The sequence below is a fragment of the Mercenaria mercenaria genome, chromosome 6, assembly GCF_021730395.1.
Source record: "Mercenaria mercenaria strain notata chromosome 6, MADL_Memer_1, whole genome shotgun sequence".
Lineage (NCBI taxonomy): Eukaryota > Metazoa > Mollusca > Bivalvia > Venerida > Veneridae > Mercenaria > Mercenaria mercenaria.
In genome coordinates this window covers 75,900,170-76,044,348 of record NC_069366.1, presented here as the reverse complement: position 1 = coordinate 76,044,348, position 144,179 = coordinate 75,900,170, and the positions used below count along the sequence as shown (strand labels likewise).

The 144,179-nt window shown below is 35.4% G+C and overlaps 1 protein-coding gene and 5 long non-coding RNA genes across 9 annotated transcripts; 3 read left to right on the top strand and 3 right to left on the bottom strand.

The window, feature by feature from the left end:
* Window positions 1–7,992: 7,992 nt before the first annotated feature.
* Window positions 7,993–10,773, bottom strand: LOC128557853 (uncharacterized). The gene is made up of 2 exons (XR_008371445.1): window positions 10,212–10,773; window positions 7,993–8,850 (listed from the first exon to the last, which is right to left on the bottom strand). It is a non-coding gene; the product is annotated as an uncharacterized LOC128557853 (long non-coding RNA).
* A 6,786-nt stretch (window positions 10,774–17,559) lies between these two features.
* LOC128557852 (uncharacterized) lies at window positions 17,560–20,417 on the top strand. Its single transcript, XR_008371444.1, has 3 exons — window positions 17,560–17,680; window positions 19,153–19,293; window positions 20,226–20,417. It is a non-coding gene; the product is annotated as an uncharacterized LOC128557852 (long non-coding RNA).
* A 7,501-nt stretch (window positions 20,418–27,918) lies between these two features.
* Window positions 27,919–44,856, bottom strand: LOC123548483 (uncharacterized). 3 transcript variants are annotated; one of them, XR_008371443.1, is made up of 6 exons: window positions 44,377–44,765; window positions 44,122–44,192; window positions 39,812–43,563; window positions 39,485–39,555; window positions 34,055–38,691; window positions 27,919–28,490 (listed from the first exon to the last, which is right to left on the bottom strand). It is a non-coding gene; the product is annotated as an uncharacterized LOC123548483 (long non-coding RNA). The 3 variants fall into 3 exon arrangements; XR_006685893.2 differs by lacking the exon at window positions 27,919–28,490 and adding an exon at window positions 44,842–44,856 and having other exon boundaries at window positions 35,960–38,691; window positions 44,377–44,588; XR_006685892.2 differs by lacking the exon at window positions 27,919–28,490 and having other exon boundaries at window positions 35,960–38,691; window positions 39,485–39,634; window positions 44,377–44,762.
* A 3,774-nt stretch (window positions 44,857–48,630) lies between these two features.
* On the top strand, window positions 48,631–50,309 carry LOC123548485 (uncharacterized). Its single transcript, XR_006685894.2, has 2 exons — window positions 48,631–49,155; window positions 49,714–50,309. It is a non-coding gene; the product is annotated as an uncharacterized LOC123548485 (long non-coding RNA).
* A 4,148-nt stretch (window positions 50,310–54,457) lies between these two features.
* Window positions 54,458–119,763, top strand: LOC123548486 (probable arginine--tRNA ligase, mitochondrial). Of its 2 annotated transcripts, XM_045335782.2 has the most exons (17): window positions 54,458–54,596; window positions 73,330–73,430; window positions 86,274–86,413; window positions 87,376–87,452; window positions 90,893–90,992; window positions 92,358–92,431; window positions 100,535–100,666; window positions 106,341–106,447; window positions 107,481–107,576; window positions 109,262–109,322; window positions 110,521–110,594; window positions 112,821–112,954; window positions 114,385–114,550; window positions 115,143–115,241; window positions 116,366–116,440; window positions 117,141–117,204; window positions 119,110–119,763. In XM_045335782.2, the coding sequence occupies exons 1-17, from the start codon at window positions 54,555–54,557 to the stop codon at window positions 119,194–119,196; spliced, it is 1,629 nt and encodes a 542-aa protein (XP_045191717.2). In that variant the 5' UTR covers window positions 54,458–54,554; the 3' UTR covers window positions 119,197–119,763. The 2 variants fall into 2 exon arrangements, with proteins under 2 accessions (XP_045191717.2, XP_045191718.2); XM_045335783.2 differs by lacking the exon at window positions 100,535–100,666.
* Window positions 62,349–64,581, bottom strand: LOC128557849 (uncharacterized). The gene is made up of 2 exons (XR_008371441.1): window positions 63,648–64,581; window positions 62,349–62,548 (listed from the first exon to the last, which is right to left on the bottom strand). It is a non-coding gene; the product is annotated as an uncharacterized LOC128557849 (long non-coding RNA).
* Window positions 119,764–144,179: the final 24,416 nt, after the last annotated feature.

Below are 144,179 nucleotides of genomic sequence, written 5' to 3'. Positions count from 1 at the left end.
CAAATTATGTATTTCCAAATAAAGTAACCTCTTTAGGAACGTTTCTTACTCTTCAATATGACTTTGGTATATACGATGGAATCACAGTCAGACCTGTATTGAGCAGTCAGCCAAGAGAATAAGACAATGTAGCTGCTAAAGGCAGGTGGATGCCTTAGTCAGGTAGAAATCATAACAAACTGTCAAGTTTGCTGACTGCCTGCTTAAGACAAGTGGTTGCTTAATACAGATAACTGCTCGGGCAAAACTGAAAAACATTCCAAAAATGAAAATTCACTTCAGCGAAGGTAACCAAACACATAACATGGAGCTGTTTTTAGTATTTTAAAAGTAATATTTTTATATATCATTGTTTATCTTCTTTGCTTTAACCGGGCTTTATATTTATGACCTGTCTGCCATCTATGTTTATTGTATTGTAGTAATTATCCGCTTAAAAATCTTATTTCAGTTTTCATGGATAGTTTTATAAACAAATCATTTAGTTCTACTTTATCAGTGTTGTAAAGTGCGTTTTACATTCTACAAACACTTGACTGGTAATCCTTATAAAACATTTATAATAGTTTAATATACCTGATGCGACTGAATCACACAGCAGTGACCTGTATAGTGAAAACGACCGAAAGTGTTGGAAAATCCAATGAGTCATGATGTTTATAAACATTAGTCCGCCTTATATACCAATACATTTTGGCCATAAAATAAAAGTTATCTAAAATAAATTCAATTTTCAAAACTCTCCCAGTATCATTCGTGAATGATATATAATTCATAGCTTGTTCTTTAAAAAATAAAAATAAAAACAGTCTTCATAAAGCGGTACAGCTCGTTTGAATGGGTCAACCGTGTTGTTGCACTTATAAAATAGACTGGCCCGGTTTATAGGTTGGTCAGGGCTACGGATATGTATTGTACTATTGTCCGTAAGTATTGACCTGGCACTCATTAGTCTTCGCCAATATTTTCGTGCGTTTTCGTTATTTTACGTGATATTCGTGTCCTAATAATATCTAGATTTATCAAAAATAATCAATTTAGAGAACCAACGGCACAGTGGTGTAGTGGTAAGCTCTCCGACTTGGAAACCCGTTACCATGGGTTCGAATTCTTTTCAAACCATTTTTTGAAATATGATTCCTTGTGTTTGTATTTGAATCTATGATTATATATTTTTTTTATGAAACATTGCATTTTGTGTCGCTAACAAAAATTCCTTGAATTGTCCGTTGAATGAATGAATGAAGATTTTAAACGACATTTTGTATAACTCTTTTATGTATGTAGAAGAACGGTAATCAACAGTAGAGTAGTTCGTTGATAAATCATGATAAGTGTGACAAGTTTCCGTCTTTTACAGATAAAATTTAAAAAAAAACAATTTGGGCAGACAGAGGGCTCGAACACTCAACCCTGAGTTTACTGGGAAAACGCTTTGTCCGCACAGCTATATCTGCACATGATACATGAAGGTATATAATTGGCTTTTCAATAGTTATATCGTTGTTTGGGTTCGGACACCGAAAATTAATTTACGGAAGCATACGGAATATTCATGAGTGCCAGGTCAATACTTATGGACAATAATAAACTTTGATAATGTGGCAGTTGAGTCCAATCAGTCCAGGGTGTTCAAAGATAATCCGTCATAGATCTATTGTAAAGCAAATATTGGATTTACCTGTATTGGAGAATAAACAGTGTTGATTGTATTGAGGTCAACTGCCACATTATCAAAGTTTATTAGTATTTTACCATCGAATTATTTCTATAAAATGCTTCTTCCCCTTCCGTTTGGATCCGTCCATGTTTACAAACACGTTTGTTTATTTTATGGACTGTAAACCAACAGTCATTACATCCTTTGTAATTGTTGCGTTTATTGTTGTAATAGCAGTAATGAAAATAGAATTTCACCAATACTAATTTCCCTAAAATCAATACAAGGTAAGGCCTGGTATCCCATTATATTGGGGGAAAGTTTCGTAAAAGCCAGGCTTTTTTTATGACATGATTACTATTTTTGTGAATGAAATATCGACCACAATTATACACTAAAGTTTTACTCTTCCGTGACACCAATGAAAGTATACATTGGAATCCCACTGCGCATGCGTATATTTGTATACCGTGTGATATACTTGACTTCGTCGACTGAGACAGTTATTTGAGACACTAATTATATAGATCATTAAACGCTTACAATCATTTGAAGTTCACTCATACAAAAACTGAAAACTTGCGTTATTTTGTAAGTAAAATAATATTACCTACCTGCCAAGAGGGCAAATGAACGCAATAACATATTTTACCGTATTTTCACACAAAAGAAAATAGAGTAGTTTTGAAATTCCCATAAAATAAGGCATATTGATAGATTTGCGCTTTCAGCTTCAGTCTGCAAAAGGTGATTTTTTTTTTTATCTGGACATGACTTTCTTTCAGGACACAAATTCAGCGAAACACGTGACCATACAAATATTATCATTTGAATAAGATTCATGATAGAGTTTAAAAAATTGAAATGGCACTAATTAAGGTACGGTAAATTTTGCACTCAGCCTATAATAGTAAAAACATACAAAGAGTTTATAGAGACCAGATAATTTTAAAGGGTTATGCAGGTATTTATAAAAACATTAGATTAACGATGCAATAAAAGATATTCTGTACAGTTCATGAAATACAACAGAAAGAAGTTCTGTTATTGATGAAGAACAAATTAATGCTTTATAAGCCGTTACCAAGTTCAATTATATACAACATCTGACAATCGAAATCTAGTTAGAATATGTATGTTCTGAGAAAAATATCAAGATCAAAATGCGGTTAAACGTCTCCCTCTTCCTGTGTTTTGGTTTTGTGTTGGGATTATTTCTGGTGGTTTAGTTTCGCTTATGCCAGTTCAAGGGCGTGAGTGGTGTTGCACTGTCAATTACCTCTGAGAAAAGCACTTCAGGTATGAATATCAATTTGACGGGAAAAGTTTTTAAAAAGATGACGGTTTTATTTCTATATTTACTTAAAAAAAAAAACACTTTATTTCGTACATACAGATATATTTTTAAACTATTTACGTTCAAATATCCATAAAGAAGATGGTGAATCCAATTTGTATTTTTAATTATTTTGGTGTCAAATTAAATATACGTTTCAACCCTATAAAGACTTTTGAAAATTTACATTTGAGCCACACCATGAGAAAACCAACATAGTGCATTTGCGACCAGCATGGATCCAGACCAGCCTGCGCATCCGTGCAGTCTGGTCAGGATCCATGCTGTTCACTAACGGTTTCTCTAATTGCAACAGGCTTTGATAGCGAACAGCATGGATCTTGACCAGACTGCGCGGATGCGCAGGCTGGTCTGGATCCATGCTGGTCGCAAATGCACTATGTTGGTTTTCTCATGGCGCGGCTCATTTGCTTTCTTATACAGTGTATGTGACGTCGAAGATAATGATATACAATGAACCTGAAGAGTGACAAGCTGTTTTTAAAGGTATTGATGAAACATCACATAATCCCACTGTTATGGCATGCGAGATACTGAAACGTAGATAAAGATATGATATTCTTTTCAAAATTATTGAGGCAATGCCACACAATAACGACTTTTGCTGTTCATTAAAACCTAATTTAATAGCATTTGAATAGTGTCTAGTTTCATAAATAGATGCTATTCAACGAGGTAAGAAATGTCCTATTTGGCGTTACAACACGTTTAAGGCACAGATCTTCAATTGAAAAGTATTGAAATATGTATGCTCTTAAACTAAAGTATTTAATGAGAGGTATTAAAAAGAAAGTATGAAAGATTTGCTCTGAAAACCCTTTTTATAACCCTTTGTATAAAGCAAAAGTGTGATACAACATTTGCCCAGTTAGTATGTAAATGTTTTCATGGTTCTAATAAGTAATATCATTACATGACTTCTTACATAAATCGCCGGTCCATAGTTTGTCCATAGCTTGTGCTAATGGCCAGTCAATAGTTCAACACTAAATTTTACTCAGCTAAAGTAAAAGCTTGAAAAGAAAAGATCAAATTGTACTTCAATTGTACATGTGTGTTCGGAGTGCAAGAAATTTAATTGTGATTTTTCGTGGTTTTCAATGAAATATATACATTGTATATTTATTTTTTTTCTTTGCAATACGCAGTTTTCTCAGATACAAGAAACAGGTATTTTCTTGTCCTTTAGGGTACTGGAGTCCATTCAATATTTCTGGATAACAGTGTTACACTTAAGCCGAGGTTGGAGGCCGCGAGAGGTGATGCATATTTTATCACCTCTCATGAATCAGTCGTAACGAATCTCATTCTTTCTTTATTTATTAGTTTTTGTTTCTTAGTTATATTTTATGTTTTCAAGGGATCTGCTTACAGATTTGATAATGATAAAGCGTCACTGGTTATCCATCCGGACGGCCCCTCCAGATATAACCGGCGTATATTACCTTGAATTCTTGCATGTTAAAAGTTCTTTCTTAGTTCCAAGATCATAATCTGACTGACATGAATTAATGTGGCCCGATTGGAATTCCATTATATCCGATATCCATTAAAATTACATAAATATTTGTACAGGAAATATAATTGTGGTCAAAATACCTTTTAACTGTGAATAAATTTTAACTTATTCCTTGAGTTTATTTTCTTCATAATTTGATATTGAATATTAAGACATAAAAATGAATGAATACAAACTCAAATATTCGGATTGGTTGTAAACAAGACTTGAACTTCAAACTGAATTTTTATAAGTTCATTACCATTAACTTACGTGAAAAACGCAATAAATCTGATTAATACGGTATCATGTTCTTAAACTTGATAAGCAAACACGACAACCAAACGGGGTAAACATTTCACAAACTCTTAAAATGTTTGACAATCTAGTATAAAATTTCACGATTTACAAAAACTGCAAATTTTATCATTTTAAGAGGTAATTCAAAATTTAAAATGAGTATTTAATGATGCTTTCAGCATATTTTTTTTTTATATTATATCTATACAAAAATACGTTAAGGAGTAAAAATACGTAAAATTGTAATAAAATACTGCTGGTGGCATGTGATTCTGTCTTTGCGACCAGTGCAGACCAAGATCAGCCTGCTGCACTGGTCGCTATTCAGTTAATTAATTTTCAGTGAACACTCCTTTGAGTAAGAAGTGATACTGCCCAAATTGAATGATGGACCAGTCCATTTTAAAAATGTAGAAGGGTAAAAGTTAATGGTTATACCGTTCGTTTACGTCGGCTGCATCGTCTACGACCGTGCATTTTTTTTGTTCTGATTTTGAAAGAAACCATATTTGATCTCCTTAATTATCATACGTTAGCATATATTACATGTTGCTGTATTCGGCTCGTCGAGTGGATCTTAGTAGCTCGATCTGGGATGCTGTATTCGGCTCGTCGAGTGGATCTTTGCCAGATCGAATCTCACGAGGCGCGCAAGCGCCGAGTGTGATCCGACCTTGCAAAATCCACGAGAATCGAATACAGCGTTCCAGATCGAGCTACTCTGTTGTTTTGTTATTGAACGAATGTTTATCGATGTTGGAATAGAACTTAGTGGCGTTTTTCATGCGCTTTTTATAGAACTGTGTCAGGTCATGCATATTAATAAAGGTAGTCCTGCAACATACAATACAAAAGGTACAATACGGATTTTTTTCTTCCTGTTCATATTTACTTGTGAAATATAAGACATGTTTTACAGAATTTACACAGGTATATAATAAAATAATAATGATAACAGCTTAAGAGATATGGGATATGATAGCTTACACATAAGAAATTTTGAAATGCCCTGTTTAATCATAGTTTGTTCAAAGTGTAAATTAATTATACGCAAAATGAACATGGGTATCAACTATGCATATCCGTAGAAGTCTTTATACCGTTAAGTTATATATAAATTGAACTTTGATTGTAAAACTTTGGGTCAGAAACCACCAAATCAAAAAGGTACAGTGAACCTTTTTGGAATAAGGTAAGCGTATGCTTGGGAATAAGGTAATGCTTGTCCGTTCTGATTGGTCACTCATGTAAGCAAACCCAAAAAGTGATTCTTTTTTTTCAAAACTGAAATCTTTTACTGCATTTAAAGTATTCTATTATACATTTTGACAAATTAGCTACAGTTTATGTGTATTGAAAACAAAACACTTTTATTAAACGAATTTCTCCCGTTATGCCAACGATGTTGAAAGGGGGTCACCTCATTCACACGAAATTACTTATGTACTAATGTTTTTCGTTCGATATTTTGGTGGAACTAAGATTGCTCTTAAAAGAAATTTGATTATATAAACCTGTTTCGATTTATGGAAGGCCGTACACGCAATAATGTTAAACTGGAAGTGTATGGGAAAACAACTGGTGTTCTCTAACCTATGTGCTGAATTTTACGTTGCAAAACTCATTCGTAGGTGACATTAACGTAAATGAAACGCTAATAAGATATATTACTGTCACATGAGGATCTCTTTATCGCACTATGCAGTGTATACTTCCTTTGACTCCTTCATTCCGAAAATTGATTGCTGATTGGTTTTGAGACGTAACAACGCTTAAGCAAAACAGTTTTGAGATACTCTCACCTTTGTCATACGCAAATATGTAAAAAAAAAACTGGCCAATTTTACATAGATGGTGGTTTTAAATTTGTTTCCAACTTCCACATGAAAGATCATCAGCAAAATGGAAGCGGATTTACAGCCACTGCTTGAACACCCCTGAGTTGTATATAACCACCTTATTATCGGGTGTAAGATTTATCGGTAAGGCCAATGTGTATTTTACTATAACTACACGCTATTTGCTTTGTGAGATATGAATTACAACACGAGTCACCCGTGCGCAAATGACAACAGTCACGCTTTAAGTATCACAAAAACGCCATATTAGATCAAATTTATTAAATAATATTTAATGTATAATGAATTATGGGTGTTGTTTTTTTTTTTTTTTTACTTTTCTTGAGTGTATTACCTTAATACATTGATAAAATCATACTAAATATACAACCCTACATGACTCGAGTTAAAACATTGATTAAAACGCTGTAGAGTCATAACAATGATATTGAGAAGGTAACATACAAATGAGCCGTGCCATGAGAAAATCAACATAATGGGTTTGCGACCAGCATGGATCCAGACCAGCCTGCGCATCCGCGCAGTCTGCTCAGGCTCCATGCTGTTCGCTAACAGTTTCTCCAATTCCAATAGGCTTTAAAAGCGAACAGCATGGAGCCTGACCAGACTGCGCGGATGCGCAGGCTGGTCTGGATCCATGCTGGTCGCAAACCCACTATGTTGATTTTCTCATGGCACGGCTCAAATCATAAAATTCTACCATATAATTTTAAACGAAACTCATCAGATACAAAAATATATATTTATATATTGTGTTAAATATATGTATGTAAAATAATAGGCCCTGAGTGTTGTTTAGTCAACTTCTAAAAATTAGTCTGTATTGCACATGTCCCGTCATTATTATTGCTTCAAAGGATTATGTATTGACGCCGCATGGTCTGAGTTACTTCACAGGCTTTTTATGTTTTTGTCAACACAATACTTCTGTCTGTTTTACATGTTGCGTAATTTCCGTAACATGTTGTCACATGAAATAAGTTCTGTCTATTGTCCATAAGTATTGACCTGGCACTCATGAATATTCCGTATGCTTCCGTAAATTAATTTTCGGTGTCCGAACCCAAACAACGATATAACTATTGAAAAGCCAATTATATACCGTCATGTATCATGTGCAGATATAGCTGTGCGGACAAAACGTTTTGCCAGTAAACTCAGGGTTGAGTGTTCGAGCCCTCTGTCTGCCCAAATTGTTTTTGTTTTTTTTAATTTTATCTGTAAAAGACGGAAACTTGTCACACTTATCATGATTTATCAACGAACTACTCTCCTGTTGATTACCGTTCTTCTACATACATAAAAGAGTTATACAAAATGTCGTTTAAAATCTTTATTCATTCATTCAACGGACAATTCAAGGAATTTTTGTTAGCGACACAAAATGCAATGTTTCATGAAAAAAATATATAATCATAGATTCTAATACAAACACAAGGAATCATATTTCAAAAAATGGTTAGAAAAGAATTCGAACCCATGGTAACGTGTTTCCAAGTCGGAGAGCTTACCACTACACCACTGTGCCGTTGGTTCTCTAAATTGATTATTTTTGATAAATCTAGATATTTTTAGGACACGAATATCACGTAAAATAACGAAAACGCCCGAAAATATTGGCGAAGATTAATGAGTGCCAGGTCAATACTTACGGACAATACTTGTCTTTCGTTTTGGAAGCATCTAGTGTTATGCTCCTGCTTGTAAGGGTTTTTAATTCAACTCCGTCTACAAATCACCAAGTGAATAATATTTTGTAGTTGTTTTTTTTTTTTTTTTTTTTTTTTTGCAGACTTGTTGCCTCTATTTTGGTAAATTTAGTCCCACAGACTTTTCTTTACTGCAACTCCAATACCGAGGAGCGCTGCTAATTTCAGAGCTGTATTCAGTCTAGACGGAGACCCACCCCATGTTGCAGCAGCTCTGTCGTGTCGGCAACCTGAGCAGCTTTCGTCATAATAACCACTCATTGGTCCATTGTGTCCCCAAGAACCAGATCCAGCAATGCACGTGGAATTATGTTGACCCTCCGGGTCTTTGTTTCCATCGCAACTACTCCAGGAGCTTCCCCATCCACTTCCGGAGCTACTGCTACTAGACCAACTCCCACTGCTCCAAGAACTTCCCCAGCTCATTGTGATTCTTCCAGTTAACAAATTTTGCCAAGGCACAATATCTGAAATGTTATGCATAAAATGAAGGACTTAAGATCAATATATCTGTGTTTCTGAAGTCATCATCATATTAAAGATGATACATTAAAATGATTCTAATCTATCCTTTTGTTTTTGTAAATATATGTTCTTTGACTATGGGGATAAGGCATGTATTTTCGTGTTGTAACATCTAGAATTGGTTGTTACCCAAACTCATACGGTTGATGGCAACAACGTGTCCCTAAGGATTCTACAAATGCTATTACAGGAAACGAGCATGCGTTTACGCTACTCTAGCATAGACTTTTAAAAAGTTAATAATGTAAATAAGTATTTATTTCCTCTCAATTTTGTTTGAATTATGCGTTATAGGGTTTTAATACTCTTACGTTAAAGGCATTTAAGTCTAAGTTACTGCATACTTTGAGATGAAACGATGTTAGCGCAAACAATTTCACTTAATCGTTGTCATCGACGTACAGCCAGCGGTTAGGGGCGAGTGACTTGAACCTACAGCCAGCGGTTAGGGGCGAGTGATTGGAACCTACAGCCAGCGGTTTGGGGCGAGTGATTTGAACCTACAGCCAGCGGTTTGGGGCGAGTGATTCGAACATACAGCCAGCGGTTCGGGACGAGTGATCCGGACCTACAACCAGCGGTTAGGGGCGAGTGATTCGAACCTACAGCCAGCGGTTCGGGGCGAGTGATTCGAACCTACAACCAGCGGTTAAGAGCGAGTGATTCGAAGTTAGCGACATCATGGAGGTTCTCAATATATTGTTCATCAGCAGTGCTGATGAAATATAAAAAAGTAGTATTTCTAGCAAAATGTATAATATTACATGTAAAGATTTGGATATAATTGTTTTGTGAATTTTAATTTTGCGCTTGACTTTATGAAACAAATGAATTATTTATCTCGACTGCAACTGTTTTGGACTTCTTGTTCATTTTGATTTATATCATCTGATTTCATGCTTAATCTTAAATTGCGTATTATTATTATTATTATCATTATTATTTGTAAGTGTGGTGACGCTAGCAGATATTCATTACGTTTTCCTATGTCTGAAATGCAAAACGTCAACACACAATGTTCTTGTAAATATAAATTTTAATGATAAGATAAACAGAACTTTTGAAAAGATTATATAGCAGCTTATTATGAAGATTAAGTAATAAGAACATGAACATAGCAAAAAGCACCTTAATTTGTTCACAAATTCTGTATGAATAAATGTTGTTAATTTCATTTTTCCGAATATCATAATTGTTTGGTACGTATTCGCAAAAAAAATGTTCAGTGAAATACTATTAAAGACAATAGAAATAAATTAATAAAATTATTTGTAAAATTTGCAAGAAAAATGATGAATTTTACCTTAATCTATGCTCCTACAAACTAATTGATTCAGTGCTTCAGATATCAAAGTACGAGTTAATATCACATGTTTAGACTTCTTTGTCGTTTTATTAGTTAACTCGATGCTGATACACTTTTATACAAATTATCAAGGTCATGGAATGTTTTTCGATCCGGGGCGCGATGAGTAATTAAAAATCTAAACGAATGAGAGATAAATCACGTGACCGTAAAATTTTTACATTGTACGTGTATTTTACCTTGTAAATATTTACGTTGAAACGACCGAAAAACTGACACGATTATTTACTAGTGTTCTTCAAGCCACCATTATATAGTTTTAAAAAATTTAGAGACGACATTAGTTGTTGTTTGTTTTGTGGTTTTTTGTGTGCTTTTTTTTTTTTTGTTGTTGTTGTTTTTTGCGTTGCGGCCAGCGTAAGCAAACTGATTCTTGTGTATTCACAAATTGGAGTAGTTAGGGGCTTGTTCTATGTCCACCCTGCCCCGGCAAGATGATTAATTCACAAAAATCCAGCAGTAAAGAAGTTTATATCAAAGGGCACTTTTGCACCAATTTATAAGACCATTTTTATTCTAACCTTTTTAGGTTCCCCGACCATTAGCGGGGGTGGGGTGGAGGGGGTGATTTGCTTGAAATAAATATTCTGGCTTCGACATATTGGAAAAAGTATTTCTGGCTCCAAAAATCCTGAAAAAAAAATCTGGCACAGATCAGATTAAGAAAAATATTTCATTTCCTCTTATAGCAATACTTTTTGCTTTTGAATTGCTTTTAGCTTTGTTTTTCTTTTATAATAACATAACAGGGTTAGTATTTGTATATTTTTTTCAATTGTTTAATTAATTAATTATTACTATGTAATTATTATTAACTAATTTAATCATTACATTAATAGAAGATTTTGAACCATTCCGCATGTAGGAATATATGACACACATCAAAACTAGGACCTATAACCTGCTTCTAATTTAAAATTTAATCACACATACTTGCATTTAGCTATTTCATGTGCTTTTTTATGTGCACTTGATACAGAATTTATATTTTAATCATGCTTACTAGTTTTTGAATAACCAATGTATCCAAAAAACTAATTTGAAATCACATTATCTTAAAATTGGTTGACTCTGCCAAAAAGTATTTTGAACTTCAATTTCTAAAATAAAAACTGAATTTTACAGAAAGCGGAAACGTTTCTTGTCTCCAAGTAAAATTCGCTGGCGCAAGAAGTTCAAGTGGTCCACCCCTTAGATAAGTTGCTATTGAAAGGTTATTCCATTTAAGCATGAAAATAGCCTGAACATTCCCCATTCTTCTCATAACAAATGACATATGTTCGTTAGAATGCAGTACACGACCGTATAGGGAAAATAAATAGATTTAAGGTGATTTGTCATAATGATTTGGTTAGATGAAAACAAATGAGCCGCACCATGAGAAAATCAACATAGTGCATTTGCGACCAGCATGGATCCAGACCAGCCTGCGCAAAGCCACTATGTTGGTTTTCCCATGGTGCGGCTCAAATGATTGATTGATTGAACTAATAAAAACCCAAAGGTGCAGGGACTTTTTATGACAAAGATGTGCGAAATCCGGCTGAAAGCGGAATGTTACAGTTTTATCCTGAAGTCAAAGCGCGAAAGGCTATGCGCGATGTAAACAGATCCCAAGATAACAGGAAAGGAGATACCTGTTTATCAAATGCAACTCAAGTATAACAGATAAATATCTCTTTCCAATGTTATAGAAACACAACTTAAAAGATAAAATGTAGATTTACATAAAGTAGTATATGTACTTCTTTTTTATGATGTTGTCTCATTATTCTGCCTTTTTGGCTTTCAATGTCACGTCTTTTCTGTTTAATGTTTACAAAATGTAACTTCCATTTTATGACAAAATAACTTGTATATAAGTGCAAAAAGGATAAAATCTTTTAATGATAAAAGTATGTTTCTTTATGACTTCTGTCATTCTGTAAAGTTATATTTTTATAATTGTCTAAACAGCTTACTTCAGCAGAAATGAGTTGATTGGTTTTTGTTGTTGTTATTGTCCCTATGATACTGCAAACAAGTTTTATTTGACATCTTTATTGACAAAAAACAATTTGCTTACTACATAGACCCTAAAGTGTCATACCAATTACCATTTGATGTAGTACTTACATTACGTTTTTCCCACCATTAAATGTTAGACATACATGAATTCACAAGTCAACCAGCTTCCTAAGTAAATGCACTGTTTGTTTTATTTGCCAGCTTCTCTGTCTTGCGCAATTACTTGAATGAAGTCTTTCCCACTTTAAATTATCAAAGTATATAAATCCCAGTCATGAAATTTCATTGTCCTGACTGGTATTTCTGAAATCACACAGCGCATGTAAATTATTTTACAGTACAGTATTTTCTAGGAATTACTGGCAATAATTTCGATGCAGTTATTAGATTGATTCAAATAAAGAAGATGCGAGTCAGTTACATAAATTGCGACAAATGGCTGGTTTCCGTGAACATACTTGTTCGTTGTCTGTAATCAGGCATTTTTGATAATAGATTACAAAGCAACCTTTTTGTTATAACATATTTTATAATTAAAGTTCTTATTATTCTTTTCAACTTTACAAGCATTATCACTTTAAAAATCCACGAGGCTGTTTGCAACAAGTATAAATTTCAGCATTTTGGGACTTTTGAAGACTTTTTTGAAAGGAGACGCTGTGGAGCTGGATATAACTAGATACATGTATATTGAATTGAACTGAATATTTGAATTGAATCACAGACTGATCACTTAACAAACAAGACAACAAAACAATCGACGCCGTTTATTCATACTTTTATTAACCCCTGTTGATATTAAACGATAAGATTTAACATTATTTGTTATAATGTTAATTACACATTTTTGAGTCATTAATCGAGCGATCTGGATAAAAGCGGTTTTAATAAAGATGAATTATGAAAGCGAGATTTTTACAATTATTTGATGTCGGTCGTTTTTCCATATACAGTATTTTGTTTGAAGCTGGGTTCACATCTCACATATTGAGTGCGCTTCCACACTTATTTTTCTGAAATTTGTGAGGTATAAATACTCCACTTTGCCCATCTGTAGGGTTCACAATCTTAAATCTCTAGAGGCCTTCGAGGCTGAGTGGTTAAGGTCGCTGACTTCAAATCACTTGCCCCTCATCGATGTGGGTTCAAGCCTCGCAAGGGGTGTTGAATTTTTCATGTGAGGAAGCCATCCAGCTGGCTTACAGAATTTCGGTGGTTCTACTCAGGTGCCGCTTGTGATGAAATTCCTCCACTAAGCTGGAAAGTCGCCATATGACCTATAATCGAGTCGCTGCGACGTTAAACCCAACAAAATAAACTAGCTGTGTTTTATAGCTGCTGTATTCTAACTTTTTTTCGTAGCTTTTTTTAAACTTATAACAGAATTAAACTGCTATTTTGCATTGGATTATCTGTAGTTTTCTTTATGTATGTTAAATGCTTACTCAGTGAAAGATATCAAAATTAACTGGCGGCTGGGTTTATAAATAATAGTCCTAATAGGTAAAAGTACCTTATTATCACCTGATTCTTGCTTACTGCGAAATGTTTACAGACTTATTGTGCCTATTTTTGAATGATGCTTGTTGCTGACCATTAACTGTTTTGTGAAAATTCTTATTTTAATAAACTATAGCTTTACTACTAAAGGAGGTTTTTTTCTTTAGTTGAGTACAACAAACCTGCTAGCCTTGGTTACTTCCTGTGTATTTAGCAAAACTGGTATAGAAGTTTCCCAAAAGGGTTAAATCGGCCATAGCATAACACTATTAAAATGATCCCGGTATCAGCCAGTTACTTTCAACAGATTCGACATCATCATAGAAGTATATTTCAACTCACATGAAGTTTCCCTAAATGACTACATATTATAGCAAGGACTGATGATGATATGCAATATGAGCCGTGCCATGAGAAAACCAACATAATGGCTTTGCGACCAGCAAGGATCCAGACCAGACTGCGCATCCGCGCAGTCTGGTCAGGATCCATGCTGTTCGCTTTTAAAGCATATTGAAATTAAGGAAACTGGTAGCGAACAGCATGGATGGTCTGGATCCATGCTGGTCGCAAACCCACTATGTTGGTTTTCTCATGGCGCAGCTCATATCTTTTATCAACCTTTAAGTATGAGAAGGTATGTATTATATCATAAATGGATAGGCAAAGGCAAGTATAACAGATCTCAGAAGAATAATTTAGAGAGTATGAATTCACTTCATAGAATAACCAAGCTATTGACAAACTGATTTTGATATGTAACAGTATGGGGATATGTTATCTAATTAAGAAATGAATGATTTTTGTTCGATGTTTATGCAAAATTCCTGTATTTAACATTAGAATAAGCTTTCCAGTCATTCAATTTTCCGTAGTCAGAACAACCGCGACGTCATATACGACAATATGTGGCTGAGCACCTTTCCTTTTAAATTCCAATAGAGGTAATATGGAAAATGTCAATAATTTTTATGGTTTCAATAAGAGAAAGTTGCATGTTTGTAGGACCTTGATAAAGTCAAAAGAAGTTTAACTTTTGAATACAACGATTTTAGTTTCAAAGAAGAAAATATTCTTAAAAAGATAGTCGATGCAATTTAACGCAAGGAAAGATGTTGTGATCTCAAGATTTTTGTCTTGGGAAAATACGGAAATAAGAAAGAAAATGAATATGTACTTTGCTACATTGTCCTCTGTCATGCATATTTTATGTTATTGCTATTTCATGATATTTTATTTTTTTGTTTCCATAAGAATACACACTTTGGTTAATGTAGCATACCAATAGCTATATGTAAAACACATATGCCCCAATATGGCATGTTGGAGTGTGTATTTTTCAGTCACAAAGTTACTAGAACCTTGACCTTTAATTTAATGATCCCCTTTACAAAAACTGCCATCTTTTGAAAATAGACAATCATGCATTATTGTTTACTGACATGTAAACATTTTCTCCAGCAATTGATCAAACATGACCTTGAGCTACTAATTCCAAAACAATCTGTGTCATAAATTTTCCACAGGCAATCATCCTGTGAAGCTTGACAGCCCTATGCCCAAGCTTTCTCAGATAATTGATCAGAAACTGATTTGCATCTCGAGATGGCCTTGAGTTTCTACCAACTGACCATTAAAACTATAGGGTCAGGTACTGAGAAAAGACAATCATCCAGTGAAGTTTGATAACTATTAGCCCGAGATTGTTCCAGTTATTCTTTTTTTTTCAGTTACAATGTGACATTACAAACTGACTTCCAAAAATAGCAGGGTTTTTTCGCAGTGTCAGGTAATCAAATGGATTTTTCAGTCTGAAGGTCATCGTGACCTTGCCTGGAGTAACCTTCTGGAGTAACCTTCTGACCATACGTTATTATTCTATGAAATCTGATTGCTATGGGCTCTAACCTAACTCCAGTTATTGAGCGAAACCATTTTCAGTCTGAAGGTCCATGTGATATTGAAATTCGACCCCTGAAACACAATATATTTTCTACTGACCACAGACATTCTTTAGTTTAGACTACTGTATGTCCATGCATTATCTAGTTGATGCTTGGCACCCGTTTTCCGTCTGAAGGTCAATGATGTATATGTTCAAGAGCTGTAGAAAAAGTATAGCGTATCAAAGAATTATTTATCGGGTAGACATTAAACATTTAAAATTTGTAAATGCGTTATAAACACAGGCACATTGTTTTCAAGGAATGATAAAGAATGATACCCGACGTATCATCATACATGAATATTTTATTTACGTATAACAATGCCCGAACAATGATTAAAATAGACGTAAACATTAAAAGTGTATGCACGTTAAACCTCTATCATATACTGTACTTACTGTTTTTGTCGGCATATACTTTTGGAATACATGAACAGACAATATCTAAACATCCACTCTTTGAATATTTATCTTCTGTGGATATTTAAAAAACTAACTAACTAATCCAAACTCGATCAGGAATCCATTTTCTGACGTTTAAAGCTATACACTCACCTATGTAAGACTACGTCGAAATAAACTATACTTGTCGGGGCAAACAATATGGAACGCCATGATGACTGTCCTCTGATGTTGATAGTACTTATTTGTGTATATGAGGTGCCTCTACTTATATGTGCAGTGCTTATGCATGCATATGATGCGCTTGGTACTTTATATTAGGTGCTTTCATTACCATGTACGTTGGTTTCAACTTTATATCTGGTCCTTTAAGCTACAGTCACACATACGGATATGTCCGTGCGTTGAGGTACGGTGCGGATAGGATTAGTCTGTGGGTGTATAACTACGAAGCAGCACGTCTTAGTACGGGAAAAATGACGTGCTGCTCCGTAGTTATACACCCACAGACTAATCCTATCCGCACTGTACCTCAACGCACGGACATATCCGTATGTGTGACTGTAGCTTAAAGGACCAGATATAAAGTTGAATCCAACGCACATGGTAATGAAAGCAGCTAATATAAAGTATCAAGCGAATAAGTACGGATAGGTACGAGGTACTACGTTGAATTACGTTTTACTACGCCTTACAACTTGCCCAGCGCACGGATTTAAGTACGAGCAGCCTCGGATAACTACGTTCAGCTACGGCGAGGTACGTAACAGCACGGATAACTACGTTTAAGTACGTTTAACTACGGATGACTAAGTTTCAGCCAAGTTTGCCTAAAGTCACGCTAAAATGGCTACGGTTCGCTCAAACTTTTGTGCATGTTCAAAAGTTGGAGAAACTTGCAAGTTTGGAATAAGTTTTGAATACGTTTTGACCACGTTTTGGTACGGATTAATACGAATGACTACTGGTGTCACCCTGGTATAGAAGTACTTCCGGGTCGTTGTATCCTAGAAAGTAGTTCTTTGAAATTTTGAAGTTCCCAATTTAACGCTATCCCTACTTTGACATGTTATATTCCAAATGTATTTATTGATACTGTGTACATTTTTTGTCATTTCTGATGTCTTAAACAGTTGTTTTATGTGTGTTTTTCAGGATTACATTTCTGTGCGGAAGGATTAAAAATCTACACCAGACTGGTGGCCATGACAGATGTCAGTGGGAAATTTAAACATGGACTAGATACTTTGATGTGTAGCAAAAAGTTCATCGTTGATGGTGGTGTTCTTCTGTGATATATTGACTGGGATAGTATTACTCTTCAGAAATACAGAGCTGTCAATGCTGCAATTTTGTTGTGAAATTCACAACCCATGTCCAAAAGTGCTTGTTTTACTATACAGCAAAGAAGGAGAAATTGTACTGGGCCGACACCTATATGGCAACTTCAGAAAGTGGAATATCCCAGCAACCATAGGGTTTACAGTCATGAAACTTCACACGCTAGTAGCTGATAACAATACAAATCAGTGGCTAAAAGGATATTTCCAAGGTTTGTGAAATTTTAATTTTATTCAAATTTTAAAAATTCAGTAGTTGAATTTTCTTTGAAATTTGAGTAATAGTTGTCTCCTCTTGATTTGTCAGTCTTCTACTATAGTGCAAAGACACTGAACAAACAGGAAGCTTTAAAAAGGCTATATAAAAAGAAGACACATAGTTTTTCACTTTAATTTTAAGAAAAAAATATAAATTTAAATTTCTTAAATTTTTTTTAAAAAAATTCTATTTCGCATAGCGTCTCTTTTCCGAAGAATTTATAAGTATATAATATATGTGAACATGTTACATAGTGCCGTAGTAGACCGTGGATGAACAGTGGCGTATGTGTGGAAGCTGTACATTTTGGACCGGATGGGTTTATAAATGAGGCTATAGTCGGTTTCGTAACAGGAGTCGGAGAGACTGATTGCTTGTCGGGCCTGGATCTCGAACCGGTCACGGTGTTATTACACTGATGTTAAAGCCAGTCAGCAGGCGTCTCGTATATGATATATAGAAATTGCGTGAATGTTCGTTCCCTTGCGTATGAGACGCATAACTAATATTACACGAAATAATTATTTTTCTCATTTCAGTCAAATCCAATGTGCTACCGGCATTTTGGCATTGAAGGACATTGCTTACCGGTGTGCTGAGTGCATTTGTCGGCATTATTAATGTATAACAAGTTTTCTTTACACTGACAGGACATTGGTTGTATTACACAGGGAATTACATGGAGGTTGCTACAGTGTGATAAAATAGTTGTTGTTGTTGTTGTTTGTGTATTATTTTATTTTTTCATTTGTTTTTTCAGTTTAGAACATATTCCGAGCTTTCAGCTTCAGCCCGCATCAGGCCGACGTCAGATACATTCTGCCTTAAATGGGATGCTTCTATTCTGATTTGCTTTTCAGGTTTACAACGCAGGTCTGTGTTACTAAGAAAATATTTAACGGGGCTGATTTCCTGGGTCGGCCTCGTGCAGTTTCCTTAATATGTATTTGTCCTGGTACCGACTGGAAACACAACTTGACGGTATTTGTATTTCAGTTTTGCTCGATTCATTCTACTTAATTCTTTAGATAGGACTTTTCCTGTTGGGACTTTTATTCATGTTTTTCTGTTTGTTGTTTTTTCATAGCATTTATGTGTTTCAATTCTTTTAAATGTGCATTTTGTTGTCTGTGCTGAAAGAGGTTGTCTGGTAATACTTATTTTAATATTCTTTTCACTATTTCAGCTAACATATATGAAGAAAATTATTCAGCTGCAGTGTTTTAATGACAGACTTCCTGTAAAGTTCCTGAACCAGTTGATATCAGAATGATAAAGAAATGATAGATGGTACCAATCTGTGAATATTATGTCACTTTTTTCTATAGGTGTTCCTGATCACACTTAGAACTTAGTACACACACACTCAGTTGTTTCTCAAGAAAGGCCGACACCGGTTCACAATCTTTCTTTTGTCATTTGCAGGCGATGAATTCCATATGTCAGTAGGAATTTAGAATCGTACAACCAGTCAGCAGCTACCCATAAACCAGACCAACCTATTAAGTCGAGCGGGCAGAAGCTGTGATTCCCAGTGTAACACCGCAGAATGACGGCTAGTTTTCGGTAAGCGATTTACATGTTCCACCAGTGCATTTCCCTTTGGTCCTAATGTCTTTAGTCAGAACTGTAGCCGTGTCAGTAACTGCTTGGCAGTTTCAGGGGTACCCTGAGCTGTGTCTGGCTCCAGTTGGAGTTCTTGACCTTCTGCACTTGCCTGCTTCCAAGATGGTGCGGATCGGCTTTGCATTTGACGTTTCAGGCATTGCCCGGCTTAGTCGAAGAAATAATTCATTTTAAGATAGGCTGTGATGTATTGATCTGTTTTACTTCCAGTAATTGTCATAAATATAATCACATATTGGTCTTTGCTTGTGGGTTCTGGTCTTTCAATCATTAAAAGTTTCATTTTTCTGCAATTGTACATGTAGTGGGTAAATTATGCATTTTTTACTAAAAATTGCATATTTTTAAAGTAAATACTCATTTTGATACATCATTTTTCAAAATAAGTAAGCTTAAAGTTACATAAAACATACTATAAGCATTAACTAGTGATATCACAGTTGATTTCATGAAAATCTGATTGAAATTTTCAGAAGGAAGGCAAATTTTGTAATGTGCCTTTTTTCTTCAAAATTCCGGTTTCCGAGCCAATTTCTCCGCAAAGTAGGTCTAATGTTTGAAATGTTTCTGCGGTACAAACTTTTCTTTGCGATGACAATGTCTTGTGTAACTTTTCTCGCAAAACCCTAAGTTACAAGATTTTATGGGAAAAATTTGACTAAATTAAAAATTTGATAAGATTTAGGTGTCACCCTGGTATAGAAGTACTTCCGGGTCGTTGTATCCTAGAAAGCAGTTCTTTGAAATTTTGAAGTTCCCAATTTAACGCTATCCCTACTTTGACATGTTATATTCCAAATGTATTTATTGATACTGTGTACATTTTTTGTCATTTCTGAGTCTTTAACAGTTGTTTTATGTGTGTTTTTCAGGATTACATTTCTGTGCGGAAGGATTAAAAAACTACACCAGACTGGTGGCCATGACAGATGTCAGTGGGAAATTTAAACATGGACTAGATACTTTGATGTGTAGCAAAAAAGTTCATCGTTGATGGTGGTGTTTTTCTGTGATATATTGACTGGGATAATATTACTCTTCAGAAATACAGAGCTGTCAATGCTGCAATTTGTTGTGAAATTCACAATCCATGTCCAAAAGTGCTTGTTTTACTATACAGAAAAGAAGGGGAAATTGTACTGGGCCGACACCTACTCTGAGGTACGGATCGATACGGATTACTACGTTTCTGTCCGTAGCTAGACGTAGCTATCCTCGCCGTATGTGTGACTGGGGTATTAAAGTGGCAGGGGCCAGTTTCGCATTTGGCCCGGGTACGTTTTTTAAATAAAATAGACATGTACTTTACAGGCATATATATTCAACTGGTTATTTATGATGTTTATAGAACTAAGGATTCCTGTGTACGAGTGATTATTGTGTAAAATAAATATGTGCATGTATCGATTTTCCTAGCTCCATGTAGACGGCCGGGTCTAAAACTTTACCTGAGGTAACGGAAGTCAGACGAATTGGAAACGGTCCTCCATCCATCCAGCTTCAGCTCAAATTTGCGGAAAAAGCAAACGGTTATGTGATACTTTTCTTCCCACCATTATTTTCGTCTGGCCACATGCTTTAAAAATATGCATGTGTTTTAGGTCAGTCATTTGCAGATAATACGGTACAGGTCGCACAAGGAGTGCATTTTGGGCCATTTTTGTCTAAAAATTTAGTGTGCTGAAACCTGCGTTTTACTCGTTTTTATCACAGGAGAAACAGAATCGGCAGACTGAAAATGTCACATAATGAAGTGCTATGTCTATGCGAGACATTCGCTCAACAATTGCCTTGAATTTGTCGAAACTGGATTTTTTACGATTTTTTTCGCACTGGTATCAGCGCAGAGTTGTGGAGTTTTCAAATTTACTGTCCCTTGCCCCCATAAGATGTATATGCTGTGCTCACAATGAGTGTGCGGTATATTTAACTGTATATGTCGTTTCAGTTGTATATATACGCAATTTTGACTGTTTATTTCTGAAACGGAATACGAGGCGCTGACAAGAAAAAACTCCTCAAGTTTTTACTCAGGCAAGCAGACTATCCATCAAACGACGGAACAAATTCAGGCAAGCTAAATTATATACAAAACACACACGTGTTACAATACCATATTTGAGACTAGCATAATTAATATACATGGGTTTGAACACTATTATTCTAACAAGTCTTGTTTTCTGTGAAATATAAAGTTACCTAATGAGCGGTCTGCGTTTAACCAATTATACTTCAGAAGCCACCCTATAAAAGGTCAGTCTCGTGATTTTACTGGTATATGCTTAAGCTGAGACAAAATCAATGTTCTCTGCTCTATGCCGAAACTTTTGACAGTATTCTATAGCAATCAGTTTTTCCACCTATTTCACATAATTACCATATCTAACTTTCATATGTACAAGTTATACACTCATCATAACCAAATGCATGTTATGTTCATTTTGTACATGTTAGGGGTGGCGGACAGTGAAGTATAAGTATGCCGATATACTTTTTACTCTTGTAACTGGCCATATATCCTTTCCGCAGCCCTAACGTACTAAAACGTATTAGCGTCTGATGGCCCTTTCACGCTTCCGTAGAAACAACATTTATCAGGCCAAAAAAAATCTTTGTTTCCGGTAACATGCTCATAAATATTAGGGTAGGTAGGTCGGAAAAACTTTTTTTTCTTTTTTTTTTTTATCAAGGGAGACTTTTCGGAAATTATTTTTGTATCAAAAAATGAATACAAATAGGGGGGTTATGCCTCTAGAGCATCAGTAAGTTGATTTATAACATTACTGACCATGTCTAAAGCATAAAAAGTGCAGTTTTGCAACTTTTTGTCAAAAAGTTGAAAAAAAAATGTTCTCCAAGGTCATAAAAACATTTAGGGTCGGGCCAAAAATTTAGTGTATGTTGGGATACCGGAAACAGACAATTTTTTTTTACGCCTAAAACGAAACTTATTTTGAAAATATTTCTGAAATGTCTAGGTCTGCAGCTCTCAAATGCGGTTATATCTTACATCTCAGGCATATACTGACACTCTCAGACTACATCAAAAACGACATTTTGAGCGATTTGATGAAGTTCCAAAATTATCAATGTACCCTGATGTAACACAGTGATAGCTCGCAGGTCAGTTTTCAGTTAATTAATCATTGTGTTTATTTTATCTGTTATTGACTTTGGTAGCTAATCCTGATAATTCTTACAAATGATACGCATTCTGTTTACATGCGTAGGTCATTGTTGGTATTTACTACTCAAGCAAATTTCGTAACATCGGAGTGTTTTATCCATTACGTTTTGGCCTAAATGAAAGGTGCGTCAGTGGTTGACTATTTCTTGCTAAAATACGAAGATTTTAAAAACTTTAAGAACTTCCAAATTATGCCACCGAATGAATTTTCTGACCATTGCGCATTAAATTTTAGCATTGAATGCAAACCCCCACAAATACAGTCACGTGATAATGTTATCGTACAGGAGCGCTTCATTGCGTGGGACGTCACACTTGTTGATACATTCCGAAGCAATCTATTGGCTAATTTTACAACTTTACAACGCATGACTGAAAGCGTAGAGAGTAGTAATGTGAATCATTCTGTTGAGTCATTCACTAACTTTATGCAAGATCAAACTTTTCAAATCTTCGGAAAAACGCGAATTATAAATAATAGTACATGTATAAATAGCAATAGCGAGAGGAGAAAATGGTTTAATAAAGAATGTTATGAAACACGCAAAGAATACACTAAAGCAAGAAATGCATTTATTCGAGATAAAAGTCTAATTAATAAGAATAATTTCTTGAATAAAAAACAAACGTACATTAAAACAAAACGAAAGTATAAAAGGCTTTTTTACAAGAAAGAAGGTACACGTTTATCTAATTTAGCTAAAACTAATCCAAAATCTTTTTGGAAAAATGTTAAGCGGCAGTATAAACAAAATAGGAATTTTCATTAATTGGCCAGAAATGTTAATTACTTTGTTTACCTGTTCAGCATATTGTTGTTGTTTAAAATTTATACAAAATGAATCACCGTTGAATGTTTTATCTATTAGATTTGACCATAATTATTTTGTTTGTTTCGGTAACAGTCATTCATTTACGAAAATACACAATGGTGATTGATTTACTATTATATGAGTACATAATGGACGTTTTGATTGACATGTTTTGAAATTGCTTCGAATATTTTGAAATACTTGTGAACATGTTATTGCGTTGTAGTTCGTAAAAAAGGTATAAATACTCAGAGAATTAAGAGAAGATAGGAGAATGGGGAGAGGAAGTCTGTTATCATTTAACAGTTTTATAAATTTATATAATATTCAAACTAATTTTCTTCAGTACCAAAGTATAGTTGAATGTATTAGGGAATTTTTAGATAAATCAAGATTTCCTCATTATGCCGTCAGAGAGCAAAATCCTCTGCAACCATTACCAAAAAAAAATCATTCAGAGTGCAAAAAAAGGTTGTAGGTGTATTTATGACGTTTTGCTAAACTTTCATAAGTTACCAGATTCAAGTAGAAAATGGAGAGACAAATTAAATTTAAATGCTGATTTCAATTGGAAGTTTATATATAAATCTCCATTTGCAATAACAAAGGACCCAAAACTTCAGTGGTTTCAGTTCAAAATAAATTACAAAATTATTGGCACAAACTATTTATTAGAAAAAATGAGGAAAAGAAATGATAATCTCTGTTCTCTATGTCACAATCACTCAGAAACTATAGAGCATCTATTTGTAGACTGTCAAATTTCACTAACATTTTGGGAAGAAATCAAAAGATGGATAAAAAGAAAATGTCCTAATGCAGATATTGACTGGTCAATATCAGATATTTTATTAGGTAATTCAAATTTCAGTGCAGCTACTCTATTATTAATGTTGCTTGGAAAATACACTGTTTATCAAAGTAAATTTAAGGAGGCGGTTCCTACCTTACAAATGTTTATTAATAGTTTAAGAGTACATTTGAAAACTGAGAAGTATGTTGCTAAAAAAACCCAAAACATGAATAGCTTTGATAGAAAATGGAAAAGTTTTAGGACTCTATTTGTAGATGGTGAAGTGTAACACGTGGGTCTGGGGCTTCATAGTGACTGCGCCTGTTGTCTTTTTTTTTCTTTGTTCTGTTTTTATTTCTCAATAAAAAATTAACTTAGGTCTGAATTACATGCTATCTATGAAACATTTTAGCTTTTCATTAATAAATATTTTTACTGACTCTTTTCCATTCTGACCTTGTACTTTTTAAACTACATTTTTTTTCTCCTTTTTTTCACATATAACTTGTTGAATAAATTATTTTAGAGAAGATATGCAACTCTGCAATCTCCACCGAAAAGTTTCTGTTAGAGTTTTCTCCCCTAGATCAATATCATGTTTATGATAAAAAAACCTTGCTGTTAAGCTAAGCAAGGTAACTATGTACGCTTATTAAGCCGCTAATTTATTGTGTGTAATTGGATTTCTGGAACCTACTCGAAAATTTGTCTATGTTATTTTCGTACTCGTTTCTTTTTCTTTCGAGCAAGGATAACAAATTATAATACAACTATTAACGATATTAATGTACATTCAAACATTGCAAGTTAAGTTTATTTACTAATAAATTACTCAAACAGCATTTGAAAAACTATCTGATCATGTGTACGGTCTTTTCTATTACTAGTCTATCTTTTTAGAATGGTTTCCATATGAATACAAGATGATATTACTTGATGATAATGAACAATGTTTATTTGCTTAGACATGTACATTTATACACTGTTTATGTAGGTAAATTTATTTCTTTTTTGAATAGACATGTACACTTTCAAAAAAATCTTGTTTATGTATGTAGAATTATTTCTCCAGCTACGCTTGATATTCTGTATAAATATCTTTTTTGGCACGTATAATCAATGGTTGTGATGAATGTATGATACTTTGGATGTGGAAATGGAAATAAATTATAAAAAAAAAATTTTGTTTGTTTCGGTAACAGTCATTTATTTACGAAAAAACACAATGGTGATTGATTCTACATCTGTTGTTTACTACTATATGAGTACATAATGGACGTTTTGATTGACATGTTTTGAAATTGCTTCGAATATTTTGAAATACTTGTAAACATGTTATTGCTTTGTAGTTCGTAAAAAAGGTATGAATACTCAGAGAATTAAGAGAAGATAAAAGAATGGGGAGAGGAGGACCGAGTCAAGAAAAGAGAGGACTGAGTTAAGAAGAGAGAGACAGAATCAGGAAATTAGAAATGTTTTACAAAAATGGGATCGGATAATTGAACAGTTCGGATCGGTTCAGATCAGCTCGGTTAAGTTCGATTTTTGGGCTCGGGTTTAAGAGCGGGTTAAAAATAACTGTGGAAGTTTTAGAACTGACTATTATGTTATAGAACTTTTGGACTTAAGAATAAAAATTAATTAAAAGTTTGACGCGGGAAAATACTATTTAAAAAGCTGATGTATTTATACCTGAATTGACTGTTAGTATAGTTGACGTCTGTATAACCTTGTAAATAAAACCGAGTGTGAAAAACTGCTGACTTTTTCAATCTATGCAACCAGTGTGGTGTTACACTTGGTCCGTTACGGACCCCTGTGGGATTTGTGTTTATCCGGAGCTCAAACACTTTTTCATAGATTAAAAGCTGACATGCTGTACTAAAGCCCAGGTAATTTCAATTCGTAATAAAGTGCTGAAAATTGGCTCCCCAATAGCAAATAATAAAAAATAAATAGATAAAAATACAAAAGAAGTCCTCGCGCATACATTTAGACGGGGTGACCCCTGCGCGTGACCCCTGACTATCTACGAATCAAAATGCGGCTTTCGTTTTCAAGTTTAGCATTTCTACTTTCATTTTATTTACTTCCGGAAACAGCTGAAGGTCGAGTGACGTCATTTTCTGTGTTGTCAAAAACATACATATACCTGGCGAGATTGCATAAGTATGTGCTGGCCGTCCTAAGGTTATATAACTAAAGTCACAAAGATAGGTATGAGCACGTACAGTCGACTTTAGAAATACAAGCATATAGGGTGTCAAGCAAAATTTACAACCCAGAAATTTGAAGATTAGCAAATACTTTAAGAAACCATTTGTTGATCAAAGTAACTGAACTTCAGTTGAATAACTGATTACTGATGTAAAACGCAGTCTCCGCACAGCAAAATCATCACTTAATGACACAATTTCAGGCCATCCTACGACTGTTAATGATACAGAATAAATACACACCAAACTACGTTGGAACGACTACTTCTTATGTTTTAAATCTATTATAACTAACTTATGTTAAAACAGCATACAAACACGTCTTTCTTAGTTTTGCTGAAAGAAAATTTTGACCAAGTTGTAAGTTATTCCATGCACACGCAATTCTCGACAGAATTATTTATCGGCTTCTAGCTAAAGTCGGTCGAGGGAGCTTAAACAAATATAAACCATAGTCGGAGGTCAATAGCTGGAAAGGACGAACAACAAACTGCGGCTTGAAGACTATTTTGCTTCACTACGGGGAGGATGTACGCATACATGACTACATGACTATCCAATTTACTAAATACTATACTGAATTAAAGTATAACTATGTCAAGGCTCCTTCCATCACTGTTACCGAGGGCTCATGCCCTTAATCCAATATAAACAATGGTACACTTATTTCGCTACTCGTAGTATGTACGCATACCTGTATGAGCGGCGGTAACCGCCAAAATTAGTAAATATACAATCCATTCATAAACAAGTCAGTCAGTGCAGTGCATATCAACGCCGTCTAGTCTAAAACTCCATCCCGTCCAATATATTTGCATTCAACGCATTATATTTTGAAACCATTTAATGCAAAACTTCACTCCATCTACTTAAACATGGAACGATGCATTGAAAAACGTGTTGATATGCACCGTACTATGAAATCATCCAACAAAACATGATACCATGCAGCTCAATGTGAAGCCGTTTAACACAACCTGAGAACGTGCAGTGTAAAATGAAATGGTTTATTACAACTTGACGCCGTCTAATGCATATTGAAACCGCTTTGTGCAATTAAGAGCTGTGTATAAAACCTTGATGCCATGCAGTGCAATGTGAACAGGAGCAGCAATGTTTCTGATTCATGACAGTTTGTATACAATATCTGCAAATATGGGGATGGGTGGATGAGATAAATTCGGTGAAATTTTATGTTGTTCCATTGCTGACCAAGATTGAAGCGGCAAAGCAAAGGTGTCAAATCCAAAGAACGAAAGTTACGAATTTTCATTTCATGCAAATAACGTTCTCACACGAATTAATATTAAGATATTGTTGTCGTCACCTAAATTGGTCAGGATTTAAAGGTTATTCGCTGCTGAATTTCAATCAGAACAGGATTGGATTAGAAAACACGGAAGTCGAACAGCAAAACTTATTACCTATTTTCTTAATACGTCTGTAATGAAAACTGAGTAAATTATTTACGTTTCAAATGCCGAGCAAGACAGGTAACATGAAATATAAACACCAAACTTTTATGTGGACACAAAAAAAAACGAAACACTTGCAAAATAATGTTGACATTCGTATGATTTATTTTGCTTTTAATGTTTGTCAACAGATGCATTCCAGTTTAATACATGATTCGAATATAGACTGCATTAAAGCGCATGAATTATTATTGCATTATAGACAGACAGTAACAAATTGGCATATATATAGCTGAAACACAATAATCCGTGTTCATCCCATTATGTTATATTCCAACATCAATGAATGCACGTCAATGATAAAACCATTTTACCGTTTTTTTTATAAGTACTGTATATAAATATTGAGATAAGATTACATTCGTCCGTATGCCATTTTCATTCCACAAGGTTTATGTTCAATTCTAACTATTTGAATATTTTCACGATCTTTAGCACTGTATATGGTTTATTGTATTGTCCAGGTGACATCATGGCTTTCTGCCGCTCACATCCGGGACAGTTCTTGCTGTATTTGACTGTGCTTCCAAACCCAGACTTGCCTACGTAACAGGATGACGTATGCGTTCCATTCGCATGCGCTCTAGAAGAACCAAACCCATTTCCCCACGGCATTATCCTTGTTGCGTTTCCTGCTTTTCACTAAAGTCTTACCTGCAAACACAAATAAGGTATGTTTTGACACCAAAATGATATGTCTGGTTAAGATGAAAATTAAAATAAGAATCTTATTAATGGCCAATAATCTTTCCGCACCTGTAACGCAATAAAGCGTACTGCCGTCTAATGGCTTCTTCACGCTTCTGTAGAACTAAAATTTATAACAAGAATATCATGTTGAAATAGAATTTCATTCTAAAAGAAAATGGCTAGCTAGTTGAGAAATAGAGTCCAGAATTCTTTCAGGCCAGTTAGTGTTCGGTGCTTGAAAATGTAGTACATGTACACGATATTCTGAAAATCCATTCTCTTTTAACCTTTTCGCTCTATGTGCATAAAGATTTTTGTTCGTTAAGTAACACTAGTCCTTTTACACTCGAAACGTAAGTAAATAAATTTGCAGCAAAGTTTCCTCCGCGATAACCTATTGGCAAATTACATTACTTCACCGCCTCGGTCAATATTGTCTTCTGGTGAATATCACATTATATGCAATGGCTCAAGAGACAAAATGTTTTCATTGTATCAAAATTACTTTTTAGGCTTAATAGTAGGAATTTGACAGTCAAAAAACTTTTTAATTTAATAACTGTACATATACATATTTGATGAGTATCAGGAAACAATCATTAATGGATCTACATGTATCAGTCGATTGTTAAATCATAATAAATTCGTGACATTTTATCATAAATGTAACTGCGTACACAGTTAATTTATAAACTTCATAAAGTTAAATACTTTTGATGAGGATATTCCACATTTGAAGTGAATATCTAAAGATAACATATTTCTGTAAAAGATATTGGATATCTTAACATATTTCAGTAAAAGATATTGAATATCTTTAGAAACCAATTGTATTTGTGAGTGATACCTATGATAGAATAGGTAGAAAAGTGTTAGTATGTGATGCGAAGTTGTACTTCACAATTAGCGTACTCTGATTTATTTATATTGCTTTTATTATTTATATTTCATATACACTGCTTTTCTTTTAAAAAGTCTTAAGCTTTTATGATCATCTGAAGTCCGATCTCTTTAACACATAGGGTAGCATATCCACACTTGAGTTAAATTATCTTTAAATGGTGTAAACAAAGACAGAACATTGTAATTCATTCTTGAAACAATTACCAAAGCAATTAAAACTTTACTTACAGTTATTTGAATATCATACACTTTTTGTTTGAAAACATACAAAGAACCTTTACAAGGGATCAAAATTATAAACAGCTACATTACAAATAATATTGTGAAATACAAAAATAATGGTATGATCATTGAATGGTTATCACGTGATCGCTATACTTTGGCAATATATAGACAATAAGGTACAAACACAAAAGAACAAAAACGTTTTAATTTCCAGCGGCTTTGAAAAATGACACCTGCTTAATAATTAATATTAATAATATATCAATTTAAAAATTGCAAAAATTGTATTCTTGCGTGTACACACCTATCTTTTTGCTAAAAAGATGGGGATTTTAGTTACAATCATCAATTAATTCTTTTAACTATTGAGGGAATGACTGGTTATTATTTAGTCGTCTGTTCCTAATGTAACTATACTGAATGGCTAAAATGTTTAAATGCATTTTATGTTCTGTGTGTGTGTGTGTGTGTGTGTGTGTGTGTGTGTGTGTGTGTGTGTGTGTTCGGGTTTAACGTTCTGTGTGTGTGTGTGTGTGTGTGTGTGTGTGTGTGTGTGTGTGTGTGTGTTCGGGTTTAACGTTCTTTCAACAATTGTTCAGCGTGTGTGTGTGGGTGGGTGTGTGTGTGTGTGTGTGTGTGTGTGTGATTATCCACCCAGTCACATTATACTGACACCAGGCTGACCAGTCCCAGTACTATCCTCTTAATGCTGCGCACCAAGCGAGGAAGCTACTAGTACCATTTTTACGTCTTTGGTATGACGCTGAACGAACCCACGACCTCCCCCACTAGGAACGGGCGCTTTTCTGCCGAAGTGGGATTTTTATGTTCTGTTATAGAAATAAATCATGCTATTTTTGGTGACAAATGCGCACTAGTTTTTCATCTCTACAGTGATGACTTGTTCATTGATATACAGTATCAGTTGCATTCCGGTTTAATTTGTAATTTTATTAATCTACATGCTTGGTGGCAAAAGATACGAGAAGTCTGTACATATATATGCCATGTCCTCGAAACAGTTTGCTGAACAACATCGGTAGAAAATTTCACTCCCAACCTTCTCCATAGGACTTATATATGTAAGCAATGTAACGTATTTCTGCCTGATACATTTACGGAGTCCTAACCATGCCTTGTCACACCCTATATAGATCCCTTCGGGTATAGCTCCTCCTGTGGAGTTATATTGTCCGTATATACTGTAGCTTTGTTCCCTATATAGCTCCTCGGTGTTTTTATGCAACATGGACCACGTGGCTTATTGTCGCGTTTTTAAAGACCAGATAGTGTCAAAATAGTTCACACATGATTTCTTAATTCTAATGCAAGGGTCATAACTAGTACTTAACAATGCTAGTACTAAACTATATTTGCCAGTCAACATTTCTGGACAATTTTGGGATTTTGGGGCAACTCTCTTGTTTCGTCAGGTCCGACAAAAAAAAGCTAAAATTACATCTAATTAACGTTTGTTCCAAATTTGATAATTCTGTCACATAGTACAGAAAATTAGTGCCTGTCACAGTATGATAAAGTTTGTATTTGGACTCGAGGGTCATAACTGCTAGACCAGTTACAAAACTTGAAACCCATGTTCCTAACTTCAATTGCTAATCATTATTGTTTTGTACAGGTTGGTGATTATTTGTCTAATTGTATCCGTTTTTGGAACTATGTACCTACGCACTATCACTCTCTAGCTCATACGTACGAATGGCTCGAGAAATCAAATTTATAAATACCCACCTGTCTCCCAAGTGAAGTGGGAAATCGTATTAATTCAAATGACAAAATAATCATGATTTGTATTACTCGAACAGTATTGTTATAGAATTTAAATATTTTCATGTATAGGGAGTCATATTCGGGTTTGTACATGCTTGCGTTCGTATATAGCTCCTCTGTCCCAAGGAGCTATTTACGAAAACGTGTTACGAATACAGATCCCCGGGCAGCTATATCCAAAGGGAGCTGTATAGGGTGTGACAATGCCTACTGGCATGGAATTCGTCATGGGCCAGTCGTTTCCAGACGGCATCCACCAGCATGTACATAAACATTTACATAAAAACTGCCGCAGTTACTATTTCTTTGGTTAAATGAAATAAGTGAGACGAACATTTGTTATATAATATATGCCTGCGTAACTTTTGAAAAAAGTGGTGAAAAGTGTAAAAGTTCTAGATTTGAAGTACGGCATCACCTTCACATTTTTATATGATGAGTGTTTATGTTTTTGTGCGTTCATTGCTTTTCTCAATAACAGTTTTTAGGGTGTTGGTGCACGAATAACAAATAAATCTGCCGCGACTTACGTAAAGAAATGAACCTCTCTGGTGTAGAACTTGATGTGAATAACGCTATTACTATTCAAAGTCTTAACTGTCCGTTCGAAGGTGAGCTTACCTAATTTTAAAAATTGATCCACATCTGTTTTGATAAATTCTTTCCTGGCATTACAGTACAACGGCTGTATCAAACAAATAAGAATACTAACTTGGTCACGAGGATCTGCTAAACATATTCGCCGTCGAATGACCAAGTCTTAAATTGGTGTTACATAGTTAAACAAGCGTCAACCTGTTAGAAGGGGCCAACACTATGGTTGGTCATCTACATATATCTTTGCACTGACTGTGAATTAGTTTACCAGGGTTTCCAACTCCCGGCCAAGTTGATGTAATGCTGTTTAAGAATTGAGATGATATGTGGCCGTACATTTCTTTATAACTTTGTGTGGATCAGCTTCGCTGCATGCCTCGAACAAATGTAGTGGGTCTTGTAAATTTAACTTGAACCCCTCTCCTCTTCCCCGTGTGCCTAGCTATGTTGTTATCATCAGTCCATTTTCTAAAACAAACAGCCTTTAGCTTAGATGGTATTTAAACTATCGCCTCCTGAAGCGATCCTTACTAGGCAATCAATTCTGCATTGTACCTTCCGAACATTTGTTAGAGGGGGCCTTGACCAGAAATGGTCGGCCATTTACCAATATCATCGTAATGACAAGCTGTTTCTTACTTTAGCGGTTAATATAATAGAAAGATTAAAACAACCTTTGCAGCATACCTCTAACATATGGGTATGGTGTTAAATCTAAGACACCCTGCTATACCTGGTAGCGCTTACAACTCCTTTAATAACATACCTAGTGCAATTTTTTGTTTGGACATACTACTATAGTTTTGCGTTGACACTCTTGTCGCAATGCAACCCTATCTTAATGTCCGATACTCGTTCAGGCATGCAAAATATCACTTTACTGACATCTAAATGTTACAGTTAAAACTGCGATTTGAATCGCAGCCAGACTTTTATTTGTAGTTCCTATTATTTCATGGGAGAGTGAGGAACAATTCCATCAGCTGTAAATAGAGAATTCTTTGAAGTTTGCCATGTTTTAACATGGGCTTTTGCTTTTTGCGTTGCCTGTAAAATTGCTATGCAATTTCACTTGTTATTTTTCTTCTGTTCATATTCATTTCTATGAATTTATATAAGCTATGTGCCATAATATCATTAAATAAAGTTGTGGCAATTTCCAATCTAGCTCTTTTTGTTTGTTGCTTTTTTATGCTAATAAGAGTAGTTTTAGAACATTTATTTTGTACTGACATTCTCGTGCAGAATGTTAACCTCACAAAGTCTCTGCATATTCTGACTTGGTGGTAACCTGTCTTAAATGCGTTTCAGATATTAGATAAGGTATAAACCTAAATCTAGGGATCATATTATGTTATGTCAATGTCTATTGTGTGTGAAATTACAGTAATGAGCGTGTTTGACGCATGCAACAAGCTCTAGCTTGGAACACCCGCTTTACGTATGGTACCAAACAAATAGGAATCATACTTTTCACTAGCTGACGGCTACAGTATAATTCTATTTGGCAAACATGTTCATTTTATAGTAATATATACAATACAAACATTTTCAATGATTAAATATATATATTAAAAAAAAAGATAAATAAGGCTTGTAATTTAAACATCACAGAACACAATCACGGAAAAATAAAATTACTTATCTATACTAAAAACAACCAACAGTGAAAATCAAAAGTACTTTATCAGTATATTTAGAGAAGAAATTTTAATATAATCAGATTTCCAAAAACAAAATGACATTTAGTACCAGGTTAGCCCAACTTAATTCTGACTACGTACTAAAGAAAATAAAAAGAAAAAGTGATCAGAACTATAATCAAAGAAACTAAAACACTTTCCTAAATTTATATTACATCAGATTATAAAATATGTCATAAAAGCTTTCAAAACTAATATGTTTCTGATATTTCTCTACCAGTCTACCAAAAAGCCCTGCAAATATCACACAGATAGATAGATTCTTTATTTAAATCCATTACAGTTTTTAAAAACATGTGGATAATAACATACCATAATATAGATTTGGTCAACAAAAATATCACAGATGGATTTGAATTGCATCAACATATCACATATACATTATCACACAAACCAGATGACAAACAATCAATCAACTATCATAAGCATTTAAGAAATGTTTCTTCTTTCTTAAACCTAGTGCGATTACCTATGGACTGAATTGATTCAGGTAGCGAAATCCTTGTTAAATTGTTATTGCTAGGTATACCGATAATGACTGTATATAACATAGCGTTTTGTTGTATTTGTTTTGTTTTCTTTTCTTTTTTGTAAGTAGAATATATCATTTCAAGCCATTTTAAGATCAAATATTGTTTAAGATTCATGTGTTAATCCTCTTTGTGAAATGAAAGAGTGGAAGTTTGTAGTTATGTGCTATTTCAAATGCCCCAGTTAGATATTCAATGTGCGCAAAAAATCTATTTTCAGCAACAGCTCATTGAATATGAAAGTACATGCTGTCACAACAACGTAGATAATTTCACGGAAAACCATTATCCTTGACCTATTTTGATTCCAGCTCGTTGTTTACATTCAGTGCATGATATTATTTTGCACAGTAGCGACTTAGTGGAGATTATATTTCCCAGTTACATTGCAAGGGGTCACCCCGAGCAGCTGTGCCTATATCAAGTTCACAGAATTTCTTTCTTATTTGTATAATCTTCTTGTTCCTTGAATGAAATAGATACTGAAATATGTAATAACTAATCAATATGTGTCAGCGTAACCTTAAAACATGTGACTTAGCTTTTTAGTCTTTTCATTTTACGCGTAAAACCATTAGATTATGAATGCAAAATTTTAGGGCTATTATTTTATGTTTTAAATGTGACGACTGTTATTGTGATATTTTCAATGTTATTTTGAATATTCTTTGTATAGTTGTCATCCTGACGTCACTTCAGTACGTTCGCCTTGCGTGATACTCGCCGAGCATTCGAAGGTTATTATTTAAATGGCGGAGGATGTCAAAAGAAAACAAAAAATGCTGTGTTTACTAGTAGGTGCTGGGTAAATCCCTCAGCGAATGAATGGTCGATAGTACTAAAGCGATAAAAAATTCTCGTTTTGCCAATTCCTTCAGAATCGTATTCGTTGATAGGGTTTTCCAGGTATTTTCAAAATTTATTCAAACAGTTGAATGCTTTTGAAGCGGAAGTCAGAGTAATACTGATCATTTGTTCGGATATAGCGTATTAACATGCTTTCATGAACAGCTTCCAGTGACTTAGTACTAAAGTTTTTTCCCGTGATTATACGTTTATTAAGTGAGTCATGTACGCATTTCGTTTGTACAAGGCAAAAGTGTACATTTTTGCCTTTGGTAGGATGCTTCTTCAACACTTCTACAAAAACAAAATGGTAGTTTAGATATAAACACTTATAATTCGGTGGAAACGCAAAGAAGGAAACAGTGTACCTAGTCGCAGTATAAATCAAAGCCCTAAGAGGACTGTAGGGAAGCGTAGCTGAACCGGTATGCATTTAATGGAGAAACCAGGCAAGCAAATATTCCATCATTTTGCAATATTTCACTAAAAGTTTCCAGCGTTTTTGAACTCATTGACCCCCCCCCCCCCCCCTCCCCCCGAAAAAAAACTCACATTCAGACCAAAGTCAGTAAAGATTACTCAAATCATAATCTTTGACTTGACTTTAGATCTAATAGGGAACCAATGTTTGTATGTATGAAGCCTCATCATCAATAAAAGCAGACGATGGCTTAAAGGTCGCTATGACCCCGGCACCAAAATCAATAGGGGTTGTCTGTGTCTTTGGCAACGTTCTAAGAAGATCAAACGGACTTGACTGAAAGCAGGGTTGACAGACAATCATGGCAGGATCTTCCAAAGTGAGATGTTAATGCATACAATCAATGGAACAAACAGAGAAAATGTTAAACATATTTATTTTCTAAACTGCGTAACAATTTCTTAAAAATCTTTTATACCTGTGTAACAAATTTTTAAAAATCTTACAAAACTGTGTAACAAATTTTTAAAAATCTTAGAAAAAACAAAGTGAGATTAAAAATTCAGTATGTTGAAGGCCAAATATTTTGTACATGTCAAGAAATCCAACTGATTCACTTAATAGCATTGTGTGCGCACTTGAAAATAAATCGGCCAGACAAGCAGCATATCAACAAAATACCACAAGAGGGTTGGCAAGACTAGCATCATATCAGTAATATATAAAGAAAAGGGCCCTAGTGGCATTTTTAATTATGAGAGACTATTTTTTGCAAATACTTCATAAAAAATCTGTATCATTTTCGAATTATATTTGTAGCGGATTAAATATACTTTTCCGTGTGTCATTCGCCTGACAAATATTTACAAGTGTATCCGATCAAAACCACTTTTTTTATTTATCAATTAATTAGCGTTCACATTTATTGCATATCCATAATAACTTGCATTGATCTGTTTACATTCATATCTTTCAATTCCTTGTAAGTATTGAACTACTTTTACGGCGCGTGTATGGAGAAAGGTAGCGCTGAACCGGAACCATGTGTTCTTGCTCTTGGTCACGTGATAAATATTTACGTCGTAAAGTAGTACAACGCGTAGACAAAGTTCTTTACAAGAACTTCTAATCCCCGCCATATTTTTCATTTACAAATCATAAGTGTTCACATTTATTGCATATGCTAAATAAACGGTATCGATCTGTTTACTCTGACACCCTTGAATTTCATAGAAGTACTGAACTACTTTTATAGCGGATGTATGGAGAAAGGTAGTAACGGCATTTGTAACTACAATTTCACCAATGTCGGTATAGGGAGTTTGGCGACTTTGGGAAGGCTACGCTTCCCAAATTGACCATTGGCACTGAGGAAGCACGGGAGACTTGCTGTTCACTGATTATAACCACCAAGCCAGATTACCTAATTTCAACCGTGAACACACCCTCTTAACTTAATAATAGTAACGAATTTATTTTCCTTAACGTATCTAACTGATGAGTATATAAGGCAACCTTGTCTTATGACAGACGCATGCCTTTCTTCCATAGCTAGCTGTTGATAATGCTCGACAGTATCATAATCACCACATGGTAGAAGTACTAGTAATGATTGTACATAAAACAAAAATATTGTTTGAGTGTTTCATTGGAAGAGTCAACTCGTTATGACAATTGGCATCTAAATTTTGAGAAATCTGTCGGAAGTATATTGTCATTAAAGAATGAATGCGAAGTAAGTTTTTAATATACAATAAAAATATAACACTCTTGATAAAGTCTCAAAAACCATACCTGAAAGCGGATATTTGCAAAACATTATGTAAATATTTTTTCATAATACATGTAAAAACATTTAAAAGTCCCTAGTATTGTATCATAAATTTAAGGGTGCGAGAAGAATACAAAATCACCTCCGAACATAATTTTGGGCGCGTGCCTGGAATCGGAGTAAAACTATATACCAGGTGCAAACTAGTTGAATATTTTAAGCATATGAACGCGTCAGGGGACAAGTAGATCAAGAAGTCGAAAGCTTATCCATTCAGCCATGGAAGCCGTCATTGAGTTCGTATATTATCTTATAACAATAGATCAGATAGAATGTCGCTATCACATTTTATGCCGATTAAATTCAGAATTTTCAAAGAAAACAAAACAGTTATTTCCAAAGAAAATCCATACAGCAATTTTTCACGATTTGTTTTTAACATAAAGACAAATATAAAATTACCCCCAAGAACCCGGATCGGTGATACAAACAGATCTTTAAAGTAGGGGAGCTATTCCTGGTACTGCTGAAATATGTACTTGTTACATGTGCATAATACATGTGCATGATAAAGCAACAATTGTGCGGTAGACAAGATAAAACACAAAGCACATGTGTGTTAAATAAAATAATGTTCAAAACCCTTCTGAGTATACTTTTTACAAGACTTTTAAGACTACCCTATTAACTAAAATTTGTTTCACTGTCATATAATGACAAATGAAACAACTATGTACAAATTTCAGTATTTATTTTGTACAGAAAATTAGAATTATATATGTTATAGTACGGTGTATTTTTGTTCAAATAGTCTTAACTCGGAACTATGTACGTAGTAAGAGATGCACATAAATATTTCATTGACCTTTCTTCCAGTTAGTTCTAATAGAAATTTTGTATGAACCTTAAAACAATTCTCTACCAAAAGCTAATATATCTAGGATGTATCAATAGTATTTTTTAAATATTAAAAATGTTCACTGTATTAGATTGTCTATCACTTGAAGACCAAACGTTGTCCAAGTTGGACTATGAATATATTATTGTATATGCTGTATTAAGAACAACAATCCTTTTTCTCAGTTATTGTTTATTTTAATCCCAAAGACTTTTCTGTGCCAGTTTGGTTGGCCTTGTTGACGAAAAGAATGATTTCGCGGTTTTGCCTGATGGTTTGTCCGACTTACTAAAAAGAGATCCAACAGCGACGACATCGGAAGTAGTCGAACTTGTGCTGTCTTGGCGCCTGTAACTCCTGTCGTAACGGCAACCTGGACAGTTGTCATCATAGTTCTTCTCAAACAGTCCTGTATGTCCGAACCCAGTATTACAGGCAACACATGTATTTAAATGTTGCCCAATGGGATCCTCGTTGCTGTGGCTGTCGATTAAAAATGGAAGTTCGTTGAAATTATTTACAATGTATTGTTTTATGACACACATTTAAAGGTGGTTTGTTGAATTTGGGTCAAATGGTCGATTTGATTAACATTTACATCTATTTCTGTTGACTGAGTGCTAAATACATATGAGATTATTTTATAAAAGTCCGGTCCTGGTTGACTAACCAAGAATTATTTTAGTATAAGTGATATTTTGATTTACTTACTTTTCCTTGGGAATGATACGAATATAAGATCAAATGTATTATATTTGTCAATTTCTTCTAGTGACAGTTACAATTTAGCCAAAATTTATTAAAATACAGTTTGTAAACTTATTAAGACCTCACTTCGCCTATCTTGGTCGCAAGATAGATGGAGAAATTTTATTGAAATTAAACGAAATACTCAGCTTTTCAAATATTTTCGTATTAATAGGGGATAGTTAAAGTTTTAAGAAAAATAAATAAAATAGGGATATCCCAATTTGTGGGACATTTTTGTTTCTTTTAAGTGAACAATGCATACTTTATGACTAATCAGCTGTTTAAAACAATGAAGTTAGAATATAACTCCGCATTCAGTTCATTGAACATCATTTCTAATCACCATCATCATCATCATAAACATTATCATCATAATCATCATCGTCTTCTTTTTGATAACATAATTAATAGTATAATAATTAAAATAATTATTATTATTTTTATTTTTATTTATTTATTTATTTATTTATTATAATGTCATTCTATAAACATCAGCATTGTGTCAAATAAATTATGATCATCGTACCTTCTCTCCCAACCGCCGTTACCGAACCGTCCTCCTTTAAAACTGTCTTCTCCCCAACCCATTGATATTATCTAGAAATGAATGTCAATATCCACTTGCTTATCGGAAATTGTTGTAGATCAAATTATTTCAATTATCAAATGATTTCAACTTAAAAGAAACATTTTATTCAATATTATTTTAGTTTATTATTTTTCTGAAAACGATATAAATATAAACTTATTATATAGCAAAATACTGAGAAACGTATTTATCAATTTATTCAAATATGAAATTAAAAATATTTTCCTTAAAAATAGTTCTTAATTCTATAGAAAGAAATTTTACCTGTTATATATTTTACATGCCAATGGAATGAATAAATAGACATGTAATTCGGTCTTAACTATATAGGCACCACTCTTTTAATGCAAAAAAAATCTGTTTTACCAAAAACCTAAACAAAGCTTATGCGTAATAAAATATAAAAAGTAACACATACAACTTTGAAATGACACTAATTCGGTCTTTGTTTTTAATTCTAAAAGTATGAAGATAAAACGGCGATTGAAAATCTATTGAAAAAAAAAGAAATTATTTCTTTGTTTTAATCAGAATACAAAATACAATCTAAAAGATCATTCTGAAATCCAATACCTCGACAGAATATCGATTCCTTTAATGTTACAAGATATTCTGACCCATGAAAATTCAGTACTTTATAGCTATATAAAATGTACTTAATAGTCAATAAAATTATATGCACGGACAATTCTATTTATGTCTAAATTAAACAAGTTTACTGATTTGCATGTTATTTCTCAAACTTTGATAACGTCTGTGGTTTTGAGAAATTTAAAAGAAACATTCCAAACAAACCCTAACTTGGAATTTTACCCATAAAATTCTAAATGCATAGTCACCTTTCTTGCATTGGATTGAAATGAGTAAATGGATCTTCTTGAGAAAGACATAACGGCTATTGGCTCTCTTCATGACAGGTAATGAACTGTGCAGCACCTTCCATGTCTTCTAGCATGGGCATAAGCGGAAATCTTTTATAAAGACATAATAATCAGATGAAGGCCCAAAGAGTCCGAAATGATTACAACACTGAAACAAGATACCAGGAAAACAGCTCTTTAGAAAGAGCACTCATTGTTTTGTTCTTTGTGGTAAAAGTATTATTAAATGGACTCAATAATTCAAAAGGATCAGAAATATAAAAAAATAAAACACTGAGTTGATGCACGAATGGCGAAACCACTATTAAAGAATGGTACATATTTTACCAGTAAACCTAGTGACCGTTAAAGCGATAAATTCAAAGGGGTGTTCACCGAAAATTTCTGACTGAACAACGAACAGTGAAGACCAAGAAAAGCCTGTACCGATGTGCAAGCTCATCTCGGTCTGCAGATGAGCCTGCACTGGTCGCAAAGGCAGAGTCACTTGGCGCCAGCAGGCTACATGTTAATAGTGATCAATTAAACGGCAATCTCCAAAGGAAATGCATTTCCAAATGCATTATTAAGTTGTTGAACCTGATGTAATATGTTTATGCATGAATGATACTACACTATTGCTTCCGATACTCCTTTGATACCAAAGCAATAAGCATACCAAACGCAACAACGTAGGTATTTTAAATCTTCAGTTTTGCTGAGGTAGAACGGATGCAGGGTTTTTATCATGCATTATTGTTGCACAAGCCTTTGTAAAAATAATATGTAATGTAGAAGTTGTAGATATTTCACAGTAAGAATTTTAAGTTCAGAATTAAATCCTGAGGGAGAAATAATGATTTTCCACTAGAAACTTTAAAGAAGGAATACATTTTAAAATCAAGGAAGCCAAACGTATAATTTTTATTGTTGTTGAAATTTCTACTTAATATATGATAGAGGTGAAAATATCTTCTCTCCTATTAAATAATATCTACACAAAAATAGGAATTCGTGTTGTTTAAATATGTAAAAACATTAGCAAAGTACACACTGAAAAATACGGAATTATGTTGCGCATTACACTTTATTTGACGAGATTAAAATACTTTATTTTCAAATCAACAATATCAACATGTAATGGAGTATTTGGAAGTTATTAATGTGTTGCATCACGAACATGAATAGTGTTGACAAAACAGATGAAAGGAAACTGAGGAAAGCAAGTTTACAATGACAATTATAGTTACGATAATAGCGAAGGTAACAAGAACACTGCAATGCGGAGCAATATACGCCCGGAGGTATGACCTGTGACCCCTAAGTGTGACCTTGACCTTAGAGTCATCCGAAACATGCGCTCTGCACGTCGTCTTGATGTGATGAACATTTGTGTCAAGTTTCTTCTAAATCCTTAAAGGGGTTTTTAGATTTACAGAGTAGATATGAAATTGCTAACGGACGGACGGACAAACAGACGGACACCGGCGTCATAACATGATACTCTTCGGGCGTAAAATAAAAACAACAGCGAAAACAGTAACGATGTATACATATATCTATTAATCTTCAATATAACAATATCTATGTCAAATGAATATCACAATGACTTCTTGAATAATTATTTACAAAGGATATGAATAGTGTTACCAGACACAGGTCCAGGGCTAAACCTCGCCAAATTAAAGTCGAATACTCGAAAAAGCACTTTCAACATATTATTGAATACATGTATATATTTGAATCCTGTTTTTGAAACATGCTGACTTGTTACATTAAGTAATGACAATAATGATGTCTCGAGCAATTCAATATGCATCGTACATAATTATATCTAGCTAACAAATAATCAAGGACTCCGATCGGTTTATCGTCTAATTTACTACGGTTCAGAGTTCAGATGCGTAGGAATTGAACCAAGAGGGCGTTAGCCCGAGTGGTTAAATACTGAAGCATCTGAACGTTGAACCGTGGTAAATTAGACGATAAATCACAAGAAGGCCTTGATTGTTTTCATTCTAACATGCTCATTGACATAATTTGATAAATATTATGCTGGATTTCATTTAGTAATGTAATGTATCGGACGTCATGCGGTAATTTGACGTCATAATTGGCGTCGTAATGCTCTCTTACCGGTCCGCGCGTCTACCGTTGTTTATCGCAGGATATACAGAGCTTGGTTTCCTTCTTTGTTTAACTGGAAATCAAATCAAGCCATGTTAGAATACAACTTTTAGTCCTTCCAACGTTTTCTAATTACTTTACAACAGATCATAAAATATACTTTCAGACTAAAAGATTGCTTTGAACGTTAAACATAAGCCGTAAGTAAAATAAATTCATAAACAATCAACTGGAAGCAAAAAAGAGCGCAATCAAGCTAATTTATAGAAAGTTGATTACTTAAGTCCGTCCATGAGAGGTATTTTTTAAGTAATACATCGATCACATTACGCTCCTCCAAAATAGGTTGAACTCTATTATACAACATTTAATACACTATATTATAATCAAAAAAGGACCAGAAGTAATAACGGTTCGATGTGATTACTTGCGGTTGTCACACAACACTTAGGTATTCTGAAATCATCTTATAGTTGAATGTCTTTTGGAAATAGCGGACGCAACCAAGTAAAATTTCAATAGACTCCGCTTCTTACAGCATTTTCATGGACGGTAAAGAAAATAGAAACACACAACACGCCTTCTACGTCATAAGCAACTAAAATTAGAATCGTTCGCATTCTGTTTCCTTTATGAATTAACGGCATCAAACAAATAATATTTTTTAAATGTTGTTTTTTCACAAGTTCTGATTAACATTTTTCAGTTTTAGTCAAGCTCATTTCAAGTTTGCATGTTCTCTCTAATGCAGTGGAAAAGTCTGAAAAAATCATTTCAAAGGTGTCTTTTGTCCACTGTTAATCCCACAAACTTTTCCTGGCAATTTTACCTCCATAAAACAAAGAAAAAAGACTTAGAGCTGCATTTCCTTTGTGGGAACTGCCCCACGAGTGAAGAGATCTTTCCCGCCGACAGCCTGGGCAATGTTCTTCGTAGTGTGTTCCAAAAACCCCATGACCTCCAAATACCATATGATGTGCACTACACGAATGCAAATGTTGGCCGTTCGGATGTCTGTGTCCAGAATGGCTGCAATGTGAATCTTGAGTTCATAAGATATTTTTTTTTAATTTAGTGTTGTGTTCGTTATCAATACCATCGACATTTTTGACAGATTGCAGTCTTTTCATTGCATACGGGCTTAATAAAATCGTGTTGTATTATAACATTTCTGTATATCACTAATTATTTTCTTTAGCATTTATTAAGTGTGCACTTACTTGGTTGTAAGTTTTTAGCAAATAGTTATGATAGTTCCAAATATATTGTGTTTGTTTGTTTATTCTGAAGTTCTAGCAAAATAATTGATACAAAAACAAAATAATCAAGGTTGAACACCTGTCTAACTTTTTTTGAAAACGTCTTAAATGCTTGCATAAGTTACGTCATTTTTTTAAATTACCGACGTAAAATACCTAGCCTCTCACAATTTCAATTCATTTTCCTTATATGAGATAGTTTGATAGTTAAACGCAATTACCTACAAATAACCAGTAAAACTGACATGTTTCTCCGACCCTCAACACAGCATACATATCAAAGACGCGTTGTCTGATCTAATAAATATAAAGAGCAAAGTAGACTTACCCTCCTGTGCTTGAACCAAATCCGCCATTACCCCACGATCCTCCCATAGATTCTCCCCAAGTCATTGTCAACTGTAAATAAATTATGGTGTATCTAAGAAGTAACTATAATATCTGACATGTTAAATCGTTTTCTTTAATGGGTAAAAGTGATTTGTACAAAACTTGTAATAATTGTGAACATTGTACGTTGTTCCACATTTCAATGGTGATTATTTTTAACACTAAAAGTATTTTAATTGAGCAATATACGTACCAGTTGATTCTAAAGCCGATTGGATGTAGGAAACCTCCTTTCTTCTAGACTCGCGTAGAGTTATGTTTTATTCACATAAGATTCCGAAACTAGTCAAAATACCCTTATGTTTATGAGGCAAAAATAGTGCCAACACATTATCAATGCCTAGAAGAAATCCAGACGTTCAGATATATGCGCAATAAATAATGTTTTCCCAAAAGCAAGGCCAGCTGTCAAAAAATGTAAAATGATACATCTAATTATAGAATTCCAAAATATTATCATTCATTTCCGATCAACATGATTTTAAATTTACTTGTCAATATGAATCCAAGCACTATATAATGTTCATTATCTACTTGTTTTAAAATATCATTTTATATAAAATGTCGAAAGGCTAATTAGGAATAATGCATGGGGAAATATGCTTTTGTTTTAGAAGTTTAGAAATTTGAGCACTCTGTTCATTTTGACAGTTTTCACCTTTGACGTTTTAATGGCTGGGATCATATCCAAAATGAATGTAATAGGCCCAGCTCATTTGAATTGTTATAAGATAATGGTAGTAAACATCTAGGGTTTAAGTTAGGTCTACCTTTAATTGTTATGCGAAATTTTCTTTACTTTATACACTAAGCAGGAATTACTTTTTGTCTTCACAATTAAAGCACGTACAAAAATTGCGCAGCGAACAAATATTTTTGTAAATTGATACGATTACATATGCTTGAAGTAAATTATAGAATTGCAAATATGTACATTTCTTTTAAATTGGTCTGATTCTACAACTATTTAATTATCGTAAGAGTTAACGAAGTACAATGTAATTAAATTTCTATCATTATTATTCTAGACTAAAATTAAATTAAAGACAAAAACCAAGGTGAAATACTATTTGATTTTGCAATGTATTAAACACTCAATATTTTTGAAACAAATTTACTATAAACCAAGACATCTTTTGGCTTTTGTGTTAATTACTAGGATTTAATCCAAAAATGTAATATGAACTCTATTAATTCAATGGTTTTAAACGTTTGAAGAGTGATATAGTTACTTTAGGAGTAACGGAAAAATAAAAATTTTCTTTTATCCCCAAGAATATAACTATTCCACACTACATATAATTTATAAAACTGATTATATAATGTCAGTCAAAATGTGTGTAGATGTGTCTATTGCTCTTGATATCAAATTTTTTAAACGATGTATATTGAACTCATTCTTCCAGATATCATCCAGCACTCTCTTCTGTGAACTAAAACTGATTAGGTAAAATATTTGTGCTTTAATTTAAAAAACATTAACACAATTTAAATTTCTGACAATTCATATTACAGTCTTCATTATAAAACGAATTATGTTCTACAGCACCTTCTATCTAAAACTAATTTAAAAATTTCTTAAACGTTCGTTTTATACGGTGGTATGTTTAGGACATGCATTCATTTTTTAGATTATTTTGTGCGCACGCCATGTTATCTCGAATGCACGACATCTTTTCTCATGCGCACGACATCTTATCTCGTGCACACGACATCTTATCTCGAGCGCTCGACATCTTTTCTCGTGCGCACGACATCTGATCTCGAGCGCTCAACATCTTATCTCGTGCGCACGACATCTTATCTCGAGCGCACGACAATAGGGCCCTTTGTGTGTATTCAGGTCATTAGTAAAAACATACGACTCCCACCGTTTTTGCTTTTGTTTCGTTTATACTTATAACCGTTTTACGGGTTGGCAGGATTCCGAATGACAGGGAAATACAGCAACACAGTCCAATCACGGCCTTCCGTTTTCATCATTGTGTTGTTACAGTTGAGGGCTCAGAAACGCTAGATAGTCACTTATTGATCTCGACTGATAAATCATATGCATGCATTAGTTAATAAATAGATGTTTTAGGAACGACACAAAATACAACAACAATAGATACTGTAATCATATTCATGATATTGTAATTCTTCGTCAAAATGGTGTATAAATTCGTCTTCGTGTTAATGCCCGCTGGCTGTCTGGAAAAACAATCTAATTTGATTAATTTTGTGAGAATCAATTCTCCACAATTCATTGCACAAAACCAACATTCTGTATTTTTCTTATCTTGTTTTTTTTTTTTTTTTTTTTTTTTTTTTCTTTAAGATGATTACTAGTACTTGGAAGTACAGACATTTCTGGTATCCACAAGGGGTAATGTGCGGTAGGGGGTTGTTTGTTACCCTGAAAATCCACACTTTAACTCCATTTTACGCTCTAACTTATTTACCTGTTAAGTTTCGTTTTAAAATAATCTAGCCTAAGGATTGGTAACTCTTGATTTATCCTTTTATACTTAAATTTGCATTTCCATCGTTTATGACACTGGATGTCTGACGTTACTAAATTACAAATAGACATTCTCCTGTTATAAGCAAAGCATTAATTATGAAATAAAATGTATCTAAGTTAAAATACAGAAAAATTTAAATGTCATTTGTTTGGTCAGCTTCCTATACGATATCGATTTTGTCATTCAATTATCAGACCCTACCAAACCATATTGCTTGAAACTGTAAATAATGTAGTAATGATAACACAAGTGACAATTCAACCATGGTCTTTTAAGGGGTTTCCTTATGCCTTATTCCTTCAAATAATAGCAGACTCGTTTCGATTATGTCTGTTCATGAGAGGTAATGGAAAGTGCACCCTTATGCCCCCTAGCACTGACTAAAGCGGAAATCTATTACATAAATATTGAATGGACTCGAAAGGACCAGAAAAATATATAGCAACCCTGAATCCAATACTATATGGGGAGACTATTAGATTGCTGTTGTGATAGAAAATAAAGTCTTTATGAAAATCCTTTGGAAGCAAATGCAACCAAGCACAATAATAACAGACTTGGTTTGGCTGAGTCATTGAGTCTGTTTATGAGAAGTAGGAGAACTGTAATCGAGCTATTTACCAGTTTAACCTCCAAACATTGTAATTACTTCTCACACGCAATAATTCAACAATGATTGTCAGATATCTGTCTAATGGGCTACTATCAGACTGGAAAAAGGTAGATAAATTACGCAAACTATTCTTAACGTAAAACTGGTTGCTTATGACTCAGTATTTATTTGAACTACAAATAAGGACACTTTATTCTATATCTATTTTATCTATCCAATCGTGAACGTTCATTTTGCAACACGTGACCGTACAATATATTACCTTACTGGACGCACGTGCGTACAAAAAAACTGTATTTTTTCCGTATTTGGACGGTTAAACATACGATAAAGCCCGAAACGCGTGAAAATGTTCCGAATATAAATCGGGTGAAGTAGGCGCTCTTTGTACAAAGTTAAATTATGTGTCTTGAAATCAGAAATGGCAGAAATACAATATTCAGTAAATCATTTTTTAATTTAAACTAAAATAAAATAGATATAAAATAAAAGGGTTATTTATCATTGCACTGTACAATACGATATATATTTGGACTCGTACCCAGCTGGGAAAACCATATTGGACTCGTCTAGCGGCTCGTCCAATATGGTTTTCTCAGCTGGGTACGAGTCCAAATATATCTCCGTATTGTACAGAACAATGTTAAATAAAGTAATAGTAGCTTACATTTGATATTACTGTAAACATTTCTGTATTTTAAAAAAATTGCTTTATGTGAATTACACTAGTTTTTTGTGTGTACCCATTTTCTGATCAGTACTGAAGCATATAGAAAACAATAGTTTCTTTCACGTTAAACCATGCTATTTTAAAAACCTGCGCAGAATGGTATAAATAAAAACATTTGACACGCGTATCCTCTATACATGTGCACTTGATATAACCCTAAAGGAAATAATTCAATACGATGACGTATGGTTAGGGTCGAAATCATGCAGTTCGATTTAGTTCGACCCAAGGTCGGACATATTCAATTTATTATGAACCTGGTTGGGAATTACCTATAAGCTATTTCATATTTAGTGCGACCCAGAAATATGTCTGACACAGGGTCATATATTCTAATTGGAAAATATCTGACCCAGGGTCGTTCTAAAGATGGCTGCTGTATCATTCGGAATTGTCTTAAAGCTTATCAAAATATAACCGACCCAGGGCCGTACTAAATAAAATAGCTTTAGGCTTATTCCCAACTAGGGTCATACTAAATCTTGGTCGTACTAATTTGAATTTTCTAAAAGCTAAATCGGCATGTTCGACCCTAACATACGGTACGTGATACTGTTCAGTTGGTATCTTTTCATCCCTGTTTTTTCTAATGTATTTTACATGCAAATTTATATTTTCTATATAATGACTGGCGACAATGCTTTTTATTTATGCTTTATCTCTATCTATTTTCATAGATAATGAGCGGTCAAATGTAATACAGTGTAGTGATAGGTCTCTATTATTGCATTTTAATTGTTGGCGTGCAATCTTCAATGCATGCATATCAACAAACTCGATAATACACTGCAATATCTTTGCAGATACCTAAGTTACGGAAGTAAACCAGTCGCTTAAAACATGCCTTCTAGTTCATGTCACCTCGCCGATTAAATATGCAAGAGGTCATTCCATGAATTTTTGTAAACAAAGTCCGTTTTTTTTTTCTTTATATCCTTCTGTTGCCAACAATTAAGGAATAGCGAGTACTATGTTTACACGTATATTGGCAAATCATTCAAGCGTTTTACTATAAACTGTAATGGTTGAATTGACTGTTTACAATTATAACTTCCGCTAAATGTTTTGACTTTTATAAAGTGACACAGATGTTTTACGACGAAAATGACAAGTTAACAGGTGGTAAGTACATAATATTATCTAGGATACTGCTTTCGCTTTCATTTTGTTATCACAGGATGTAACACTTAAAGATTGCATAAATAACTTGTTGATATCACTTGGCAATTACAACATGCAAGTGGACAGGTTTTCCCGTTGTCCTAGATAAAGCACAACATAGAAAGGAGTAAAGGTCTGTTTTGCATTCTGTTTTACAGACATACGTTTACAGGTGGAAATTTTATCAAATACGTTGCAACTACCTTTTTAAACATGTGTACATTGATTTTTCCCATGCTAAAACACAGCCTTCTTTGTTTAATAGGAAAATAAATTGTGTCGTGTTTGAATGAAATATGATTACGTCCTTTATGGTAAGGCGACCGACGATCTTCGCGGTGTGATTTTGATTACATTCTCACTAGCGAATTGATCCGGGCCTTGACAGGGTCATGTTCTTTACGGAAGGTCCTTGGAAGAAATGTGTCTTGCTTATTAATTCCCAAGACTATGTATCTAAACTGGCTAATAAAACCTGTACTAAGGTATAAGTATCAGTATTTCCACTTTTCCTTCCAGACACCATTGCACTCATAAGACGTATTCTAAAAGGGGAAACAAAATGAGACGTGATTGTACGCAAAGACGACAATGTTCCTGGCAGTGGTCATTGTGAACTTATGTCTATTTGTACGTGCTTTAGAACATGGCAGGAATACCTCTGATTTGAAAAATGGAACGCCATGTGACACGAACAAAGTTAACCTCGCCGTCAACTGCACCTATGATCCTATAAATCTAAACAGGAACACATCTACAGATTCTTGGGAAAAGTTTTGACAGCAGGGGACGATTTAAACGTGCTTCTGTTGCGGCGGTCATTTTTGTTGTCCTAGCTGTAGTTCTGTCAGTTATACAGAAATACAAAAACAAAGTTGTTCTTACAAATAAATGGCAGTTTAGATATAAAAAACACTTTGACAAAGACGGTGCTAACGACATAATCTACATGGTTGAGAATGACCTACATTTAACCGATGAGTTTGATGTTGCAATCAACCAGATAGATGAAATAAAAGGAGTGGAAAATGACTTCAAAGAAGTTTTGTTGCAAAGTTCTGCATGATCAGTAAAGTGCAATGTGAAATTAACAAAATAAAAAATGCATACTTAAATTGGTCCTACAATCAACTAATGACAAATACACTTAACAAAGCTTCTAATGCCCCCTCATTGTATTTAACAATACCTTTAACATTACTTAAGGTACATTTTTGAAATTTGTTACACATTTAGGAAAATATGTTGTTAATTACACACAAAAATTTCTTTAAAATCGAATGATGCTAACATATCATTTTATTTATTCTTAGTACTGAACTACACATGTCTAAAAGTCACACAAATAAAACGTCACACATATACACATAAATGTCTAAAATTTAGAAATTAGTGGATTTTGTTATAAGGCGTGAAAGTCGTGACAGAAACAAAACTTATTTATCTTGTCATTTGTTTTGAGCTTATTCAAATCTGGTTTGATATTTGACCATAAGTATTGTACCCCCATAAATGATATTTGCTCGTTTTATAAAAGCACTTCTTGTATGTGTGTTTTGTGACGTTTTAATACTGGGTAGAGGCGGTAAAATAAATGAAATGATGTGGTTACACTTCTCGGTTTTGTTGACATTCTACCATAGAATCAAAAACATATTTTCTATCTGTGCGGTTTATGAAATATATGGCCATAAATATTCATGGGCTGTTAGACGTTTTGGTTAGTATATGTTATACCTAGATTATGATACCAGACGGGCGAAATCTGAAAATGTTGAATTCTTATTTCTTTATGAAATAGGTTTCTTATGTTTCTGTGATACTTTTGTGGTAAATGCTAAAGCTTAATTATCCGTATTAGCTTTAGACATGCTAATTTTAAAAAAGAAATCCATGCGATACAACATAATAGATGTGGACCGCCTATGTTTTGTGTCATGCTGCCTGTACTGTGCCGGGTCTTCTGGGGCAGTAGAGCTATTGAATGTTTCTTTTGACCATTAGTGCACTATGCCAAAACTAAGCAATTAGCAGTCCACCAAGATACTCTCCATCATTTCCTTTTGTGAGATTGGTCTGGGGCTTATCTTAAATCATGTATTTATACAGTCTGTGACTGTTATTTTTTATTGTACTTTACCGTTTATCTTCTTCTTAAGATGTTACTTTGTCTTTCATATTTATTAAGAATAGTTTTATGAATTTAAAATACATTTGTTTTAAAATACATTTACATGTGTACTGTGCTTTTTCTCCATACGTTTTTAGAATTTCAGTTGTAACGTTACATGTAAACTTGCATTTTGCACGTGCTTGTATATAAATCGGGCGAGATCATAAAATGAATAAAATGATATTAATGCATTAGTTGAGTTTGTTGAAATTTTAAAATAATTATGTTAATAGCAACATATTCTTTCTAAACATGAAAGAAATTTCATGCTAAATGAAATACATCAAAGACATCGCGAATAATATAAGGGACGTCAGAAATTGCGGTCAGTATATTTAAGAAAAACAAAACAATTTCATTACGCAATTTACTGTGTTTAGAGGTACATATAGAGATTCAGTTACAAATTCATCATATATGCTACATTTTCTCGAGACAAATTGCAAGAAACTTGTAATATAAGGTACAATGAAATCTATACATGAAGTAGGCATTAGAATATTCTTAAAAGGTAAGTTTTCAATGCTTAGTATTTAATTAACAGAAGGTGTGTTCTATTTTCTCCTCTCATTTTGACTAAACCTGCTACTAGATAAAACTTAAAACTATTTATTAAATATTGCGAGAATGACCTGTGCTTTTAATTGCAGTCCATGGAGTTAGTTATTGACAAACAAGTTGAGAACCAACTTTATCTAACGCAAATTTCTATTCGATACTAAAATGTCAAAACTTAATAATAATTATACGTTAATAATTTTATGTTCTTTATGCGTTTTATGAGTTTTAACACATAAACAAATCATAACACCATTGTTTGTCAACTCTAGAAAGACAATTGGCATGTAGTGAAGGATTGGTTAAACAAATCAGTAACTGGCTTACAATAGATGATTTTGCTACAATATTATTGCCCTGTTGTACAATAAGTGAATACATTTTATTATAAAAGCAAGCAGTAGGCGAGCCAACAATGTGTGACGTATTGGTTTTAGTACTTGTATACCTTCAATTAGAGTGGTAGGCTATGAGGCCGATCACTACCAAATAGAATGTAAGCCTCCGCTGGTCTAGTAGTCCAAATATGAATAGTACTAATCTTTTTTACTTTCCTAGTGCATTTTCTCGGCAGCAACGTGCTTACTTCTACCCTACCGTGTTTCAGTATGAATCACTTTGCATTCTATTGAAATCGGCATGTTCCTGTCGCATGCTAGGTAAAGATGGCGGCGTAAGAATTTAATGTCTCGAAAAGAGGAATACATAGAAAACATTTTGGATATTAACCATACAGATGATACTGACATCACTAAATTTAATACCAAAAAGTTCTACACCATCATTAAAAATGCCAGACAAGACAGCCAAGGTATTTCCCCACTAAAAGATCAGTCCAGTGGTACCCTCACCTCAGATAATCTAGGTAAAGCAAATATCTTGAATAAACAGTTCCAGTTCCAGTCTGTTTTCTCCGGCATCTCCCCACTATCATTGTCTCAGCTGTCCAAAAATTCTTAGCATCTAGCCTATCCACACACTTCACAAAACATAACATACTCTATGAACTGCAGCACGGGTTTCGTGAAAGACGGTCCTGTGAGACCCAGCTCATTGAGTTAGTAGCCAATCTAGCGAAAAATCTTTCCATAGGTAAACAGACCGATCTTATCCTGCTTGACTTTAGTAAAGCCTTTGACAAGGTCAATCACTTAAAACTATTATACAAGCTCCAAGAACACGGTGTGTGTGACCAAATCGTGGCTTGGATACAATCATTCCTTATAGGCATTACTTCTGATCAAGTCCTAGTCACGTCCGGTGTCCCACAGGGATCTGTTCTAGGGCTCCTCCTCTTCCTACTATATATAAATGACCTCCCCGACATGGTCCTATCCCAGCTATCTATCTCGCGGTAACTTCCCACTCTGATTGTCAAAGGCTACAAAATGATCTCCTTAAGTTAGAGAAATAGGAAACTTTATGGGACATTGAATTTAATCCTAGTAAATGTCATGTCCTCCATATAACACGCAACAGGAAACCCATTGAATTCCCCTATAAACTTCATGGCCAAACATTGTCCCCAGTTAAAGATGCTAAATACCTTGGAGTCGACATCAGTCACGATCTTAGATGGAACACACATATCTCCAGAATCACAACAAATGCAAACAGAAAACTAGGTTTCATCAAACGTAACATCAAAACAAAACATGAAAGCATCAAAACTCTAGCATACAAAACATTGGTCAGACCGCAGCTTGAATATGCCTCATGTACATGGTCACCACATACACAGGTCAACATTCACAAGCAGGAAATGGTCCAGCGACGCACAAGCAGATGAGTCAAGAATGATTATTCCCGTTATTCTAGACTCTAAGCTTGTCATGTTCTATAAGATATACCATGGCCTTGTAGCCATCTCCCTTCCCAATTACTTACAGGCCCCTACCAGGTTTACTAGACACATGCATCCCTTAAGTCTTCGTCAGGTCCAAGTCAATTCAGATTACTTGATATATTCCTTTTTCCCCCACACTGCAGTCTTGCGGAATGGGTTACCACCAAATATTGCAACCATGCCTGACCTTGAGTCCTTCAAACAGGCAGTGGCCCAGCTCAGTTACTAAGTAAACTGCAATTGTTTTTATCCTACTCTCTCCTTTTTAACATTTTAACAACATCCATCACTTTCATATTCTTACTATTGCTGAAAGAACTGTCTTTCAGTTTTTATTCTTTTATTCTGTACTAATTACCGACACGCACCCTGCCCATAATACTCGCTAGAGGTGTGAGGCAGTATAAAGAGATAGATATATAGAAGAGAAATTGAAAGAAGTGGAAAATAGTAAATTCAGCGGGTTGTATTTAACGGACTGTATTTTTATTTATATAAAATTTAACACCCCTTTTCTTTTTGTTTTTCTAAAGTAGCTATCTAGTTCTTTATGGGCATATAAGTCTCTGAAAATCTGATATGCTAGAAAATGTCGAAAAACCGTTATGAATTAAGTGGATTTTATATGAAATAAAGAACAGCTGGATTTAGTGGTGTTCAGCCTATGATCAAAAATGAAAAAAAGCACAGCGTGCAGATATAACGGCACTGCTGAAGTTCGTTCCAAATACAAATCGAACTGCATGACAGCACATTTTGTCGATTAGTTCCGTTACTGACATAATGAGGCTTACATATTGCCTTCTCAGAAGTATTTCTAAAAGGGTAAGAGTTATTTTATTGCAATGTTGTAAGTTGTCATGCCAGTTTACGCCCTGCAAGTAAATTACTGCTATATTCGTACACAAAACTTCTCGACCTAAATTGAGATATTTCGAAATTAACGCAAGTATCACCCCCCCCCCCCACCTGTAGAAGCAGTTCTTTTAAAGAAAATCCCCCACCACTCCCTAAGACATTTTACCAACTCTCCCCACTTCAACACCCAACTTAGCTAGGTAGCCAGTTCCAGCTACTTCGACTAAAGGTCTAAGTAGCCGGCTCTGTATATACATAGCCTTTATGAACATGTAAGTCAAGGTAGGCGGCTCTTTAATAAACTGTATTATTACTTCTACTTCTACTGGGTTACTCCCAACAATCATTTACTGATTATAACTGGGAGGTCGGGGACAAATCTGTTAAAATAACCTATGTTACATGATGAAAACATAAAATGTAAGACTACATACAATGATAAAAATAAAAACGACATGATGGATTAGTGCATGAAAGTATTTAGGCTGACAGTGAAGCTTGCTAGGCTTTCACTGGCCTTGATGTTGTAAGGCAAGTTGTTCCATAACGAATAGTCCTAGGAAAGAAAGAGTTCATATGGTATTGTGTTCGTGAAAAAGGAATAAGGTAGTTGTGATTTCTTGCCCGAGTAAGATGGTTATGGTCTACAAATACTAAGGATCATTAATACATTATGTTTGTTTAAAGTTAACCCTGGGACAGAAAATACCAAGGTCCCTACTGGGGCTCGAACCCCGGACACTCTAACCACATCGCTAAAGGGTTAACCCAACAGCAAGGCTGTTGGAAGTGGCTCACTACAATTCTCCCCCTTTACTTTTCAGAGCTTACCAGCCCTCCAGAATGACACTCCATGCCCTCCGCATGAGTCTGTCAAACACTTCTTACACCATTAAAGTAAACCCTGGGAGAGAAAATACCAAGGTCCCTACTGGGGCTCGAACCCTGGACCTCGGGATTGTAGGCAGACACTAAGTCCAACAAATTTGACGCAATCTTAGGAAATATTGAGATAATTTTTTCATATAAACGGGCAATATCCCCACTCGCATCAAACACTCAAAAGACCAAAATAGTGGAAGCATTCATAATTTCTGATGAAATTTTCATTGCTGCTGACGCTTTACATGCTAGTTTAAATGCCGATTACGAATTGGCCATAAATTCAAATAAAACTTACATGACATCGAAAGGGGATTCAGTTCCTCATTGATTTATGTAAAAATTATTTAATAATATCGAAAATTACAAATTTTCCGTTAATTTAAACCTATGTATGTACTGTACACGATTAACGTTTACAGTGTCTACACGCCAATATGTGCAAGTGATAAAACCAATAACTTAATTTACACGGCTGTGTACTGTTATATATCCTCCATTATTTTGATCCTTCAAAAATTTGACGTTTATATTGCCCCCTCACAAATATAAAACAATCAGAACATTGAATTATTTTGACTAGGCGGACACTCTAACCACATCACTAAAGGGTTAACCCAACAGCAAGGCTATTTGAAGTGGCCTATAAACCTACTGTTACTACAAGTTAAATAAATTACATTTCTTGTGATTTATTTTCAGTTTGTGATTTACCTGTTAATTTTGCCGTATTTCCGTACTCAAATTTTATCGGCCGACATTTTGTTATGGTACCAACAAATGATCAGAGTGTCGTTATCATCATCGGCATGTTTTAATGGAGTGTTTATAAATTCTTAAAGTAAAGTTTTTTTATAAATTTTTGTTGTTTCTTATATATTGAAAAACATTTTTGATGGATGATGTCATTTGTCGTCGATCCTTCAGATTTAGGTCTTTTGTTATGTAATTATCTTTCACATTTAGTATAATGCTGCCTTAGAATAAAAAGCTCATAATTATGTTCAAATAAACAATTACGGTAGAACCAATCAAGATTACTGACTAATAAACAAATTGGCAGAGAAATTATGTAGTAATTAAATAATTAAAGACGCACATAGAGGTGAAAAAGTGTTGATCACTTAAAGTCATCACTTAAAAAAGGCGCACGAAAAGATCAAACGCCAGTATGTTCAATAGAGCCGCATCATTTAATGTACTTTGATGCTCTTTGTTTTGCCCTTTTGGCTTTTAACTGTTTTGTTTTGTTTTAAGAATGAATCACTGTATCTCAGAATCTAATATGTATCGAGTACTTTTAGAAGGTATAAAAATTCACGTTAGCGGTTCACATGTGTCATTTGTGTCAAATAAAACAAAACAAGAACACTTTATCTGCCAAACTCTGATAAAACATGTCTGCATTGATCATGTCCGCAAGCATAAAATTTACAATGAATTATTTAGGGCCAATTATTTAGGATAAGATACAATGTCATGTCTGTTTCTTTCTGTCTGTTCATCTGTCTGTCTGTGTGTCAGCACAAAACAAGAAACCTTTAATAAATCACATCTGCATTGATCACACTCACAAGAGTAAAACCATTTAGGACCCTTTTAGCTCACCAAAGGTTCAGGGTGAGCTATTAGTATAGGCTACCTAGCCACTGCCTACTTGAAAATACCCAGTGTTTCCATTCACGTAAATATGTACGTGTTTCACGCACTGATTTCACATTGCACGTAATGAAAAAGTCTCCCGAGGGTGAAATCATGCACTGAAAAAAAAATGCCAATATCATGCACTGAAAAAAAAAAGCCGACATCATTTTCCTTAATCAATTTTCCTTAATATCGCCGTTGTATATATATACCTATATATATAAAAGTTCAATTTGTAAGGAATAAACAGCAGCAGACTTCTGTGTTTTACAATTATTTTAATTCTTCACTGCAAGCGCTTTCAATACATATATATAATATGTGCGTGACATAGTGGACTGGTACTAAAACTCGATAAGTGCGGTATCTGTTATGTATGCATGGTTTTCTCTGACGCAAAGAAGCCTGTGTTTTGACGCATTTTTGCCTGAATTGACTCCAAAAAGTCACTACTTTGTGCCATTAATGGCGCAGTTGTAATCTGTCTCCAGTAAATTTAGTCCAGTTGAACCAACGAAGAATTTCAGTTTCATTTTCAGAAAATGTGGGTTTTTTCGTAACTGAAAATAGAGTCTTATTTTAGCAAACTAATCATAGGTAGCGAGTTGGTCAGTTGACCAGCATTGTTCGATAATGTTCTGATTTTATCACTGTTAATACTTGTGCAAGATTGTAGTACGCACAGAAACGTTTTTCTTTGGCAGTGAATCGGATTCAAACGACGTTACGTTTCGAGTACATCAAAAAGAGATGCTAATGAACGGCAGAATCACGAAATTCCAGCCAAGAAGGCAAAGGGACTGTGAGCCTTGTGGTTTTTGCGAGGGGTAGTTGAGTAAATTTAACTCAGTCTGGGTCTTCCTTGATGATGACGGGACGGTGAAATACTCTACATGCATCTCAACGAAGCATAGCTAGGGCCTCCCCTGGGCCTCAGAAAATTGTAGACACTTTTTGAGAGAAACTGCCAAATTGAAGCTGAATTGCTGAAATTTGACCCCATTTTAATAAAATTATTGTCGCCACTTTCAAAAATCTGTAGCCAGTTCTTTGAATTAGTAGCATTTGGCTACATTGGTGAATAGCAGAGGAGGCCCTGACAGTCCTTTTGTGAAAGGATGTACCAAAGTGATTCGAAAGTTACTTGAAGATGAACCATTTACTTTTTCAAATTAATCATTATTGAAATTTTGTATATATACAAAAGTATTTATGAATTTGAAACTGTTTGTTTTTTCAAACTGTTTGGTTCAGCGGTTTGGTTCTATAATTCTCGCCTTTATGTTTACATTGCGAAATCGTACTTCCTACATGGTATCTTGTATTGTGAATCTGAATTGATGATCAAAGAAGTGTGTGTGTGTGTTCGGGTTTAACGTCTTTTTCAACAATTTCATATAAACGACAGTGTCTACTTGTAGCAGTGAGCACAATGCCAAACTTTATAGTGCTGCCTCACTGGAATATCACGCCATAGACACGTGACACGATACCCCACCCAGTCACATTATACTGACACTGGGCTGACCAGTCCTAGCACTACCCTCTTAATGCTGCTACGAGTACCATTTTTTACGTCTTTGGTATGACGTGGCCGGGGATCGAACCCACAACCTCTCGCACTCGAATCGGACGCTGTACCACTAGGCTACTTAAGTGGTTGCTCGATCAAAGAAGTATTTTGTCCCACTGAAATTTCAAATGACCCCTAAATTCTAACCTTAGGGGGACATAATGTCCCCCATTTTGAAAAGACGGGAAAACCCTGTGTACGGAAATTCTTCACTTGTGCTGTACACATTCACCCACATGATTTTGACATCACATGTTTGTCTGCAACAAAATCACGGGTACTACACAGTGCCTGCGGTACCGCCTGTGCGGACGAGGATTGCAGGCACTTGGCTTCCTGTGCCGCAGGTACTTCGTCAATGTTTACAGAACGAGCGAGATCGGTGAGTGATTTTTGTCATTTTTGTCATTTTGTTACTGCTTGAAGCATTTTTTCAAAAATGGGGGAATGTAGCGGGGTGTAGATGTATCTTATGTACATATCCATGCTAAAATTTGTGACAAATGACCAAATTTCTAGAAATGCAAGGACAAATAAGCAGGGAATGAAACGTGATTTTTTTCACATCAGTTACTGTTTAGACTCATTTCTTTTCGCTCTCCCAAACGATGTCGTCTCTACCGTCGTAAATTATATATATAAATGACATGTGAGTTGCTAAAACATAAAATGTGTCCAGAAAATTCCGAATTTGAACGTTATGCCAATTTTGGAAAAGTGCCGCAGGCATTTCGACGATGCCGCAGCCCCTTCGAGGTGCCGCAGGCATTCACAAAACGTTTCATAAATTTGGCCCATAACTAACCAAATCTCCATAACTCGCATTCGCATGATTATATTTTATATTCACTAATATCAAATAGTTTAGCAATCGGTTTATCTTCGCGGGTAATCTTAAATGTTCCGGTCAGTTGAAGCAAACTGTATTTCCCAAACATTATGCTTTTTGAAAATTGCCTTCTCTGTCCGTCCTATGCTGTTCGATATGTTGGGGTTTTTTTTCAAAGTTTGATTGCAGGAAGAAAATACGTTTTTACGTACATGTAAAAATATTAAAATTCTCCCGTTTGATCGTTTATGAGCAATACGTTTTAAGTTCTCCATTTTTCTGAAAACATTTTCACAATATTTTCTTTTTTTAGCTCACCTGAGCACGAAGTGCTCAAAGGTGAGCTTTAGTGATCACCCTGTGTCCGGCGTCCGTCGTCCGTCCGTCCGTCCGTCCGTCCGTCGTCAACAATTTGACTGTTAACACTCTAGAGGTCACATTTTTGACCCAATCTTAATGAAACTTGGTCAGAATGTTACCCTCAATAAAATCTTGGACGAGTTCGATATTGGGTCATCTGGGGTCAAAAACTAGGTCATCAGGTCAAATCAAAGGAAAAGCTTGTTAACACTCTAGAGGTCACATTTTTGGCCCAATCTTAATGAAACTTGGTCAGAATGTTACCCTCAATAAAATCTTGGACGAGTTCGATATTAAGTCATCTGGGTTCAAAAACTAGGTCATCAGGTCAAATCAAAGGAAAAGCTTGTTAACACTCTAGAGGTCACAATTTTGGCCCAATCTTAATGAAACTTGGTCAGGATGTTACCCTCAATAAAATCTTGGACGAGTTCGATATTGGGTCATCTGGGGTCAAAAACTAGGTCACCAGGTCAAATCAAAGAAAAAGCTTGTTAACACTCTAGAGGTCACATTTTTGGCCCAATCTTAATGAAACTTGGTCAGAATGTTACCCTTAATAAAATCTTGGACGAGTTCGATATTTGGTTATCTGGGATCATAAACTAGGTCACCAGGTCAAATCAAAGGAAAAGCTTGTTAACACTGTTGAAGCCGCATTTATGACTGTATCTTCATGAAACTTGGTCAGATTGTTAATATTGATGATCGTAAGGTCCAGTTTGAATCTGGGTCATGTAGGATAAAAAACTAGGTCACCAAGCCAAATCAAATGAAAAGCTAGTTTACACTAGAGGCCACATTTATGACCATACCTTAATGAAACTTGGTCAAATCTTGATGATCTATAGCTCAAGTTCAAATCTGGGTTAGGTGGGGTCAAAAACTAGGTCACTAGGTCATATCAAAGGAAAAGCTTGTTAACACTCTAGAGGCCACATTTATGACTATATCTTCATGAAACTTAGTCAGAATGTTAAACTTGATGATCTTTAGGGCAATTTTGAATCTGGGTCATGTCGGGTCAAAAACTAGGTCACCGGGTCAAATCAAAGGAAAAGCTAATTAACACTGTAGAGGCCACGTTTATGACCATATCTTAATGAAACTTGGTCAGAATGTTAATCTTGATAATCTTTAGGTCAAGTTTAAATCTGGGTCAGATGGAGTCAAAAACTAGGTCACTAGGTCATATCAAAGGAAAAGCTTGTTAACACTCTAGAGGCCACATTTTTGACTATATCTTCATGAAACTTAGTCAGAATGTTAAACTTGCTGGTCTTTAGGTCAAGTTCGAATCTGGGTCATGTCGGGTCAAAAACTAGGTCACGGGGGTCAAATAAAAGGAATAGTTAGTTAACACTTTAGAGGCCACATTTATGACCATATCTTAATGAAACTTGGTCAGAATGTTAATCTTGATGATCTATAGGTCAAGTTTAAATCTGGGTCAGGTGTGTTAAAAAACTAGGTCACTAGGTCAAATCAAAGGAAAAGCTTGTTAAGACTCTAGAGGCCAGATTTATGACTGTATCTTCATGAAACTTAATCAGAATGTTAATCTTGATGATCTTTAGGTCAAGTTAGAATCTGGGTCATGTGGGGGCAAAAACTAGGTCACCGGGTCAAATCAAAGGAAAAGCTAGTTAACACTTTAGAGGCTACATTTATGACCATATCTTAATGAAACTTGGTCAGAATGTTGATCTTGATGATCTTTAGGTCAATAGGTCAGGTGAGCGATACAGGGCCTTCATGGCCCTCTTGTTTATAGATATGCTTCATATTTCCAGGAAACGTTAGACTATTAAAATAACTACAGAAAATTTCGAAATATCAATATAGTTTCTTACTTTATACGGAAATAACTGTCTAGCTAGTATTGACCCGTCCCTAGATTTGCCACTATAATGCCACCCTTTTCAATGGTGGAGTATTTAGACAATTTTCCACCAAAATGCCACCTAAAATGACACCAAAATGGTGAAAAAATGAACAGGACAGTGGCAAACCCGTTTTACACTAAATTCCACTTCTTTCCACTTGTGTACACCTTTAGGTGGCAATAAGTGGAGTATTTAGACAGTTTTACACCAATATGCCACCATTATGGTGGAAAATTTGTTTGCCACTTAATTCCACCAATAGCCACCTTCATGGTGGCAGTAAGTGGAGTATTTAGACAAATTACCACTAAAATGCCACCATTATGGTGTAAAAATATTTTCCACTAAACGCCACTTACTTCCACCTATCACCACCTAACAGGTGGCAGTAAGCAGACAAAATTTCACCAAAACGCCACTATGGTGGCAGTCCTATTTTCCACTAAATGCCACCAAATAGCTGGCAATATTAGGAAAAATACGTCGCAACTAGTGGAAATCGGCTGCACCTGCTGAATCTGAAAAAACTCAGTAGTAAGCAAAAATCAAATTATATTAATATATTTTTTATTTTTATGAAAAATCAAAGACTCTTCACAAGAAATCACAAAAGATCTGAACACGAGGATCAGGATGTTGTCAGTGCAGTCTTATTTTTTCATATTCCAGGATGGCTTAAGTAGATGGCGAATGACTCTCCAAATTTCACTCCTTTGGATGTAAGGCCATTTTTCCAGCACACAATCTGTAACAGCAAACCATACAATGTCATCTATTAATAGATATATTTTTCTAACATTCTGAATAATTTTGCAGAAAATTGTAAATTTCCTCTAGAAAATATATGAAATCGAAAAACTAAACTGTAACTCACTGACATAACAAAGAACTCTACAAACTTAATCTATGCCAAAAACTGTGAAATCATTTAAATTCACTGGCATCAAATTTCAAGCAAACGTAAAAAGGACTGTTTCGCGAAGGGCTTTAATTCGCACATTTTCAATTTATAAATGAAAAAATAAATAACAGCGTGGTCTTAAATTCACCCATCAGTTCTAGCCCGAAATACACAAAAATTTGTTCTACGCAAATAAAAATGATTTCACAGTAATATGCAACATCTTTATTATAACTATGAGAAGTTTCATCAAAATCTACATTGTAGAAAAAATTCTATTCACTCAAACGGTTACATTGTTTTGTGGAAATAGATGCATCTTGAATCAATAACAAGAACTTGAGAATTGATGAAAGATGTGGAAGCACAATTGCTCTAAGGTGATTTACACCTTGTGTCAAATTTCATGAATATTTATCAATGGATTACTTGTTATGTATGAATTTATGGATTGAAAAAACAATTAAAGGGCAATAACTTTGGTTACTGAAGTGGTCCTGATGGAAATTGCACATGCACATGTCCTGTAGTGATCTACATTTTTGTAAAGTTTCTTGAAGATCCATCAATAGATGCAGGAAAAAATCCCTATTTTTAACCAAATCAAGGGGAAATTCTTCTTTTATTAAATAAATAATTGAGCAGTATTAAGCAGTGTTAATGAGCTTATAATAATTACATGAGGTTTAGTGATTCTATAGACAAAGCTATAAAAATATTATTCCAATTACAAGCATTTTCAGTTAATCCGACGGACAGATAAAAAAGAAAGGACAACGCCAAAAATAATATCCCTCCGCCTTTGGCAAAAGGTAGTAATAGCACTTGGGTTTTTCATCATATTTATCATATAATATGCCAGGAATTTCTATCAATTGGTGTATTTCTTTAAAAAATAAGGGTTATTTAAACATTAGCTTTTATAAAAACATATAATATTTACCTGATTCAAAATTATCTTGATATGTTTCTTTTATGCAGTAATAAGCTGTGTGCTACTCAGGTATATACAGTCAGGCAGGCATATCATGTCACAAAGTTGCACTTTTTTCACAGAAGGTACCTGGTATGAACAGTTTAAAGTACATATTGTATCCTAAGTGCTAATCAATAATGTAAATAATTACAAAATGATACAATTTTACAAACAGTGTTATAAACATGATTGAGCTATATTCCAGAAAATATATCTGGGATTTATCCATCTGCCAAACTTCCTAAGACATAGAAGGAGATTTTTTGACTTTAATTCAAAGCAGTTTGGTAAATGTTGTTTCAAATTCAAGTATTTGTTAAGAGTAATTAAGACAATGTTAAAGACAGTAATAATTAAAAAAAAAAAAAAAACAGTATAATATTGTTACCTCTCAAAATGTGTTTCCAGTTTCTCCCAGGCTGACTCATCAAATGCCAGATTTCAAAATTTGGTATTACTACACAGATAAATTGATTCCACACATACACTTTCTTGGTCAGCTAAAGAAGGTGTCAAATCCTTAAGTTGAAAAGCTATTGTAAAAACATCCTTTTTATAAACACTTCTTTTTTTTTCAATTAATGAAGAGAATAGGCAAGAACTATTTCTTTGCATCTGATCTGATGTTTGCCTGCATATATAAATCTTAACTGACCCAAATTCCACCTGGGGTTGTTTCTATACATTTGTGTGGGAGCTTGTAACTTGATCTATCATTAATCTTATCTTTAACCAACTTTCTCTCATGCAGAAATAATAAACTGCAGACACATTTAAAAATGATCTTTTCAGATTCAGCTAGTACAGCCATTTTCCACTAGTTGCCACCTAGTTTCCACCTTTTCTGTCTTTCATTGAATATAATGCAAAGCTATAATAAAGCAATAAATATTCTGTCTCACAAAAGAACGAAAATTCAAATTTTCTGTATTCCATTCTGAATATTATTTTTGTCCAGCTAGAGTCAGCATAGACTTATTCTGATTTTAATGAAACCCTTTGAAGAAGGAGCCTGGGTATACTGTTTTGCAGATGTTGGTCAGTCTGTCGGTCATTTGGTATGTTGACCAATTGGTTTCCGGATGATAACACAAGAATGCTTGTGCCTAAGATCATGAAACTTTATATGTAGGTTGGTCATGACCAGCAGTGACCCATATTGACTTGGAGGCCAGTAGGTCAAAGGTCAAAATCACAGTGACCTGGAACAGTTAAACAGTTTCCAGATGATAACTCTAATACTCTTGAGCCTAGGATCATGAAAGTGAATGGGAAGGTTGAACATAGCTAGCAGATAACTCCTATAGATTTTTAGTTCAGTAGGTCAAAGGTCAAGGTCACAGTGAGCTGGAACAGTTAAGCTGTTTCCGGATGTTAGTTTGAGAACTCTTTGACCTAGGATCATGAAACTACATAGGGAGGTTGATCATGACTGGCTGAGGACCCCTACTGATTTTGAGGTCAGTCAATGGTCAAAGGTCTAGGTCACATTGACCCAGAACACTAGAACTTTTTTTGCCCAATAACTAGAGAATGCTTTGGTCTAAGATCACATTTCATACAGAAGTCACTTATGACTGGTAAATGGTCCATAATTATTGATTTAAAGGTAGTACATCAAACGTCCAGTGCACAGTGACCAAATGATTTCTGTTTCTTGTACAGTTACTGAACGCATCAAATGGGGGTGGGGAGCATTTTGTGTTCTACGAGCTATTGTCAATGTGCAGTTTTAGCAAAGTCAGGTTCCGTGTCAATTAGGCCTGAAGTCCATTATACCTTGATTCCAACCTGAGTCCATGTGAAGATTTTTGTACAGGGTAATCCAATGTCTTACAGTTCTCTTTTAAATCAAACGTCACAAAAATTTCTAAGTTTTTTTTCCACCTATTCGCCACCAAAAAAATTTGCTAAGTCCCTATTTTCCACTAAACGCCACTCGATTTCCACCATGAAAAAAAACTATGTTCTACTTTCCACCAATTTTACACCTTTCTACCACCATAAAGAAAAACTATGTTCAAATTTACACCTAATGCCACCTAAATGCCACCAAAATAAAGTGGCTTTTGGTGGCAAATTTACCACTTAGGTGAAAAAAGAGCTGAATTACACCAAACGCCAACTAATGCCACCTATTTCCACCAACTGCCACCCTTTTTTCATGGAAATAAGTGGCAAAGAGTGGCATTAGGTGGCAAATCTAGGGACGGGGAATGTCAGCTGTCCACAATGGGCTTTTGCACAAATGGTATCGAGACTATAATGTAAATCATCGCAATAATATTTACAGAAAACTTTTGACTATTGAGACTCTTATTAGAAAACTGAGCTTTATAACGATAATTTCTTGAAGTATCGCGACAGCTACCTACCTAATCTAGTAATTCAGTCAAAAATGTGCTTTGGAAAGAAGTCCCTAATAAATAGATCCTATTTTTTCCATTTTTCGCGCATTTGCGCGTAAATCGGGGGTCAAATGGGCATTATTTCATTCGTGGAATGAATTTTACATAAAATAGGACACTTTTCATGCTAATATTCGCATGTTTTCGAGTTGTTTAAGTGAAAACGAAAGTAGGGTGTTTATTCTGCGGACCGCTTTCTGAAATGTGGCAATATGAGGGTACCTGACTTCAGCTGACTTGCATTTCACTGCATACTATTCAACACCCCTTTTTCTTTTCGTTTTCTTGAAGGAAATGCATGGATATCTTGTGGAAAATAGATGTAAGACGGAGTGAAAATCTAGAAACTGTAACAAAATTGTTCTGAAGTAGCTGAATTTTATATGAAATTTTTTATTGGTTTATAGCCTATGCCACCATAATGGATGGCGTAACAAACGTTTGGACCCTTTTATTTTACAATACTATAAATAAAATCTGGAAAGTAGATCCCTCGGAAGCACCGAGAACAAGGCAAATAGTGAAAATTGCAGACTCGGTTTGATTGAATCTGTTCATGGGCGGTAATGGAAAACGCAACACTGCCCACGCCCCCTAGCACCGGCTTAAGCAGTATTCAATCTTCAAATCTAAATGAGTTGAAATCAATGATCCCGAAGGACCAGAAAATATAACAACACTGAGATGAAGTCGGGGCGACTTTTTACGGCCGCCACACAGCACTTAACAGCCGCTGTTGTGAAGTAAATAAAATCTGGAAAGTAGATACAGTCAATTTATTACAGTATCATGGGGCATTTAGTTTTTGCCATTCTGTTTCTCTGTTCTTTCATTTGTCTGTTTGTCTAGTTTCGGCCAAATTTATGTCCCGATACATTTTGAAAGTGCCTGCGGCACCTCGAAGGGGCTGCGGCATCGTCGAAATGCCTGTGACACTTTTCCAAAATTGGCATAACGTTCAAATTCGGCAGAGACGACATTGTTTGGGTCAGCGAAAAGAAATGAGTCTAAACAGTAACTGATGTGAAAAAATCACGTTTCATTCCCAACTTATTTGTCCTTACGTTTCTAGGAAATTGATCATTTGCCACAAATTTTAGCATGGATATGTACATAAGATATATCTACACCCCGCTACATTCCCCCATTTTTGAAATAATGTTTCATGCAGTAACAAAATGACAAAAATGACAAATTCACTCACCGATCTCGCTCGTTCTGTAAACATTGACGAAGTACCTGCGGCACAGGAAGCCAAGTGCCTTCAATCCTCGTCGGCACAGGCGGTACCGCAGGCACTGTTTAGTACCCGTGAAAATGGTGCAGTTAAAACTTCTGACATGTTTGGAACTATGGGTGGAAATGTGAACATCAAGCAGGGCTCCAGATAAGATGCGTATTAGCGTAAATTACGCTTTGAAATAATGCATATACGCATGTCTGATAATTTTTAAGCGTATAAAAACGTCTATGAAATAACAGAAACGCACGCAATGACTTTTTACTGGCGTAAACAAAATCTGAATGGTCCGGATGCTTTATGTAACAGAGCACAGTCGGCATTAATTCTCCCACATTGAACGTACACACGCATTGAATGGTACTCTATAAACCTAGGTTAAACTATTTTTTACACTCAATGTCTGGGTATATCAAATAGTTGGGAATTAATATTGATGGTGCGGTAGTGTATTTTAAAACGGTGTCGATTTAAAATATCAACTTCCGGAGCGGAATAAACAAAAATGTCTCTTTCTAATAATGTATAAGTGAACAAAGTTGACACTCTACGCATTCTTTAAACCAATAAAACTGATCCCCAAAACATAGCTAAAGGTATATTGAATATTCTGTTTTATTCGGTAGCGAGTGTGAAGCCAAAGCAAGCCAAGGGAAAAAAAGAAGCAAAAACTTCAATGATGAATTGAAACTAAACTGCAAACAAATGCATAGGTGTTACACCCAATAAATATGTTATAAAACTGATTTCTGGTTTTTTCACATTTATAAATTTTCAGGAGTAAAATTACTTCTAGTCAATTTCAGATTTTACCATTTTACTCATTCACAAAAAATATGTTGAGTAAATACTCATTGGCCAAAAAAATTATCTGGAGTCCAGATCAAGACACAGCTTATTATTATAAAAATTGTCCACACAGCCCAAACAACACAAAATTGACAAACCCCCGGCCCGGTTCCCAATGCCAAAGGTCTTAAGCTGTTAACCCAAGTGTGAAACACTTTAAATGACCTCTTTTTCATCGAAGTCTGGTCATTGATGTCATACACTTCTTATTCCACATTATTATAATAAACAACAAATGATTACATAGAAAATTGTTTATTTCTTTTATTTGAGCACTTTTAATTTTGTCCCACCCACATTTCATGCTTCACCCCCAATTTTGTTTGGCTGGAGGTAAAAATACCCCTGGCCAAAAAAATGTAGAGGGAACACTGAATACCCCCTCCTTCCCTCTTGACACCCCCCTGTTCCCTTTATCTGTAAGTTACCCCCTGTCCCCCAAAAACTGTTTCTACAGGGGCTGGATATTTTCTGGAATAGCCCAATGTGTTGTCAAGATAAAAAATATGCATAAAATTCATTTCCTTTTGATTCGTGAAGAATACTTCATTTGTGTCATTTGGTGAGAAAACATGTAGTTAATCTTAATTGTGCTCATACTTGGGACCTTTAACCATAGTCAGGGCTTTTCCCCCTATAAATCTGTCGCAGGTAAAAGGAGGTTATCCCGTGTAGCAAAAAAAGTAATACTATGTTTTTTCCCAATTCTGACTTTAATCAGTCTTTCCTTCTTGGGTTTTTGCAGTTTTAAAGTAGTTTTTCTAGTTTGTATATATATTTTTGTTATAACAACAGGAGTTATACTGTTGAACAATTACTGATTTTCAGAAATGCAATCCATTAATATTTTACACGAAAAAATGTCTTTACATAGATTTTGGTAAGTTTAAAATTTTCCAATTAAACCAGACAACTTCCAAGAGCATTTTCCCAAATCTACTGGTATTGGTGGCATTCCCAAAATGATGCAAGAAATGTCTGATTGTAGTCCAATTTATAGGACATTTCGGGACAGCGTGATAACATGAACTACTAGTTTCTTGCTGAGCTCCTTTCGGAATCCTATGAAAAATAACACCACAGACAGCTAATTGTCACTATTTCATAAATAATTATGTAATAAGCTAAAAAGTTCAGCTTCCAGAGATTTTTTTCTTCAGATTTTGGGGAATTGGTACTGGCGAAAGGAGCTCAGCAAGAAACTAGTAGTTCCAGTTATCACGCTGTCCCGAAATGTCCTATTAATTGGACTACAATCAGAAAAATGGGGGAAAAGGCAAAGTAAATAAAAGATTTGGGGAAAAAAGAAACTGATGCAGGGTTACTTTAAATAGCAGTGGGTGGGCCAGCAGGGTTTTCGGAATGATATTTTGTTGATCTTGTGCTGATAGTGCAAATATTTGGTGTGTAAAACTACGAACTAAAATCCCAAAATGAGGACTGACCCGAAGCAGATGGAATTAGATACCTCTGATTTATTTATGGGCAAATCGGTGATAAATTGCTATTCAGATCAACCAGTGCGTCAATTTTAACACATATTATTGCAATAATAAAAAATCTTCACTCCTGTCATCTGTATTATCCTAAAATTTCTTCTAGTCATGAACTATTTGTCTTGTTTACCAATGTGTTAACAAACAGCTAAATTCTATCATTGGTGCCACCACAAGGTATATGGCCTGCTGCGAGAAATATTCAGTGCTGTTTGAATGTATTTCCCTTTTAAGATAATGTTTAAACAGGTGTAATGGTTTTCAGATATTATTTTCAGAAACGACATAACCTTCCATTTATTACCTCACCTGAGCACGAAGTGCTCAAAGGTGAGCTTTTGTGATCACCCTGTGTCCGTCGTCCGTCCGTCAGTCGTCCGTCTTCAACAATTTGACTGTTAACACTCTAGAGGTCACAATTTTGGCCCAATCTTAATGAAACTTGGTCAGAATGTTACAAAAACTAGGTCACCAGGTCAAATCAAAGGAAAAGCTAGTTAACACTGTAGAGGCCACATTTATGATCATATCTTAATGAAACTTTGTCAGAATGTTGATCTTCATCTTGATGATTAGGTCAGATTCAAATCTGGGTCAGGTGGGGTCAAAAACTAGGTCACTAGGTCAAATCAAAGGAAAAGCTTGTTAACACTCTAGAGGCCACATTTATTACTGTATCTTAATGAAACATGGTCAGAATGTTGATCTTGGTGATCTATAGGTCAGGTTCAAATCTGGGTCAGGTGGGGTCAAAAACTAGGTCACTAGGTCAAATCAAAGGAAAAGCTTGTTAACACTCTAGAGGCCACATTTATGACTATATCTTCATGAAACTTAGTCAGAATGTTAATCTTGATGATCTTTAGGTCAAGTTCGAATCTGGGTCATGTGGGATCAAAAACTAGGTCATCGGGTCAAATCAAAGGAAAAGCTAGTTAACACTTTAGAGACCACATTTATGACCATATCTTAATGAAACTTGGTCAGAATGTTAATCTTGATAATCTTTAGGTCAGTAGGTCGGGTGAGCGATACAGGGCCTTCATGGCCCTCTTGTTTTATTTTCTGTCTAATGAATGGAGAATATTTGCCTTCATTGGGGAGAAAAAGCAGTTTCAGCAGGGAACAGAATCCCTTTTGACTGGAGTCAGTTTATGAAGGAAAAATATTTCTGGCTTCAGAGTTGTTATATGCTGTTTTGGATCTCCTAGCTGAAGTGAAACCCGTATTGAAAGCTTAGTCAGAAATTATGCCAGAAATCTGTCACACTGTATTTTCATCAAATCAAATGCAACAGACTCACCTTTTAGATATATTATTTTTAATCCATTTTTATTTTGATCTGACATAAGATGACCCACACAACACAATTTGAAAATGAGTGGCACATCAAAGTTTCAAATGAGTGCTGCTGCCTGCAATATTTTGCCCACCATTGCACTGTATCATTTCTGCATCTTGAAACAGGCCTATGATACAATACCCAGACTAATGTATCATGATACAGTGAATTTCGATAAATTGTTACACCCTTACACAGTCCAAGTATCGGGTTTACTCTGGTTGTTTATCAGATCTCACTCAGTAAGCTCTGTAATGAGCAACATGATATATGATTAACATCTAGTAACTGTTGTTACTAACTCTTAGCCTGCTGCAGGCGAATTTAACAACCTTTGCAAACAGCTTGGAACCAGATCAGATGCCGATTAAATCGGCGTCTGATCAGGTTCCAAGCTGTTTGCTACTCTGACAATATTTCTTCCAATTTTGGAGCAAATTGAATGAACTTTACAATTTTAGCAGACGACATTTCCAGCAGACGACAATTTATCTAGCGTGCTAAGCGCTAATGGACAGGTACTAAGTAGAAGATAACAAAGAGGTGATGCCACACAGTGTACCTTTGGAGCACTTTTGGCCACACCAAATCTCTCTACTACCATCATACTCTCACTTACCGGGCGAGTGCTCTAGGGACTGAGCTAATTGCTGCCTAAACACAAAATCACACATTTTAGTAATTAAGTCTTATACTGTGACTTACTCAAAGCAAATGTTTCAATGCAAATTATATTTTTGAAGTGACTAGGGGTCTGGTAACAGAACCTCTAGATCCATAGTCCAAAGTTTCATGACGTAGTTATAATTAGTAAATTAGTTGCCATAAGGTTATGTTTCAAACAGCTCCTATAGGACCTGCCATTTATTTTGTGTAAATATTTTCAGCTGTTAATATTTTACTTCAAGAAGCCATTGAATGTTTTAAACTTTCAGTGACATTAAAATCAACAATAACTTTTGTTAGTAACTGTTATTTTAGCTCAAAATGTAAAATAAATCAAGAATTATTGAGAATAATACAAGTGCAAAAATACATAAAGAAAATTGATTATACTTCGAGATCTGTTTGGCTTAATGGATACCTGAAATGGAATGCATTATCATATTTACTTGGGATTTCTACCGGGATTTCAACCGTTCCCTGTCGCCTACACATTTATTTCATACTGGAAGTTACGAAGTTAATTGAGTTATTTTATAGCTGATTTTAGCATCCTCCCTGCTAATACCATTTCAATAATTGATTACCTGACCATTCTGTTTTTGCCTTTAGACATTGCCCATAGCCCACAACATCTGGTTGTAAACTAAACTACAGATCAGATTTCATGTATTAAATTGATTTACAATTTCCAAAAAAAAAAAAAAAAAAAAAAGGACAAGAAAAATTTATAGTAACTATCTTCAAAAACTCTGCCTTGTATTGGTACAGCTGTTTTTTCCAGAGTACAGTCATTTGTCTTGTTTCTTCCACTTAAATGGCTGTAGCATATATATCGTAACCAAAGGAAGCACCACTGCTTCCTGAAATCTCCACTTGTCCCTATAACTTTGGCTTAGGTAGAAATGACTGCCCAGCTATATATATATATATATATATATAGCCCTGTTTAGGAAAGAGATACCGCTATGTAACCTTGTATGTTACTTAGGTAGCTTAATAGGACAGACGTATTGGGGAATTGTTTTTAAGGCCACTAGAATAAAGGTCACTGATAGCTCAAGGTCACTGTTACTAAAAGTAAAAAATGTTTGAAAAACCTGGTTGGAATTGTATATGGCATCGGTCAGATTAAGTTCAAGGTCAGTATAACTTGATTAATCTGCATGCTTAGAAAATTCCACAGTGTCGCAGTTGTGTAGAGCATTGGGCCAAAGTTACCTTTTGTCAGCAAACTTAAAGTGTAGGTTGCTTTTAGAGGTTGGGAACATAATTGGGTATCACATGTGTTTCACTTCCTTCTACAACATTGTTCCTGGGAACAAATGGAAGTCATTTGCTGTTATGTTTAATATCAATGCGTGTACATGTGGCAACCATTAGAGGTTGGGAATATAATTGGGTGTCACTTGGGTCATGGTCTCAGATACCAAAAATATAGAAATGGTTTCTGCTCAGTAACTTGATTAGTCTTCATCATTTGAAAGTTCCTCCGTGGTGCAGTGGGCTAAAGCATTGGTCTAGTGTACCTTTTATTGAATGAATGGGTCATGGTTCAGATACTGGTTTGGGCCATACTTGGTTTTCATGGAATTTCTACATTGCTTGTGTAATTTGTTTCAATAATGCGTTCCTTTGTTGTCTTTTTCAGAATTTACTGAAATCTGTCAGAGTTCAGGGTATAAATTTTGGCTTTGGAGATGAAAACCAGAGGTTAACAAACTCGAGAAAATGTGTTATAGTAGAATACAGGTGAGTCAGTAGTTATTTTTAACTCACCTGAGCACATAGTGCGCAAAGTGAGCTGTTTTGACCGGTCATTGTCCGGTGTAACAGCCCAGTTTTTCCCCCAGTCAGTTCTTTCCCCGGGGAAAAAATTGACTAGTCAATTCTTTCCCCCGGGGAAAAAACTGACTAGTCAGTTTCTTCCCCCACTAGTCAGTTTTTTCCCCCCTTGGAAGTTTTCTGATAGGGAAAGAAACTGAATAGTTAGTCAGATTTTTCCACAGGGAAAAAACTCCCTAGTTTTCCCTTCAAGTACTGGATTCTTTCAGTATTGTTATTTGGGATACAAGTGTCTATTCATTTTCCATTTAAATTTCAGATGAAACAGGTATTGTTTTTCATTTGAATAAACCTGTATGTTTTTTTTGTAACTTTAATCAATGTTTTTTTTTTGCCAAATCAAATGTTTTAACTTCTGTTTGATTGCCATTACTATTTAATATCTGTCAAGTGCCGGGAAGAAATTGTCTAGTCAGTTCTTTCCCCCTTGCATATACCTGACCTATCAGGTGGGCGAAGAAACTGACCGGTCAGTTCTTTCCCCCCTAGACAGTACTTGACCTGTCAGGCGGGGAAAGAAATTGGCCGTTCGGTTCTTTCCCCCACTAGCCAGTACTTGACCTGTCGGGTGGGGAGAAGAAATTGACCAGTCAGTTCTTTCCCTCCTAGCATATACTTGACCTATCAGGTGGGGGAAGAAATTGACCAGTCAGTTCTTTCCCCCCTAGCATATATTTCACCTATCAGGTGGGGGAAGAAACTGACTAGTCAGTTCTTTCCCCCCTTGCATATACTTGACCTATCAGGTGGGGGAAGAAATTGACCAGTCAGTTCTTTCCCCCCCCCCCCCCCACTAGCCAGTACTTGACCTGTCGGGTGGGGAGAAGAAATTGACTAGTCAGTTCTTTCCCCACTTGCATATACTTGACCTATCAAGTGGGGGAAGAAATTGACTAGTCTGTAGTGAGTTCTTTCCTCCCTACATTTGTAGCATATACCTGATCTATCGGGTTGGGGAAAAAGTTGACTGGTCAGTTCTTTCTCCCCTAGCATTATACTTGAACTGTCAAGTGGGGAAAGAAATTGACTAGTCAGTTCTTTCCCCAAAAGCCAGTACTTGACCTGTCAGGTGGGGGAAGAATTTGACCAGTCAGTTCTTTCCCCTAACATATACTTGACATATCATGTGGGGGAAGAAATTGACCGGTCAGTTCTTTCCCCCCTAACATATACTTGACCTCTCAGGTGGGGGAAGAAATTGACTAGTCAGTTCTTTCCCCCCTAGCCAGTACTTGACCTGTCAGGTGGGGGAAGAAATTGACCAGTCAGTTCTTTCCCCCCTATATATAGTTAGTACTTAACCTGTGGTGTGGGGAGAAGAAATTGACCGGTCAGTTCTTTCCCCCCTTGCATATACTTGACCTATCAGGTGGGGGAAGAAATTGACCAGTCAGTCCTTTCCCCCTAGCATATACTTGACCTATCAGGTGGGGTAAGAAATTGACCAGTCAGTTCTTTCCCCCCTAGCATATATTTCACCTATCAGGTGGGGGAAGAAATTGACTAGTCAGTTCTTTCCCCCCTTGCATATACTTGACCTATCAGGTGGGGGAAGAAATTGACCGGTCAGTTCTTTCCTCCCCCCCCCCCCCCCCCACAGCCAGTACTTGACCTGTCGGTGGGAGAAGAAATTGACTAGTCAGTTCTTTCCCCCCTTGCATATACTTGACCTATCAGGTGGGGGAAGAAATTGACCAGTCAGTTCTTTCCTCCCTACATTTGTAGCATATACCTGATCTATCAGGTTGGGGAAAAAATTGACCGGTCAGTTCTTTCCCCCTTATCATTATACTTGAATTGTCAGGTGGGGGAAGAAATTGACTAGTCAGTTCTTTCCCCCCAAGCCAGTACTTGACCTGTCAGGTGGGGGAAGAATTTAACCAGTCAGTTCTTTCCCCCCTAGCATATACTTGACATATCATGTGGGGGAAGAAATTGACCGGTCAGTTCTTTCCCCCCTGACATATACTTGACCTGTCAGGTGGGGGAAGAAATTGACTAGTCAGTTCTTTCCCCCCTAGCCAGTACTTGATCTGTCAGGTGGGGGAAGAAATTGACTAGTCAGTTCTTTCCCCCCTAGCCAGTACTTGACCTGTCAGGTGGGGGAAGAAATTGACCAGTCAGTTCTTTCCCCCCTATATATAGTTAGTACTTAACCTGTGGTGTGGGGAGAAGAAATTGACCAGTCAGTTCTTTCCCCCCTTGCATATACTTGACCTATCAGGTGGGGGAAGAAATTGACCAGTCAGTCCTTTCCCCCTAGCATATACTTGACCTATCAGGTGGGGGAAGAAATTGACCAGTCAGTTCTTTCCCCCCTAGCATATATTTCACCTATCAGGTGGGGGAAGAAATTGACTAGTCAGTTCTTTCCCCCCTTGCATATACTTGACCTATCAGGTGGGGGAAGAAATTGACCGGTCAGTTCCCCCCCCCCCCCCCCCCCCCCCACAGCCAGTACTTGACCTGTCAGGTGGGGAGAAGAAATTGACTAGTCAGTTCTTTCCCCCCTTGCATATACTTGACCTATCAGGTGGGGGAAGAAATTGACCAGTCAGTTCTTTCCTCCCTACATTTGTAGCATATACCTGATCTATCAGGTTGGGGAAAAAATTTACCGGTCAGTTCTTTCCCCCTTATCATTATACTTGAATTGTCAGGTGGGGGAAGAAATTGACTAGTCAGTTCTTTCCCCCCAAGCCAGTACTTGACCTGTCAGGTGGGGGAAGAATTTAACCAGTCAGTTCTTTCCCCCCTAGCATATACTTGACATATCAGGTGGGGGAAGAAATTGACCGGTCAGTTCTTTCCCCCCTGACATTATACTTGACCTGTCAGGTGGGGGAAGAAATTGACTAGTCAGTTCTTTCCCCCCTAGCCAGTACTTGATCTGTCAGGTGGGGGAAGAAATTGACTAGTCAGTTCTTTCCCCCCTATATATAGTTAGTACTTGACCTGTGGTGTGAGGAGAAGAAATTGACCGGTCAGTTCTTTCCCCCCTAGCCAGTACTTGACCTGTCGGGTGCGGAGAAGAAATTGACCGGTCAGTTCTTTTCCCCCTTGCATATACTTGACCTATCAGGTGGGGGAAGAAATTGACCAGTCAGTCCTTTCCCCCTAGCATATACTTGACCTGTCAGGTGGGGGAAGAAATTCACTAGTCAGTTCTTTCCCCTAGCCAGTACTTGACCTGTCAGGTCGGGAAATGAAATTGACCAGTCAGATCTTTTTCCCCTAGCCAGCACTTGACCTGTCAAGAGGCGAAATGAAATTGACCAGTCAGTTCTTTCTCCCCTAGCCAGTACTTGCTCTGTTAGGTGGGGAAGAAATTGACCGGTCAGTTGTTCCCCCACTAGCCAGTACCTGCTCTGTTAGGTGGGGGAAGAAATTGACCGGTCAGTTCTTTCCCCCACCTAACAGAGCAAGTACTGGCTTTGGAGGGGAAAGAACTGACCAGTAAATTTCTTCCCCCACCTGACAGGTCAAGCATATGATAGGGGGGAAAGAACTGACTGGTCAATTTCTTCTCCCCACCTGACAGGTCAAGAACTGGCTAGGGGGGGGGAAGAACTGACCGGTCAATTTCTTCCCCCACCTGACAGGTCAAGTACTGGCTAGGGGGGAAAAAACTGACTAGTCAATTTCTTCCCCCACCTGACAAAGCAAGTACTGGCTAGGGGGAAAAAAAACTGACTGGTCAATTTCTTCCTCCACCTGACAGGTCAGGTACTAGCTGGGGGGAAATAACTTACTTGTCTATTTTTTCTCCCTCCTGATACATCAAGTACTGGCTAGGGGGTAAAGAACTGACTGGTCGAATTCATTTCCCCACCTGACAGGTCAAGTACTGGCTGGGGGGAGGGGGGGGGGGAGAACTGACTGGTTAATTTCTTCCCCCCTGACAGGTCAACTACTTGCTGGGGGGAAAGAACTGACCGGTCAATTTCTTCCCCCTCTAGCAAGTACTTGCTTTGTCAGGTGGGGAAAGAAATTGACCGGTCAGTTCTTTCCCCCCCTAGCCAGTACTTGACCTGTCGGGTGGGGAGAAGAAATTGACTGGTCAGTTCTTTCCCCGCTCGCCAGTACTAGCTTTGTCAGGTGGGGAAGAAATTGACCAGTCAGTTCTTTCCCCCCTAGCAAGTACTGCCTAGAGGGGAAAGAACAGACCGGTAAATTTCTTCCCCCACCTGACAGGTCAAGTATATGATAGGGGGGAAAGACCTGACTGGTCAATTTTTTCTTCTCACCTGAAAGGTCAAGTTCTGGCGAGGGGGAAAGAACTGACCGGTCAATTGCTTCCCCCACCTGACAGGTCAAGTACTGGCTAGGGGGGAAAGAACTGACTAGTCAATTTCTTCCCCCTCCTGACAGGTCAAGCACTGGCTAGGGGGGAAAGAACTGACTGGTCAATTTCTTCTCCCCAACCAACAGGTCAAGATCTGGCTAAGGGGGGAAAGAACTGATTGGTCAATTTCTTCCCCCACCTGACAAAACAAGTACTGGCTAGGTTGGAAAGAACTCACCGGTCAATTTCTTCCCCCACCTGACAAAGCAAGCACTGGCTAGTAGGGAAAGAACTGACTGGTCAATTTCATTTCCCCACCTGACAGGTCAAGTACTGGCTAGGGGGGAAAGAACTGACCAGTCAGTTTCTTCCCCCACCTAAAAGAGCAAGTACAGGCTAGGGGGAAAAGAACTGACTGGTCAATTTACTTCCCCCATCTTACTGGTCAAGTACTGGCTACGTGGGAAAAGAACTGACCAGCAGTAATTTCCTTACCTTAGAAGAAATTGAAACAGGAAAAAGGCAAATAAAAAAATACAACAGAAATTAAAGTAAGTTCATTTAAAAACATTTCTTTAATTTACACAAAATATGAAACATATTTCTTATTTTATATAAAATTTAAATGACGACCGACTATTTGAAATGAAAAACAGGCTAGTTAAGAATAACCAAGAATAACTAGTTTCAATTCACTAACAGGGGAAATAATTGACTAGCCAGGAAAATTGATGAGGGGGGAAAGAATTGACTAATTAGCTTTTTCCCCCCATAAGAATGATCAAGAGTAACCAGTTGCCATTGGGGGGAAAAAATTGAATAAGGGGGGAAAGAACTGACCAGTCAGTTTCTTCCCCGGGGAAAAAACTGACTAGTCAATTCTTTCCCCCGGGGAAGAAACTAACTAGTCAGTTTTTTCCCCGGGGAAAGAACTGACTGGGGAAAAAACTGACCGTTACACCGGTATCTGACGTTCGGTGTGTGTTGTGCGTCAACATTTGCCTTGTTAAATCTTTAGAGGCCACAATCTTTATGAAATTTGGTCAGAACGTTTGTCTTGATGATATCTAGGTGAAGTTTGAGTATGGGTTATGTGTGGTCAAAGTCTAGGTCATTAGGCCAGATCAAAGGAAAATCTTGTTAACACTCTGGAGTCTACAGTTTAAGTTTGAAACTAATGCGAATTTGTCAGAATGTTTGTCTTGATGACCTTTAGGTCAGGTTTGAATTTGGATCATGTAGGGTCAAACACTAGGTCACCTGGTCAAATCAAAGGAAAAGCTTGTTAACACTCTAGAGGCCGAATTTATTATGACTCTACCATCATGAAACTTAGTCAGAATATTTATCTTGATGATCTTTAGGCCATGTTTGAAACTTGGTCTTGTGGGGTCAAACACTAGGTCAGATCAAAGGAAAAGGAAAGGGACGGATCAAAGGAAAATTTTGTTAATACTCTAGAGGCCACATTTAAGACCCTAACTTCATGAAACTTGGTCAGAATGTTTATCTTGATGATTCTTAGGCCAGGTTCGAAACTGGGTCATGTAGGGTCAAAAAACTAAGTCACCCACTCAACTCAAAGGAAAAGCTTGTTAACACTGTAGAGGTCACCTTTCTGACCAAATCTTCATAAAACTTGGTCTGAATGTTTATCTTGATGATAAACTGCTGGCTGGATTTTAACGAAACTTCACAGGAGAGATCAGTACCAACCCTAATTATGCATATCGCCTGCATGTCCCGCTTCACTGCACAAAATGGCCGCCAGAGCTAAAAATATATAGAAAAATCATTTCTGGCTTTCATAGTGTTGAAAAACATAAGTTCGGGTGTGGGGGTTTATACTCCATTGATGAAATACACTTCAAATCCAGTTTTCAATGTTATTTTATTATGAGATTTTGTCTAAGATGGAAATAAAGTCGTCGAAATTATAATTCTCTCATTCCTCTGGTCCTAAGTCACTTAATATTATAACTGTAAAATATTTCATTTCTAGTTTCTATGATCTGTCATTTTCAAAGTCCGAGCCAAAAGTAAAGAATTCCTCCCTAGTTCTGACCTAGGTTTATATACAAAAGCAGGTACCCTCCCATATTTGGAGTGTATCAAAGTGATGAAAGACAAAGATTACCCCTAATATTTATGAGGATAACCGTTGACTGATGGTACCATCCCAGATATGGAGCCACCTCTAACTCTAACAAACCAGACATGTTTACGATGGTACGTGATGACAACATACCCAGATAAAATGATACAAAATGATACACACTCCAGTCCCAAACAATTTATGGGGGTAACTGGTGAATGACATCTCTAGTAGCAGAGGCCAAAGTTTCACATCAGTAGAATCAATTAATAAATCAACTTTAATAAGACTAGCTGAATTTACAACACTCCCCCACCCTTAGCTTCTTAATGGTCCCCAATTAAGTTTTAACATTAAAATATAAGTGACTACTGAGCCAGACTCTTACTCTCAAATACTATGTGAAGATACATAAGAATATGAATACCTAAACTATATTATCATTGAAATTGCTCCTCAATATAAATGATTAAGTGTCATGAATAGTAGCAAACGTGCTGTACTCTGTGTTTTAATAAAACTCAGGATTATAGTTCGGAAGAACTACGAGACTAAATACTTCTCAAAGTAGTATACATGTAAAATGACTATTGTACTAATGTGTGTATGAAACATTAAAAGTGTGAAACAAATCTCCAACTGTCCTAGTAAAAAACATGTAAAATAAAATCCAGTGTTGAATTCAGTTCATCTAATTAGGTGAATATATATTTGTAAGTACATTCACACAATGTTTATTTCACTCACACTAAGTCCTGGTGCCTTTATTTATTTTAATATTAACACAGTATGATGATAGAAATGGGCACAATTTTGATTAATTTCATTGATATGGCAGTCGACTTTACCATTTACTAATGTAAGTCCTGGTGCCTTTAATTATTTAAATTAATTTTGAAAAAAGGAATAGGCACAATGTTTAATTTGTATGGCTATGGTAGTCGTCTCTACCAAAGTTTTAAGTCCTGTGTGCCAAGAACATCTTATTATACAACAAATGATTTTAATAAATGGCACAAATTTTCATATCTGAAAATGAAACCCACAAATTAATCCATTTGAATACACCAAGGCTGAATGAGATTATTATTACCAATGCAGCCACTAATTAAATCCATACAAAGAATAATAAATCCATTTGAATACACTTAGGCTGAATGGGATTATTATTACCAATGCAGCCACTAATTAAATCCATACAAAGAATAATGAAATGAATAATTACACACTTATAATCCAGGATGAATATTAGTTAATACTTTAAATCCAGAAGGAATATGAACTTAATCCAAAACATTTAACATTTTTAATATTTATAACTATAATTGTGTACCATGTTGGTATGGTCTGTATTGGGTCCTGTTCCTTGAACTTCTCCTCACTTGTTGACTGGTACTGTCCAGGCAGGATTTGGAAGTTTGCTGGTACCCTTTCATTTTTGATTTTTGGTTATTTTCCTTGGACTTCACCATGTTTGATTGCCAATGGGTCATTTTATTTCCATGAAATGGTTTCAATCTGTCATGATGCACTATTCTTGATTTGCCATTTAGAGAAAGTCTTATTTCATACAAAAGGTCTGTGATCTTCCTTGTAATAACATAAGGCCCCTTCCAAATATTAGGGTCAATTTTCTTGCTGATTCCTTTATGTCTTGACTTCTCTAAGCACAAAACTAACTGTCCTTTACTAAAATGTGTTTTTGAAATCCGGATGTCATAATCACGCTTCTGTCTGACAGCATTCTTTTGCAAATTAGTTTGTGCTATCTGATGCGCCTCTGTCAACTTCTCTTGTAGTTGAATGGCATAGTCCACTGAACTTATCTTGTTCTCTAAAATGCAGCCAAGTGAAATGTCAACTGGGATAATAGCTTCACGTCCCATCATTAAATAATTTGGCGTGAATCCGGTCGCCTGGTGGACACATCCTCTGTATGCGGAGGTAATTAAATTAAGATTTTCATCCCAGTTTGTTTGATTGGAGTTTACATAAGTAGATATCATATTTTGCAAAACTTGATTGAATCTCTCTGGTCCACCATTTGCCATTGGCCTATATCCACTAGTCCTCGTTTGATTAATTTCCAAAATCCGACAGACTTCACTGAACAACTTGGATTGGTAATTTGTCCCTTGATCAGAATGTATGTCCAAACACATACCATATCTGGACAAAAATTCATATACGATCTTATGAGCAACGGTACTTGCTAGCTGATCTCAGGTTGCGTAACACTCAGCCCACTTGGTAAATCCATCAATGACCACGATAATATACCAATTTCCGGATTCGGTCTCATTAAGTGGCCCCATTATGTCCGTTTGTATACGATCTATAGGATGGCCAACTGTGTACTCTGTTAATGGTGCCCTCGGTATGTTTTTCGGCCTTTTTCGGAATGCACACTTTTCACAACTTTTGATATGCAACTGGACGTATTCCTTCATTTTATACCAGTGATATTTGAGATGTAATTTTGAATATGTCTTTGAAATTCCTAAATGTGCTCCAGTAATTGAATCATGACAGGATATCAAAAGTTCCTTATAAAGTACTCTAGGCACAATCAACAAAAGCCAGTGGTCCTTTGCACTGACAATGTACTTTTTAAATAACACTCCATCAATCAGAGTTAACAGGTCATAATTTAGCCAATAATTCCACACACTTGGTGAATTCCCAGCTACCTTATCTCTCAGGGGTTGTCTGTTTTCTTCAAGCCACTGTATCACAATTCCTAAATCTGGGTCAGCTCTCTGTAATTTGGCCATTTTGACAGGTGAACAATTAACTGTGTTAAACTGTTTGAGACAAGCTAAGTTAGATGTTTGCGCTGCATCCTCGGATAATGCAACATGTTTATCCAGTATAGAATTTACGTCCTTGTTCAACACCTCCTCGTTATTGTCACCAAAGTTGAAGCTATTTCCACTTTGTACGTACCCATTTAAATCCAGACTATTATGGAATCGAAGTCGTTGAACACGATTTCGGAAGTACTTCCCAGTCTGTTTTAATCCATGGAAAAGTGTATTGAAACATCCTATCAACTTCATGATTTGCAGCTGCATGAGCACAAAAATACTGCTCCATAACCCACTATTTTGAGCCTTCGCTCGTAATATGACTGGCCTATTCTGATTCCTCATGTTCAAGTTTTTATCGAATAATGGAACAACGTCATTGAATTGTGCAAAATCTGACCAGGAATCGTGCTTCTTCAAACAAGTCTGACACCCCTTACATGTTCATGACTGTCATCATCTTCAATTGTGACAGAATCTTTTTCTTGTTGCTTTTTAGGTCCCATGATTGTCACTTAATTGTCACCACAAATATATTAAATAGAAATATATGTCCAAATTTCTGATAAGCATGTGTGTAAGTCCATTTCCGTCGCTGCCACCAGTGTTGAAAAACGTAGCTTCGGGTGTGGGGGTTTATACTCCATTGATAAAATACTCTTCAAATCCAGTTTTCAATGTTAGTTTATTATGAGATTTTGGTCTTAAGATGGAAATAAAGTCGTCAAAATTATAATTCTCTCATTCCTCTGGTCTAAAGTCACTTAATATTATAACTGTAAAATATTTCATTTCTTGTTTCTATGATCTGTCATTCTCAAAGTCCGAGCCAAAAGTAAAGAATTCCTCCCTAGTTCTGACTTAGGTTTATATACAAAAGCAGGTACCCTCCCATATTTGGAGTGTATCATAGTGATGAAAGACAAAGATTACCCCTAATATTTATGAGGATAACCGTTGACTGATGGTACCATCCCAGATATGGAGCCACCTCTAACTCTAACAAACCAGACATGTTTACGATGGTACGTGATGACAACATACCCAGATAAAATGATACAAAATGATACACACTCCAGTCCCAAACAATTTATGGGGGTAACTGGTGAATGACATCTCTAGTAGCAGAGGCCAAAGTTTCACATCAGTAGAATCAATTAATAAATCAACTTTAATAAGACTAGCTGAATTTACAACAATAGGTCAAACTGCTGCCTGGATTTCATCGAAACTTCGTAGGAGTGATCAGTACCAACCTTAGTTATGCATATCGGCGACATGTTCCGCTTCGCTGCACAAAATGGCTGCCAGAGCTAAAAATAGAAAAATCTTGTCCGGCTTTCACAGGACTGGTCAAACTGCTAGCTTGATTTTGATGAAACTTCACAGGAGTGCTCAGTACCAAGCCTAGTTGTGCATATCCTGGCACATTCTGCTTCACTGCACAAAATGGCCACCAGAGCTAAAAAATTAGAAAAATCTTGTCCCGCTTTCACATGTCAAACTGCTGGACAGATTTCGACGAAACCTCACAGGAGTGATCAGTACCAAGCCTAGTTGTGTATATCGCCGACACGTTCCGCTTCGTTGCACAAAATGGCTGCCAGAGCTAAAGGTATACATAGGGGGAATGATTATATTATTTGAAAAGAGAAATATTGGTAAATTTCTTGCTTTGTGCACTAAAAGATATCTTGTATACAGTATGTTATTATACTAAGTAAAATATTAATATCCTGATATATGCTTTATAATCAGTTCTGTAACCAATCACACTATGTTTAATACTGATATTTTTCACACACAGATTTATTTAAACCAAATTTACTAAATGCTTCATGAACAATCTTAAAACTGTGATTTAGTGAAAAAATGACAATTTTCTTCAATGCAGTTACATGTACAATGATGACAGTTGGGGCTATTGATTATTTTCCAAGTAAAAAGATTCAACTTTTTAGCAACAATACAATGAAACAATTTATACTTTATCTGGTTGATTTTATTATTGGGAATAATTTCAACAAAACTTTTATGTGTAAGATATAACAAGAACATTTGCATCTTTATAAAAAATACACTATAATGTACTTACTATGCATAAGTAAGTTTTAAGGTAGTTCTGCACGTTTGAAAAACCGGAAGTGATAGCGTAACGTCATTTATCCGGAAAACGTAGAATAATGCCTGGATTCGGCGTACGGAAATGAAAATCAGTCTATGAATTAATCGAAACCTGTGAGTAAATTTATTACAATGGCACTGTTGCTATATTTCTAAAGTCAAAATATGATATTAAAACATATGGCACGTTAAAAAATCAAAATAATGTCTTAAAATTAGCGTGAAATGTCCGGTTCACTTTAATCATGATCACATATCTCAAAAATAAGCACACGGACCTATATATTTTATTTCACCAAATTAAAGGTCATATGTTTATTAACAGCCGTGTGAAGTTTCATCAAAATCTACATTGTAGAAAAAATCCTATTTTTGAAAATGTTATGAAAGTTATGATTTTCCCATAGACTCCCATTATGAAATATTGCGTGAGGTCCAAATTTTTCAAATCAGTCTAGCAAAAAATCAAGCACACGACCCTATCTTTTTTATTTGCTAAATTTTCTAGGTATATTATGAAGTTTTGAAAAATCAGAGTTTAATCAAATTCTACATTGTAGAAAAAATTTCGTTCCAAACGTGCAGAACTACCTTAAATTAAAGTTGATATCCTACATCAAAAATCTGGATATAGTGATCACTTTCCGTAAGTCACTTGGATAACTTGGATAACTGCTGTAAACAGCTATAAACTGTATTTTGTTAAGGAGGGATATATTATGTTATGGTGCAGGTTGCCTGTCTGTCTATATCTCTGTTTTGTATGTCTACAAGCAATGTCATTAAAATTATTTGTTAAAGTCACATATATAATGCGACTTTCCAGCATTTCTGGGCATTATTACACCTACAGGCATAGGTAATTGCACAGTCAGAACCATTTAAAAATTGACCCTTGGTGAGTCTCAAATTGGGAACAACGGTTTGAAGATATCAACAGCAGTACTTCGGTCAAGATATGCTTTGATGATGTAGGTGAAAAAGGCTGTAATCAAGGGCTAAATGTCAATGTTCAGATAGCAGATTGCAGGTGAATGTAATGTCTGTCACTGGTCTGAAGGTGCAGATTGCAATATCTGACCTGGATGATAATGAAGCTGTGCTGAGTTACTGCAAGAAAAACAGTCACTGGAGAGTCAGATTTTTCCATATTCACCTTTAAGCAGTGGTAGATTCTTTTTCTTGCATACCATATTCTTCAAATAATAAAAGAAATAAAATAAAATGGATGCTGTTTGTTAAGTATTTTTTTATTATAGTAGCTTATGAATTTATGTGTTCATTCATATATTAAAGCACTTGAGTGATCTTACACCCCAGGTTTAAAACATTGGCGAAAGCATGGGAAAGCTCTGTGACAATGTCCAGCATGCAAGAAAGTAATTGTTTGAAGAATCTTCTATCATTGATAATGCTTTTTAAAATGCTTTATATTTCAGTTCGCCAAATATAGCCAAACCATTTCATGTTGGACATTTAAGATCTACAATTCTTGGAAACTTTATAGCAAACTTATACGAGAGGTTAGGTTGGAAGGTTGTGAGACTGAACTATCTTGGAGACTGGGGAACACAGTTTGGTAAGTGTACAGTCTTATTTCAGCCATTTTCAGGTCTTAAATGGAAAACTGTCATAACTTGTTTATTAAATTCAGAGAGATACAACAGTTTTTGCTTTAAGCCATTGATTTAGAATATTTGAGAGGACAATTTCAGAATGTAATTTGTTATGCTATGTTTCAGATATAAGGCTGTTTTTCAATGTTATTCAAGTCATAAAGTTGATTTATTTCATGTTTTTTCAATGGTATTTATTGAAATACAGCTGCAGCAGTGGATTTTATTTGAAACTCGAACTGCTTCGAACAGTGCAATTTCAGTTTATAAGTTTAACTGTTACTGAACTATTCTTGAACGTAAAATAATACGACAAGGTGGAATAATAAATAAAAATAAGATTTGCAGTATAAAAGCAATCTAAAAATGTCAAAAAAATTATTGCACTTCTTTCCAATATTGAAATTGTGAGTCATGATTTTGCTTGTGACATTGCCTAATGCATGTGACATTGCAAAGGGTAAAAGTGGTACAGTTTGGTAAAATCCACTGAAAAGACTTGAAATAACAGATAAAGTTGTTTCATATGTAAGATCAAAATTATCTTTCACTTCTTCTTTACTTAGCATTTTAGATTTTGCTCCACTTGTGAAAATGTAGCATTATTCTGTCCTATTCACTTGGTGAAAGATATTTTGATCTTATGGCATATATACCTGTATATATAAAATGTTACAATACTTAGTATTATACTGGCTCTGTGCTTCATTGTACCATTTACTGGAAAAGATGCTTTTCTAGTACCATTAGTTTATTTATATATATTTTATGGTTCAGGTACTTATTTGGGCTAGTAGAAGTTAAAAAAAATGACGCTTTTGCTGTTTATAACAATTTTCTGCAGACATGTTCTGTATATTTGAAGTCAAAGCAGTTGAAGTATATGGTAACTGTACTGTGTAAATACAATTTATGTTTTCTCCAGGTTTGTTAGCTGTTGGATTTCAAAGATACGGTAATGAAGAAGAGCTACAGGCAGACCCTTTACATCACTTGTTTCAGGTTTGTTATAGACCACATTTTAAACAAGAGGGCCATGATGGCCCTATATCGCTCACCTGTTACCATTGCACTTGAGGACAAGAAGGTCCTCAGAAAACATATCTCAGTCCAAAGGACGGAACAACAAAGGGAAGAAATTTAACCAAAAAGAAAAAAAAATTCTTACAAGGTATAGATATGTCAAAATACACCTAAAAATTGGAGGTATCATCCATGTTGTACCACAGAAAAGTGGTCTCTGTTTTTCCCTACGGCCAATAATAAAAAAGTTACTAAAAATCAGCTATTTATAGTAACGTAAAAGGGAAGTAATAAAAAAAATATATTGTAAGTGAACAAAAGAAGGATCTGCCAAATAAATCTCTGACATAAATGAAATTTCAGATCAGTATCTTCATTAGTAACTGAGATATACCCATTTTAATTTGAAATAAAGGGAGGTAATTTGACATAAAATCAGTCCATAGTTATCTACCCTGATTGTCTCAGTCCAACTCATAACAATAATGAAATTTCAAATAAGTCCTATAAGTCTTACTGATATAAATCCATTTTGATTACAATCAGGGGAGGTAATCAGATATAAAATAACTCCGGAACCTACGATTGGATCTGATTTGTCATGGAATCCAAGATTTATTGTTGTTGAAGATATTTTGGAAGTTTGTATCAAATAAAACCATAAATGAAGTATCTATATGGCTGCAAAAGCCAAAATAGCCAATTTTGGACCTTTAAGGAGCCATAACTCTGGAACCCATGATGGAATCTGGCCAGTTCAAGAAAGGAAGCAAGATCTTGTGGTGATACAAGTTGTGTGCAAGATTGGTTAAAATCAAATCATAAATGAAGCTGCTATTGTGCAGACAAGGTCAAAATAGCTAATTTTGGCCCTTTCAGGGGCCATAACTCTGGAACCCATTAAGGGATCTGGCCGATTCAAGAAAGGAACTGAGATCTTATGGTGACACAAGTTTTGTGCAAGTTTGATTAAATTCAAATCATAAATGAAGCTGCTATTGTGCAGACAAGGTCAAAATAGCTAATTTTGGCCCTTTCAGGGGCCATAACTCTGGAACCCAAAATGGAATCTGGCCAGTTCAAGAAAGGAACCAAGATCTTATGGTGATACAAGTTGTATGCCAGTTTGGTAAAAATCAAATCATAAATAAAGCTGCTATTGTGCAGACAAGGTCAAAATAGCTAATTTTGGCCCTTTCAGGGGCCATAACTCTAGAACCCATAATGGGATCTGGCCAGTTTAAGAAAGGAACCATGATCTTATGGTGATACAAGTTGTGTGCACGTTTGGTTAAAATAAAATCAGAAATGAAACCACTATCGTGCAGACAAGAAATTGTTGACGCACGGACTGACGACGGACGCCGGACGAAGGGTGATCACAAAAGCTCACCTTGTCACTATGTGACAGGTGAGCTAAAAACAAGAGACAGAAACTGTATGTTGCTTTTGTGGATTTTCAAAAATGTTTTGACACTATAAATAGGCAGATTCTGTGGAATATTTTAAAGGAAAATGGTATAAAAGGTAATTTGTTTAAAAGTTTTCAAAGTATGTATCATAATGTTAAAGCATGCATTAGATGTAATGGTTCAAGAAGTGAATATATACAAAGTACGATCAGCTTAAAACAGGGCTGTTTAGCCAGTCCTATCTTGTTTTGTTTCTTTATAGATGAACTAGAACAATGTCTTTCAAATAATAACGTAGGTGGTATACAATTGCACCCAGATACTATTAAGTTATTCCTTTTAATGTTCGCAGATGATGTTGCATTATTAGCAGACACAGTGTATGGCCTTTAAAGGCAACTGAATATTTTGTCAGATTTTTGCGATACATTTAAATTAAAAGTAAATGAAGGCAAAACTAAAATTGTGTCTTTAAAAATGGCGGCATACTTACGAGGAATGAAAAATGGAAATATAAAGATGCTGAGATTGAAGTTGTAAATAAATTTGGTTATGTTGGATTGACATTTACTAGACAGTTATCTATGAATTATATGGTTCATGACCTATGTGTTAAAGGGAAAAGAGTACTAATCTCTATTCTAAATTCACTATACAACTGTGGTCAATTGTCAAAATCTGTATTTTTTAAAATTTTTGATTGTAAAGTTTGTCCTCAATTGCTATACGGTTCTGAAATATGGGGCATATATAAGTTTGATGAACTAGAACGTGCTCAGTATTACGCATGTAAAAGGTTTATGTGTGCTAAACAGAAATCATCTAATGTTGCAATTTTAGGAGACTGTGGTAGATACCCATTATACATAACAACATACAAAAGGTCAATTAAGTACTGGATGAAAATTCTGAAAATGCCCAATGATAGGTTTGTGAAGAAATGCTATAATATGATGCTGAATGATGATACAAACGGGCATGTAAACTGGGTAACTGCTGTTAAAAATTGTTTGATGAGTCATGGTTTTGGTCATGTATGGTTAAGTCAAAATGTGCAGTATGAGTCGGGCTTTATAAAAATGTTTGAAAATAGGTTAAAGGATATTTATAAACAAGATTGGAATGTAAATTTAAACCTAAATGCTAAACTTATGCATTATAAAGAATTTAAAAATGAGTTTGAATTTGAGCTATACCTGCATGTACTGAATTTGAGAAAGTTCAGATACGTTTATGTTAACTTTAGATTAGGTAGTATGGATTTAGAAATTGAGAAAGGAAGGTATACTAATACCGCAAGAGAAAATAGAAAATGTAAACTATGCTATACCAATTCTGTTGAGGACGAGTACCATTTCCTGTTGCGCTGTGGATGTTATAGAGATCTCCGTGTACTACATATACCAAGCAAATATTATACTCGCCCAGATGTTAATAAATTTAATATTCTTATGTCTACAAGAAATGAAGAACTGATAAAATCAACAGCGGTATTTCTTTATTATGCATTTGAAAAAAAGAAAGAAACTTTTACAAACTTTATTAGCGCAAGATATTTAGATGTTAGATTGATGGAGGTAAATACTTATGAAACAAAAACCCATATTGCAACACTGTTATATTTTATGTTTATATCTATATACGCACACTATACTGATTTTGAAAGCTTATATATGTATATTGTATATACCTTGCATGGGCCGGAGGCCTTGAAGCAAATAAAGAATTGTCATTGTCATTGTTTCAGGTTTGTAAACTTCTGTAAACTTATTTTATCTGCTAGTACAACCCTTTCAGTGATGCAGGCTTATGAAGGGGGCTCCGAATCAAATTTTTACTTCGTTGGTAAAAGCAGTCAGGAACCCAAACCTCCAGCACTCAAAGTGGACGCTGTTATTAAACTATTAAAAAGCTCCAGGTGAAATCTTCCTCCACAATCAAAGGCTACAAAGTCACCATATAACATAACTTTGCATCAAATATGATGAAATAAAAAAATTATTTCAGATATATGTTAAAATCAATGCTGATGTTGTTGATGAGAAAAAGGAAGGCAAAACCATGACACATCAGGCGGGTATGGATGCATTCAGAAAAATGGAACAGGGTATGCTTATTTACTTGAGAAATGAATCAGTATTTCAAAGTTTTTATTAAGTGTAAAGGCCAGTAAATGTTACTTTTTGCAGGTTTAGATTAGTATAAACCACATTTGCACTTCTTGTACCCATCTAAATGTACAAACAAGAAAAACATTAAGTACTAATATTTACATTCTACAGTCTATCAAAAAAAACAAAATAAATGGCAAGTTATTGATCTTTACAGCATCTGAATAAAACTGCCAGAAAGACCAGCCTATGAAAATTCTGTTTTCAAATATTGAAAGATCCTGGACTGTGCTCGGAATCTCAAGGAAGTGGTCAATCCTCATTTTATTGTTGTTTATAGGTGGCCTCATTGGCAGAGTGGCCTTCATACAAGGAAGCCATCAAGCTAGCTTATGGAAGGTCGGTGGTTCTACCTAGGTGTCCGCTCATGATGAAATAATGCATGGAGGGGTACCTGGGATCTTCCTCTACCATCAAAGCTTGAAAGTTGCCATATGACCTATAATTGGGTCGGTGCCACATTAAACCCAACAAAAACAAAAAAAACAAATTATGTTTATATGAAAATAAATAAATTCAAAGAATAGGTAGAGTTATTGTAAATACCCATTTGTTTGCATCCATGTACTATAACTGAATGCCCTTTTCCACATGCAGTACACAGGTTCTATAACTTTATTTAACGTATCTTAGTAAAATTATACCCCTTTTTATGCCCCCGGTATCTACTGATGCGGGAGGCATATAGTGATTGACCTGTTTGTCCATTCGTTCGTTTCGTCCATCCGTACGAGGTTAACCAAATAGGACCGTTTCGTCTAGCATCAATACCCCTTACTAGAATGACTTGATACTAATGCACATGTAACCTCTGACCATTCCTCATCTTCAGACATCACCTGACCTCAGTTTGACCTTGACCTCATTTTGGACTTAGGTTGCTTTATATGGGCCATCTCTTGGTTAACCAAATGGGACTGTTTCGTATAGCATCAATACCGCTTACAAGAATGAATTAATACTAATACAGATGTAACCTGTGACCATTCCTCCTCTTCAAACATCACCTGATCTCAGTTTGACCTTGACCGTGACCTCGTATTGGACTTAGGTTGCTTTTATCGACAAGGATGCCACCGGGGGCATCAAGCGTTTATTGAACGCAGCTACTTGTATTATTTGAACTTTCTTATGTGGAAAGGCTTTCAGATAGTCAGTTGTTGCTGCCCTCTAGCAGCATTTGTTGATCTAAATGATGGAATATGATAACTGTTTAATGACAGACTTTCTCTTTTCATGCTTACATATTAAAGTAAAAATTAGATTTTAAATTTCTATCATTATATATTAAAATATTCCAGGTGATCAGGAGCTCCTAAAGATCTGGCAGAGGTTTAAAGACATTAGTATTGCAGAATATTCTAAATTATATAAGGTATGTGTTTATATAGTCATGGTAGGGACTTGTACAGGACTTGTCCATCAACATTTTAAGTCTGAAATTTAGATTGAGAAAAATAACAAATTTTCAGTTAGTTGTATCTTCCTTTATATTATGTCTGTAAATCAATATACAGTATTAACACTGATCGCTTGTGGTCACAAAGAGAAAAGCAACATCTTTGAGTTACCCAGGATTTTGAGGTATTGATATATAGGAAATGTAAGAAAAAATGTCTGAGAACTCCAGGAGTTATTCTTATCAGCCATTGATGCTGGAATAATTGGTATTTCACTATAATGCTGATATTTTGCAGAGCTGTCTTCAGCTGTTCACACAGTTTCCTTACAATTTGTGCTTATTAGGATGGGGAAGAATGCATACATTCAGGTGCAATAGGTACTCACTAACTACATGTGAAAAAATGCCCGGCGGAAATTTGGTTCCCGGTTGCTTAACAGATACTTTTGTCGCATATTTTACCTGTCAGGAATACATTAATATGGTCGCTACTCGTTTAATAAAGAAGCTGTTTAATGGAATGAATTTATGTACAGAAAACATTTGGGAGGGATTTCAACCGGTCGTTTAAGGTAAAAATGGCTTAATAGTGGTGGTCGCAAGTACGATGTCGACTGTATGTTGTTCAAATAAATTAAATAATTCCAGATGTCTTAAAATCAGCTTTTAATCATGACAAAAATCTCAAAAACATGCACATGGACCTAAACATTTCATTTCACCATATTATAGGTCATGTGTTTATTTGCAACTCTGAGATATCTATAATTCGCAAAATTGAAATCCAAATTTGGATTTTCCCAAAGACTACCATTATGAAAATTTTGATTTTTGTTACATTCCACCAATTTTTGGTGGGAAAATGGCCCATTTTTAGCTCACCTGAGCACAAAGTGCATGGTGAGCTGTTGTAATAACGCTGTGTCCGGCGTCCGGCGTGCATCCGTCAAGTCGTCCATCCATTGTCAACATTTGTGTTTAAACGACATCTCCTCCATTACCACTAAATGGATTTTGATGAAACTTGGCATGGATGTTCCTTGGGAGGTCCTCTACCAAAGTTGTTCAAACGGTTTTACTTGGTTGCACATAGGGGCCGCCAGAGCTAAAAATAGAAAAATCTTAGAACGACATCTCAAGTACGATGTGGACTGTATGTTGTTCAAACATTTGACATATTAAATAATTCAAGATGTCTTAAAATCAGCTTTTAATCATGGACAAAAATCTCAAAAACATGCACATGGACCTAAACATTTCATTTCACCATATTATAGGTCATGTGTTTATTTGCAACTGTGAGATATCTATAATTCGCAAAATTGAAATCCAAATTTGGATTTTCCCAAAGACTACCATTACGAAAATTTTGATTTTTGTTACATTCCACCAATTTTTGGTGGAAAAATGGCCCATTTTTAACTCACCTGAGCACACAGTGCTCATGGTGAGCTGTTGTAATAATGCTGTGTCCTGTGTCCGTCGTGCGTCCGTCAAGTCGTCCATCCATTGTCAACATTTGTGTTTAAACGACATCTCCTCCATTACCACTAAATGGATTTTGATGAAACTTGGCATGGATGTTCCTTGGGAGGTCCTCTACCAAAGTTGTTCAAACGGTTTTACTTGGTTGCACATAGGGGCCGCCAGAGCTAAAAATAGAAAAATCTTAGAACGACATCTCATTCTACACAAATGGTCCTTATGTCACTCTCTACCGAGGTTGTTCAAATTATACTGAATCGTCAATAAACATGGCCACTAGAGGGCATGGTCACTTGTGTATATATATATAGTGGAAACTTTAAAAAAAATCTTCTTTTATGAAACTGCTTGCCTGATGTTAGAATAATTTTACACAAATGGTCCTTGAGTGACCCTCTACCAAGATTGTTCAAATTATACCGATTCGTCAATAAACATGGCTGCCAGATTGCGTGGTCACTTTTCCCTATATGTATATAGTGGAAACTTTAAAAATCTTCTTGTGTGAAACTGCGGGCCCCATTTTAGAATAATTTTACAATGGTCCTTGTGTGACCTCTACCAAGATTGTTCAAATTATTGTGATTCGTCAAAAAACATGGCCGCCAGAGGGCGTGGTCACTTTTCCCTATATTTGTATAGAGGAAACTTTAAAAATCTTCTTGTGTGAAACTGCTAGCCTGATTTTAGAATAATTTTACACAAATGGTACTTGTATGACCCTCTATCAAGATTATTCCGTTTGTCGAAAAACATGGCTGCCAGGGGATGAGGTCACATTTCATCTCTGAATCAATAATAGCTAGAGCCTATACATTTTGTGTGTGATATCAGATTAGTAATGTCTACCATAATTGTTCAAATTATTGCCCTAGGTTCAAAAGTGTGTATGTCATATATAATATAGGCTTACAGAGAAGAAACATAACTCTCTACTTATAAAAACACACTAGAAGCCTTGTACACAGATGAGCGTTTTAGCATCAATGTATATAGTGGAAACTTTAAAAATCTTCTTGTGTGAAACTGCTGGCCCGATTTTAGAATAATTTTACACAAATGGTCCTTGTGTGACCTGTTACCAAGTGTGTTCAAATTATTTTGATTTGTTAAAAAACACGGCCGCCAGAGGGCGTGGTCACTTTTCCCTATATGTATATAGTGAAAATTTTAATAGTCTTCTGGTGTAAAACTGCTGGCCCGATTTTAAAATAGTTTTACACAAATGGTCCTTGTGTGACCCTCATCCGAGATTGTTCAGATTATTTTGATTCGTAAAAAAACATGGCTGTCAGAGGGCATGGTCACTTTTCCCTATATGTTTATAGTGGAAACTTTAAAAATCTTCTTGTGTGAAACTGCTAGCCTGATTTTAGAATAATTTTACACAAATGGTCCTTGTGTGACCCTCTATCAAGATTATTCCGATTTGTTGAAAAACATGGCTGCCAGGGGATGAGGTCACCTTTCTTCTCTGAATCAATAATAGCTAGAGCCTATACATTTTGTGTGTGATATCAGATTAGTAATGTCTACCATAATTGTTCAAATTATTGCCCTAAGGTTCAAAAGTGTGTATGTCATATATATTATATAGGCTTACAGAGAAGAAACATAACTCTCTACTTATAAAAACAGACTTGAAGCCTTGTACACAGATAAGCGTTTTAGCATCAATGACCCTCTTGTTTGTAAAAAATGTCTTTTTTTTTCCATAAAGTGGTGTTAAGGGGTATTCAGTAGTCTGCCAAGAAGCCAACAGTCCTAGTTTTTAGCTCACCTGAGCCAAAGGGTCATGGTGAGCTGTTGTGACCGCTCAATGTCCGTCGTCTGTCTTGCATCGTCAGTCGTCCGTCCGTCAACATTTTATAAAAAAAAATATAAAAAAAAACACTGGGCAGAATTACACCAAACTTCACAGGAATTATCCTTGTGTGTTCCCCTTTTAAAATTGTTCAAAGAATTGAATTCCATGCAGAACTCTGGTTGCCATGGCAACGAAAAGGAAAAATGTGAAAAATCTTCTTGTCCAAAACAACAGGTCATAGGGCTTTTATGTTTGGTATGTAGCATCATCTAGTGGTCCTCTACCAAGATTGTTCAAATTATCCCCCTAGGGTCAAATATGGCTCTGCCCTGGGGGTCACATGGTTTACATATACTTACATAGTGAAAACTTTGAAAATATTCTTGTCTGAAACAACAATATGTAGAGCCTCAATATTTGGTATGTGATATCATCTAATGATCATCTATAAAGATTGTTCAAATTATGCCCCTGGGGTGAAAAGAGGCTCTGCCCCAGGGGTCCCCAAGTTTCACATAGATTTATATAGGAAAAAATCTTTAAAAATCTTTTTGTCCGAAACCATAAGACCTAGGCCTTTGATATTTGGTATGTAGCATTGCCTTGAGGTCCTCTACCAAAATTATCCAAATTATGCCCCTGGGGTAAAAAGAGGCCATGCCCCGGGGGTCCCAAGTTTTACATAGACTTATATAGGAAAAAACTTTAAAAATCTTCTTGTCTGAAACCACAAGACCTAGGCCTTTTATGTTTGGTATGTAGCATTGACCCAGCCCTGGGGGTCCCAAGTTTTATATAGACTTATATAGGAAAATATTTTTAAAACCTTCCTGTCTGAAACTGCAAGGCCTAGGCTTTTGATATTTGGTATGTTGGATTGCCTAGTGGCCCTCTACCAAGATTGTTCAAATTATGCCCCTTGGGTAAAAAGAGGCCCAGCCCTAGGGGTCTCAAATTTTACATAGACTTACATAGGAATTTTTTTTTAATAATCTTCTTGACTGAAAGTTCAAGGCCTAGGCTTTTGATATTAGGTATGTAGCATTGCCTAGTGGCTCTCCAACAATATTATTCAAATTATGTCCCTTGGGTGAAAAGAGGCCCCGCCCAAGGGTCACTTAGTTTTTATATGAGTTACATAGGAAAAAATATTTCAGAAATTATGTGATCATATTTCCTAGACTGTTTAATTATAATTACCTGATGAACCCAATTAATTAGGGGTCATTTGACTGTGACCTTGACCTACTGACCTACTTCCTTGTTTGTTAAGATACAGCCTTGGAATTTGAATGACATAATTTATACAGTTTTGCACATGGATCTTAAAACTGACTTTCAGTGACCATGAATGTAACCTACTGACCTACTTTCTTAATATTTTAGCATCAGTTTTACATTTGAAATATGTAGCTCATATTACTCAGGTGAGCGATCCAGGGTCATCATGACCCTCTTGTTTAGTTAGTTATGCCCCTTTTTTGGACTTAGCCATATTACAACTGTCACATAACATTGCATTGGGTAAACCTCAGGGACTGGAGAGACATTACATCTGAACCTTATGTATTAGTCCTCCTACAGTTTCATCTCTTTATTGTGAAACTAGGTACAGTCGAGTCCACTTAATACGAACTCGCTTGATACAAATTTTCGGATAAAACAAACAAAATCCGGATTCCCGGCCAAGTCCTACTTCCGTCAAATTATTTCATTAATAGCGAACTCGCTTCATACGAATAATCGGTAGATACGAACATATTTCAGAAGTCCCAATTAGCTTAAATGTTATAATTTTCCATCTTTTGATACGAATTAATTTTAGACTTCACCGGCCATTTTGCCCTTGTTACGCTGGACTATTTAATAGTTTGAAACTGTACAGTGCTGATATTTAATTGAAGTAAATAAAATGTTTTGAAAATAACAAAGAAGTATAAAATACACAGAATGGCAACTGGCTGTAATCTCGCGTGAGCTCGTGTCAGAGCGTGATTCGGCGTTATCTAAAAAAAACAAACATCGGCGAGCATGGAGTTACAATTTGTACCTTTAAAACTACATTTAAAATACATGTTAGCTTCTAAAACAAAATTAGTTTAATTTGAAACGGTCTTAAGACACGAAGTACACGTTTTTTTGCCATCGAAAGAAGCGTGGTCATACGGTGATAATTATTTTACCGATGAATAATTGCTTTCGCATACAAAATGGCGCGTGGAGAAAGCGCCACTTTCGGTAAACGAGATCTCGTATTTTTGTCACGGGAGGTTGGCGAGATTTGCTCTATGTGCCTTTCAAGTTGCCAATCCATTTATTTTTATAGCTCTTTGAAAATAATAATATTGTCAACTTTGTGCCGCTTGGTAGTAGTTCACACTTATTCAAAAACAAATACTTGGTCCTTTGTGTATCATGTCAATATAAAACAATTGAATTAATTGACAGGTCAAGATTTAAAGAGGTGTAAATAATTTTAAACACATTTTTGACATTCTATTGTCAGTACAGGTAGGCCGTGTCTTACAAAATATACGAAAGAATGATTATATAGTACAAGCTTCAGAATAGAAATAATGTTGGTGGTTGATATTATTTGGCGCTCTGGACCTCCACCGCACATTAAAGTTTAATTTGATACAGTTTTACGTGTTTAAGTATGAATTTTGTTGAGTTATTTCAATGTTATATGAATAAAATAACTTATCAGTTTAAAACTATTAACAACATCCATATATCGGAATCTATCCACCGATCACCGGTGATACTGCCCAACTTGCCTGGACAAATTATCTGGAGTCGAGTCATACATTCATTAATACGAATTTCGTTTGATACGAACATATTTTCCAGGTCCGGATGAGTTCATATAAAGCGAGTTTGACTGTATACCTTCAACTGGAAGTGGACATGCATATATTGTCTGGACTTCTATGTTTGATTGTTAAATTTTAGAGTGATGCCCCTCGTCTTTACATGTAAATTGTATGAATATTTATAGGGCTTATATAGCAGCACACAGAATTATCATGTATGTACTCATGTTCATTGCAGTAGCCTATTCAAGTCAGCAGTTTCCTGCATGTCAACTAATGCAGAAAGAAGTCTACATATAAGAAAATTTGCAGCATTGTTTCTTGCTCGAATATTTAGAGATATCTTGTAGCAGCGTAAAGCATCAATATGTTGGTTTTCCTTTTCCATACACTGTCCTAGTAAGTTCAGCGCTGTTTCCCTGTGACCTAGGTTGGATTCTGTTTCAATGCTAATGACAAGGTTTGCAAGTGCATAGTGCTGGTCTGCTACTCTCTGTAGGAAGTAGAGGTAAGGGAGGGAGTCGACCACAGCCCAGTCCATCCAACAGTCTTCTCTTTCATCCCTTTCAAGCATGTCGTCATGTGTAGATCTAAACATTTCATATTGTAGCTCTTCAGGAACACAGTTAATTTCACACTGCAGAAATCTAACACAAAATGCTGTGATATCTTTTATTAGTTCTTCATTTCCATTGTTACATTTATTAGTGAATCCTTGCCTTTGGTAGGTGGGTTGAGAATAACATCCACACACAGGTTCAACAGTATTCAGATCATACATTTCTTCTGTATTCCTCAGAACAAACTCTGCCCTTTCCATATCACCTACACGGTATAATGCAGATGCTAATTTCAATCTACCAGATGCCACATCCGAGTTCAGACCAACTGAAAACCAGGTCAGTGCTTCTGGGGATATGCTGCGAGCAGTGTAAATGTCATGAGATGCTATCACAGACCCAAGTGAAGAAGAAAGAAGAGGTGTTAACATCTTAGACACAGATTTTTCCAAACTGTTGCAACCCATTTCTCTGTACATTCTAGCTAGTATAAACACTAATAATCTCTGATTCGACATCACATTTATATCCGACATTGTTTCTCTTAAAAGAGACTTGTGACTGTAACTTGTTGCAGAGATGATAATAATTAGCAACTGTGCTGAAATTTCAGCAAACATTTGGGTTGGGGTTTGGTAGTACTGAAAAGCTTCATCTCTGTTCATCTTTGCCTGAAGTCTTGTACCAAGGTCATCAATTGGAATGTCCAGCAATGCACGACCCTCACCTTGTTTGATGGCTTGAAGGACTGCAAGAATTTTATGTTTATTATGAGGAGAAATTTTTCTGGCCATCAGGTTGTTTTTAGGTATTATAAAATGTGGACAGCTTTCATGTCTGACAAAGTTCTGCAATATTTTAAGGCAGGACATCAAACATGCGAGTAAGTTGGATTGCTGCCAGTAATTTGAATGTGTATTCTGTATACAATGAAATAAAACAGTCTTACACATATAACTTGAAAGGACACCATCACAGTGGGGTTTTATGAATGTTTTAAGAATCATCTTCAGCAGAATGTAACATCTTAATTGTGTGATGTTTAAATTAAACATCAGACACCTTTCAGCTTTGGAAGTAGATATTCTCCATTCAAGTTCATCATTCTGGCCATTTTTACTACCGACTGGTACAAGAAAGCATCCTGTAGTCTCACAGTATCTCTTCATGTCTTCTGTAGGCCATCTTCCTATGCCTTGTCTTACCAACCAAGGTCGGGCTTCTTCAGGCCATGATTTACAGTGGAATGCTAGAACATAATCTTGATCAGCAAAACCTGACCTTCCTTGCACTGATTCAGCAGGAGCATTTATTACACCTCCTTTCTGATAGCCAGTTTTGAAAATTCTGTTCTTCATTAGCACTTTATCTCTGCTAACTGTAATCGTACTGTCTGGTATATGTTCAGAAAAAGAAAGAGGAAGAGGCTCATCATTCCTCAGACATTGAAGGATACAGTAGCCAGGGGATGTGGTCTCATCCTGGATCATCAGTAGATTGTACCTGCCAGGTTGCCACTCACCCCAGTCCTGTATCACATGTAAGTTACTCCTATTATCACAAAAGAGTGTATCAGAATCTGATTTGAGTCCCAATGTTGTCGACCCTTCAGACTGGCTTCCAAAATGATAAATGGAAATGTTTGAGCCCAGCAATATGTTTCTTCTTGTGTGTATAGTTTCCCCTAACAATATCATCCTCCTCCTCTTCAGAACCATTCGCTCATTTACACCAATATCATTGAGCACCTCTGACAGATTCAGTGATACAACACGGGAATCAGGATCTTCAGACATTCTGTAAATGTAAGAAAAATGTTTATACAGCTGTATCATCTTCTTGACAATGTTATTTTTCTGAATAAAATGTCTGTGAGATCTGCTGAAAAAATATGTCATATAAAGTTACCATAATTATATATTATTAATATTTTACTGTTGTAATAGGGCTGCTTGATTTTTTAACAAAATAAAGTTTCCAACTGAATCATATTTAAGACATTTTGGTATACAAAAAGTGCTTGTAGTCATTCTCTCACCTTGAAATTACTTCTTTATAAAACGTGATACTGTATTTATTGTATTTTTCTCAGTTTTAAAAGACTTGTAATGAAAATTACTTTAAGTTCACTTTCTGTTTTAGTTTTATTTGGAAAGTCCGTTTTAAAATTTACTTCCTCTTTTCCTCTTTTGTTTTTGATCATCTAAGCGTGATAATTACATCACTTAATAAAATAAGAATAACTTCTCATTATTTTCCCCTTATAGTATTTACATCCGTAAATGTGATGCTCATGTCACGGAGTAAGAAAATGTACAGCCAGACTAGGCTTTTGATATTTGGTGTGTTGCATTGCCAAATGGCTCTCTATCAAGACTGTTCAAAGTATGCCCCTATGGTGTAAAGGGCCCCGGCCCTGGGACGGTCACTTGTTATACGAGTTATATAGGAAAAAGTACTTCAAAAATTATCTGATCGTATTTCCTAGACTGTTTTATTATAATTACTTGATGATCCAAAGTAATTAGGAGTCACTTAACTGTGACCTTGACCTACTGACCTACTTTCTGTTTTTTTTTTTTAAGATAGAGCCTTGAATTTTGAATGACACCGATCTTAAGACTGACTTTCAGTGACCATGAATTTGACCTAATGACCAATATTTTAGCATCAGTTTGACATTTGAAACTTGTAGCTCATATTACTCAGGCAAGCGATCCAAGGTTGACATAACCCTCTTGTTATTTAATACCTTGATTGAGGATTTCCTTGTATATGTTTTATCCTGCCTATTCTAGGTGTGATTGTAAATCTTTTTTTGCTGCACGGTTTTCATGTTACATGTATTTGATAACGGTGATGAGACGGTGTGTCTTAACCCATTTTAAAGTCACATCTTCAAGGTCAAGGTCACAGAGCTTTTAAGTCCAGAATTTTTAAATTGTCATTTCAGCATTGATGTTTTTCATACTGAACGCATATGTTGCAATTCATGAAACAGTGTGTCATACAAATATTCAATGTCTGGTGAGTGATAAGGGTTTCCCACTCGTATTTCAAGAATGTGCCCCTTATTACAGGTGTTATCTTAACTTTTTGAAGAAATTAGCAAAATATTTTTGTTGTTACAAAAGGATGTAGAAGAGAATATCTATAAGCCATACTAACACAAAAATGCCTGTACATTGATGCACTTACCTTGAAATTATTTTCAAATAAATGTGATTGTAATTATTGTCTATTTCTCTATTATAGAAGACTAATGATGAAAATTTCTTTAAGTCTACATTCTTTTTAAGTTTTATTTGGAAATTCAACTTAAATTTATGTCCTCTTGGTTTTGTTCCTCTAGGTCAGACACTACTATTACTTTTTCCATAGACTTCCATTATAACAAATGACCCTGTCACATGCCCCAAAATTGAGAAATGACCATTAAAATGTGATTCTTTCAGTAAGACAGCATTTCACACACATAAAAGTAGCAGTTTTATGTAGGCGTAACCAATCTGTTGTCTTACAATTTTTCATCAGACTGAATGGCATTTAGAGGCAAAATGCCCACTAACACTTATTCTAAATACAGAATTGTAAAGTCAACCATTCAGCCAGGCACTAGTAAAATATTCCAAATTTCACAGAAAACATTTTATTGCTTGATTTTGACACAAATTTTATGATTGTAAACATAAAAAATTTTCCAATCAACTTATATCTCATTGAATCTTTCGGGTTTCCCTACACTTTTTTCGACCAATCCAAAGCTGGCTTGTAATAATCTCTGACCTCTAAGAGAGATAATTCTTTCAATTGAAAAAGTTGGAACCACTTTTCATTATTTTGTTCCCCTTATAGTATTATTATAAGACCAGCTCAGTATCACAGTGCTCATGTCACAGGGTAAGAAACTTAGACCCTCCCAGCTATGCCTTACTGACGCATATGATTTTTGCACATTTACAACCCATGCATATTACAGTGGAACCTGTAGCTCATATTACTCAGGTGAGCGATTTTAGAATGAAAAATTATGCTATTTGTTACACATGATGTGTAGATCCATCTTTTTGTGTACAGACTAATTAAAAATAATTAAATTATAAGCAACATGTAGATTGCTTTAGTGTAATGTAGATTTCATGTTAATTCATCTTCTCAGTATCACTTGTAAACATTTTTTCACCACTCCTACATTCCCAGAAAGTAGCTGAAAGGAGGATATTTAGACTAGCCAGTAGACTGATAATAATATATTTCTACATTTTTCCTTTTTTTGATGAATTTAATTTCATAAAGACAAAAGCCAGTCTATTTTAGAGATTTTCACAGAGGAATGATGTTGAAATTATCATATTGGACAAAGAATATAGACTGGCTCAGTTTACTACATTTAATCATAAAAATGTAAAAAAAGATATATCATAGTCTAGGAGCTAGTCTAGAGGATATTTTACTTGTCCAGTTATTGTAATGATCCGATTTAGTAACATGCACTTTCAGTGAATAAATTTGATGCTTTAAATGAACAAATTATACAAAAGTTTTGTGGAAGGTACAGATTAATAAGGATCTATTACACTGGCAGTACTTAATTATTGCACATATGTCTGTTCTTACAAAGTTCTGTTCAAACAAACTACTTGAACTTTCTTCTTTCACACCTGTGCTTATTGCATAGATCTCTTTATCTCTTTCAGCTTTTAAGCTCGACTATTCGAAGAATAAGTAGATCTATCCTACTCACCACAGCGTCTCATCACACCTTGGTTAAGTTTTTCATACCAGTCCACTTTTTGACAAAGTCTTTTGAGATAAAGCTTTGAAACTTTCAACACTTGTTTACCATCACCATGTCCAGTTGTAGGCAAGAGAAGATAACTCTATTAAGGATATTGGCTGAATTATGGCCCCTTTTAACTTAGAAATCTTGGTTAAGTTTTTCATACCAGTTCACATTTTTTGTAAAGCATTTGACATATGGCTTTGAAACTTTCATCACTTGTTTATTATAACAGTCTCTATCTGTAGGCAAGAGTACATAACTCTGTCAACTATTTTCATTGAATTATGGCCCTTTTTGGACTTGGAAATTGGTACAATTTGTGTACAAGTCAATGTTTTGTCAAAACTATTTGACATGTGGCTTTGAAAGTTTGAACAATTGTTCATCATCATGATTTATATCTGTAGGCAAGAGTACATAACTCTGTCAACTATTTTGACTGAATTATGGCCCTTTTTTGACTTGGAAATTAGTTCAGTTTTCGTACAAGTCTATGTTTTGTCAAAACTTTTTGATATGTTGCTATGAAACTTTGAACACTTGTCTGTCATCATAATTTCGATCTGTAGGCAAGAGTACATAACTCTGTCAACTATTTTGGCTGAATTATGGCCCTTTTTGGACTTGGAAATTGGTTTAGTTTTCATTCAAGTCAGCGTTTTGTCAAAGCTATTTGACATGTGGCTTTGAAACTTTTAACACTTGTTTATCACCATGATTCCTATCTGTAGGAAATAGTACATAACTCTGTCAACTATTTTGGCTAAATTATGGCCCTTTTTGGCTTGGAAATCAGTGAAGTTTTTCGTACCAGTCTATTTTATGCCTGACCTGTTTGTCATATGGCTTTGAAACTTTGACCACCTGTTTACCTTTATAGTCCACTTACTTAGGACAAGGACTTGAGCTCGGTTATGGCCCTTTTCTGGACATAGAAATTAGTTAGGTTTCGCATACCATTCGATATTTTCTCTATCAACTGTTTGATATATGGCTTTGACACTTCGAACACTTGCTTACCAACATGGTCACACATTGCATTATAGTGCAAAACTTATTCAAATCCACAAATGCAGGTACATTATTTGTCTTATCTGTTCCTTTTCTTTTGTCTGAAAATCTCAGGTAATATTTTGACCCAATACTTCTATCAATGCTTCAAATAGTCGAGCGCTGTCAACAGACAGCTCTTGTTTAGCACACCTGTCACATAGTGACAAGGTGAGCTTTTGTGATCACCCTTCGTCCATCGTCAGTCCGTCCATCCGTAAACAATTTCTTGTTAGCTCACCTGAGTACGAAGTGCTCAAAGGTGAGCTTTTATGATCGCCCTTTGTCCGTCGTCGTCCGTCAGTCGTCCGACGTCAACAATTTGACTGTTAACACTCTAGAGGTTACAATTTTGGCCCAATCTTAATGAAACTTGGTCAGAATGTTACCCTCAATAAAATCTTGGAAGAGTTCGATATTGGGTCATCTGGGGTCAAAAACTAGGTCACCAGGTCAAATCAAAGGAAAAGCTTGTTAACACTCTAGAGGTCACAATTTTGGCCCAAACTTAATGAAACTTGGTCAGAATGTTACCCTCAATAAAATCTTGGACGAGTTCGATATTGGGTCATCTGGGTTTAAAAACTAGGTCACCAGGTCAAATCAAAGGAAAAGCTTGTTAACACTCTAGAGGTCTCAATTTTGGCCCAATCTTAATGAATCTTGGTCAGAATGTTACCCTCAATAAAATCTTGGACGAGTTCAATATTGGGTCATCTTGGTTCAAAAACTAGGTCACCAGGTCAGATCAAAGGAAAAGCTTGTTAACACTGTAGAGGCCACATTTATGACTGTATCTTCATGAATCTTGGTCAGAATGTTAATCTTGATGGTCTCAAGGTCCAGTTTGAATCTGGGTCATGTAAGGTCAAAAACTAGGTCACCGGGTCAAATCTAAAGAAAAGCTAGTTAACACTTTAGAGACCACATTTATGATCATATCTTAATGAAACTTGGTCAGAATGTTAATCTTGATGATCTTTAGGTCAGTAGGTCAGGTGAGCGATACAGGGCCTTCATGGCCCTCTTGTTTTTCAAATGGCTCTGCTTGGTCATCTTTTAAGACCACTGGAGCTAAGAATGGAAAAACCTTCAAACAATTTGACTCGTTAATCATTCGATGGATCATCACTGGACTTGAGTCAGTACTATCTTTGTTAGTTTCATAGTTTTATTCAAATGGCTCTGCTTGACCCCGCTTACAACCAGAGCTGTAAATAGGAAAAAGCTTGAAAAAGATTTCTCCAGACAAACCACTTGGTAATTGGTCTTCATAAGGCCCTTCCTTAGTTTTGTTCAAATTTTTACGCTTGGCCCCATTAAACTTTATTAAAACTTTTAAGATAAAAAAGTACAAATGGTAAATAAAATCTGTTTTCAGAGACTTGGTGTGACATTTACAGAGTACCACTCAGAGTCTATGTACAATAAGGATGCTATGTCAGTCACTGACAGATTAAAAGAAACTGGCATGCTTCAGACTGATAGGTATGTAACCAGTTTTGTTTGTTTTATAAGGTCTACACAGTTTTGGGGTATATGGCAATTTCTGGCATTTGATTGTGGAGGAAGACCTCGGGTACCCTCAAGGTAGTGTTTAAGCCAAGGGCGGGCATCTGGGGTGAACTTCCTTCCTTTTGTTAAGCCTGTTGGGTGGTTTTCTCAAATGAAAGAATTCTACACCCTTAGTGAGGTTTCGGACTCTTGCCAGGCGAGGGCCAAGTAATTAGGTCGGCAGCCATGGAAGTCCCTCCGGGTTTCAGACCAAAAGAAGTGCGGGGAAAGTGATTGAAGACAGCAGCCTTTACCACTCAGCCAGAAAGGTATCTAAAACAATCTAACCCCAACATATGGTTTATTGATTTGCAATTAACTTGTTCACTTTAACCAACATAATCATAACCTTTGCATAAACATGAATCATTACATGTAAGCAAATTGATATACCAGAGGAACTTGTGTTTGTTTATGAAATCAGTTAAAGTAGTTCTGAGAAATTGGAAGTCAGGCTGTAATATTGTTTTCTGGGTAACATAAAATAAAGCTTAGACACAGCAAGAAAAATTATTTGGCATATAAATGTCGTTCTGTGCATACATTGATAAAATCAACAGCATAACTGCCTTTCCTAAGTTAATAAAACATAACAGAAATGTTGACACTAGAAATACCTTTTTGCGGATTTCTGATATCATGGACGTTATCTCAAAAATAAGCACACATACCTGTATGTTTTATTTGACTATATATGAAACAATGTGTTATATTTTCAACTGTAAAACATTTCATTAAAATCTACATTATCAAAAAATTATGTTTGCAAAAATGGCATTAAAATAAGGATTTTCTCTAATATAGACTCGAACTATAAAAACTTACTTGAGGTCTGAATTTTTTAAATGGGTCTAGGAGAAATGAAACCCATCACCTGATGTTTTTTGTTTGCCAAATTTTCTTAATTTGAAAACTTAAGGTTTGACCACATACATCATATTACTTATTCTAGTTTATTTCTTTACAGTGAAGGGAAAGGTTATATTCAGATTGAAACAGAAAAGGGTATACCAGACAGGGTAAATGTGCTAAAGAGTGATGGAACAACATTATACATTACAAGGTGAGCTTTCTGTGTTGTAAATGCTGATTGTTTCTTTTGGTGCTGTTGTTCTGTAGTATTTGAGTTATGTAATGGCGTGCAGTTACCTAACCAGTGATCAGGAGCTCTGTACTAGTACTAGCCTGTTCTCAGCAAGTAACTGCCAACTTCTCTACATAAATAAGAGGTGAAGCATGAATGATTACAGACACAATTTCTTTTATCAAATTGTCAATGAGAAAAACTTCTCACCCCAGAATCAGCGGAATCAGTGAGAGATTATATTGCAGCTCCAGTTTGCCATTGGTCAATATTTCAAGATTGTATTTTGATTACAAACTGCCCGTCAGATGCCAGAGATTTTAGATTCATGTGCCTTGAGCATTGAATGCATCTGATTTGTTTGGCCATGCAATGCAGAAAAAAATGTATGAGTAGTGAGGCGATCATCAAAGGAGGGATGTCTAGCATCACTTGATCTCGACATCTTTTGTTTGAAATAGAAGTACAGTATAAGAACATTGGTAAGGCCAAAACTTAATTGCCAGTATGATAACCATCCCCAAGTGCCTGTCCAAGAGAGGTGGCACAACTGGCCATGATGCATCTACACCCCAAGTAATCAAGCAAGCATACATTAAAGGGAGACATCAGTCAATTTATCAAATATTCTTGGCTTGCTTCTCTCAGAACATGCACATGTAGTGAAACGATAACTTAAAGTTGATCTCTACTTGGATTCAGATTGCCTTGTCTTTCCCCGCTAGGTTGGCAAGGAATATGACACTATATACTGTTCATGCATGGCATTATTATTATCAGAATTGGTTATTGATCAGAATTTCCATTTTGAAGTATTTAATAATGATTACTGGTCAGCTCGGTGTCGGTATAATGTGACTGGGGGGGGGGGGGGGGTATCATGTCACGTGTCTGTGGTGTGATATTCCAGTGAGGCAACACTATAAAGTTGGGTATTGTGCTCAATGCTACAAGTAGACATTATTGTTTGTATGACTGAAAAATTGTTGAAAAAGATGTTAAACACGAACACAAACACACATGGTCATACAGGTCCTACCTTTGACACAGTGTTGGGTAAAAATGCTGCATTTAAATTCTTAAAGGTCAACGTCCCAGGCAAGCATCTGTAACCCAAATCCTAATCAACAGGTAAGGGCACTCCATTTCAGGAGCATTGGTCATTATGTCTCCAACCACACAGTGGTGTGAGAGACATATTGATTTACTCCAGCCTGTGTGTCTGTGCCTGTCACAAATCTTGTCTGCACCCTAAGTCAAACGTTTCTCATCCGATCTTCACCAAACTTCAACAAAATATGTTTGACCATAAGACCTCAGACATATTCGAAAACTAGCCACCTTGAATTACCGAAAATCGGCCTTTATACTCTTGTCTGCGCTCTAAGTAGAACATTTCCCATCTGATCATCAGTTCACCAAAATATTTTTGACCATAAGTCCTAGGCCAAGTTCGATAACTAGCCAAATCAGTCCAGTCACTTCGAAATTATGGCTCTTGAATTATCCAAAATCAGCCTTTTTACTCTTCAAAGGTATATTTGTAATGAGTAAACATTATATAAAGACTGACTTGCTATTTAGATGATAAGGCAGTTGTGGGAGACATGCGCTTTTCTGAAAAGCAGCTCTAGTTTACTAGTGAATCTTTATTCTTCTTTCAGAGATATTGCTGCAATTTTAGACAGACAGAAGACATTTAATTTTGATAAGATACATTATGTGGTAAGTTATTTTGCCTGTATTGTCTACATTTTCTTATAAACAATCTCTGGTTGTTATTCATGTGTATGACATCATTTTATTATATCATATGTGTTGTATTATGTTATGGCATTGTCCATTTGTCTGTCTACATTATCTGATTCCAGACTCTTTAGTCAGAAAGTGTGATAGTTTCAAACTTTACCAAATGACTAAGCTTGACTAAGGAATATCCCAGTTGTTTATAGTTTTTGTCAATGTCTTAGATATCCAGTTTAACTTTGATTAACTTAGAAATGGTCAAAAGTTTTGTCCAGTCTTAATAAAACTTTGTGGAAATGTTTACCTGGATAAAATTTTGGGTTATCTGTAGTCAAAAACTAGGTCAACTGGTCAAAAGAAAGAAAAACATTGTTAACACTACATGATCTTTGTGAAACTTCGTCAGAGTATTTGTCTGTGTAAACATCACTTGCATGCAGGCATATTATTCCCCGTCTGGCAGTGCTGTCATTATATGTTGTATGTTGTAATTAAAGCTGAAAATACATTGTTAGGGCACTGAAATTGGCTGGAATAGTATACATATTTCGTTGCCATTGCCCGGTAAAATAAGTTATATTTTGTGTAATTGGTCAATATAGATATTTTCTTATAATCTTTATTATGTCTCCCACATATGGATTTAGACAAATGGATTTAGTGCTGTTTGTATGTCACAAAGTTTGTTTCATGCCAACCCCACCAGACTGATTTACACCAAACATTACAAAAATGATCAGTGTCAAGCCTAGTTGTGCATGTCAGAATATACCTGTCCGGTGATTTTCAGTTATGGCCCTTGATTCATCAGATTTTATTATTTGGCTATATCTCTTATATCATAAGGGGGATTTCCACTAAACCTTGCAGAAGTGATCAGTCCCATGCCTGATTGTGCATATTGTTGGCATGCTCCAGTTCAGTAATTTTTTTCCAGTTATGGCCCTTGATAAGTCGTGTTTTACAGTGTTTACACTACTTTACATATACCATTGGGCTGAATGTTATGGTTCAATGATTTTCACTGGAATTATTGTCCTTTGTGGCTTTTTACAAAGTTTTCATGTTTATTGATGTGAAACATACTTTTTTATGAAAAAAAAAAAACATTCTCCAGTTTACTGAGGGTTGCTATAATTTTCCCTTTTAAACTTTGTTTTTTTATGAATTATTTCAGGTTGAAAATGCTCAGCATATGCATTTTTGTCATTTATGTGGAGTAATGAATAGATTTCCTGGTTGGAAGAATAGGTATAGTAGTTAATAGTTTTATATCATGATGATTTTTGTAGAAAGCATGTTTGATGCTCTGTGGATCATGACCTTGAATTTATTTGATAAAAGGAAGTTGATTGCTGTTTATACAATTTCATTTAACACTTATAATCAGTATTCCCTCACTACTGGGTTTTGGAAACCTTGCTTTGTGTGTAGGAGGCCATCAGTTTTACCTGCAAATAGTTGTCAGTTCTAGCCAGGTGACTGCCCATGCCTGAAAAGTGATGACCTATAATTGCGTCAGTGTGATGTCAAACCCAGCGAAAACAAAAACATAACACTTCATTATCAGTGTTGTTTCTATGACACAATGATTAGTGTATTTTTTATGGGTTAAACACTGTTTTTATGCCCCTGAAGGGAGGCATATAGTTTTTGAACCGTCCGTAGGTCTGTCCGCAATTTTCGTGTCCGGTCCATATCTTTGTCATCCATGGATGCATTTTCAAATAACTTGGCATGAATGTGTACCACAGTAAGACGACTTGTCGCGCACAAGAACCAGGTCCGTAGCTGAAAGGTCAAGGTCACACTTAGACGTTAAAGGTCATTTTTCATGATAGTTCATTGATGGGCGTGTCCGGTCCATATCTTTGTCATCCATGGATGGATTTTCAAATAACATGGCATGAATGTGTACCACAGTAAGGCGACATGTCGCGCGCAAGACCCAGGTCCGTAGCTCAAAGGTCAAGGTCACACTTAGACGTTAAAGGTCATATTTCATGATAGTGCATTGATGGGCGTGTCCGGTCCATATCTTTGTCATTCATGCATGGATTTTAAAATTATTGGGCATGAATGTGTACCACAGTAAGACGACGTGTCGCATGCAAGACCAAGGTCTGTAGCTCAAAGGTCAAGGTCACACTTAGACGTTAAAGGTCATATTTCATGATAGTGCATTGATGGGCGTGTCCGGTCCATATCTTTGTCATTCATGCATGGATTTTAAAATAACTACGCATGAATGTGTGGCACAGTAAGACGACGTGTCGCGCGCAAGATCCAGGTCCGTAGGTCAAAGGTTCTAAACTCTAACATCGGCCATAACTATTCATTCAAAGTGCCATCGGGGGCATGTGTCATCCTATGGAGACAGCTCTTGTTGAATGTAATTTAGTTATTTATAGCAGTACTTTAACCTAACTAGTGTTCTGGATTCCTGATTCTGTCTTAACCTGTCTAAACCAGAGGTGTAACTGACAATTTTCTTAATTCGTCACCTGAACGCAAGAAGTGGATAACTGCATTGACTTAAAGAAGGACTTATTCACTTTTTACGCTAAGGTGACATTATCTTAATCAGAGGTGTAGCTGACAGCTTTCCCACCTTAACCAAATGTGTAATTGGCAACTTGAGGTGTAACTTACAACTTTCCCACCTTAACCAGAGATGTATCTGACAACTTTCCCAACTAAATCAGAGGTGTAACTGACAACTTTCCCACCTAAACCAGAGATGTAACTAACAACTTTCCCACCTTAAGCAAAAGTGTTACTGACAACTTTCCCTCCTTAACCAGATGAGTATCTGACAACTTTCCCACCTGAATCAGAGTTGTAGCTGACAACTTTTTGACCTTAACCATAGAAGTAACTGACAACTTTCACAACTTAACCAGAGGTGTAACTGACAATCAGCTTTCCCATCTTAACCAGATGTTCATCTGACAGCTTTTCCACCTGAATCAGAGGTGTAACTGTCAACTTTCTCATCTTAGCCAGAGGTATAACTGACAACTTTCTCACCTTAACCACTTTTCCATCTTAACCAGAGGGGTAACTGACAACTTCCCAACCTTAGCCAGAGGTGTAACTAAACAACTTTACCACCTGTATTAGAGTTATAACTGACAAACTTACCATCTGAGTCAAAGTATAAGGAGGATTGACCTGGAACTGATGTCTCAGGTAAATTATTACAAAGAAGATACACCTCACCTTAATTGGTTTTAAACCAGTAAGCTATAGATTGTATGTCAAACACATGTAAGACTCAATCATCAGTCATTTGTGGTTGTAAGGGAATTAGCAAAATGTTGACGCTATCTAGGTAAACATAAATTATACAAAGAAAAGCTGCATGCCCACATGAATTGCTCAAGCAAGTCCACATGCTCAAGTCATCAATGCTTTCACTTCAACTTAAATTTTTGTTGCATTTATGTGTACTCGTGTATTTTGTTTATAATATAGATTGAATGAGGATATTCACATCAAATTTGGTAGAATTGAAGGAATAAGTACGAGGAAAGGCAATGTAGTTTTCTTAAAAGATGTTTTAGATGAAGCAACTACGAGGATTAAAGCATCTATTTTATCAAAGAAAAGTATGTACCATTGCAGCAAGATTATATATTTTGTGAAGAATCCTCATACACATAGTCCACCTGTTATAGAAGACAAAATGGAGACATAGAAATGGGCTGAGTCTGTTTGTAACAATTTGTGTCAGGTCCATAACTATGCCAATCTCCAATAGATTTTGAAATTATTGCACAAATGTTTGCTACAATGTTAGTGCAAGATCTAAACTAGGCTACTAGAACTGAGTTACTTCATCTCAGTTGGGAATTGTACTTAAGAGGGCAAAGATCAGATACCTTAACTTTGTATCCAAAGATTTCATAAATCTAGCGCCAGTTATTTACCTTATGTTGATGATATGCAGAGAACATTTGCAAAATAAAAAGGTCTAAGGCCAAGCTCACATTAAGGGTCATATATCAAATAGTTTTTGCCTGCTCATTATCTTCTTAGCCCCTTGAAGAATTTTCATAAAACTACCTTTATTTCAAGATAACAGGTGGTCCAGATTCGGAGTCTTAAGACCAAAGATTTGAAGCACATTTTTCTTTGAATCAGTGTCATCTTGAGGTATTTTTGTCTTTCAGGATAGGCCTAGTTATTTTTATATACCCTCAGTTCCTTGATTCTATGCTAATAATGTCTGCCTCATTGGTGGGGGAGACATAATGTTTTTGCCTTTGCTGTCTGTCTGTCTGTCTGTCTCTCCGCATTAAGCTTGTCCGGCTTCCACAGGTCAAACTGCTGGCCAGATTTCAATGAAACTTCACAGGAGTGATCTGACCAAGCCTAGTTGTGCATGTTGCTGTCACATTCTGCTTCGCTTAACAAAATTGCCACCAGAGCTAAAGATAGAAAAACCTTGTCCGGCTTTCACAGGTCAAACTGCTTGCTGGATTTCAGCAAAACTTTACAGGAGTGGTCAGTACCAACCATAGTAATGCACATCACTGGCATGTTCAAACTTTGCTGCACAAAATGACCACCAGAGTTAAAATAGAAAAATCTAGTCCAGCTTTCACAGGTCAAACGGCTTGACAGATTTAGATGAAACTTCGCCTCAGTACATATCGCTGCCACGTTCTACTTTGCTGCACAAAATGGCCATCAGAGATAAAGGTATACATTGGTGGGAGACATAATATTATGTTTTTGTGACAAAAACACCTTCTAGTACTTGATTGTTTTCAGAAGGTTACTGAGAATTTCTCCATATGCATCACTAGGAAAGGGCAAATGACATCAGTCGTCATACTATCTTTAAGACTTGCATTATTTTTTTCTTGATTTTAATGTTCAGGCTAATGTGAATTCAAAACTCTTGTGAGCAATAAATAAAACTGTGAATTCTAAATCATCTGAAAAAAAAGTGTTATGCCTTTCAAATTGAAACTTATATAACCACAATATGATTAATAGAAATATTTTCATTTTACATGTTCTATGATTATAGGCACTAAAATAGAAGGTGTAGATATTGATGCTGTCGCTGAAGAGCTTGGGAAAAGTGCAATAATCATCCAGGATCTCGGACAACGAAGAATAAAGAATTACAAATTCAGTTGGGATAGAATAATGTACAGCACAAAACTACAGTACTGCCATGCAAGGCTTTGCAGGTAATGCAAAACCATTTTGTACAATTTAGGAAGTTGGAAAAGTCACCATTACTTTAATTGTGTTGGTATGACTCCAACTTGAATGAAAACAAACACATCCAAAAGTAGCTACAATCAGTTGTTAGATTTTCATTAGCTGGACTTTCTGGCTCATTAGTTATTGCCTCTGCAATAAAACCACTTGCTACTTATTTAATGAAATGGTGGGTAAGAGCCTTGTTTCGGGTATAAAATTAATTCAGGTGAGGAAACTATCAATTAAGCTTGCAAATTTAAAGACCATGTGCCAATCAGTGCCTAGAAATGTATTTGACAGCGCTTTTGAGGTCAGTGAGTCAAAGGTTAAAGTCACAGTGACTGTTGGTACAAGATCTGTTTGGAGTCAAAAGTTATTGTCATGTTAAGTGCGCTGAGATAGATGTAACATAATTATGATTATGCTGGTCTGTCTGACTGTTTAGTGTCTTCTCAATGACCTTAAAATACTTTGACCTTTGATCATGAAATTTGATAGGCAAATTGCTTAGGGCTTGTTTTGCACCACACTGATGCTCATGATTCAAACTTTTGCTTTGTTACGATTGTATTATAGTATAGAGAGAAACAGTGGTTTGAACCTTGAAGAAGATTTCCACGATGATGCATTGACTACAAATAACCAAGCAGGAGAATTAATATCCCATCTGATTAAGTAAGTTTTATCACATTCTAGTAAAAATAAAGATAGATAGATTTCTTCTACATCAAGGGAGGAGATACGTTGTACTTTGTTTTTAACAAAGTTGTCATTCTGTTTTTGATAAATTTCTTTCCTTATATCTGGTTCTTTGGGACACGGGATCAATTGAATGTTTCAGTAAAACTGAGATTAGCTTCGGACAGTACTACGGGGTTTTAGAGGTGTTGTATAATTCATTGCCTCTCATGTACAAACTCTGTCAAATTGCATCTTCTGTTATTTCACTTGGTTGCATTCTGTGCTTCAAAATTATCTTACAGTCTGCTCGCTTAGATCAGTAGGGAGAACGCATATCTCGGGGTCGAGAGTTTGATCCCGGGATGGGGCATATGTTCTCCGTGACGATTTGATAAAAGATGTCATGTGTAACATCATTTGTCCTCCACCTCTGATTCATGTGGGGAAGTTGGTAGTCACTTGAGGAGAAGAGGTTTGTATGGGTACAGAATCCAGGAAGGTTAAGGTTAATTTCCCTCCGTTATATAACTGAAATACTGTTGAAAAGCAGCGTGTCAAATACAAAAAAACAAACAAAAACTATCGTACAGATATATATCTATGTAGTTAGTGCTGGTTTAGTTTGCATTTATCAATTTGTTCTTTTTATTTTGAGTCATTTATGGTATTTAATCTTTAGCCTGCTGGTGGCAAATGATTCTGCCTTTGCAGCCAGTGCAGACCAAGCTCAGCTGGCATGGACGTGGTCTGCACTGTTCACTAGGTCAGTAAATTTTCAGTGAATACCCCATTGATAAACATGTGGTACTGCCCAAATTGAAAGATGGACTAGTCCATTTTTGAAATTTAGCAGGGTGAAGGTAAAAATGGTTTGCCTGTATTGCAGTTGGCAATTGTATATTCTCATAGGTTATTTTTACACGCTTATGCTGTTAATATAGCTCCTACAAGCACATGATTTCTGATAATAACCAGAAAATGCCAAAATATCTTACAGAGAAACATGTCAGTGAATGGGAGTAGCCTCAATTGTCTTTACAGACTCAGTGCCTTATAATATCCTGTTTTAATTCTTTTCCAAATACCTCCTACTGCAATGTTAAAATGTCTGTTTCCAGGTTTGAAGATATTATTCAAGAATCATTTGATACATTGGAACCTTACTTCATTGTACGATACCTCGACCAGCTCTGGTATGTCAAATTTCTCATGATAGATGGTAGTTGAGAGCAACTTCTCAAAACTTTTTTGTAGAGGTTTAACACCATACCTGTCAAGTCACATGGTTTCTGTACGAGTCTCACTCATTTCACAGTGAAATCACAATCTCCTGCTAACTATATGTAATTTCTCATGCATTTCAATTAAAACATATATATATATTTATGAAAATCAAAATGAAAAAACAAATATTTCTTATCGCTGGTTTCGTTTGAATATTAGTTGTTTCTAACCCAGTGTTTACACCAGAACTTCCATAAGGATGCAAATTGTTACCTGTTACTGATTTGTTCTAGCTAAATAAAATGGACACCAAACAAATTCATACATAAGCCATGAAAATTCTGATAAATTATATGAATGCCACCACATGAAAATTGTCCCAGAATGCACCACAGAAGATTTTTATTTTTTCCACCAAACCCACATACCTCTTTTTCTCATGCTGTATTATATATGACCATTCACAGGTATGGTGCACCGCTATATAAGTAATATTTTTGACATCTAATTGCCTGCAGTTGCCAGTATTTGTGTCAAAATGTCCTCACTTTGTTGCTTCATGTTTTAGTTGATAAAGTGTTGTTTGTCTTTTAAAAAAGTTACCACAACATTTCCACAGTATTTCAACTCCAAGATGTTATTTACATGGTATCTATCTTAAAATTTCAGTGATCATGTTAATTCAGCATACAGAACTTGTCATGTGAAAAATACAGACCCTTCCGTTGGACAGGTAAGTGTATCTTCACATACGTAATTGATCTTAACATTTGTGTGTCTTCCCAGTTGGCTGAGTCTCAAGATGCTATCATCTGGTTGGTTATTTCTTAGTGCAGTCTTCAAACTGACAAATGGGAAGGCTGCATTCTGAGTCTAGTCTCAAAATTCAGTTTTACAGCTTTGGGCAAGGTGGCAAAGTTGTAATCTCAGGCCTCCTAGTGAAACCTTTAAAACTTTTAAAAACCTTTAATTTCAGAGCAAACCTTTAAAACCTTTAAATCTTCTGAAAAAACCTTTAAAACGTCCAAATAGCCTGTAATTTTTACTCAAAACCTATATTTTTGTTCAGACTGCTTGCCTTGCCAGTTTAAAGCAAATAATGGTTATACTACTGTATTTCGTCCCCCCTTTTAAGTGTTGTTATTAGGATACTGCTTGTGTATCTTTCATCTTGAGTTTTTCAGAATGCTGTTGTGTTCACCAGACCACATACATGTAGATGTTTTTAGTAAATACCTATATATTATGTGTTTTCAACGAGAATTCCGACAAAAATAGCCTTTATTTTCTCTTTATTTTTTAATATTTTACACTAAAAGGCCTTTATTTCCATAGATTGGAGCCTTTATAAAAACCTTTATTTTTGTTCAGGCCTGCTAGGGGGGCTGTAATCTGAAACTGGTTTGCAAGTAAATTCAAGACCAGGGTCCGTGTTCATAAAACATTTTTCGGTCTCATTTGAGTTTGATTTTGAAATTTTATTATCAATTTTGCTATAACACCAAGACTTAACTCCAACTGAAACTGTCCATCAATACTGAAAAGTCATTTGAAAATAGTTATTAATTTAACTTAAAATATAGTTTTAAACATGCTATTTAGATATAAATGACAAATAAAGTTTCATTTTCAAACTCGGCTGAGACTGAAAATCTTTTTTGAACAATGGGCCAGGACTGCCAATCCAGGGTTAGAAAGTTTGATATATTTGCAATATCCTCCATGACAATATATAGAAAATTTAATTATTGATAGACTTGAATATTTACACATTACACTGATGGGAAAATCTTGCGAAAAGGTTGGCAAACTGAAAGCGGTATATGACTTAATGAGTTAAGAATTATGAGTTTTCAAATATTTAACTTAGTGGAAGATTTAACAAGCATGCTTTCCATATTTAATGCAGAATTGATTTTCTTGTCTGTTTAGACAGTTTAAAACTGCAGAAAACCTCTTAACAATTATAATAAAGGACAGGATTTTGATTTATAAAATATTCAAAGCTTTCCAGACTGGCTCAGTAAGCTTACAAAGAAATAGGAGATATTGTCTTTGACAAGTTGATCATAGACAATCTGGAGAGTTCTTTATGATGCCATAATACACACTTATTGATTTGCTTACCAGTCGTGGACAAATAGTTTTTCGAAGGGATTATAACAAGTCACAAGAAATATTTTCTCACCAGCATTTTTGTCTCCTAGGATTTCCTCCATGTCAATTTCAGAAGTAAGCTGGCTAGCTGCTTAATAGAGGTGACTACTGAAGCAGGCTCAGTTGTATGCACTTTGAGAGTACTAAGCAATTTGCCACAGTTTTAAAAGAAGTTATCTATTCTTTTTTGTTTTGCCTCACATCTAAATGTTTATACATAGCAATTTGGCAGACATGGGGTATAGAATTGGCTTCAGAACATCTGAAGTTGCAGTTAGTCAAATTTGAATGAAGTATACTTAAAAGGAGATTCAATAGAACCTAACAATCTCTTTGTGATAGCCAGAATTTCAAGGTAAGCAACCCCAAGATACTGAGTTCAACTGAACTTGCAACTTGTAGGGGTTACTGAAACACTGTTACATATTACCATATAGACTTACCAAACATATCAGAATATTTATGTTTTTGTCCATTTCAGGCATACCTTCAGATGTTTCATGCAAGCAAGATAATTTTATCAAATGGGATGATATTACTTGGACTTCATCCACTTGAAAGAATGTGAAAAAACAGCACCAAGAAAAATGGCAAAACATGTCTCTTTTTAACGTGCCATACCTATTTATCTGTTAAGTACTATACAAGTAAGAAGGCTAAATACCTCTCCATAAAGAAACCTTTCTACTGGTATAGTTTATAAGTGAAGCTCACCAGAGCAACAACCTGTGTGCATCAAATTTGTTTTAACCACTCTAGGAGGAGTGTGCTCTGGGTTTAAATTCATCCATGTTTAAAATCCAAAACTTCAGAATATCAGATATTCAGTTTGCCAAAACAATGTTTAATTTATCCAGATGAAAGTTTCTTAGCGATGTTTAGTTGAAATAGGTACACTCCTGCAATGTTTTAATACATTTTATACAAGTTCAGCTGTGACAATGAAAAAGAAATTAGCATTAATAAGTATGAGCAAATTACATCATATCTAGGTATCCAAATTGTTAAAATTTTTATCAAAATAGGGGGAAGTGGATGGAAGCTGAAAACTTTGATAAAATTTTGATGTACATGATTTACATTAATTATTTGTAACATAAGTCTTACGAGCAGTTAAAATAAATTGCAAATTATTGTTTCTGTGTCTTTATTTTATGCTTCCCTGCGAAAAAATAAGGTATGTAGTATTGCTTATATCCATTGGTTGGGAGTTGATTTTTAAATAACTGCAGCAGGCAAACTTGACATAATGATGGCATGTTATAAGCATTGCTCCTTTTATTATAGGGGTCAAAGGTCACGTTGCAGTGAACTTGACAATGAACAGCTTTAAATTTAGATCACTTTTGGACTGGGAAAGGCTTTAGATTATATGGACATGAGGTTCTGTAGGGTAAGTACATTTTCAGATCCCTATTGTTCTAGTAGACAGGTCAAATGTCTAAAATTGTTTATTATCAGTTATTGGAGACGGCTAACCTACAGATGGCAAGGTGATAGGTGTCAGTAGATGCCCACTTCGGTAACAAAATTTCAAGTGTACAGTGACCTTGGAAGTGTTTCTAGGCAGTAACTCTTGAACGCTTTGACCAACAAAGTCCATCGGATGGTAGCATAATCCATCATTTTGGGGGATAGTTGGTTATGTCAAATTTCGAGGTCACATTTGAATGTAGACGTGAAACAGTTTCCGGTCGATATCTCGAGAACGAGAACTTTGGTCTAAACTAAAAGGATGCTTTGCATGTGGTTTGTAGAGGTCTCCTTTTGTTTTGAGGTCAAGGCCAAAGTAACTTTCTGATTGAAAAGGAAGTGTTCAATAATTGTGATTTTTGCCATTGAATTTAAACAAAAAATTAAAAAAACAAAACGTTGGATCATATTCAGTCTGTAACAGAAATAGGTTTTGAGACACTGACCATAAGGCTCGGTACTTTAGCCATACTGTAATATCTGAATAATTACAGAAAACTTAGAGTGTATGACTTGAACCCGTTTCATCTTCAGATACAAATTTCATGCAACATATTTTAGATACTAAGTGACGGTCATTGAAGAGAATTGAAATAAACTAGTGCTGTGTTCAGTTTGAAAAGCGTCCGTCTCGATTTGTTGAAAGTCACAGACAAGGATAAAATAAATATTGCAGTATGCATTTGTTGTGATTCTGCATGGTTTGTGAGATGCGATAAACAACCCGTAGGAATCTATGCGATTCATAGCGTAAGTTGAACTAAGCAGACCAATCTCCTTTGAAAAGTGAGAGTTAATGAAAGGAATAGACTGGGTTGCAATTGCCGGATTTTGGGCAGATTTATTCAGATTTATAGCAACGATTATGTAACTTTAGCGTGCAGTATAGACTAGTACTCGGCTATATAATTTATCCCTTATTCAATCTGCCATTTTCTCTAGAACAGTCTTAAAATCGATATTAGATATGAGTTCAATGAATAATCTAAAGAACTAATCAATATAAGTTTGTTCAATTTCATCAACAAAATCACGGGAAATAAAACCGTACTTGTATGATTATGTTGCTAGAGCTCTTATTGTTTGGTCCATTTCCTGCTAAAACCAATCGTGGGTGTTAGATGAAAACCTCGAGTTTTTTTTTGGCAGATGTATTTTATGGAAAAATGTAATTAAGCTTGCAGAGATAAATTCTACGTATTGTACTATTTTATTAAACTGTCAAATGCATATTGATTACATGGGCGGTGCACAGAATATTTTAATCTTCGGTTGATTTTCGGTACATTCCATAAAGTATATGGAAAGTAACCAGGAATTAAAATGGTTTATATTTAAAACGTGCATACGCATGTACGCAAGTCACGATAGCTCAGTGGTCATCGTCAATAGCTTGAAACCTTGAGATCTTTAGATTGAAACCGTTTAGAGCATGTTTTTTTTTTTTCTTTTTTTTTTCTTTTTTCACAAATTTTAAGGAACACTTTGTGAATGTACAATGTTCCCTTCATTGTATTTTCACAAGTATCTTTTTATGTTTTAATCTCGTTTTTTTTTTAATTTTTCATATTAGATATATGTTTATGTTATTTTTATGTTATTTTTATTCACAGTTCATTTCACTACATTATAAATTTCATACATATAAATTACAACTAGCTAAATTCATTATTCAGTTTCGCTCGCGGTGTCGGTACTGCTGTCATCGGAGTCATATAAATCATATAAACAATCAAAAATGAAAAATAAAAATGTTCCCCCCTAATGGGCTCGAACCAGCTATCAGCATTTGAGTCATGTACTGTAACCACTGGGCCACAGATACGAACGATGAGAACGTGTTTCACCATCAATACTAATAATAAATTTTGGACACTTAACCAAAATTTCTTTCCGTAAATCATACGGATAGCACCGAAGTTGGGCCGAATATTGTAATATCGAATGCACAGAGCGTGTAATGCATGCACATTTGACAGGTTAAAAAATAGCACAATAATAACGTGACAAAAGCAAACGTGGTGCGATGTGGGATTTTTTCCGTGTTGCCTTCCAAATTATATTACCTGCAAAAATCTGGTACCTTGTTACCATTATAGTCAAGACAGACTGAGTCACGCAATAGAAGTTTATGTTTTCATAAAGAAACCAAGTGATTTTATCAATCAGCTCATTAGATACACACATAAAACGAATTCATATTCCTTGTAAGTAATGTATTCTACAAAATCGAAACATGTAGAGAATTTTATACTGATATAACCAAATGACAGCTGATCGGTACAGGCATTAAAGCTACTTGAATTTATGAGTGAAAAGCGAAAAAGCACAGGGCCTGGCAAGGTTATGTAACTGATGGCAACACAGTCGTATTTTTTAAGTTAAATGAATTACAAATCACAAATAATTTATGAACATATACTTGAAAAGAAGTTATTTGCACAATTTTGAAATGCCATTTACGACCTGACACAATGCATGAATCAATGGCTTTGTATTAATATACTGTTTGAATTTTACTGGGAAATGATAAGAAATGAATATGTCAGGCAATTATTCTTCCCTATAGAAATGCGATCCCCGTCAATTCTTTGACAATTCATGAAGCTGTTCTCTGACAGTTCATGAAGCTATACTAGATTGATTTTTCTTTTCATTTTATATCATCGGCACACAGTTACTAATACCCGGGGAATGCATTTCTGATGTAAATTGCACGGAAGAACTACGATGTCTTAACAAACCTATTAAATATTAACATATCGATGTATTTCATTTTATTCCAAACGGTTTATTTCATTTCTACCTGTTATAAAATACAGCTAAACCTTTATATAAAGATCAAGTAAGGGACCTAAAATGAGCTGGTCTTTATCCAAAAGTGTGTGTGTGTGTGTTTGGGTTTAACGTCTTTTTCAACAATTTTTCAGTCATATAAACGACGGTGTCTACTTGTAGCAGTGAGCACAATGCCCAACTTTATAGTGCTGCCTCACTGGAATATCACGCCGTAGACACGTGACATGATACCCCACCCAGTCACATTATACTGACACCGGGCTGACCAGTCCTAGCACTACCCTCTTAATGCTGAGCGCCAAGCGAGGAAGCTACAAGTACCATTTTTTGCGTCTTTGGTATGACGCGACCGGGGATCGAACCCATGACCTCCCGCTCTCGAAGCGGACGATCTACCACTAGGCTACCGAGGCGGTTTATCCAAAAGTAAACAATAGGTCTCTGGAAATGGTATAGAGAGCAGAATTAACATCATGCTGCTCTGTGTCATTTATCACTTTTTACTTACTTAAATTGAGTTTCAAAATCCAACACAAGTTTCCATATGAAGAGTGACTTTGACATTTAAGAGAATGTGGCATGTATTTGCCTCGTCGTTTGGATAGATCTGTGCACCCTGCATTTGCAACTCTAAATATTCAAACCACAACATCAGTCTTACCTTTTTAAATTTTTGACAGTGTTCCGTTAGGGCGCTGGCACCCCCAAGGTACGATGATGGAGAATGAAGTATTAACACTTTATCATTGTTTATTCGCGCATTGTCGTCGTAGCTTCGCACCACCGCGTTTCGCGTGTCCCTTTACGAAGGTACCATGTCGAAGCGTTACGTTTTTACCATTGTAGCCTCACGCTTCGCCATCGTACCTGCGCACTACCCACTTCACCTTTACATAGGAATCACACTCCTTGATCTTCACAGTCAATCTAATTTTGAGCTCATGCTCAGTAAAGAATATAAATCCAAATGAATGGGTTCTTCTAAATAACGAAAGAACGTTTAGGACTTTAATGGTTGATTGTGCGTCGTTAGTAGAAATATATTTTGTTTAGGGATCAGCTGATGAAGGTTTAAGGTCATGTGCTAAACAGTTTCCTATTAATAAATGCTGAATGATTTGACTATCAGCAGTCACACTTTGTAATTGAAATCCTTCGGTCTGTCAAAACCCATAATGTAATAGGTCAAAAGCCAAGGTCATCGCATAATTGTGGATGAAAATTCCGTACCCAATTACCTCTGACCGATAACATTGAGAACATTTTGGTTTAACATTAGCTTTTTTAGCTCACCTGTCACATAGTGACAATGTGAATTTTTGTGATCACCCTTCGTCCGTCGTCCGTCTGTGCGTGCGTCCGTCAACAATTTCTTGTCTGCACGATAGTGGTTTCATTTATGATTTATTTTAAACAGACTTGCACACAACTTGTATCACCATAGGATCTCGGTTCCTTTCTTGAACTGGCCAGATTCCTTAATGAATTCCAGAGTTATGGCCCCTGAAAGGGCAAGAATTAGCTATTTTGACCTTGTCTGCACAATAGCAGCTTCATTTATGATTTGAATTTAATCAAACTTGCACAAAACTTGTGTCACCATAAGATCTTGGTTCTTTTCTTGAACTGGCCAGATCCCGTTATGGGTTCCAGAGTTATGTCCCCTGAAATGGTCAAAATTAGCTATTTTGACATTGTCTGCACAATAGCAGCTTCATTTATAATTTTATTTTAACCAAACTTGCACACAACTTGTATCACTATAAGATCTTGGTTCCTTTCTTGAACTGGCCAGATTCCTTTACGGGTTCCAGAGTTATGGCCCCTGAAAGGGCCAGAATTAGCTATTTTGACCTTGTCTGCACAATAGCAGCTTCATTTATGATTTGAATTTAACCAAACTTGCACAAAACTTGTGCCACCATAAGATCTTGGTTCTTTTCTTGAACTGGTTAGATCCCGTTATGAGTTCCAGAGTTATGGCCCCTGAAAGGGCCAAAATTAGCTACTTTGACCTTGTCTGCACAATAGTCGCTTCATTTATAACTTTATTTTAACCAAACTTGCACACAACTTGTATCACCATATGATCTTGGTTCCTTTCTTGAACTGGCCAGATTCCATTATGGGTTCCAGAGTTATGGCCCCTGAAAGGGCAATAATTAGCTATGTTGACATTGTCTGCACAATAGCAGCTTCATTTATGATTTGAATTTAATCAAACTTGCACAAAACTTGTGTCACCATAAGATCTTGGTTCTTTTCTTGAACTGGCCAGATCCCATTATGGGTTCCAGAGTTATGGCCCCTGAAAGGGCCAAAATTAGCTATTTTGACCTTGTTTGCACAATAGCAGCAGTACTTATAGGACTTATTTGAAATGTTATTATTGTCATTAGTTGGACTGAGACAATCAGGATAGATAACTGTGGACTGATTTTATTTCAAATTACCTCCCTTTATTTCAAATTAAAATGGGTATATCTCCGTAACTAATGAAGATACTGATCTGAAATTTCATTTATGTCAACAGATGGACTTGGACAATCAGTGAAGGTACATATTGACTGAATTTATGACAGATTACCTCCTTTATTATTTATCTAAATGAATACACCTTAGCAGCTTCTAATGAGATTGGTTTGAAACGATCATATCATTTTGAGCAATAGTACTCAGGTGAGCGACACAGGGCCATCATGGCCCTCTTGTCTATGCTTCAGTTTGAGTTACTGACTTCCAGAATGAATATACGGGGACACAAATGCTTGAGCAACAACCACTACAAAACACATAATGGCTTTCCCAGCAGAAAGCTGATTCAAAGACCCAGAGAGGTTACACTGTAAGAGAAAAATACTCAAGCCCCATAACTACCATGCATTGTCGATTTATTATCAATTATTGATACTGAAATTGAATACAAATGTTCATTTCTATGAAATATTGTAATTTATGTAAAGTGATTTAATGGAATTGTAATCAAGTGGAATACTTTACGTTTTGCAGACTGATAATCCACGTTTTGCAGTAATATTTAATGATTTTGTTTAGTGAACTGACTTAACTAACGAAACGTTGTGGATTTAAACTCCGCCGGAGTCTGGAATCTTCATCCGAAGGTCGTGGATTGAACGAATAAAAATATGAACGGTCTTTCGTGAGATTAAAACGTGTGTAAGTTGGTTAGCTTGTTGAGATAGAGTTATCATTTTTGGAAAAGTTTCATATTTCCAATGTGAGTTATTCATAGTAAAATTACACCCTGAACTTCCTGGCTTAGCCACATTCCTATGAAAAAAACTATTGTTAATTTTATCCCGCTTGACTTTCCAATACAAAACTGCGGTGTCCCGTTAGGGCTATCGCCACATATTTTGAGCTTGAGAGAACGATTGTGCGATGTGGAAAACATAAAATAACGAAATGCGAGGTTGTAAAGTCGAAATAATGAAAATACGATGTAGAAAAGTCGAAATTATATCGTTCTTTCATCGTCGTACATTCGACTTTTTACCGTCGATTTTTTCAACGGTAGTTTTGACATTTCACTATCGTACTTTTGACATTTTGCCAGTGTACTTTTGCCAAAACTCCTGAAGTTTTCCAAAACTTTTGTAATCTATTATATCAGAATATCCTATTAGGATCGATTAATGTCCGTCCGTCCGTCGTTCGTCCGTTTTCATTTAGATTGACCAATAATGAAATAAATTGCATTGTGCAAGACTATATATGTATAGTTACAAAAGAAAATAGGTAAGGGTAGATTTCTCGGAAGCACAGAACACCAAAAACACAGCCTCATAACCAGGCATTTACATAGTAGGCTCACAACAAAAAGAAGCTGTAATGGAAAAATATTTCAGACGGGTTGCTTCAAAAATCCAACAAGCACATATTAATTTATGCTAAATATTGATGAAGGGGAAATGGGGTAGGGGTGGGAGGGGCAGGAATCCGAAGGGGAAAGTTGAACAAGGACGAATATACAAGGGAAATGCCATGTTCCTTAAAACAGTCGCACTACAACGTAAACCACAATAGCGCAGACACTCATGTACAAAAGATAAACACACAACTACGATCAACTGAATACCATAGAAAAACGAACAAGCAACACATAAGAAAACAGTAGGGCACCGTTATAGACTCACAAGCATACAAACGCACCCACACAAGTAGGAAAAAACAAAAAAGTACCATCTTGGGATTCGGCTGCCAAATCAAAGGGGAGCCATGAAAACTTTCTAAAAGTAATGGGGAAGGGGATGCAAAAGTAGCGTAAATGCAAGGGAAATGAGTGGGCAATACGGGGGAGTAGGGCGAAGGAAAACGCTTACAACAAACAAGAAAACATACGCAACAGACAATACAAGACAGACAAAACAACCAGTTGAAAATAGGGGCACAGTAGCCTAAATAAAGGAAATGTGGGTTTAAACGCGTTTAGGGCATGCCAATCTCGCACTTACCCTATTTTCAACAAGTTTAACAACACAATGTAAATTAAATCCCCGCTGAGAAAGGCTCTAACTTTGGTGCAAAAGTAACAGATAAATAAAGCAAAACATAAAATTAAGTTAAATCAAAAGTACGATTACACCAAGTACTCAACAACTTGTCTGAAATCAGAGCAACAAGAGCCTAACTTTTAAGGACACGACTAAGAAAACTGTAAGACAAAAATCAACTCACTCCGTCCGTTGTATGTAGGATTTAGGAGAAAAGCATCATGGAGTCCTAAACGTTATTAGTCATCGCACACTTCTGTCTACTCATTATGAACTTATTTTTGACGGTAAATATTTCACAATAAGAGTCGCCTCCTGAGAAAGTAACAAGATTAAAAACTGGCTGAAACGTCTATATAGATTAAAGATATATTGATTTTTAAAATTAAACGCTGCACGCAGATCCCTGGTCAGCTAGCGTAATACATAGGCCACACAAGATCTCAAAGTAGGTTCTAATACCTGGCGAGGCGTTCTTGTTCCCCGTGATTATTGGCTAAAGAAATATATCTAAGGTCATTAATTAGGTTGCCAGGCATTTGTGGAGCTTGTAAGGACCCAGGGATACTAACACAGTTAACTGACTAATTTTATCACAGAAAAAAGGCGTGAAACTCTACTTTCTGATCAAAAGTTTGACATTGTTTATAGCAAACTACAACAGTGTACTTTGCCTTTTCGGTACAGTAGATTGTTTTGACAACACGCCAGTGCAGATGGGTATTGTAAGTTGAAAAGATGTTTAGTAGAAAGGTTCTTTAAATACAGTTATGTATAAAATTGAATACTCTAGTCTAAAATAATACCGTACATTCCTTACAAAACCTGGTATATGTGACCAAAAGTTTAGAGTTAAAGTTGAGCGTAAAGAAACATTTTAGAAGTCGTCGCTGAATAAATATTGGACAATTGTTTTAATTTTATTACGGAATCAAGTCTGATGCAATGTAAATACTTTTTAGTAGGCATTATACAGTTGCAAGTGATAAAAATCACTTAACATGGACATATTTCCCATGATGTTTAGCAACAGACAGCTTGTGGGCTATCAGATACACGTGCAGTTGGTCGAAAATGACGCCACTAAATGGATAATCTACGACTTACGATATCGTAACTAACTAACAATACCTTAAGTTACGAACCCTTTACGAGGGCGTTAAGTGGTGTTTGGAGATAGCTGAATAACGTTACCTTAGTCTTACCTTAGGTTTATCGTAAATCATACCTTAACTTACGATACGAATAAGTTTTCGAAATAGTGGCCCCTGGACTCCATTCACTGACCAAATACGGTCCTATGTCAAGAACCGCTGTATTCTTGGTATAAAGGCGAAAGACTTATTTAATGAAACATGTCGTGTTTATGGGAACAATGAACTTCTTCTTCATCTGTCACACGGTGGTATAAGAAATTTAAAAGTGGAGTAGATTCAGTAAAAGATGCACCTCATGCACGCCGTCCGAAAACTGCAACTTCGCCAAAAATAGTTGAAAAAGTGAAGGATTTGATTGCTACCGGTGCAAGATGTACAACTAGGCATATAGCTAAACGCGTTGGTACCTCAGAAGGAGCTGCTCATACAATTCTCGGATGTGATTTAAAAATGAGAAGGATAAGTGCCAGATGAATACCCCATCTCCTTACAAAAGATCAAAACTTGCTCGGGTAAAAATCGCCAAACAATTGTTGAAACAGTTCCCTAAATGCAGCAATCGATCTTTTGCAAATATCATCAATGGCGATGAGACGTGGGTTCACTTTTATGAGCACAAGCCGAAGAGACAGGAAAAAATATTGGCAAACAAATGAAGCCTAACACCTTGCACAGCAAAACGCATCATGAGCGTCAAAAAGATAATGTATGTAATATTCTTTATAAATCAAGGTCCTGCTATTCGAATTGTCGTTCGAAGGGGTAAATCTATAAATACCAAGTTTTACAAAAGCAAGGTCATTCATAAAGAAATATTTCGCAAATCGTCGCCCAGCAACTTGTCCCGTGGTATCAGGTTGTTACATGACAATGTTTCGTCACACAAAGCGGCCATTGTACGCGAATGTCTGAAACAGGAAAAGGTTGTTGAGCTTCCTCACCCTCCTTACTTGCCAGATCTTGCATCATATAGGACAAGAGTTACTCGCCCTTGATTTTACAGAAATTTCAATAATTTCCCTTCTTTACAGTCAAGCAACTTCATTTCTTCACCAATCCAAATAATATTTACAAAGAATATGTATGAATAAAAGATCATGGACGAGTTCAGTTTAGTAGGACCAAAGTTATGTGCCCTTGATTTACAAAAATTGCACATTGTTTTGCATTTTTCTCTCTTTACCAGTCCTAATCATGTGTATGTGATTGATTCGGAAGTTCAAGTATATGTCTTCAGGTGGTCTCAGATTGTCAAGGCAGATAACTCTAGATTGATTTTATTTCAAATTACCTCTATTTGTCTTTGATCTAAATGAACATATTTTGGTAACTACTTGCATGATTGATTCCAAATTTCCTTTATGTGATCAAGTGAACCCAGACAATCAAGGAAGACAACTCCGGGGTGAATATTTGACAAATAACCTACCTTTATTTTAATTTGAATGAATTTAAGGAAAATGGAGACCACAATTTAAGTTGGAAACTCGTGAGAATTGGTCAAAATTTTATCTTGATGAGGTTGCATGAATACGGGTCATCTGGGTTCAAAACTAAGTCGCCCGGTCAAATCAATGAAAAACTGTGTATGTGAAATAGGGGTTGCATTTTGTACTTAATATTAGTGAAATTTGATCAGAATGATTTTCATGATAAAGTCTAGGTCAGGTTCGAATCTGGGTCATCTAGGGGTCAAAATCTAGGTCACCTGATTTCATCAAAGAAAATTATTGTGTAGGCAATAAAGGCTGCATTTTTTATTTGATTTGCCTGAAACGTGATCAGAATGTTTGTTATCATGAAGTCTTTGTTTCGAATTTTGGTCATGTGGGGTGAAAAACTAGGTCACCAGGTCAAGTCAAAGGAAAAGCATGTTTACACTCTAAAGGCCACTCTTTTGCTAATATCTTCTCGAAACTTTATCAGACTGTTTGTTTTCTGAAATCTTTGACGTTATGGGTCATGTAGGGTCAAAAACTAACTAGGTCAAATCAAAGAAAATGCTTGTTAACACTCAAGAGGCCATATTTTTGGACCAATCTTTTTGAAAATTTGTCAGAATATTTGTCTCTATGAAATCATTAGGTCAAACATGTTTACACTGTTATGATGTGTTACTCAGGTGAGCGACCTAGGGCCATCTTGGCCCTCTTGTTTTCATATAGCTATCACGACTTTCTCATGTTTTCTTGGTCTCATTATTTGTAGATACCATAATTTTCCCAAGTTTCCATAGCCAGAGGGATATATTCCACGGATTACCTCATGTTTTTTTTTTTCATAGTGATTAAACGTGTTTCCCGCAGTCAGATCATTAAATCTTCACGCAGTATTGCTAATCTTCTAGTTTTAGTCGAAGAAACAAACACTGTTCTGCTCTGGTACCCAGCACTATTGATATTATCCATAGTTAACAAAAACCAAGGCCTGCTTTCCATTGTCGTTAATATTCATCACGTGACATTGGGAGTGCATCCTGTCCTTATAAATTAGGACATGACTCAGTGTAAACTTGGCGAGTGCTGCTCCTCGTTATAACTTTGGATATGACGCTTGTAAATTTAACAAATGTAGATCCCCCTTATTATTATGTAAACATGACGAACACATCTAGGACACGACGCATGTATGTAAATTTAGCAACTGCAGCTCCTCGTTATAACGTAGAACACAACGCATTTAACCTTGGCGAATGCAGCTCCTCGTTATAACATAGAACACGACGCATTTAACCTTGGCGAGTGCAGCTCCTCGTTATAACATAGAACACGACGCATTTAACCTTGGCGAATGCAGCTCCTCGTTATAACATAGAACACGACGCATTTAACCTTAGCGAGTGCAGCTCCTCGTTATAACATAGAACACGACGCATTTAACCTTGGCGAGTGCAGCTCCTCGTTATAACATAGAACACGACGCATTTAACCTTGGCGAATGTCCTCTTCATAACATAGGACATGACGCACGTAAATGCGAATGCAGCTTGTCCTTAAAACACGGGATATGACGTATTTATGTATATAAACTTGGCAAGTGCAGCTCTCGCTAATAACCTAGGACATGACGCATGTAAATTTGGCGAGTGTAGCTCGTCTTACAACCTAGAAAATGACGCGTGTGACATGGCGAGTGCAGCCTCTTGCTATAACTTAGGACATGACACATATAAACTTGGCGAGTGTAGCTTGTCAAAATAGTAAATAGACCACCAGGAACGTAGACAGTACCCAGTTGATTTACAGGCAAAATATAGGAGATAATTGGGCATGCAACCGCCCACTCCCACCCCCCAAAAAACGTTTGAATAGTTCTAGTATACATAACTTTTAGAATTATTAGTAGAACCCGTGCTTGTGAAACTCACATGCAAGCCAACTAGTCATTTTAGCCAAATCGGTAGCTACTAATTACTATCCTCCTAAACTATTTTCATAAAAGCTGAAAAAGAATGTTGCTGCAGTAAGTTTATTTGGTCTGTTTGTATTGAGTGCTCAGCTTTTACTGCTCTTCTTTTCTTTAGACAGAAATGAAACAAAGCGTAATGATATTTTCAATAAACATTTATTAAATTCATTGATTTTCATGTAACGGGCAACAGGAATGATCACAATTAAAGTTCTATTTAAAAAATGCTGTGAGGTCATATAGAGGGTTGACCAAAAATTATCATAAATAGTCTATATACAATTACTATCTGCGGAGTTCATTAATCAATTTACAAGGTAACGAATCACAATGGAATAATGAAGAATGGTCAGACAGTAATGAAGAATGTCTATATGAATTAACTGTTACATATATACTCAGTTCCAAAAGAAAGTGTGCACTTCTTAAGTTAAAATATTTTAAATAACTGTTCTATTTGGATTAAAAGCAACCACTTAAAGCGACTGCAACTCAAAATCTAAAATGCACACCAATTTGTTTACGAACTGATTTAAATTTTGTTACCAAACATTATAAGTTTTCATGAAAATAACCGAGAAAAAATAACAGAAAACTAAGTGCACACTTTCTTTTGGAACTGAGTTTAGGTATCCTGAAGAGCTTCTATCTACATTCACATGTATTTACCTTCACAGACAAAACGTATATCAAAAACATATTAATGAATTTTCAAAATGTACCATAAACAATTTCAACATGGTAATATATATACATTAACTTTTACTGTTTTACTTGTAATACAAATTGAAAAGACATTTTGAAGTATAATCTAAACAAATTCTATACAAGTTCAGTATTTACTTTTCATCTTTCCTGAATGAACAGGTTCTAAAGACAATTTCAGCAAATCAATATATTTGATTAAAACAAAACAACAAACTATCTATATTTGTTAAATACCTATTGAAATATTATTTGTTAAATACATATTGAAAACTAATTCCGTATTGTATGTTGCCAGACTACTATCATTTATATAGTGAAATATTTCTGCCACGAGATAGCTATTAGCTATCACGCTAATTTGTAAACTTTCCAGGAAATGTGTGCAATTTTTCTTAAAACATTTTAACAATAAATGACATTTTCTAGATATTTTTTATTCATTTCTTGAAAATGTTATAGTGCAAAATTTCGCGTTAATGCTTAGAGATGCTCGGTAAATATCACGATTATATTTTAACTTTCCAGCAAAGCTATGCATTATTTTTCTGAAAACAATATCGCAATAAATTATTTTTGCTCGATATACCTTTTATTTCCAGGAAACTTTACGTTTTTGCGATAAATTTCAGAAACGTTCGAAATATCAAGGTAATTTCTGTAAGCATTGGGAAAGGTTATCTAGCTAATAAATGGCAGTTACGGACACTTTAATACACACAAAGCAACGAGAAAATAATGTACATTATCGCAGTAATATTTCCAGAAAACCTTCCACTATTGAGATAATTTTTAAAGCACCGTGATAGAGCTACCTTCGGCAGAAATATGCCACCATGCATTTAATATGCATGACCTGACATAGTTCTATAAATAGCGCACAAAATAACTACACTCAGTTAAACGTCGATAAAATTGTTCAATAACAAAACAACAAACAACAAACAAAAAAGAGTAGATATAAAATAAAAGTGTCATTAGAATAGTAAATAGGTCTTGGATTTTCTATTCAGCTCTCGTGGATTTTACCAGTTCAGATCACACTTGGTGCCAAGAGCCGTCCTGGCAAAATCCGCTCGAGCCAAATACAGCATCTTTGATCAGACTCCTTTTAGGTCTATTGGGTACATTGTGTCCTTCACAATGATGGAAAATTGTGAATGATAAACAATTTTCATCAAGAATTTCTACTAGGGTATACATTTACTTAGTTCACTGTAACATTATACGGGAAAATAGATTATATATGACCACAGTATACAAAAGGAGCTTCTACATATATTTTCTAAATTTCTCTGTAAATTAACAGTCACATTTATAAGAGAAAAGGTTATATGACCACGACGTACCAAAAGGGGCTTATTAATACATTTGCTTAGATACGTTGATATTTATTTGTTTATAGTTCATTTAATTAGTTTCTATCCCATGTACAAGGAAACAGATTGTAAAATACTTTGAAAAATAACTCTGCGAAACCAGAATTTTTAGTGTAAAAATATGGAATATTTTAGGAAATGACCACCGACAGAGGAGGAATGACCACCGACGGAGGAGGCTGGACGGTATTTCAGTATGGTTTATGATAAGACTTGACATATGACTTTTCACCGATAGTACTTGTCAGTATGTCTATCATTTTGAGATAATTCAGTATGCTTGGTGGAGAAGAATCAGCATATACGATCTATCATCGATGGTACTTGCCGGTTGTGTCTGTCATTTTAACATAGATAGGTTGAGATTTTACTGTATATAGTCATTAAAATCATTTATTTTACCTAATCAAGAAAACACTATTTTTAAGACATTTTAAAAAAATCTAGAGCAATCAGAGTTTTTGATATAACGAAACTATGGATATGGCCGCCAGTGGTAACGGAGGACGACAATTCCGTATACTTCATGGGCAAGCTTCACGGTTACATTCCGTTACTAATGATAATTGACTGTATGTCTACAGTTCTAAGGTAGATATTATACGATGTTATTGTATACAGATTTTACTATGATATTATTTTTTATAACATGTACTGCATGTACAAGGGATACAGACAGTAAACTTTAAGACATTTGCCTGTCGCATTCAATGTACAAGGGATACAGACAGTAAGCTTTAAGACATTTGCCTTTCGCATGCAATGTACAAGGGATACAGAGAGTAAAGTTTAAGACATTTGCCTGTCGCATTCAATGTACAAGGGATACAGAGAGTAAACTTTTAGACATTTGCCTTTCGCATTCAATGTACAAGGGATACAGACAGTAAACTTTAAGACATTTGCCTTTCGCATTCAATGTACAAGGGATACAGACAGTAAACTTTAAGACATTTGCCTGTCGCATTCAATGTACAAGGGATACAGACAGTAAACTTTAAGACATTTGCCTGTCGCATTCAATGTACAAGGGATACAGACAGTAAACTTTAAGACATTTGCCTGTCGCATTCAATGTACAAGGGATACAGACAGTAAACTTTAAGACATTTGCCTGTCGCATTCAATGTACAAGGGATACAGACAGTAAACTTTAAGACATTTGCCTTCGCATTCAATGTACAAGGGATACAGAGAGTAAACTTTAAGACATTTGCCTGCCGCATTCAATGTACAAGGGATACAGAGAGTAAACTTTAAGACATTTGCCTGTCGCATTCAATGTACAAGGGATACAGAGAGTAAACTTTAAGACATTTGCCTGTCGCATTCAATGTACAAGGGATACAGAGAGTAAACTTTAAGACATTTGCCTGTCGCATTCAATGTACAAGGGATACAGAGAGTAAACTTTAAGACATTTGCCTGTCGCATTCAATGTACAAGGGATACAGACAGTAAACTTTAAGACATTTGCCTTTCGCATTCAGTTTGTATGATATGCAATTATGGATATCAAAAGTGACGGTGGCGGATAGACGGAAAATATGCATGCTTTGTGAATAAAACTGCCACTAATGGTACTTGCCAGTATGTTAGTCATTCTAATGATCTATACGTTGAGATTTTATTGTTTATAATTCATTTAATTAGTTTTATACCCTGTACAACGAAAATAGATTGTAAAATACCTTGAAAAATAACTGCGCCACCAGAAGTTTTAATGTAACAAAGTTATATTTAACTCTGGAAAATGACCACCGATGGAGGAGGATGGACAGTGTTTCAGTATGCTTTAAGGATAAGACTTGACGTATGATTTTTCACCGATAGTACTTGTCAGTATGTCTATCATTCTAAGATAGATATATTGAGATTTATTTGTATATTGGTCATTTAAAATTAAATTATTATTATGTTTAATAATTATGCAACTATAATTTTTAATGCAATAAAACAACAATTAAAATTACATGAGCAAAAGAATATATATCATTACATTGTACCAACAGGATCTTATAAGAAATACATTTATCCCATTTCTTGTTCCAGTTAACAGGAAAAAAAGTATATATGATCACAATATACGAAAACAAGCTTCTGCATTCACTAACACAGCCCATTGTAAATTACCGGTTACATCTGTATGGGTTTCTCCCAGAATACTTTACATTTAGGAGCCAAATAGACACGACATATTTTGTCCTCTCTTGTACTTATGTTCATATATTGTTGTTTTTGTTTTTCTTTTTTTTGTGGGTGTTTTTTGTAAGTACCAATTTTTTCTGGGTGTTTTTGTGCCAATTTGTGTTGTGAAACTAATACTCATTGACAGTATATTGACTGATTAGTATATACACATATTCTTAGTGTTTCGCCAGAAATGGCCTCACAATCTGAAACCGACTTGAAGACCGTGGCAACGGCATCCTCTACACCAAATAACCTCTCTGGTAACCAGAAAGTGAAGAGACGCAAAACAAGACAGTCCGGCTCTGAATCCTCCGTTGACGGCGACCTATCTAATCTGGATCTCGATACAGGAAGAATTCTTTCAGCAGCCAAAGAAGATGACTACGTACAATTACCTAAATCTAAATTTGATGAGATTATATCAAAACTTGATACAATGCAGAACAGTTTTGTTAAACTGAACAGACGCTATTGAACAGAGTGTTCGAGACATGACAATCAAAATGTATGATATGGAAAATAGATTAACTGTTACTGAAGCTGCAACACACGATCTTCAAAATTTAGTGAAATTTATTAGTGACCAGTATGAAACAGTGACCCAGCAACAAAATGTTGAACTTAATAGATTACTTGAACATAATAACTCGATTAAAATGCTGAAAAATGAAAATGAAGAGCTGAAGAAATCAGTGAAACAGCTACAAGAAATTAATACTGAAATTAAAACTGAACTAGTTGATGCCAAATGTATAAATATGCGTGATAATTTAGTTTTTACCAACATGGAGGAGGATATGCAGGTTAACAAGGACGGACATTCGTATGAAAATACTGAATCAGTGCTACAAAACTTTTTAGCTGATAACTTGAACTTAAGAAATATAAAGTTTGAACGTGTTCACAGAATGCCGTTGAAGCCTGATAACTCACGTAATAAGCCTCGTCCTATAGTGGCCAAGTTCTCTTTCTTCAAAGAGTGTGTAACAGAACTCACTAAAGAAATCTGGTGGCATTGCAACATTTGTTAAAAGAAAATTGTTCTCATTTTTCAGTCATTGATTCTGAGTGTGAATACGTACAATGGTTCAGGCTATCTAAAGTATTGTTTAATACTGATGAAGATGTTATTTTTGGTGCTGTCTATATACCGCCAGATAATACGAAATATTTTTCTCAAGAATTATTTGATAAATTTTATACGGAAATTGAAGAATTTAATTGTAATAACAAGTATGTACAGTTAATGGTTGATTTTAACGCTCGGACATCTAATATTCCTGATATTATTGAAGCAGATGATCAGATATATGAATACATACATACTGACACTAATGTTGTCTTTGAATCTAAGATTTTTGAGCAATTACGTAATAAGAATATGTTGTACAATAGATTCTCACAAGATAAGATCGTAAATCGGTTTGGTCGAATACTGACTGATTTTTGCAAAACTAATGAAATGATCATTATGAATGGTAGACCATTTTCTGACAAGATGGGCAAACTTACTTGCAAAAATACTTCAACAGTCGATTATGTACTATCCTCAATAGATGCTCTGTGCCTGTTTAATGAATTTAACATTGATTAATTCTGTCAACTTTCGTCCGATGTCCATTGCAGTATTAATTACAAATTGATATCGATAACTAGCCCGAATATTGAATATCCTACATATAAGGAAAAGACAAAGTATTGGGAAAATGATAAATCTTCTGTATTCGTGGATAATATTGATAGATCTATAATGGTTGATATTGTTTTTATCAGACTCGATGATACAAACTCGGATAAGGCCGAGCTGAATGACATCGTTAATTCTCTTGAAATGGTACTAGTAGAGTCAGCTAAGAAAACATTTGGCTTAACAAATAAGAGACGCTATGTAAAAAATGCAGACAACAAATGGTTTAATGCTGATTGCAGAAATGCACGTAATAATTTTCATACACATAAAAAGAAGTATAGATCTGTTAAATCTGATAGAAAAATGAAATGTTAAAGTCAGCCAAACAATATAAATGTGTCTTGAGAAATTCTTTTGTAAAATACAAGAGAAATTTAAGAAAGACAAATTGAATTAGAAATATGAGGACCTCTTCACTAAAAGATTACTGGAATTATATAAATAGTCTGCACAGTAAGAGTAATGATGCAAAGGTTGATTTGGGTGTATTTTATAAGTACCTTAAAAATCTAAACGCAAATTCAGTTCATGACGAAGTCCCATGGAGATACCTCTGAACTTCCAAATGTTCCAACAGACAATAATTTGAATGATCAAATTACGATAGAGGAAATCAGAAAAGTAATTTCTGAGTTAAAATCTGGAAAAGCGTCCGGAATGGACAAAGTTTTAAATGAGTACATTAAAGCTTCATGCGACGTTTTATTACATGTGTATCATAAGCTTTTTAATAAAATATTTGATGTTGGCATTATGCCAGAATCTTGGTTAGTTGGCTGTATTATACCGATTTATAAAAACAAGGGTAATATTCAAGATCCTCAGAATTATAGACCGACAACTATTTTGAGTTGTATGGGTAAAGTATTCACGGCTGTTTTAAATGAAAGATTGACAACGTACTTAGAATCAGATAATCTTTTAAATCAAAACCAAGCTGGATTTAGGAAGAAACATTCAACTGTTCATCATATATTCGTTTTGCATATGTTGGCCGAATATTGTAAAACTAAGAAAAAGAAACTCTTCTGTGGCTTTATCGACTTTCAAAAAGCATTTGATTCAGGTCTATGGTCAAAATTGCTTTCTTATAATATACAAGGTAAATTGTTAAATATAATCAGAAATATGTATAGCGATATAAAGTCCTGTATTGTCATTAATAATGAAACTTCTAATTTCTTCATGTATAGTACTGGAGTTAGACAAGGAGAGAATTTATCGCCTGTCCTATTTTCTCTCTTCCTAAATGACATAGACAATTATTTTATTTCTCGTGATGCTCCTAGTGTAGATCTTATTGATAATGAAATAGATGTATACTTAAAACTAATAGTAATCCTTTATGCAGATGATACGGTTGTTCTTGCAAATACCGAAGAGGAATTCATAACAGTTCTTAACATATTGATGAATATTGTAAAACTTGAAAACTCAATATCAATTATGACAAGACAAAAGTTGTTGTTTTTGGAGACAAATTTGGCAGAAATAGGTCAATTTGTATTGATGATCACTCCCAGGAAGTGGTAGATAGCTTTAAATATTTAGGCATTGTTTTTTTTCTCTAAAAATAGACAATTTGCTAAAGCTAAAAAACATATAGTTGAACAGGCGAGAAAAGGCTTATTTAGTTTGTAAAGGAAGATAAGAAATTTAGATTTACCTATGATTGCCAGTTAAAGTTGTTTGATAATACTATATTACCGATATTGACTTATGGGCGCGAAGTGTGGGGTTATGGCGATCTTTCTATTTTAGAAAAGGTACATACTAACTTTATGAAACATATTTTACATGTTAAACGTTGTACACCTCATGTGATGTTGTATGGCGATTTAGGAAGATATCCTATATCTATAGTGATTAAGAAGAGAATTACTGGTTTTTGGTATAACATTGTGTCATATGAAAACAAATTATCATCCCCTGTATATAAGATCACCTACAGAGAGTATCTTAGAAATAATGATAACTATGGTTGGTTAAAAAGTGTTAAAGCAATTCTTGATGAATACTGCTCATGAACAGACTCAATCAAACCGAGTCTGCAATTTTCACTGTTTGCTTTGTTCTCGGTGCTCCCGAGGTATCTACTTTTCAGATTATATTAAGCTATATATGGCTCAATCTATATTTAAATGGCTCTCGGGAACTGTTATTGTATAAGGTACAGCAATCTCTACAGTCTCAATACTTACAGCTATGGCATAGTGATATAAATGAATCTGCTAAATGTTACAACTACAAGATTTACAAGACCGTACATAAATATGAAGAATATCTTGATACTCTATCTCCCTTACATGTTCAAAATTTCATTAATATCCGTATGTGTAATAACTGTTTACCAGTTGAACGATTAAGATGGGGTGGAGTATTGAGAGATCAGCGGAAATGTAATTTATGTCATTCTAATGATATTGGTGACGAATTTCATTACCTGTTGAAATGTACGTTTTTCACGAATACTAGAAAAACACTGCTTCCGTTATCACATAGTAGGCCTATAAATTGTATTAACTTTAGTATCTTTATGAACGAAAAAGATGAGGGTAAATTGACGAATATTTGTAAATTTATCTGTTGTTTTGAACCACTTTAAAACATCACCTGGCAATCAAAACTTGTAACTTTTCTAATGAATTCTAACATGATTGTTTCTATGTATACTCTGTATTAACTATACGTATGCAGAGTCTAAAGAAGATTTATGTATAGCTTAATCTAGCTTATACACATATAACATTAGAATGAGTTATTGTGTCCGCTTTCAAGCGTAGCTGTCGTTAAATTTATACAAATCCTGGCCTGTAGCTAATGCTTAGCTATTAGGGTCACTTTCGCACATAGTCTACGTCAATTTTACACTAATTAGAGATGTGTTTTTTGTGCATCTCAAATTTCCCTTATTTTTGTTTGCTTGTTTGTTTGTACACACAGCCTGGCAAATTGATGTAATGTGTATAAATGTTATTTCTTTGTGTATCCTCATTTCACAATTGTATTTGTACTCTTTCCAAATCTCATGTAATTACTTCAGTATGGCCTGTAGCATGTCTAATCAATTTTCGATTTCGTTATTAGGCATGCTAATGCAGGTACAAATATGATCAATATATGGCAGAAGTTTAATCTCACATGTATATTTTATCCTTATATCGGAAATGTAAAGTACCTTTGTACAACCTGTAATTAGTCCTACGAAGTTAAAGACTTTGAGTTTCTACATTCTGTTCTGCCTAGAAATGTAATATCAACCTATAAGAAATCACGTTTATTTTTTTTTATTCCGAATGACATACTTCGTTAATCCAAGTACTGTTCATTATATATAATTTAGAAAATACAATTCTCTTTTACTATCACATTACCAGTAAAATATTTTTCTCTTTTTAATTTTATATTCCCCTTTTTTCACAGATACTGAAGGTAGTCGTTTTCCCATTTATTACTGTATTTAAACTGTTTTCTGCATGTATACTTATGTAGTATATGTTATATATGTATGTATGTATGTATGTTTGTATGTAAGTATGTATGTATGTATGTATTGCTGATGCTGCCCACGCATTGTGGGACTCATGTCAATCTGTAAATAAACGAATTGAATTGAATTGCTGAGAGTATTAAATAAACTGTAAACTGTAAACTGGAATTTAATCAAAGGAGCTTATTAATACATTTACTTAGTTCATTGTCACATTCGTAAGATAACAGAGAATATATAATTACAATGTACGAAAGGAGCTTCTACATATATTTTTTTAATTTATTGTTACAGTAAAATTAACAATCATAATTATACGGGGTGTATTATATGTATCACATTTTGACATGTGAAAACAGACGATGGGAGATGGGCGGTAATTCAGTGTGCATCGGTCATCGATGGTACTTGCCGGCTATGGCTATACTTCTAACGTTTTATTGAATATAGTTCATTTAGATAGTTTATTATTACCTGTACAGGCAAATCAATTGTAAGGACACTGTCAAATTGAAATATTGCGGAATAAGTGCTTTGGTGTAATGAAACTGAATATTTCTTTTACATATGGAAAAAGACGGAGGCGGATGGACGGTAATAGTTCAGTAGGCTTGGTGGAGAAGAATCAGCATATATGATCTATCATCGACGGTACTTGCCGGTTGTGTCTATATTCTAACATAGATATGTTGAGATTTTTCTGTATATAATTCATTAAAATCATTTATATTACCTGTACAAGAAAACAGCAGTTTTAAGACATTTTCAAAATCTCTAGCGCAATCAGATTTTTTGTATAACAAAACTATGGATATCTCTAGGATACGGCCGCCTATGGTAACGGAGGACGACTATTCAGAATCCTTCATGCGAAGCTTCGCGGCAAAGATATGTTGAGCGTTACACTCCGTTTACTAATGTTAATTGACTGTATGTCCACTATTCTAAGGTAGACATGGTGCGATCTTATTGTATGTAGTTATTTCTATGATACTTCTTTTATTACATGTACTGCATGTAGAAGAGATATTGACCGTAAATTTTAAGACATTTGCCTTTCGCATTTAGTTTGTATAATATATAAAATTATGGATTCAAAAGTGACGGTGGCGGATAAGCGGAAAATAGGTATGCTTTGTGAATAAAACTGCCACCGATGGTACTTGTAAGTATGTCTATCATTCTAACTTAGAGATTTAATTGTTTATAGTTCATTAATTAGTTTTTATACCTTGTACAATGAAAACACATTGTTACTATAATTTGAAAAATAACTGCGCAACCAGAATTTTTAATGTAAAAATATGGAATATTTTAGGAAATGACCACCGACGGAGGAGACTGGACGGTATTTCAGTATAAGGATAACACTTGACGTATGATTTTTCACCGATATGTCACATTTTGACATATGAAAACAGACGACGGGGAATGGACGGTAATTCAGTATGTTTGGCAATTACGATCTGTTATCGATGGTACTTGCCGGATATGTTGTTTTTTTTCTAATGTAGATATGTTGCCTTTTATTGCATATAGTTCATTTAAATAGTTTATTATAATTTGTACATGGGAATCAGATGTAAGGACATTGTCGAAAACAAATATTGCGGAATGAGTGCTTTGGTGTAATGAAACTAAATATTTCTGTAACTTATGAAGAAAAGACGGAGGTGGTTGGACTATTATTCAAAACCTTTGATGGATCTGATACGACATGCGTTCTATTATCGATGGTACTCGCCGGTTATGCCCATCATTCGAACGTAGATATGTTGAGATTTCACTGTATATAGTTCATTAAAAACATTTATCTTACTAGTGCAAGAAAAAAGTATTTTTAAGTAAAAATCTAGCTTAATCAGTTTTTAATATAAAAAAAACTATGGATGTCTCTAGGATATGGCCACCAGTGGTAACGGAGGTTGGTTATTAGGTATCCTTCATGGGTAAGCTTCGCTGCAAAGATATGTTGGGGGTTACAATCCGTTATTAATAATACTTGACTTGATGTCTAACATTCTAAGGTAAACATGATGCGATCTTATTGTATACAGTTTTTACTATGATATTATTTTTATAACTTATATGGCATATACAAGGGATACAGACAGTAAATTTTAGGACATTTGCCTTTCTCATTCAGTTTATATAATACATAAAATTATAGATTCAAGAGTGACAGTGGCGGACAGACGGAAATATTTAGGCTTTATTAATAAAACTGCTACCGATAGTACTTGCCAGTATGTCTGCCCTTCTAACATAGATACGTTGAGATTTGTTTGTTTACAGTTCATTCAATTAGTTTCTATACCTTAATGTAAAAATATGGAATATTTTAGGAAATGACCATCGATGGAGGAGGCTGGTCGGTATTTCAGTAAAGATTAAGGATAAGACTTGACATATGATTTTACACCGATAGTACTTGTCAGTATGTCTATCATTCTAAGATAGATATATTGAGATTTATTTGTATATTGGTTATTTAATTAAATTATTATTGTGTTTAATAATTATGCAATTATAATTTTTAATGCAATAAAACAACAATTAAAATTACATGAGCAAAGGAATATAAATCATTACATTATACCAACAGGATCTTATAAGAAAAACGTTTATCTCATCCCTTGTTCCATTTACCAGGAAAAAAGAGTATATATGATCAAAATTAAATATACGAAAACAAGCGTCTACATTCATTTACACAGCCCATTGTAAATTAACGGTTACATCT

Bases quoted from the DNA above. Each gene is read 5' to 3' on its own strand.
- LOC123548486 (XM_045335782.2), top strand. From the start codon at position 54,555: ATGAGGCTTACATATTGCCTTCTCAGAAGTATTTCTAAAAGG. The intron at 86,414-87,375 runs GTAAGTGTACAG...TGTTTTCTCCAG, and splicing joins AGACTGGGGAACACAGTTTG to GTTTGTTAGCTGTTGGATTT. The intron at 107,577-109,261 runs GTGAGCTTTCTG...TTCTTCTTTCAG, and splicing joins ACAACATTATACATTACAAG to AGATATTGCTGCAATTTTAG.